The sequence below is a fragment of the Sminthopsis crassicaudata genome, chromosome 2 (assembly GCF_048593235.1).
Source record: "Sminthopsis crassicaudata isolate SCR6 chromosome 2, ASM4859323v1, whole genome shotgun sequence".
NCBI lineage: Eukaryota > Metazoa > Chordata > Mammalia > Dasyuromorphia > Dasyuridae > Sminthopsis > Sminthopsis crassicaudata.
The window spans coordinates 603,198,605-603,311,980 of NC_133618.1; the positions used below are offsets into that span (position 1 = coordinate 603,198,605).

Sequence of the window (113,376 nt, forward strand, 5' to 3'; positions counted from 1 at the left end):
AGTTGTTAAAAGCTAATGAAGCTAAAAAAGAAAAAAAAAAAAAATCCCATAAAAGAATACAGTTTCCACTGAGGAAACAGCATATCATGTATCTCCAAGAGACTAATACAAAAAAGATTCAGATTATATAAAACTTAGTGGGAAAAAGCATGATAATGTTTTTTTCAAATTGAATAAAAATTCAAATTATTCAAATAATATCTAATCAAGACAAAGGAGTTCAGAAATGAAAGCCACATATACACAAAACACATCACAACAGGAACGGGCTTTATTTCAACCAGACAAGTCAACACTTCAATTAGTACCCACTTCTTCACAACCTGAGGATATAAAAATTAATGACTGCATTCAAAAGACAAAAGGGGAAGCCAATCAATCTGTTTTGATCCAGACTATCCTTCCTAACTTCCCTTCTTTTAACAAGTCAAAAGCAAAAAGATCAGTTCTTTCTAGTTATTTTTTTTTTTTTTGTCCAGGGTCATCAAGGCAAAGACAAAAAGAGAGATAACAAAACTAAAATCAGTAATCATCAGGACATCTTTTCAAAATAAAAATTATTTTTGACCAAAAAGATTAATAAAATAAATTTTGTTTTTTAGAAATATCATCTTTCTCAAATATTAAAAGTAAAAACATTTTAAAATTTCTACTCATAAGATCTAATTACAACACTCTGGGGCACAAGTACAAAAAAGACAAGTAGCCTGTTGACTAAATCATCACCAGATGATTCTCTTGCCATGATTTTATTTCTTTTTCTGATGCTCCAATTTGCATCAGAATTTTAATGATGTTGGAATTCTTTGGAGAACTCCCTTCAAATACCAAACATATTATATAAAGGTTTAATATAATTTACTTTGTGGAGGTTAGAAAGTTATCTTCATAAAGGGTTTCAGGTTTCATTTAGTATTGAATTGCTGATATAAAATAAACAAGAGGCAGCATGACTTAGTGGCTAGAGTGTTGAGCTTGGCATCAAAAAGACCTGGGTTCAAATGCTAACTTGGACACTTACCAGCTAAGTTCTGTGTGTCTGAGACAACTCCCTAGGTCTTAATTAAATAAGTCAGGGATTGGCTGTCATCTGCACCAGCAGTGAGAATTCCCATATTGGATAGAACCCGAGATCTTTTCTGTATTCCCACTTAATACTACAGATTTTAAAAGGGCAAGGCAAAAATGTGTATCTATTTCTTACTGCCACAGTCTATTAATAAAACATACAAGACGACAAACGTTGGTCTGGGAATGCGATGACTCAGTTGCCCACATTCTAGAACAATCCTACCTTATCTAAAGTTTATCCTTCCTAGAGCCTAGAAAAATATCCATTTAGTGATTGTTGTATATACCACTGCATTATAATCCTACTTCTATCACCAACTATCCAAAATCAGACAATTCACTTTTCTCTCTAGGTCTCTGTTCCTTCTCTGTAAAATAAGGGGGCTACATTTAGGTCCCTTCCAGTTCTGACATTCTATGGTCTAAAGTTCCTTCTAAGCCTGTGACTCTTAGTGATGTTTGGAGTCCTTACTGCATGGGCACTTCATAAAGCCTTAGCTCTCACTGCTAAGCCAGTAGAGTGGTCAGCGCCATGGGTAATATGAATGTATGTTGACAGAAAACAGTCTCTCATTGTGGATGAAGAGGATAGAAATTGAGCTTGGCAGACAGCTCTCCTTCCCTGGGACATTCACTCACGGACAGAAATATGAGACAAAAAAACCCCAAAAACAAAAATAACAAACTCAAAGGGGAAGAAAGCGTTCACAGTAAAACATGCTAGCTTTGTAGTTTCATTTGAAACCAACAGCAAATCATGAAACGTCATGAAAAATATAAGTCAAGATAAAAATCTCCTAGAGTGATTACTAAATGAAGTTAAAATTACCACACTGATCAGTAAACCCCAGAAGAAAAACACAGCTATTACATTTCAGGTCCTTCTGAAACATTATTCAGCTTTTTAAAACGAATGCATAAAACTGGGACATTTGGCCACGTTGCACATTTTGTCCTTTTAAAAAATAATAATAATAATACAGTATACAGGAAGGAAAAAAAACCTCTTGTATTCCCATGTGAATTTTGAATTCTATGCTCAAAACCCCAAGGTAAAATATCAGCTAGAAGGATTTCAAATTATTTACAAATCCAGCAGGTACGACTGCCAAAATGGCTTCGTTCCCATCCTGATCGTGGTTTTCACTTTTCCCCAGCAGCAACCTCAACAGAGGCATCTTTCCCTTCTTTTGTACAGGAGACATCTTTACTGATCATCACTCATCTTGAACAATTCCAGTAGGGCGCCAACAGCACCAAAGTAGCCCTTCAAAACAAAAAGGAAAGCATGGGATAAGAAGCTACTTAGAAAAATGTCAAAATAGCCAAAGAAAGACCCAGAAAATTCTTGTAACATTAAGTCCCTAAAGCTTGGAGTGCTAATAGTTAAATTCTAAAACATCAATTCCATCAAACATTCATCTTCTAACTCCATTCAAAATTATGTGCTTACTATATGCAATTATTAACTGAGCACTTATTAAGCATCTAATATGTTCTGGGAACTGAGCTAGCTCCAGGGAGACAGAGACAGAAATGATGATCCCTTCCTTTGGTGAACTCAGGCAAGAGAGCACATATAAAAGATAGCACATGTATAAAACATCACAGAAATTTTATACATGTGTGTGTGTGTGTGTAAACACACACACACACACACAGAACAAACGGGCATTGAAAATAGACATGATAAGCACAAAAAAAAAAAAATAGAATAATCACTGGGCTCAAAAGAGCTTACAAGTGAATATAAGGCAATTTAATGAGTTAGTTGAGGGAAATCCAGCAAGGCTTCAAGAAGGTGTTACTTAGGTTGAACCTAGAAGGAAGATAAGAGGTAGGAGGAAATGAATTCCTGGTTATTAAGGCTGTAGAGGTAGAATATATCAGGGGAAAGGGGGAGAATTGGGAATATAGAAATGTCCTATTTGGTTAAAATGTAGTATGTATGAAGCAGAGTCACAGGAATAAATCTGCACAAGTCTGAAGGAACCAGATTATGAAGGACTTTAAAAGCCAAGCTGACAAATTTGAATTTTACCCCAAAGGCAAGAGGGAGCCACTTTGGGTTTTTGAGTAAGGGATTCCAGAGGGTATAGCATTCTCCTTCGCACCAAGAGTCTAAGAATTATTCTTCTTCTAATCTTTCAAGAAAACCGGATTTCCCTATTCCTTTTTAGATCCCTCTGGATTTTCCCCAATGCCTTTCTTCTTCAGTTGTTGTTTTTAAAAGACATACTACCTTCTCTGGGATAAGCTCTCCATTCCTTCCTATGTCCCCTTATCTTCTGTTCATTGTATTCAGGCAATCAGTCTTCCTTTCCTTATGGCCCATCCCTCCTTAAGCTCTGAAGCAGAGATCAAGGAAATAGCCAGAATGGCTTGGTTCAATCATAATGGAATCAGAAAAACCTGAGTTCAAATCCAGCCTCAAAAACTTACTATCACTTAATTTCTGTTTGCCTCAGTTTCCTCAATTGTAAAATTGGGATATTAATTGTACCATCTCCCAGAGTTGTTGTGATGATCAAATGAGATAATATTTGTAAAGCACTTAGCACAGTGCTTGACACAGTATAGGTGTTTAACAAATGCTTGTTTCTTTTCTCTTTTCAGTGATGAGGATAACAACATAAAAAATTTGCAGATTACACAAAGTTGCTAGGGATGGACAACAGATGACAAAAATCAGGATTCTTAAAGATCTTAGGTAGGATACTAATGAAATTTATTTATTTTTTTCTGGGGCAATTGGGGTTAAGTGACTTGCCCAGGATCACACAACTAGGAAGTGTTAAGTGTCTGATGTCAAATTTGAACTCAGGTCCTTCTGACTTCAGGGCTGGTGCTCTATGCACTATACCAACTAGCTACAATTTAAATGTTAAAATTTAAAAGCTTTACACGTGAAATTTAAATCTTTTATTTCACTAGCACCTAGGAGGCACTGTGAATAGTGTTGGGCTTGGAACTGGGTAGAACTGAAGGCAAATCCTGCCTCAGACATTTACTATGTGATCTTGGGCGAGTCAGTTATCATTCTGAGCCTCAGTTTCCTCATCTGTAATATTAGGGAGTTGTACTTCATCGCCTCTTAAGTCCCATTCAGTCCCAGATCTATGATCTTAGAAATTTTTAAAATCAGCTTCATGCATATGAGACAAGAGGTGTGTGTGCTTTGATAGCAATTAATCTCAAGAAGACCTAGGAGTTTCAGTGGTCCACAAGCTCAATGAGTAAATAAAGAATGCAATTTTAGGCTACATCAAGGGAGACAGTAACTGAAACTGGGAAATGATAATATTTTGCTCCTGGTCAGATCACATTCAGAATAATATGTTCAGTTCTTTGTGACTCTTTAGAAAGGACCTAGATAAGCTGGAGTGTGTCCAGAGAAGGTCAATGAAGAAGGTTAAGGGCCTTGAGTTCATACCACATGGGAACTGGTTGAGATGTTTAGCCTGAAAAGAAGAGGCCCCAGAGAGTACATAACATTGATCTTCAAATATTTGAAGGGCTATCGTGTGGAAAAACATTCACATTTGCTCTGAAGAGTCCCAGAAGGCAGGACAAGTAGTAATGGATGGAAAGTACAGTGAGAAAATTTAAGTTTGATGTAAAGAAAAGCATTCCAAAAGTACAGAGCCATCTAAAATTGAAATGAGCTTTGGAAGTTGAAAAGCTTCCCCAACACTGGAAGTCTTCGGGATGGAAGATCCTTTGAGTTAGTTATACAGATGAGATCCTTGTTCAGATGCCAGTGTGGATGCCTCTGAAATTTCTTTTGACTTTGAGACTGCAATTTGTTGTCCCAACAGTCTCATTTACTGGTTAATTGTAGTCATAGTTGGAGAATTTATAGCTGGAAGGGTATAACTTCCCTGGATAACTCAAACAGAGATAAAGTAGCTTTGCCACAGAAAGCAATCCTATGAGATCCTGTGATTTCAAGAGCAGGAAACATCAAAAGCCATGGAAAGTCATGGCTTTTTGGTGCCCTCCTCCCCCCGTAGTCAAGAGGCAATTAAACTCTAGGGCAGACATAAGAATGATGCTTTATCAGCCATTGTACAAGACCATGATCCCCAGGAATCAGATCCAGAGGAAACAGTGGAACAAAGGCAGAGATTGAACAAAGCTTAAGCTTCAAAGGGGAAAAAAAAGTCATTATTAAGGATAAGATCTTTCAAGGGCAGAATGTCTGATTTTACTTTCTGTATATTTCCAAGGCTCAGCACAGAATCTAACCTAGAAGTGCTTAATCAATGCATACTGGAGGATCATTAGGAAGGCAGCACTGAAAAGTGAAGAACATTGAACTGGGAGGTCAAGGGGCCTGAATTATGATGTTGACTCTCCAGGCAAATCTTCTACCCTCCTCTGGCTTAGCTTCCTAAAGCACAGACTAAAGGGATTAGACAGTCTCTAAAGTCCTTCAAGCTCTAAAAATCTATGACTAATTTATAATGGCATGGTTTTGTCTCGGGCTAAAATTGCTGACACAGTTCAACTTCTAAAGGACAACTTTGCCCTTCAGTCAGATAACAGCCTTAAACAGAAGTACTAGAGAAAGTCAACTTGACAATACAAAAGATTATAGTGGGAAAGAGACCATGGAGGGAGGGTCCTCAATTCTTCTGATAATTGAATGAAAGTTCTGTCCAATGGGTACAAGTGGATAGAAGAAAACAGTGACAATTACTCTAAGAATTCTACGGAAACAGCCTGTTTAACATACTAAAATGTTTAGCTAAGGAAAGAGTCCCTTGAAGTTCTGTTTGGAATCCCAGCTCTGTCACTAGCTTGCAATGTGACCTCAGACAAGTTACCTTCCAATCCTCCAATGAGCAGTATGTAGAGTGGAATACCATGCATTCAGAATCCAAAAGGCTAGAGTTCAAATCCTCAATGTCACCTCTAACAAGTCATTAAATTTTCCAGTTCTCAGTTTTCTCCCTTATAAAATTTAAGGATTGAATTAGATGGCCTTTAAGGTCAACTCTATTCTATGATCCTATGAAGATACAAAGATCCATCTATCCTCAAAGAGTTTACATTCTACTTGGTGACATACACGTAGACAGAAATACATACAGAGAGGCACACTGGATTATTGAGGAGTGAAAGAAAGCCATTAGAAACTGTAGAGATAAAGGGGACTTCCTATAGGAATTGATAAATGAGCTTCATTGAAAGAAGCCAGAGCATCTCATAGGTGAAAGAAAATAAGCTATGAAGATAAGGAAGTATGACCTGTGCAAAGAGATGAAGGCAGCTGATGAAATATCAAGTTCAGAGAACAGCAAATAATCCAGTTTTGTCTGGAACAATTATTATAAGAAAAGAACAATATGAACAATATGAAATGAGCCTAGAAAGGAGCCTGAAGCCAAGCTCTGTGCCTCAGTTTACTCAACATTAAAATGAGATAAGTAGGCAGTCTTTTAAATCACTAAATTCTAAGCATGTGACTTCAGAATATTTCCAAGAAGGAGAAAAAAAATCCTATGCTATTTTCAGCTTTGATTTTCACCAATGGGTATCATGGATGAATTGTGATTGTTACTAGGTAGGGTAATGCCCCTACAGAACAGAATCACAGAAATCCTAATGAACTAGCTCACAAGCTTTCATGTACTTTAATGAAAGCAAATGTAATTTATCTCCCTCTTTATTCTTTAAAAAAAAAAAAAAAAAGAAAAAAAGTAAGTCATTTCACACATGATTTGTTGTTGTTCAATCATTTTTTTCCATCATGTCTGACTCTCTGTGGCTTCATTTGGAGTTTTCTTGGGAAAGATACTCATTTTACAGATGAGGAAACTGAGGCAAATAGAGCTAACTAACTGCCCAGGGTTACATATTTAATGTGTCTGAGGCTGGATTTGAATTTAGGTCCTCCTGACTCTAAGGCCAGCATTCTATAGTGTCACCTAGCTGTCTCCTCACATGATTGAGTTTGCCTTAAAGAAAGAGCAAAACCTTACAATAGTTATTCATTGTCACATGTATACAAAATGAATTCCAAAGAGAAAAATAAAAGGAAATCTTCCCATTTCTCTCGAGGTGAATGCCTTGGCATTTATAATTTATAATCCGGCATCTTCTTCTACCTTCTAGATTGTCAAGACTAATAAATCTATCAATTAGCCAAAAAAATCAAAAACAGTTAGGTAAAGTATTCTTTATCTAGAAACAGACAGACATAGGTGGGTTAGCAAGATGAAAGTCCAGAGTCTGATTCTGATGCTTCCATTATATGTAACCATAGACAAGTTATTTAATTTCTCTGATACTTGGTTTCCCCATGATCACACTTCAGCCACTGACATTCCATAAGGCTGTTGCAATGAAATCACTTTTTCAATGACAAAGCCCCACACACGTGAAAGGAAGCTGTGGGCCAGTGGAGAGCTGGCCTGGGAGCCCAGAAAATCCAGTTTTGTAATTCTGGCCAAATTATTTACCCACTTGGAAACTAAAACAGATTAAAATGTAATTGGGATGTTACAAAATTAATACAAATGTAATAGGATAGAGATAACCTTAATATGTTGTGTTTTAAGTCAATATGCAGCCAGCAGGGTTCCTTGTAGATGGCCTAATGGCCTCCATTTCTATTTGAATTTGATACCACTGCTCTAGTACTAATACTGCAGACTACAGGTTGCATAAAGAATAATGACCGGTATTGGGAGAAGGAGCTTCCTTATATGTAAGTTCCCTTTAGCAATTAAATGACAAATTCAATCTCTATTCCTTTATCCTTATATAAATGTGGGCATTTACTTTAGGCAAATAATTCCATGAATATCATACCTACCTCATGTTCCAAGAACAGAGCTTTTAGCTGTCCTTTGGACCAAAAATCCATGGCATATGCTAGCAGCTTCATAGAGACCATATTGATTCTAAGGAAATTCCCAACAAACACCACTTTGTCAATGTTCTGCCAGAAAAAAAAAAAAATATATATATATATATATATATATATATATATATATATTATTTTTTACATTAAAGAGCTGGAAACAATACATCCAAAACTTTCTTATACGATTTCTATTTTAAGCGTCAGTTTCTCAGCATTCTCCGGATTAATGCCAAGAGTTACACAATTACATGTACCAGAAGGTACAAAGGCTGAATAGAAGTCAGTATCTGTCCCAGTTCTGAGAGAGTGGTTTTCCTGGCAGTCTGATGATGGAAGCAGTTTGAAATGTAGGTATCTACTAATGGTTTACCTGCAACTCCCAGCACCGCTTACTCCTGTTTGCATAAAAAAAAAAAAAAAAAGGCTTCCAAATGCAATCAACTCTGGGTTATGTGCCTTTGCTCAAAGAGTTCCCCTGCTTGGGAGAGAATCCCCTTTCTACCCCACTGAGACAAAATCAACAAGAATCAGAGATAACAGGGAGCATTTCTACAGCACTTTCACCTTCATAAAGCACTTTACACACGTTGATTCTAATGATCTTCAAATTAGTTTTGGGAAATAAGCTTGAAGGTACTCTTGCTCCCATTTTACAGATGAGGAAATGGAGATTCAGAGAGGTTAGTGGACTTGCTCACAACCACCCAGGTAGTGGCAAACGCAGGTCTTCCCAACTCTAAGACCAGCATTCTGGCAATCCTCTCAAAAGTTCCTCTTTTCTCCTACAGATTATCTTGAATCCTCCATATGAAAATGATGTCTCCCTCATCAAATTTCTGACAGCAATTTACCTGACCTACCTTTGCCCTCTATCATGTTTTACCTTTGTAGTATACTTGTGTAATCTTATTACATCTGTCTTTAGACAGTAGGGTCCATCAGAGAGAGATTGTCATTTTTCTGTCTTTGAATCCCTAATAAGAAACGCCTTGCATACAATCGGTAATTAATGTTTGTTGAATCTGAATTGTTCCATAGTCCCTGAACACAGTAACCAATAGGGGGTGATGGGAGCCCCAAAGCACAAAAGAGTAGAAGAAACAAGCCATCTTAGGGTTTCTAGAAATATTCCATAGATAATTGAAAAATAGGCATAAATGAATAATAATTGGTATCATTTTCACAACCCAAAATGTTGCTGTGGACCAATTCCCACAGGTTGACCATACCTCTGGCTTAAAGAAAACATCCAAGGTGATGGTAAGGAGAAAAGCTAATTAATTCTCAAGGTAAACCTTACCTGCGCGGCAGCATTCTGAATGGGAAGGAGCTTTTTTTGGTAGATAGTGGGGAGGTTAGAAGTTAAGGGTTTAATTTAAAAATGACACTTGCCAAAATAAGCACTAGTTCCATTTTACCCTGAGCCTCAGAAATGCAGTGGAGGGGCCCAAGTTTGACTCTCAACCCAAGACAATTGAAAAATACCTATTCAGCTCATATGGTTTAAGGCTACAGAAGACCTAAGGAGGCATTCCTTTTAAGCAAAGATCTGTGCAACCCAGGAAGTAGGTTGTTGCATTGTAGTTTTATTTAGAAATACTGGGAACAAAAGAGAAATCCTCATGCTTCTACCACTCAATGTTTTAAATTCTGGGAAGGCAGCATGGTGTGGGGAAAGGTATCCTAGAGGTAGTATCAAAGACCTTGGCTTCAAATCCCAGTTCCATCACTTAACTACCCACATGACAAGTAAGTCGATTAAATATCTTGGACTTCAGAACTTATCTTTAACATAAGAGTCAAATTAATTGGCCCCTGAGGTCTCTTTCAACTCTCAATCTATGATCCTGACTAGACCATCAACTGAAGTTCCTGTCATCCTTGGGGAATAAATTTACACTCGAAATAATAACTATAATTTATGCAGGGTATCCCAAAAGACTTAGTGTGGTTGGGCTTTAATAGGTTTAAATTATACTATGACTTCTGTACTAGCCTGTATGGTATTGTTTTACAAGCATGACCTCTATGTGGTGGAGTGGGGCGTGTTCTAGGCGAATTACCTAGATTCAAATCTTTAATGCTTACTATCTGTGAAATCTTGGTCAAGTCCCTTGTTTGCCCCTTGGCCTCAGTTTCACAGTTCATCAAATGAATGGTGTGGACTAAGAAGACTAAGAATGACGATCCTATATTTCTCATATTCACTCTGTATAATGAGAGTTTTTAATCCTCACTATCCTTATTTTAGAAATAAGAAAATTGAAGCTAATGTATTTTCCAAGGTCATACAGCTAGTATGCTTCAGAGGTAGAATTTAAAGTCAGGTTTCCCTGTCTTCAATTCCATCCCCTAGCTATTATTCGACTCTAGGACTTCCCTATTCACATTTGCATTACATGCACATTACATTCCACACACTTGGAAATAAAAATAAACTAACTGCTCTTCCCACTCCCCAGACCTCCCAGGTTGCTTAGAGTCCAGCTCAACCATCACCAACCAACCTGACCTGCTGACAGAGCTTGCCCTCCAAAGAATGGCTCTGTTGCTATGGAAATATTTCAGGGAAAGGAAGCCCAGTCTTGGAAACAAGAATTACTTTCCCTGGTTCAGTGCATCAAAAGCAAGTAGAACCTAGTGAGAAGCTCCATTCCCAATGGCTTCAATTTCTAACCATGTAAAAATCCCTGAGGTTCTGATTTATATGGGCATCCCATTCTGGACCTGGGTTTCAAAGAATCTTGCTTTTTAGAATAAGGCAGCAACTACTATGACCCCTGGGATTTTGAAAGAAAAAGGCCATGTGGGAACAGGCAAACTGCCTTCAACAGAGAAGGAGGTGGCAGTGAATATTAAAAAGGAGGAGGAGGCCTGGGAAGAGACCAATTAAATTTAGAAGAGGCCTTTTTTTTTTTTTCCTTTTCCTCCTTCCCAACACAATATTGCCAGAGAATGAAGCTTCTCCTCGAACTAAGGAAAAGTACTAATCTTAACAACCTTGGGACAACATTGGTGGAGAGCCCAGGACAAAAAATATTAAAAGCTGACAATAAATTAAGTAGTCTGACTGTTGTGAAAGCCACACTTTTAAAGGGATAGACCCTCTCAATAAGAATGTAAAATCAAATATTGAAAGGAGAAGATTTAATGTGTGTGTGTATAAAACTTAACATATCCTCCCTCAAAACAAATCTACCTTCCCAGAAAAGTATCTAGAAAACTTATTCAATGGGGCTCATGGGAAAATTCCCACTCACTGAAGCGCCTCGATGATAGGACAGGAAGAGAACTCCCATAACCTGACAAAAACCCAAGGCCTTGGAATTTAACCTATGATCATCTAATAAAGTATTTTTTTTTCTATTACACCTGCCTATGATATACTCGGATCACAGGCAGTAAAACAATTCCCCAACTCTTACAATTTTTCCCAAAGCTGTGTGATCATTCAAGAAGGTGTTTAGTATGATTAAGCCTCTCATGGATATGCTACAGCAGTGTAGCCAAAGCAAAGAAATGGAGGACAAAAAAAAAAAAAAAAAAAAAAAAACCACATTGGGACACTAAGTAATCAAAATGCCAACCAAACACTCAATAAATAAAGAAACACTTTTAAAAGATAGAAATGAGGGGAAAGAGAAGACAATCAGTGCTTTGGGGAGAGGGGACAGTTGTTATCTATCTATTTATTCACCTTTGGGAGATCATGAACATGGTCCACTCTATACATATTAGTCTAAGGTCATATTTGGCAGGTGGGGGTGAGAGTTGGAGAAGATCCTTTGGAAGATAATGTTTAAAAAAAACCACACACATCAAAGCCTTCTATTCAGAGCACAGGGTGTTCCAAAGGCAGGAGAGGACTTTTAAAAAGCACATCTCTGGAATGTGTTTTAATTTAATTTTCTATTAAGACAGAACCAAGATTAAAGACTAGATTTCAACCTGTTTTTCATATTCTTATTTACATATAGATTGTCAAGACTCACAAATATTGTGCTGACATGGCAAAATTTCCTACAGGAAATAACATATAGTGGAAGGCCACTGCAATCCTGGAATTTAGAAATGGGACTAATACCTTCATGGGCTGATCTCCTACTAGATCTCTAGTTGTATTACAAATATATTGTGAGGTGATGTGACTTGCATAATATGACATTAGCTTGGGAAAAACTTTCAAGAAATCTTCTGGTCCAACCCTTTTTTAGAGATGAGGAAAGTGAAGTATAAAGCAGTTAAGCGACTTGCTTAAGATTGCACAGAATCAGAATTTGAATCCAGATTTTCTAAGTTTAATATGGATTTTCCCATGATCTTTCTTACCTATCTAATAAGCCAAGTTAAAAATGCAATTGAATGCTTTGTCGAGCAGCTAACTTCACTGCCTATATTCTCCCTCCTACTCAAGATCAGAGGTCATAAGGGCTCAGAGCTTGGAAAAGTCTTAGAAAATTAGATTCTCCAACTCTCCCTCCTCCCCTCCTCATCTATCCAAGCTCTCTTCTCCCTCATCAAGGTAAGTCAGACACTTCACATTTCACAAACCAACTATTTTGTCCAAAGGTTATCTTTCAATGCGGCAGTACAGCAACTTTACAATTTCCTGTAACTGGGGATGGGGAGGGGTTGGGGTGAGGGTCCTGCTCACCTCCGCTGTAGCTCTCTATGCTTTGATAGCCCTGTACAATGCTGCTTGAACTCCACGCCACAAGGCAACACTGTAGAGAAGCCGAAAGCAGAAAGAAGAAAGGATGGAGATGAAGCAAGGATTCCCATTGAGTTTCTGGCAGTGAAACTGGGTTGAAGTCCTTCAGAGTCTCATTCTACCAATAACTCTTTACATGCAGATACAAGGAAACAAACAAAAGAAAATGTGCAAAGAATTGCATGTCCCACTTTCTTAGGCATGTGATGAATGATGATGGCTTATAAAGGGTTTAGCTTGAATCTGAAATTTGCAATGCTGATATTTCCAAATGAACTGCCTTGGCAATGGGCACCAACTCTCAGAGGGTAAAGCTGAGCCCTGACTCCAAAGCCAACTTTTCTCTTTCCATTCTACCATACTGCCTCCCATGATCATGTAATCCAACCACATTGAGGTACCTCAAAGTGGAGTATTTATCCCAAGTCAGAAAGCCAGGGAGGGGCAGAGGCAAGACTCTCCACCCTCCAGATCTATGCTTTTCCTAATTGGAAATAATTTCCCTTTTACTCCTCAAAAAGCAATACTATATTGAGAAAACTTTTATTTTAATAGACTAATTAAAAGTATGCTTGCTTGTTTGTTTGTTTTTTCCTTTTTCCTCCTTTGAGAATACTAGTCTTTTCCTATCACGGTACCTGGTCTCCTTTGGTAGTCCACATTTTGTAAGATGTGTATATGCTGAAGGAAAGAATTTACTGAAACATTCACAAAGATCAAAATCCTACTGAACAGAAAAGGATAAAATGCACGAGCACACATTAGATAGGCAGATGATGAGCTTGCAACCTTACCTCATTCTGGGCACACATCCGAGCAATGGAACCGATGTTATTTGTAATGGTGACCAAAGTGGCTCTGGCTAGGTCCTCTTTGCTGATGGCATCTCGTTTTTCTTTACTCATCATGTTGCCAAAGCTATGTTGGAAATATTAGCAAAGGGGTTCAAATCATCCCGCAACAAGGACCACATTTTAGCCACGTGACTGTGGCAAAACTCTTCCAAAACTTTCGTCTGGATAATTTAGCCTGTAACTTCCAAGCCCTAAATTTGCTACCAGGATTTGTATTCAAATGCTTTTTCTATCAATGGTTGACTTCTTTTTTCTTTTCTTTTCAAGATGGACCACTGATGAGGAAGGGATTGGTGGCAGTGATGGTGGTGGTGGTAAAGAAATGCCCCCAAGTAAGTACTTAACAAGGGGGAATGGTGGTAACTGTCAGAGTTCCAAAGTTGCCCCTCTCTAGAACACATGCTTCAACAGCATGAATATTCCTGCCCTTGCTAAGACATCAAAATCAGGTCCGAGCTCTTCTACAATGCGGTAAGTGCTACGCTAGCCTACGTCAGCAGGGGCATGGCCACATCAGAAAACATTCAGGGCACCGGCAGTCATGTTTTCAATTGTGACTGTACCTGCCTAGGACAAGAGGATCATAGGCTTTGGAGCTGGAAGACCAACTAGTCCAACCCTCTCATTTTGCAGATGAGGAAACAGAGGCCCAAAGTGCTTAAGTGACTTTCCACAGTCACATAGCAGCAGAGTAGAGCTTCAAACCCAAGACCTCTGACTCCAAATCCAGTGCACTCTTTCCCCTACACCGCTCTCTACTCAGGCTCTACCTTGATGCTACAGCAGATCCTTGAAGGCCAAATCGTTCATAGTCTCCTCCATAAATATCCTTCACCAGCTTATCAACATTGGTGCTGTCTCCTTTAGCTGCCATTTCCAGAGCTTCTTCAAAGGTCTCACAACCAGTCAGCAAACAGCACAGGCCTAGGAATGTTCCACCTCCAAGACTAAAGGAACAATAAGGTTTATTTTTTTTAAGACTTGTTTTAAAAAGTGCCCACCGAGGTACCCAAAGAGGCACATTCAGAACATAGCACAGAAATGAGGCAGAAGGAGAAAAACAATGGGTAATTCATGTCAAATGCACTATGGCTCGGAGCAGCTCAGGGTTAAGGCTTGGACTAGTGAGTGAGAGCAGGGTTGGCTGGGATTAAAAACGAACACATTGGGAAAATGTCATGCCCTTGGCTTTGGGATATCAAAGAAGGTTTTCACGAATCACAGTTGTGAGACCTTGCATTAGTCCATGAACTGGACTGCCTTGGTTGCTGAACACATTACAGGAAGCTGAAAGTAACTTTCCTCTCTGCATGGTTTGTGTATGGGAAATGACTAAAGCCATATAATAGACACAAAAAGTACGTGCGGGATATGCAACTATTATAAATTTTGCATGCATTGAATATGGAGACCATGAATGGAGTCTTCAACCCCTCAATAAAAATACTGACTTTGGCTGCTTCTGCTTAGAGAATTCTTCCTTCTGACCTCTGACCTCATTCCTCTAAGAGAGTCAATCCCATTTATCTAGGTGTATTTTAACTGAGATTTTTGAAAGGAAGCAACTCATCTTAGATTCTGTCCAATAGAATCTGAAAAAAGATGACTGACATTCTGCAATCCCTCAACAGCATAAAATGGCGAGAATGTTTGACTTCTTATCTGAGCTGGACTATTTTCTGACAATGCTTCTTTGATACACATGCAAGGAAACTAGTTTAATCAGCTAGATATCTGATACTAAGGAAGTCAGTTGCATTGGGATTACCTGGGAGAAGAGGAACCAGGTTAAATTAAGAATAAAGTTAATAACTAGAGAAGCCCCTGACAGGGCCAAGGTCATCACATGGCGCAGATGTCTGCACAGTTTCAAAACTCCTTTCATGATTCTTTTTGCTTAAATAAGGAAAACAAAATGCAGAAGGGGCAAAGTGAAAATGGGCAAAAACAATCCTTTGTGGGGAGGAATTTGAAATAGATATTTAAAGGTCTATACAAATAGTAAAAGCTTAAAATTTAAGAGCTTCTTGCACCAAATTGCTCTGAAACCTCAAAGTGCTGAAAATAGGAGCAATGCATATGGCACAAAGAGCTTTGGAGATGATGTTTTCTACACTGGACTGGGAGGAAAGATCAGAGACAGATTAGGTAGTGATCCCTAGTACTAAAAGGTTAATGAGTAGAGAACTATAGCATACCTAGCTAGCCATTGCATTTTTAAAATGTCTTTAAATATTAGCTAGAGTTTAAGTAACAACAGTTTATATTTTAATAAAAAGTTTTGGGGATTAAAAAAAATCCTATTGGGCAAGAACCATATAATCTGTGTTCTTCAGTCACCTACTATGTATGAAATATTGGCCATTTGGACTCCATGTCAGACATCATCCTTCACCCAGTGACAGCTAGCTAAACTGAGGGCACAGCAGTAAAGAAGTAACATCACATACATCTATTTGTAAAGTCAAAGTCATAAAGTGACAACAAATAGAATTATGGCATTTATAATATAGCATGGACTTGGTAAATTGACTGCCTTTAGAAGGAAGGCCAGTCATAATTAGTATTTTTACATATTTATATTTATGTGACTGAAGAAGTGATTTTGAACAGAGTAATCTTAATGATGGAGGGAAATCACTTATTATTCACAAAATGGGGGATACAGAAAAACAATGAACACAATAGACACAAAAAGTTCCTTGTCTAGCAAAGATAACAGTAGGTTGGGGATATTATATACAAATAACAACACTTTCTCTCAAGATCTGATTGTCTTGACACATATTTAGGATGAGATTAGAAATGTTTTAGTTTCTCAGAAATAGAGCCAAATCACATCACTGAAAATTTCCATTGGCAGATGGCAAGCCCTTTTGGCCTTATCTGAAGGTCTTATCTCAGGAGCTATCAGGCTAAAAATATCCATCCTCTGATGGTCCACTTTCTGGTAGTAGACTCCTTTAAACCTAGGCTGTTCTTCAGGGGGAAAAAAAAAAAAAGACACGTCCATTCACAGGACCTAAATTATTTGTTAAATAATATTTTGTGATGCTGGGTATTTTTTTTTTTAAAGATGTCTTTATTTAAGAGGGACTCTTGAGAAGCGTAAGCTCATAGGGGAAAAGAGAAGGAATTCTTCATCTTTTGCCTTGATTTTTTTCATGCTCACTCTACTTCTCAGAAGTTCCTAGCTCCATTCATCAAAGCCCCAACTCAAGGGCTGCCTTCACACCCACCTCCTCCAGATCTCCACACAAAAACCATCTTCTTTGCCCCTCCTCTGACACACCCATCCCCAAATTAATTTGCATTTTACTCGGTATTGCTTTCATTTTTGCCCATCAATGAAAAATTCCACTTTTTCTACTTAGCAGAGTGCAAGTTCTTAAAGAGTAGGAACAGATTTCATGTTTGTTTGTTTTTTGTTTTTTTTCTCCTCTCTGAATCTCCCATACCTGCGACAGTATCTGATCTACATATAGGCTCTTGACAGATGCTAGTGAAACTAAATTGATTCATTAAAAAATTAAAAAATAAAAATAAAAAACAGTATTACTGCTATCCAGAATTCTAAATTTTTTTCAAAAAAAGGCTCTCTCTCTTAAAGATTTTCTTAAAAAAGTAAGCCCCCTTATTTAAGACTAGATGTATTCCAGAAAAGTTTTCTTATAAAATTAATTTCTCTAAATAAATTCTGTTTTTTTTCAAATTGACTTCCATAATAAATTTAGAGACATTTGGCTAGAAAAATTCTTGGTTCTCAAACTTAAAAAAAAAAATTTCATTACGAAAACACAATCCTTTAAAAAAAAAAAAAAAAGTAGGGGGGGAAACATTCCAAAGGAAATAAGAACCTCCTATAACATTGTCTACTCAAAGGAAATAAAAAGCACACTATTAAAATAGCGCATAGTATAAAGTAGTGCAAATCGTGGCCATACAAGCATCTTTCTCTCACTGTCTTTTACAGGAAAAAATAGGCCTTGAAGAGTCAGAAGATTGGTTAAAGTTTTTAGACAAGGATGGCTTAAGGAGTAGAAGAGGATAGAGGGAAGGACAGGAAAGAATTTCAAGTTTCTTAACTTGAATCTGCAATTCACTTTTACCATCTCCAATAACTCTATTAGTGATCTCTCAGAGAAAATTTCTGTTTTCTTAGTCATTGTACCTTTAACAGAAAACCAAGTTCTAGAAAAATTCAATTTGCTCACAAATTTTTCATTAAACTGCAAAGTACATTTGGGCCTTCAGAGCTCCTCCCAACAATGCTAAGGAGTCATGGTGCGAAGATCGACGTCATCAGTACACTTTGAAGTAGTTTCCAAGTATCTTCAGTCCCCTCTAGCCACTGAACATGAACTGAGTTCTCTCTTGCCCTATTATCTTGGCAAATACTGATACTCCTACTCCTAGAATGGCTTCTCTAACCCCCCCAAACTCCCTACCCAATTAAAACACACACACACACACACACACACACACACACTTAATTTACAACAATCTTAAAAGTCCAGCTCAGATTCTACCTCTCTATCAAGCTATCTCCAGTATCATGATGAATGAACTTCTCCCTCAAGAATCCCCACAGTAATGAGAATTTTAGTTAATACAGTTATAATCCAAAAATGTAAAATAATTTGTATGGCATGTTTTGTTTCCACAATTGACTATAAGCTCTATGAAGAAGGGATTTATCTAAATTTTCCATATCCCTCAGTTCCTAACACAGTATGCTGAATACAACTGGTTGGTAATTAATGTTGCAATCTTATATAAAAGTCAATGCTTCAGGAATCCAGTCTACATATTACTGATTGCCATATCATTATAAAGTAAATACAATCACATAATTTAGAGCTATTAAATTAAAGAGATCATCTAGTCCATTCACTCATTTTACAGATGAGGATACGGAGGACCAGAGAGACAGAAAGCAACTTGCCCAAGATTATATCTGATAAGTAGCAGTGAAACTGAAGGTCCTCCTACTCCTTTAAAAACCTAAGGAAGGAAGACTGTTATGTTGGAGCAGCAGAAGATTCTCCTTAAGGAAGATCTATTTACCTGGTCCCTGTAACTCTTTTATAGTTGTCCTTGGAATATACTGCTAGGATGCTAACACCTGAGCCCATGTTAACCAGCAACATGGGGTATGGATTATCAAGGCAGTAAGGCTTTTTTTGACACTGTTCAGGATCTGTGGGTTTTTCAAAATAGTAACACTCGGGTTTGCCATTGAAGCCGATGGAATCAACATAGAGCAGCCCTTGTATCAAACAGTCCAATTCATCCAGCTTGTGGAGCTGTAGATCAGCAATCTAAAAGAGAACAAGAAATCAAGGAGAAAGGGGTGGTTAGGACATAAAAGGAGATTTGAGAGGCTCAAGTGTGACCCTGAGATCTATTGGCAGAATTAAGTAAGATTAAAGGAATCAACACTACCATTTTTAACAGGTAGAAAGGGGGGGAAAAGGGACCTGGAAAGGTAGAAATTGAAAGAAGGCAGATTTTTTGTTGTTGTTCAATAGAAGAAATATCCTCTTAACTAAAATGCTCCAATAACAGATGCAGTTGAATAATGAAGAATAGTCCCTTGGAGTATGGGTCAATTTCCTTTTCTTCTTTCATGTTCACTATTATTGCAGATAATAATAATCACATTCAATAATCCACTTAAATGTAACACTTTACAGTTTCACAACACTTTTTCCACAATGAACTCTTAAGGTGGGCAGTGTTAGGCTGGCAGGAATTTGCTCTGAGTCAGTGAGTCCTAAGCAGAGGCCAGATCATGCTGGGCCATGAAGCTGCTGCTTGTGGAAGGCTTGCCATTTTGTGAGAAGGGGACCTCTGACCTTGAGTCTGCAATTCTTCTTCTTCTTCTTTTTTTTTTTTTTTTTTTTTTTTTTTGAGGCTGGGGTTAAGTGACTTGCCCAGGATCACACAGCTAGGAAGTGTTAAGTGTCTGAGACCAGATTTGAACTCGGGTCCTCCTGAATTCAGGGCTGGTGCTCTATCCACTGCACCACCTAGCTGCCCCTGAGTCTGCAATTCTTATCCACAGACATATATATATATATATATATATATGGCATATGTGTGTGTGTACACACCTGCATACACACAAACATTATAAGATACAGACTCATCTAACTTCTAAGAAACTATTCATTAGCATGTGGAAAAAAGAGGGCTCTTCTGTGGGAAATTAGAACAGCATGACCAGACAGCAACACAAAAATCCATTATTTATTGCTCTACATCAGAAACAAATGCAAAATTACTATTTTTATTATTAACAACTCCCACTCACATTTGGATAGAGTTTAGAATCATTTAGAGCTATATTTGCATTTAGTGCTAGAAGGGATCTTAGAAATTAACTAGGTTAACCTCCTCCTTTCAAACGGGAAAACACTGAAGCCCAGAGAGATAAAAAGTAATTTGCCCAAGGTAGCAATCAGTATCTGATCACAGATCCTTTGATCTCACATTCAGGAATCTTTCCAATGTACCACACTGTCACCTTTTTCATAACAACCTGAAACATGGGGAGTACATGCATTATTATCCCTATTTTATAGGGATTGAGGCTTGGAGACACTGAGGAATTTGCTCCTTAGTTATTAACTAATCAAGGCTAAAGGCAGGATCCTAAACCAAACCTTCACTTTCCACTAGACCATACCGTCTTTAATGGGAAATCTGGTATAACAAGATGAGAACTGGAAGTTGATGTGTTGAGTATTTAGGTATTAAGCCAACATACTAAAGCCAGAATCTACTACTAAACTAAGTGGTGCTAGGCTAGAAAGCTCTTTCTCTCTTGCCTGGAAGGAAGCCCTGATTATCTGATTATCAGAAAAGAAGCGGGAAAGAAAGACAAGATAATATTAACAGCGGCCTACAATCATTGTACACAGCAACAAGATTATATGAAGATCAGTTTTGATGGATGTGGCTCTTTGCAGCAATGACATGATTCAGACCAGTTCCAATGATCTTGTGATGAGAGAACTGTGCAAATTGAGTGGGGATCACAATACAGCATTTTCACTCTTGTTGTTTGCTTGCATTTTATTTTCTTTCTCATTTTTTTCCTATTTGATTTTTCTTGTGTACAAATGTACAAATATGTATGCATATATTGAATTTAATATATATTTTACCATGTTTAACATATATTGAATTACTTGCTATCTAGGGGAAGGGATAGAGATGGGGGGGAACTGGAACACTAAGTTTTGCAAGAGTTAATATTGAAAAATTATCCATGCATATCTTGTGAAAATTTTTTAAAACTTTAATAAAAAATAAAGCAGTAGCTTCCAAATATGATTAAATTCATATTTTAGATTAGCATATATTTATATTGTGTCACTCTTATATAATTAGAAGGGACCTCAAATGTCCTTGAGTTCAACCTCTTCATTTTACCAATGAGGAATTTGAGTTATAGAGAGGCTAAACAACTTCTAATGTCCTACAGCTACTAAGAAGCTAGAGCAGAATTTGATCCCAGATATCCCAGACTCCCAAGTTCATCACATTTTAACTTTCCAAAATGTAGGCTTAGCACCTTAATCCATAACATCAAATTATACTCATTTCAGATAAAAAAAAAAAAGTTAAAAGTTTTTTAAGTGCTGACCTCTTGGCCCCAACAAAAATCCCCACACAACATATAAATACAGCTTTGTACAAAAACAGGGAGATAAGTTATAAGAACACAGGAATCACCAGAGGCAGATGACCAGGTCGTCCAGCTTCACTGTTTTCCAGCTTATGTCACACAAATTGAGTTATGTCACTTCTGTGGGTCTATAGCTGTGAAATGTAGGTGTCGGGCTAGATGGGCTCTAAGGACCCACCCATAGAGACAGCACAAAGATTTTATGAATGCTATGATTCTGAGAAAATATTTTCTTTGCAAACACAACCAATCTTTTCAAGAAGGCTTTTCCAGAAAGACTGTGGAGAGCCAATACAAAACACCTACCCTGTTCTTCCCTACCTGTGGGGAGAGGAAAGGTCTTGAGAGACCTTCTTAGATCTCTGGCAAGAAAAGATGAAAAAATATTCCCCTGAAAGAAATTTTTTGTTTTATCTAGTCAAAAACCTATTATTATCTCAAATACATAAACTATTAGGCTTTAAGGACCCTTAAGAGATCACTTAGTAGAGCTACCTGTTAGATATAAGAAAAGACAAGTTCACAAAGAAGGAAAATGACCCAGAATTATAGAGCAAGTAGGTAATGGGGATAGAACCCAATCGGGTTCCCCAATCCCCAAACACCAAGTCCATTGCTTTTCTCTTTATACACATTTAGTTAAAACTGTGTCACCCTAAACAAGTCATCAGCTCACCAAACCTTCAATTTCTTACAAGAATAATTATACCCAACATTACTACTACCTCCCAGTAGTTTTGTGAAACTCAAGTGAGAAAATCAATCGGTGAGGACTCATACATACAAATATATAATATACACACAGAGCTCATCTTTATAGAGGAATTCTCATGGAGACTGGGAGAACCATGACAGGCAGATGATGAACAAAATGGTTCAAAGGCCAATGTGTAAAGGATTCAAAGAATAGTAAAGAGTTAGCACTTTTAAAAACTTCTCTTGTCCATGCTCTAGCTGAATGAACAGCAGTTTCATCAACTTTTCCTGGTATCATAGGTTAACCTGCTTAAAAATTAATCTGGGATAATAATAGTGAAGGCCATATCCAGACAAGCACTGTCAACAAAAGAGAGGCCATAAGACACACCGGTGAAGGTCCCGGAGTGCAGACTAGAAAATAAATAGCCAAAGCAAAGAAATTTAAAACATCAAAACAAGTTATTGCATATGAGTATATGTACACACAAACACACACATTGATTCTAAAGGAATAGGCATTTCATTACTTTCTCTCAAAATATTCTTAAAATAAATCATAGAATCTGAGTTCAAAGGGATTTCAATTATTTAGACAAAATCCCTTCTGCAGTAAGGTCCCTAACAAATCATTCAGACCTCACTTGATTCTTCCTCTTGGAGCAGGGGCAAGGAACCTTTTCTCTGTCAAGAGCTATTTGGATATTTATAACATCATTCGAAGCCATACAAAATTATCAACTTACAGAACTCAAGCAGTGGGAGGTTGCTGTACTTAGCTTTCAGCTCATCATCACCTACTGTTGCCTTAGCAAATAATTTCACAGGCCTTACATGGCCCATGGGTCTGATGTTCCTCACTCCTGTCCTAGAAGCATCCTGTTCTATTTTTGGAGAGTTCAATTTATGGAGAGGTTTTTTCTTTATTAAATTAAATCTAAACCTACTTCTCAGAAACTCCTATGAATTGTCCCTAGTCTGCTTTCTGGAGCCAAGCAGGAGAAGTCTACTCTCACTTTCAAGATATAACCCTCTAAGTGTTCTGCTCTCCTGCTTAAATGACCCCAGTTCCTTACATAAATCATTGGATGGCACACTGAGTACCCTCACTGTCTAGGTTGACTTCCTCTGCACACTTTCCAATTTCTATTTAGCTATATTGAATTGTTATCTTGTTAATAATTTTCCCTTGTTCTAACCTATTTCAGATCTTTCTCAATCCCAACTCTTTCCTCCAAAACGTGAGCTATCCTTCTAGCATTGGATTATTGATTAATATTATTATTATATATATATATATATATTATTATTATATGTTGATTATTGGATTGATTGACTCATTCTTTCATTCATTCAACAAGCATTTACCCAACATATACTACAGTGAAAGATAAAACATGAAAAGTAATTGATCCAAAATGTTCAATAGCCAAAAAACAAAAACAGACCTCTGAGACACTGGGTTTACCATCTTTGTCTATTAGACTAACAAATCACTAATAAGAAGTCACTGTTTCCACTCTTTTAACCAGTTCTGAGCACACCTATTGTCAAGTTCACATCTCTCCATTTCAGCTTCAAGTGTGGCACATGAGACTTTAGTCAAGTTTTCCTACGGAAATTAGCAATGTAATGCTTTGTTCTGCATAAATGAGATGAAGTAAATCGATCTCAGTTCAAAGATCAAGAAAACCTCATTAATTCAGCATAGAATTTAAAATGTGGAATAATTTTTCAAGTAACTCATTTTACTACTTTAAAATATCCTAAAAATCTCCATGTTTACTTCCCATTCCTCATAAACAATGTTCCCTTTACTTGACCAATTCTGTCTGGCTCTCTCCAATTTCTGAACTGCTGTCTCTCTCTCTCCCCCTCTCCCTCTTTTCCTCCCTCTCTTTTTTCCTTTCCCTCTTGCTCCCTTAGACTCAATCTGGTCACAGAAGATCTTTTATTTCCCTCTATGCTAAAGTCTTCCCTCTAAGATGACCTCCTATTTACACTGGTTATATAGCTACATTAAGTGTGCACATAGTTGTTTGCATGCTTCCTGTTTAGACTGTAGAGCATTTGGTACTCTATCATTTTTATTAAATAATACATTAATTTGAAAAAGCCTCTGGACTTCCTGGATAATCCAACTCTTTAAAGGAGGCTTTAGAGAGTGACTAATATTTTCATTTCTTTTTTGTCAACCTTTGGACTTAAAAATATATATTTCTTTAATCACTGCAATAGACTTTTATTGTGCTAGTTACTGATGACACCAAGGTAAAAAATGACAGTCCTTGTCCTCAGGCAGCTTACCATGTACAATGTGTGGGAGAGGAGTGGGTGTGCATGGAGCTCTTTTGTACAAAGTTGTAAATATAATGCAGAGAACTTTTGGTATACTTTGTATGTGACAGGATATGATGAATTATCATAGCTCCAGGAAAAATGCTCTATAGAAAGGGGACAACAGTTTCAGCAGAGAGGATCAGGTCACCATGGAGGATCAGGCATCCGAAATGAGTCTTATTCTGAAAGGGAATGATGAGGAAAGGAGGTATTTAAGGAAAAATCAGTTGGCATTCCATCTCTGCCTTAGGGAACACCTGAAAACTTGGGACTGCAGAACTTTGCACTTAACAATCAATCATGTACTGCTAGCTAATTAAGGTTTCTTTCAAAGGAAGACAAGTGCAGAAACATTTTGCTGATAATAATTTGGAACTTATCAATTTGGTTTTTGTACTTCTTAGCAAAATATGCAAAATCAATGAGATGGGCCTTAGTGTCTTTCACATGGTACAAAGTGTTGTATCAAATATTAGAAAAGAATCAGAAAAATTAACTATATCTGAAGCATTAGTAAATTGGTAATGAGTAAAACAAAGTCAACATTCAATCAGTCATCATTTTAGCGCCTGATATATACTAGGCATTGTGCTAAATAAGCATTGGAAATACAAAAAAAAGGAACAAAAATAGACCCGGCCTTCAAATTAGAAAAGTGGATCCCTCCTACAAACACATTTTGTAAAAAACTAGGACAACTATCATAATAATATGGTACAGAGTGCTAGACCTGGAATCAGGAAAACCTGAATTCAAATCTTACCTCAAGATAATTTACTTACAAATAATGTGACCAATAAAGTCACTTAGCCTCTGCCTCATCTGTTAAAGGGGGGGGAGGGGGGTTGATAAAACAAAAATAGCATCTACCTTCCAGAACTATAAAGATGAGTTAATTCTATATAACACTTTGCAAATCTTAAAGCATTATATAAATGCTAGTTGTTATAATAATAATAATAATAATAATTACATGGGACAAGTCATTTCACCTGTTTATCCCTGTTATTTTATTTATAAAATAAGGCACTGGACTATTCAGCTCAGAATTCTATGATCCTAATTAGAACTTCTTTGTTCACCAAAATAACCAATATGATATATTTTTTCCACAATTATCAATGTTATTGTTCATTTCATGGGTTGATTTCCCTTGCTTTCTACCAAAAAAATAATAATAATAATAATAATTTGATAATATAGTGGCAGAAAAAAAAAAAAAAAAAAAAAACAACTAGCCACGTGAGAAGAGGAACAATCAAATTCTATTCCTGATCTGGGCTTCCATTTCTTCATCTCTGGCTACAGATTTATGATGGTTCAGCCCTGGGACTTGAGTCTTAGGCCTTTAACAACTCTTAGTCAGCATTCTGGAACACCAAATCCTCCATTTGCCTTCACTCCAGGAAATGTTGCCTTTGGCCTTTTACCACTTTCTAACTCTCAATTGAGACCCATATCCCAATGGAAGGTACTCTGGCTGTCTCATGACTCCCAAGTTAGAAACCTGATACATTTCATTCCAAATTTCCTGCCTCTCTTCCTTGGCCACTACTTTACCTTGGTTCTGGAAATGAACATATGCAGATTATAAACATGGGTTTTTGGTTTGTTTTGTTTTTGTTTTGCTTCTTTAAATGTGGAGGGGAAAGAATACTGTTTTGTGAAATAATCAACAAGGGGAAAGTAATCAGAAGAATGAAGAGAAATTCTACTAAGTCTTTCCCTAGAAAGTCTTTATACTTTCCAGTTAGTTAGTCTCTTCGTTATAGTTGCTTATACCTGAGATAGACCATAAATTAAAATGTCATAGTTTGGTTCTCAGTTGAAAGATGAGAAAATATTTACTTACTTTTTATTTTTATTCTTTTTCCAGTCTTTTGTTCTATTTATTTTTATTTTATCTTCCTTTTTTATTTTTTACTTTTTTTCTCTTAACTTAGCTTTCTATGAATAATCTTAATACTTATCTAAACAACGGTACTTATCAAATCATGACATATTTGAAATCCCAGAATCAATGAGAACCCAGATGATACTGAAATAGGCAAGTCTATCTATGCCCCTATAACATATTTTTAGAGGATATGTCCAGGCATTCAAGTCCTGGCTCATGTTCTCTCTTGGAAGAAAATAAATGGTGGAGGGTAGAGAGGGGAAGAGGGGTTATTATTAGTTGTGGCAAGATCACGTAGCTAATAATTCTGCAGAAGGGAAATTAGTGAATTAGGGAAATGCCCAACCTATGACTTGTGAAAAATTGTTCTACTTAACATTTTTCGAGGAAAAGGAGAGGAAGGATGAAGAATTTTAGTCACTTATAGCTTTCTTTAATCAGGATTTTCCTTGGAATCACTATTTCTAAACAGGAGATTTGGGCACTTCTATAAAGAATTTAATGATGACATTAATACTAAAAATCAAGGCCTTGGAAATGATATACTCATACTGAGCAAGCTAAGCTGCCTGTTAAAAGAATAAACCTAATAAAAAGACTCCAAAAGCTTTCAAATTTAAAATTGGAGTAGAAACAGCCAAAGGTCAAGCCAGTGGAAAGAATGCTGGATCACCAGAGCTCGAAAGGACCTTGGGGGACAGATGACTTTGGATAAGTCCTCATTTAATCTGAGAGTAGGTAACTGATGTACTCAAAGTAATAGTGAATGTATGGAAGCATCCAGACTAGAATCTCATTTCCCAGAGGCCTAGACCCACTTTGACACTGTCCACTAGCCCAGGGTACCATCATACTTACCCCTCTTTGCTCTGGATCTGCTATTTCATTAGCATAAGGAACTCCTGAGGAGGAGATCCCCTCCTTGAAGTGAGAAAAACACTAACAATGCAGATTAGTGACTGTTGTGCAATTTACAGTCTCGGAGGGCTGTGGGGGGCACTGAGAGATTAAATAACCAGGTCACTGAGACAGTATCAGTGAGTCCTCCATACTTCAGAATCAATCAACTGCTCAGGAAGAAGTTGATTTTAAGTCAAATTGCTACCTCCCAGGATGGTTATGAGAATCAAGTGAAATAGTATTTGTAAAACATTTAGCACAGTGCCTGGCACACATTAGGTACTTTATTTGTTTCTTCTCCTCACCCCTCCCCAATTTTCCTTTTGACTTAGCAAGATGGATTTTTCTGCTACTTACACCCTTTCCCCTTAGGCAGAAGATGCTTTAAATGCATACAGATTCAAGCACATGACATTAGAAATCAACAAGAAGTATCAGTATTATTTCATCCCTCAGATCAACACAACTCCAAGATTCAATCAAATGCTCTTGAAAATATCAGTCTCAAGCTTATTAACATTCTGGAGGCAGTAAGGCAAAGCAGAAAGAAACCAGGCCTTGGAATCAAGATGCTCTGGATTCTATCTTGGACATATAACTGCTGTGGACTCCCGGATCAGTCACTAAATTGTACTTTGCTTCAGCTTCCTGGCCTAGAAAATACAGATAACAGGAGTACCTACTTCCCACCCCCAGGTTTATTATTAAGCTCAACAATGAACAGTGGCTGCTGTAAATGGCAACTACTATGGTATTCAGATTTCAGCCTAAGTCTACAGTTACTAACCCCCTATTCCTAATATGAATTTTTTTTTCCTATTAAGAAATTTTGGCTTTTACTCTTTAGGCAAGAAAATATGAATTCAGAGATAACAGTGACTGAGGTTCTCTTAAGGAATAAGATTTCCTGATACTCCACAGTCCTTTCTTCACATATATGTATGGCAGGGATGGGAGCAAGGGATGGGAAAAAGTAATGGATTTAAAATATTGTTTATACTGTCTGAGGGGTCCTTGGGTTGATTTATTCTGCTAAGCTCATTGTTTTGTTTTGTTTTTTATTACAAGAGAAGGTTCATCAGAGAGAGTAAGAAAGAAGAAGATCAGGAAATGTCTATGGGCTAGGTGAAATTATCAAAATCTTAAAAAAAAAAAAAAAACTATTCATTATAATTAAGCATAGGAAGAATTACTTCCTTAGGATTCACTCTCCCACCATGTTTTAGCCATCCCTTTGTTTGCTTAGTGGGAAACTCCTAAGGCCTCCTAACTAGTATCATCAATCTTACAATATGCTGTGCCAAACCTGTTGGACTTGGGTGTTGATCTTTTTTTGGAGGAAATCGGGGAAGGGAAGAAGAGTGAAAGAAAAAATATCTAATTGTGGTTGAATATATGGGCAGGAAAAATGATCTGTCTATCCAGTCAACACTGAAAAAATTCACAGATACAAATCTCATTTAGTAAGTAAAGAGAAAAGATACAGGACCCTCCAATCTCTCACTGTCGACATTCATACTGGCCAGGATTAAACATGCAGAACCCAAAGGAGTATATTTTACAGGGAAGAATGAGTTATGTTTCTCTTTTCCAAACATACTATGTATGTGAACCCCCTTAGCATTCAAATATCAGAACAGACTTATTCACACTTAACATATAAGTAAGATACTTGTAGTACATAAACTATGTCCTGAGTGTCTTGTCTTGGACAATTTGGGTAATTTCAGGAGAAAGATTTCAACAGACAGACACATGCAAAGGGATAGCCAACCAATCAGGAAGAATGGTATGGGCAAGCCAGAAGCTTTAGAGAGTAGGACAAGCAGCTGGTAGTCCAGAACTACTAGAACTACTAGAAGCTAGAACGTCCAGGTTGCAAATGAAGCCTGCTCCTAAAAGCCATATTGGAAAAAGCCTTCCCTGTCAAGCATTTGTATTTAGTTCTCTGAAGAGTTACTGAAGGTTTCTGGACAGAAGAAAGATACGAGTTCTGCAAGATGAAAAAGGCAAAGATCAGCTCTCTAGGAGGGCAAACTTCTCAACAATTAGAGCTTTCCTAAAGCAGAGTGACCTTCTTCTGGAGGGCTTCGGGGCCAGCTGACAAATATTTGTGAAGGACTTTGTGAATGAGACTCTTGCTCAGATAAAGACCTATAGCAGATCTCAGAGGCACCTTCCTCACTAGAAGGGACAGACCAAGAGAGACTTAAGTCATTCAGAATACTGATCTAGTCAGTAGGGGATTAATTTCTTCTCAGTCAGCCCTAGGCCACTGCCCTGAGAGTGATAGTAAGACTAAGAAGCTTTGTCTACACTAAATCATCTCAAAGGAGAGCCCTATGTACCACAATCTAAATGTATGACCATAATCTAAATTCAGTTGACTTCTTCAGGCATGGCCTATGAACCCCTCTCCACAAATATCAATAGAGTAGCCTGTGACTCCATCACCTCTCATAAAAGGAACTTTAGAAATGGAATTATTTCTCTAAAAATAAAGATGTTACATACCACCATTCTCTACAGACAAGTGCTAGACAACTCTTCATTCTTATTTTAACTTCTTGAGCATCACAGAGAATTAGCAGTAGAAGGGATAAGACCCTATGATGGCATTAATATAAAGAACTCCCATATGAGAAAGTTCCTGTCTCAATGCAAGTTGACTCCTTCTTTGCAACTTTAAGTTTTAATGTTGCCTCGGTGGGTGTGTGCATGGGGGGAGGGGTATCTTCCCCAAAACCATAAAGCCAGTTGATGTGTTAAGAGGCAAAATTTGAACTTAGAGCTTCCATGACAACTTTTACCATTACTGCTTCAACCAAGAGATGGGAGAGACCTACAGAGACATCCAGTCCACCCCATTCCTTTTATTTACAAATAAACAAAATGGATACCCAAGGAGATAAAGTGTCACAATTAAGGTCTCATAGAGAGTCAATGGTAGAACTAGGTCACCTGAACAAATCTCATACCATGTTCTTTGCTCTATATCAGCCTGCCTCCAAACTTATTCTCAGGTTTGATAAAGTCCATGAACCATTTTTAACAAACAAAAGTCTCCTTGGACAACTTCCCTCACTTGCTTCTACTTCCTGTCACCAATCTGCCCATTCCCTACTCCCTCTTTCAAATAAAGGTCAGAATTAATCAGAAGAAAGATAATTGCTTTTGATAAGATGCCAAAGCAGGTTCTTCTGGTCTGTATTAAATGCCATTAAATGATTAAGACATATAAATAATCAGAATTTTGGCCTATTAGAAGCATGAATACTAGAATACTACAACTGAAGACTCAGCTTATTACAACTGTCAGTAGTCTTCAAGATTTCAACTTAAACTTGCAAATTGAGTTTAAGACAGATTATTCCTTTAGCTTCTCTAGTAAAAGATATGCAACAAGGGGGCAGCTAGGTGGAGCAGTGGATAGAGCACCAGCCTTGAATTCAGGAGGACCTGAGTTCAAATCTGGTCTCAAGCACTTAACACATCCTAGCTGTGGGACTCTGGGCAAGTCACTTAACCCCAGCCTCAGGAAAAAAAAAAAAAAAAAAAAAGAAAAAGAAAAAGATATGCAACATAAGTTAGAATTTTCCTAACTCTTAGATCTTGTCAATTTCCATGATTCTTTTACTTCTCAATGCACTTTCTTAGCTATAATTCCCATCTTATCCTAAAGAAAGTCAATGGAGGTGAGGCAGCATAAAGCAAGACCAATTATGACTGTAGTAATAAGGAAGATGAGGAAATTAGAACAAAGGTTAAATTTCCTCTTGCCCAAGCAATATAACTGGTTTAATAAGACAACGTTGGTTAAAGCTTCAGTCCCTTGATTCCTAGCCCAGCATTCTTTCCACTGGTCTCAATTAAAGTTTATTTAATCAATACCATGTTGGATTAATGCTATATATCAACTATATTATGGAGTAAAGATGTTGACATGGACAGGCTTGGAAGTTTAACCAATATTTGTAACACTTGAGTTGATCTCATGTCATAAATTTAATACTAAAAGACACCTTGGAAATTATTTAATGCAAATACTTCACTTTAAATATAAACATACAAAGAAAATGGAATTTTAAAGAAAGGAATTAACTTGTTCAAAACCCCATAAGGACTAAGTAGCATCGAAGAGATTCAAACCCAGAAACTTCCTCTTCAAGTCTAACATTTTTTTCAGAGTACCATAATTGTTCCTCAAAAACAAACCAATTGCTAAACCAGTGGAGAGTTATGGATACTGTCTGTCCTACCTACAATTTCTCCTTTAATAAAACATTTTATATTCAGATGGGCAAAGAAATGTAGATCCAGGATCAGGGATCAGCAAATGAAGCCCAAGGGCCAAATCTTGCCTGCTACTGTTTTTGTATAGCCTCTAGAGATAAGAATTTTATATATATAGATAAAACTTTATTAAATTTTAAAATATAAAAACCTCTTAGCTTACAGACTGTTTAAAAAATGTCTGCCCCTGGTCTAGGTTACTAATCAGAAACATGGAACTTTCTATTTACAATGAATTAGGCATTATTCAAGAATTCCAACAACAGAGAAGTAGACCTATAAATAACTCTAAATATTTCAATTTAATGCAAGAATGAAATTCGTGGATGAAACTTAATGTAATGAGAATAAGAACAAGCCTGGAAGTCAGAATGCCTGCATTCTAGGCCTGGTTTAATCATGAGCTATATGACCTCACTCTTCTCTGAACATCAGGTTCCTCATGAAGGCAATCAGACTAGAACAGGTGCTCCTAACCTTTTTTTTGAGTCATGGACTCTTTGACAGTATACTGGGAAAGCCTAAGGACCCCTACTCAGAATATTATTTCTAAGTGCATAAAATAAAACATATAAGAACACAAAGGATATCAATCAAATTAAAATATAGTTGCCAATTTTTTTTTTCAAACCCAACCTCATGACCTCCAAGTACAGAACTCCTGAATAAGATCTTAAATCTCAAAAAGTGCTCTCAGTTTCTAGAATGCTGTGAGCTGTGAGAAATGAGGGGGATTCACTTGGCCTTCTTCTAGCAGCTTGTAATGGGATCATCATAAGGCCGATGGGCCTCATCCCATACAGCAGCTGCCTTTAATAAGGTACAATGATGTGTGAGACATATCAATAAAATACACTCTGAAAGCAAACTTTTTTTAAGCAAAAGATTAATTTGATTAGTAGTCTAGTTTCTTGAACTACATTCACATTTTTAATGAAATGTCAAGAACTCTTAATGACTTTTTTTTTTTTTTTTTTTTTTAAATAAGAATGAATGACAGTGGTGGCTAAAGCTGGCTTCAAGAGACAGAAAGAACGGACTTTAATTCTAGCTTGGATATAGGCTGCCTGTGTGACCCAGAACAAGTGACCCATTTCTCTATGGTGTCTGAGAAAATTCCCTAAAACCAGAATCTGCCAAATAGTTCTAAAAATAGTAGCAAAAAGGCCTGCCTGCATTTTCAGAGAGTGTTTTTTCCCTTCCCCAAGAATTCCCAACAACAGTAAAATCACAGATCACGGTCAAAATTTTTTTTTCTTTTTTAAAAAAGCAACCTCCACATACCATTCTAAAATCCTCTTCAAATTTGAAAGCGCCGCCTCCTGTGGCACAGAGGGTCGTGTGGAGACTGGAGAAGTTTTTTTCACTTCCCATCTGAATGAACCTGTGCATGGCGCAGCTGGGGAATCGGATGAAGTGCAAGTTGCCTTTACGCCCACACATGGTCAGGTTCTTCAGCTCCAGGTGCACATCTCGGATCCCAGTTTTCCCATAAGCTGTGTTAGAAGTCAAGTACTTCCTTATACTTTTCAAATTCTCCACTTCCTCTTGCTCCTCCTCTGCTGTAATGTCTTTTGGTTCAAAGTAGACCAATTTAACCAGTGTTCCACCAATGTCCATGCCAAACCATGGGAAGGCTAGAGGAGACAAGGGGGATAAATAATAAGAATCCATAAATGTCCCAAAAGGGAACGCTGATCGCCCCAATTAAACATGTTATCACAACATATAAAAACAGGAGAACCCAAGTCAAAAATGGCACATGACATTTCAAAAGGCAGCGGCTAAGATTCCTGAGACTGAATGCTATATTCAATTAACAAGCATATAATATAAACCCCTACTATCTTCCAAGTGTTTTGTGCTAAGTTTTAAGGATACAAGGACAAAAATGAAGCAGTCCATCCTAAAGGAATACATAGTCTGTTGGGGAAGATAACATGTATACATAAAGCATCCAAAGAGACACAAAATAAATGCAAAGAAAATTTAGAGATAATAGCTGGGTGAATGGGGGGTGGGGGTAGTGAAGGTCAAGAAAGGCCATAAGTTAATTTTTTTAAAAGGCCATATCTTAAGAGAAATATCTGAGCTCAGTTCTGTTGGAAATCAGAGTATCCAAGAGGCAGAAGAAAGGAGGAAGTTCATATGTAAACATATGAATATGTCACTATGATGAAGTAACATGTACACTAGGGAATTACTTCTCTAACTGGAAAATACTTCATCTCATCACCCTCTTTGTCTTCTCCATTTCACAAAAAGGATCCTTAAAATCCTTAAAAACCAGTTTTGCTTCTGAATTTCTCTTCCCAGTGCCCAGGAATAGTAAGCACTTATAAATTCTTGTTTATTGATTTTATTTAAATTGACTTCTTATTTAATCAGCCTAGTAAATTTAGGCACAGGCAGGATTTTCCCCTCTCCCCCATGTAATGGAACCAACTTGAGAAGAATCTCAAGTTTTAATTGTATAGAAAACTCTGAAATCTTCAAATTCTACAAATCAGAACTTGATTTATTGTTGTTATTGTTTGGACTTGAGAAAGTGATGGAGAAAATATTAACAATGCAAATTAAATTTAAAAGTGTATCCTCCAAATATTCCTCCCTCCAGACAGCTAAATATTAAAACATTTACCAGCAAACATTGTCTCAACCCAAACCCCCAAAGGAAAACAATCAGGCTTGGACAAGGACTACTGATAAGGAAGATGACCATCTTCTTGTGTTCAGTCTCACAAAAAAAAAATGAGGGCTTACCAACTAACTAGAATAATCGAGAAATTGAGAATTTTTCCCAAGGAAAAAGGAACAGAAAATATAAAACAAACAAAAATTAATAATGATCAACACCAAGAACAGTACTATTTCATGCTAACTCTTTTATATAGACTACTGTTAGCACAGGATAATTACAAATTCAAAATTAAGATTCTTTTAGTTCTTCATCCTTGGTGAATTATGACCAGCATTAGCCACTCAGTTCCATGGTATTTTATAATACAAGTCATTTTGCATAAATTCTCATTAAATCCTCCTACCAGCTTTTTAGAGGATAGCAAAACAAAATATATAGAGAGCAAACACATAAGAAAATCCCCGTAGTCAGTCCAGAGTAGAGGTGAGGGGGTAGGGAGAAGGGAGGAATGAGGTCCCAAATTTAAATAAGACTGATTCTGACCTCTGTGGAATTTACAATCTAGCACATGCCTAAGAAAATTGAAGGACCCTTCTCAGGATAATATTTTTAATGCATTAAGTAAAATACACAAAATTACAATGGAAACCAATTCTATTGAAATAAAATAATAAAAGCATTTTTTTTAGTTCACAGATTCTAAGTTATGAATATCTATTTTAATAGGAAGACAAAAACATCAATATAAATCACCATAATACACTAAATTTTAGAAGCACATTAGATGAATTTCTCTTAAAGTTGGGGAACATTTCTTCTGCTGTTGGGTTCAACAGATACATTGGTTAATTTTGATGAAATGCTTCATTTTTTCCTTCTTTTTAAAAAAGTATTTTGTTGCAAGCAATAAAACTTTAAATAGAAGGGGGACAAATACATTTGGAACAAAGATGACTATAAAAACCAAAGATATTAATTAAAATTAAAGATTTTTGATAGTTATAAAAGCAAGTACTATAATAAAGGGGTTTGGGGGAGAAATACATTGGGAAAAACAAGTAAAGTTTCCCTAAGAAGATGTCATTTGTATCAGGCTTTAAAGTATGGATAAAAATTCAACACATTAAGGGGGAAAGGAAGAAAAAGGCACTCATGCATAGGGAGCAAATAGCCTCAGCAAAGACATCAACCATCAATCAATCTAATGCTATCTCTAGGGAGGAATCTGAATGAGAATTTTATCCTGGCACCTCATCCAGAACAAATGCAGAACCCAACACAAACGGCTCCCAGTTTTTGTTTTGTTTTTTTTTGTTTGTTTGTTTTTTTAACTTAACACTGTTAGATTTGATTGATCGAATGGTAAACATGTTTCAGCTAGGTGAAAGAAAGTACCAATATCATGAAAGGCATAGAACATTAGGATCCCAGGATGGCAAAACCAGCAAATCCCTACTGGATAAATCTCATTTGTTTGTTTGTTTGTTTGTTTGTTTTTTTAGTTTTGTTTAGGGTTAAGCACCAAAGCATTCATCTACAGCTGAAGAGATTATCCCTCTACTTCTATACCCTGTAGAACCTTGTGCTTTCACTAACTGAAAGTTTTCTTTGGATTCCATTTCCCTCTTCCTACCACAAGTCTGTCTAGACTGCTGAGGTAAGTCTATAATTAGAAAACAAAATAACCCCCAAAAGGTAAAATGATGAAATGGATATGAAAGATGTCACGTCAACAGTATTTGTGGGATCTTGTAACTAACTGGATATGAAACAAGGGAAAGGGAAGAATGAAAAACACCTCAAGATTCTAAACATGGGAAAGCAGGTGAATAGAAGTGCCACAAGCAAAAAAAAATATCATTTTAGGTAGAGACAATAAGTTCCATTTTGAACGAAAGTTTAAGGTGCCAGTAGGATATCCAGGTAGATCAGGACTGAAGACAAGTGGAAATAAGGGAGTTTATCTATTGGTAGTTTGTTGGCATAGGAGATAGAGGACCAGAATTAGAATCAGGAGGACTTATCTTTATAAATTCCAGTCTAGCCTCAAATATTTACTAGCTGTGTGGCCCTGGGCAAGTCATTTAACCCTATTTGCCTCAGTTCTTAATCTGTAAAATGAGCTAGAAGAGAAAATGGCAAACTACTCTAGTATCTTTGCCAAAATAACCCCAAATGGGTTCAAGAAGAGTTGAACATGACTTGGAAAGTCTTTATCTGGAGATGATTTGTACATATTTGCTTTTTTGTTACTTCCCCCATTAGATTGTGAACTTCTTTAGGGCAGGGACTATCTTTGTGGGGTTTTTTAATTTTTATTTTCAATAGCATTTTATTTTCCAAACACATGTAAAGATAGTTATCAACATTCATTTTTGTAAGACGTTGTGTTACAGTCTTCCCTCTCTTAAATCTCCCCCACCCCACCTTGACTCATTGTGAGTTAGGCCTATGAGAAGTATCAGCTACCAATAAAAGAGGTTACAAAATAGGTAAGAAAGTTTATGGACCAAATAGGAAAAGGCTAAGCAATGAGTAAAGTAAGCTGGAGTGAGACTTGGAGGTTAGGGAGAAGGCTTTGGGAGGAGGTAGTTTGTTTGCCCCTTAGACCTTGAGCCTAAATGCCCCAAACGGAGAATGGATACAATAAAGAGCACTGATTGTTCTGGCCTGCTCCCTCGCAGCAGAAAAGAGGGTTTATATAGTTCATGGACAAAGTTAAACCAAGAATTAAAGACAGAATTAATCTTAGTTCCTGCTCCCAAAATCTGCTTCAATTATTGGACTGCTGAAGCAATCCCCGGGATTGCTTTGAGAAGAAAAAAAAAAAAAAAAGAAAAAGAAAGAAAGAAAAGGCTGATGAGGGATGGAGTTCAAGTCCTCCAAGCAGGTCATAGCTCAATGACTAAGAGTCACTGAGCTCTAGGATGGATATGTATTATTATATCCAGTTTAGCAAAGAAGAAAACTGGGAATGGGGAGTTAAATGACAGATAATAAATAAGAAAGCTGATACAAAATAAGAGCTGATTCCATGGTAGGTGCTTTATTTCCCTATATTGCTCTGTGATTCAGTGAAAAAAATATACAAACTGTTTACGTTAACGCAGAAAATTCCCGATGCTAGATTGACCTCCTCATTAAAAGTTCCATTTTTATTTAAGATCATAGTCTCTACATGACTGCTCTCCATTTGTTTTGAATATAATTATGGAGAGGCCATCAGAAAGAAGCATCTCTCTCCCTCCCCCTCCCTTCCCTTCCCTCCCTCTTCCCCCCCTCTCACCATTGTACCTCAATCTGTCTCAGGCAATTTCTAAGAAAATAGGAAAAGTCCCTCCCAAGGTAATGCCTTTCCTGCAGCAAGAGAACCTTCTGAAATTTAATGCTAATCCTAACCAGCTGTTCAAGATCACCTAAGAAATAACTGAAATCATGAGGACATAAGAGAAACACAGCTTCTTCCCCACTCCCTGCCACAGTAAGTGTTCAATGTTCTGGTACAAATTCTACCTAGTCCTTTCTTTAGGCTGTCATACTTTTTTCTAGATCTCTGACCTGATAGCCCTGTCCTAGAAAAAAAAAAAAAATGGAAAATAAAGATCTTCATCCTTCCTAAAATCATGCTTCACTCCTTTAAAATCCAACAATATACCATTGTGCCTTTGCATTGCATTTTACGGTATGTAAAATAAAAACACACCATCATGCAAAGGCCAAAGCAGTTTTTTTCAGTGGCTGGACATGGATCCATTAAGATTCAAGAGACTAAAGTTCTAATCTTATCTCTATCACCCACTATTGTTACCTTTCGCCAGTCTCTTCTCCCAGTAGGGACCTAAGTTTCCTCACCTGTAGAATGAAGCAAGTTAGACTTTATATTTTCTACTTATCTACGATTCTATGAAAGTCTAGTCCAGAGGTTCTTAAGCCATTTTTTGGGTAATGGGTCCTCCGGGGATCCTAGTGAAACCTGTGTTTACTCTGAAGAATGTTTCAAATGTATAAGATAAAATACAAAGGATTACCAAAGAAATCAGTTATGTTGCTATAAAGATGTAATTTTCTCTCATTCAAGCTCATGGACCTGCTGAAATCTATTAATGGATTCTAGGGCCTGCTAGGTGGCTTAAGGAATAAAGTACTAGACTTGGAGCTAGAAAACAAACCCAACTTCAGATATTACTAGCTATGTGATCCCTGGGCAAATTATAGTCTCCAAGTTTCAGTTTCATCTGAAAATGGAGATTATAATGGCATCCACTTCATAAAATTGTTTTGAGATAAAATATGTAAAGAGCTTTGCAAACCCTTAAAGCTCTATACAAATATTGACTATTATAATGATTATTAGAAACAAAAGGAAAATTAAGCACCTCTAATAAAATGAGCTGAACTGTGCTCTACTTTGTAGCCCTATCTCAATATCATGTAACACCCACCTGTGAAGCGCAATAGATGTTGCAATCGGCCATTTTGCATGGATTGTCTACACTATTTGTAGGCCACCTAAATCCTGGCTACTTCTTTCCACTGCTACTCAATCTGGGGGTGATTTCACACCTCCCAATTATCAAAAGAGGAAACAGAATTAAGGGAAAGTAATTGAGTTTTTGAAACATAACTGTTTAATCAAAGCTGCTAAAGTTAATGGGAATGAAGAAACCTCTTCTATTCATTACTTAAATTACTGTAATATTTGCAAATTTAATTTAATCCATGTTCTCACATGAAAAATTTCAGACTTTTGAATCCCAATGTCTAGCTCATTTTATGGACAATGAAACTGATTCCCACAAAAGTAAAGGGACTGGCAGAATCTACAACAGATTATCCTTAATCAGGAATGATGGAACCAGCTCAAATCACCAGCACATTGTAAAATTTTTATTGTGGGCATTTACATCTTTAAAATCAGCAAACATCACAAAACCAGGGTTTGATTTAATATCCTGCTGATTGTTTAGACTTAAAGCGATGGGATGTGTGATCAGGAGTTAATAATGGAAATTAAACTTTAAAGGTGTACTTTGGGTACATTCCCTTCTCCCTCCCTGAGAGAACAGAGTTTTTATTAATAAAACAATCTGCTATTTATAATTTTATAAGTTTAAGCATCTGTGAAACTAAACTTAGTTGTTCTTGCACATAAGCTAAGAGGAAGAAAATGTAATTATCATCCCTGATTCAATGCACACTCTCCTCACCACAAAGAAAGCACAGCCATTCTGGGTTTTCAAGATGTCCAAATGGATGGTTCTAGAAATAGAAAGCTATTCCACAGTGGTATTCTCCTTCCTCAATCTACATACAGTTTCTGAACTTCTAAAGAAGGGAACTGCTAGACAGCAGGTGCAATTACACAAGAGCCAGCTCACCTACACATCCAGAACCACAATAGATTGCATGCAAATGGACACAAATTGTTCCACTCTAGCCCTAAGTCCCTAGGCAATGGCCTAATTTTGTTTGAATCTCATAATATTTGAGTTGAAAGGGATCCCTGAGGCCTAATTCAACTTATATCTGAATAAGGATTCCACCTAAGTCTTATGATCCAAAAAGAACAAGTTCTACAGATAAAATGAAATGTATAGTTTTACAGATGTTCCTTCCTTCTGCCATTTGTTGGCCTTCAAAGGAAGGGAAGGGGTCACATCTCCGCAATCCATGACTTTTTCCCTTGCTAAGGGACCTAATCCCGGAGTCATCCCTGAGGAAAGTTATGTATACTGGGGAAAGAGGTAAAAGCCCTTAGTGCTCTATATTTTTTGTCAAGTGAAATAAAGAAATAAAGATATAGCTGGTCTCGATGTTTGCATGGCTGTGGAAAGCTTTTCTGCCTATTTTATAAAAAGACCTAGACACATATACAATGGCAAAAAAGATTGGAAGGAAAACGTTTTAAATGATAAAAAAAAAAAAAAACTGGAAACACTTTCTTGAAAGGCACCTTTCAAACACAATTTTGACATTCTTGCCAAATCTAAAAACTTGGACTATCTGACTACTCTCTCAAGTCCAGACATCCCTTGCAAATGTCATGCTTAGAGATGCAACCCTCTACCACACCACTGCTTTGGAAGAAAGTTCTTCCCTTTCTTTAATGGTGGCTTCAGATGTTACCTCTTCCATGAAGCTTTTCATGATTTTTCAACTAGAAATGGTCCCTTTCTCACTTTAAATCTCTTTGGAATTCTTTCAATGCATTTATCACATTCTGAAGTTTTTAGTTTTACCTACCCTAGTCTTTCTATTTTTGAAGAGGGTCTGACTCTGCTTCCTAATTTCTAACCTTAAAAATAATTCTATATATTAAAAACATTTTTTTTTTAAATCAGGCTTACAGTACTCTGAATACTAGAAACTTAGAGCAGGTATAAAAGGGTATTTTGTCCAAAAACAAAACAAAAAATATTTCCTAATATACTATTTTACAGCTGTATGTACAGTAATAGAGATGAAGAAAAAAATAGACACTTAAACATGGCCTATTATTAATTTATTTTACTGGACAATTCATATTTCTTGCAAGGGAAGACTAGGGGTAGTAATAATTTCGGCTTCCTAAAAAGCATCAATTTTAAAAATATATGTACTGGAAGCAAAAAAAAAAGGATAAAAGGGGGACACAGGCAGAATAATTTGTCACTATCTTGTTAAAATGCACATAAAGCATATGTGAAACTTTAAAAACAGGCTAAAAACAGTTTTTTAATTTAAATTTTATTATTTTTTTATGATTAACAAGAATGTATTTTCTCTCCCTTTGTACTTTCCCCATCCTCCTATTCAACATTTTTTTTAAAAGCCTTATAATAAATACAGTCAAGCAAAATAATTCCCACATTGGTCATATCCAAAAAAATGTATGTTTCATCTCGCATTTGAAGTTCATCATTTCTCTGGCAGAAAGTAGGGAGGTGCATTTCATCAAGAAATTAAAAAAAAAAAAAAAAAAAAAAAAAAAAAAAAAAAAGAAAAATGGAGAAAATAAAAAAGGAGCTAACTTTTTTTAATGACTAAGGTAACTTCCTATAAACCAGTTGAGGAATTTGTGAACCTGGGAGTTTCTCTTCCTGGGGGGAAGAGAAGAAAAGGAAAAGAAAAAAAAAAAAAAGTTTTAAAGAACGAAAGCAGCCAGCATTAGAGAAGTTGCAGTTTCGTTGTACTCTGCCTCAGTTGAACCATATTTCGGGTACTGCAACAATGGATTCTGGGTACAACATTTTAGGAAGGATAGTTATAAGCTGAGAGAAATAACCAGGATGGTGAAGGTCGTTGAGATCATGGCATCCACCCAAGTGGCTATGAACATTTTTGCTGTGGAAAGCATTGTCTTTGGTGGTAAAAATTCCTTTACAAGCCAGAGTTGTCATTCACACCTGAGACAGGAAACCAAACACCATTCATTCTCTTTACTGACCCTCTTAAGGACACTGGAATGACAAGACTAATGAATTTTTTCGAATGAGGTTTATGTTACTCTTTTGTTCAAATATTCTCATAATTCCTGAAATGAAATGGTGATTTTATCAAATAGGATTATGCAGTTTCACAAAACTAAAAATGTCTCCATAAGACAGTAAGTACACAAATGACTTGAGGTGAAGGAAAAGGGCAGGCACATACTAGGAGAGCTATAAGGAGGAAGAAGTCCCCTTACTGACATTCAAGATTACTTCTTGGGGGAAGCAGCACCTGAGTTGGGCTTTGAAGAATAGATAAAATTTCAACTTTTCCCAGAGTAATCCCCTCAGTAATCCATTAACTCTCTACTGCTTATCCCATTTTTCCCAGAAGTTAAATTAAGCCCCTCCAGTCAGTTGCCAGCAGAACGTTCTCCTCTCCCTGCTATTTCCCACTTCCTAACCCTTAAGCATCAGCCTTGTCACCCCTCTAGGTTCCAAGAGTCAGAAATCAGGCAGCAATGCTCTTTAAAAGAACAGTCGTATAGTAAACATTCTCCTGACTCTCTCATTGGTGGAAGCAGAAGCCTAAGCAAAACTCCCAAATATTCCAGTGAGATTCTCGAAGAATATGTAAGTTAGAACAGAGATGATTTATAACCCGACAGATCTTGGATGAAGATCTAAGAGTCAGCATGGAAAGGCAGCTCTCGCTTCCTCAGGTACTTCTGGAGGAAGGTCATTTAAGTCCAGGTCAGAAATATTTCTCTTGATCTTGCGCCAGCCATTCCATTCCAGTGCAAGTATCTATGCCATTTCAAGGCCTAGGATGTCTCTGGCAACAATGCCATATACACTGGGGGTTGCTTCTGTTTCTGTAATACCAAAGGTACTCTTTAGAAATGAATTCTTCCGCTACATAGAATTCCCAATCCCTCTATTTTTGTCCGCCTGCATTTTGGATTTCCTTCACAGGCTAATTGTACACTATTTCAAAGTCTGATTCTTTTTGTACAGCAAAACAACTGTTTGGACATGTATACATATATTGTATTTAATTTATACTTTAACATATTTAACATGTATTGGTCACCCTGCCTAAACAAAGGACAATCTTTCAGAAGCGGACAGTACTCAAGACTAATCTCTGAAGATCCCTCACAACCCCCAGATAGAATGGCCTCCTTTTTCTGGTTTGCATAATTAACCTAAAGATCACATAAAATCAGTGACATTAGGAGCTTTGCTTATCTCTGGACAGACAATCTGCTCAGTTTGTGTATTAATAAATATCCTGGGCAGCTAGCTGGCGCAGTGGATAGAGCACCAGCCCTGAAGTCAGGAGGACCAGAGCTCAAATCTGTTCTCAGACACTTCCTAGCTGTGTGACCCTGGGCAAGTCACTTAACCCCAAATGCCTCAACAATAAATAGATAAATGAATGAATAGATAGATAGATAGATAGATAGATAGATAGATAGATGTTCTGATAACAGCTTTGAGTGTTATCTTCATGAGGATAGGGTACAAAAGCTTTGTGAAAACTAAAAGAAAAAAAAAAAACATCGCATATTTGACAAACTGACAAAACTAGAAGTGACTATGTTTCAAGAAAACTATTAACTATGTTTAAAATGACTGTACATATATATATGTATATATATATACATATATATATATATATATCTTATATCAGATTGCTTGCTATTTTGGGAGAGAGGTGAGAGAAGGGAGAAGAGAAAAATTTGGAACTCAAAATCTTACAAAAATGAATACTGAAAACTATCTTTACATGTAATTGGAAAAATAAAATACTATTGAAAACTATTAATCCCTAATGAGTAAGAAAAAAAGGATGAAAATAAACCATAAGTAACATAAAAGTTTCAACTACTTAATGATAATAATGCTAATATTTATATAGCCCTTAAGGTTTGTAAAATGCTTTATATACAGTATCTTCATTTGACTTTGATCTTCCCATTAGTTCTGTGAGGTAGATGCTACCAATCTATACATTTGGAGACTGAGAAAGGTTGAATGACTTGCCCGGTCACCCACCTTGTAGTATCTGATGAAGGAATTCAAGTCTTCCTGTCCCATGTCCAGCACTCTATCTCTTGCTCTACTTTTCAACCTTAAGACTACTTGGGAGGGGCAGCTAGGTGGTACAGTGGATAGAGTACCAGCCCTGAAGTCAGGAGGATCTGAGTTCAAATGTGATCTCAGACACCTAATAGTTCCTAGCTGTGTGACCCTGGGCAAGTCACTTAACCCCAATTGTCTCAGCCAAAAAAAAAAAAAAAAAAAAAAAAAAAAAGACTACTTAGGAGGGGCAGCTATATGGCACAGAAACCAAGGGAAACTTTCAAATATGAAAAATAAAGATATATATGAGGGAATCACAGCCAGGATGTTTTGAGTTCAAATGCAGCTTCAGGCACTTAATACTTCCTAACTGTGTGACTCTGGGCAAGTCACTTAGCACCAATTGGCTAAAAAATAATAATAATAATAATTAATTGATTTATTTTTTTAAAAAGGCTTCTTGGGAAAGAAGATTCCCAAAATGGGGGCTCTTGTAATCATAGCAGACAATAAATAACAATAAGCAAAAACATGGCTTGCTTTCTTCAGCAGAAAGTCATATACTTAGCACCTCAAATGGTGAGGGTGGATCACAGGCCTCAAAATAAAGTACTAACTAATGTAAAGAGAGGTTACCCAATAGATCAAGAATTTATATCAAGAATATAAAATTCCTTTGGCTCCTCATAGCCTCCAATTCTAGTGTTTGTTTGGCAGGCTTTTACTTCCTAATTGAAATGCAGATGCAGAGAACTTTCTATCACCAAAGAAGAGGATAACTTCACCTCTAACTAAAAATTTAAGAGCTCACAGAGATTTAGAATTGAATGCAAATCAGGAATGTTGTCCTGGACTAATTTATTTAAACTGCATTTGTCAGCAGCCAGAATTGTAAAATATCTCAATATTCCAAATTCAACATAGGCAAAAGTATGTAGCTGATTTATTAGCTCTGGGTAATTACAAAAGTTGATACCATTTCTCAAAAATCTTGTGGTACACTAGGACTACCACTAGAGCAAGGTACTTCCTGCAGCAAGCCCCAATGGCCCAGAATGCAATCCAAGATGCATAAAAGGTAAAAAAAAAAAAGTAACAAAAATATTCAAAAAATGTGAGTAACTGCTCCCAGCAGAAAGAAGCGATCTTTCAGTGATAACCAGCTCAATGTGTTGGATGATCCTGGTCTGCTCCTTAGCACTTGAAATAAAGGATTCTCAGTTTAATGTTTGATTGTCCGACATGACAAAGATGATGGGAACTATAACTAGATCCTAGAATTGTGATGCTAGAGGTGCTAAGCTCCAATGGGCATATAATCCAAGCACTTCTTTTTTATAAGACAGGAAAATGAGACTCAAAGTGATTATCTTGTCCTGGAAGAGGCCTCTTCCCACCACATAATACAGTTAGTGGCAGAGCAGAGTCTAAAACCCAGGTGCCCCAATGGAAAGTCTGAATTCAGAATCACCTAGTCTGGTTTCCAGTCTCAGTTTAGGGTCTTTGGCTCCACTTGGCCATAGTTTGGGCCAGCACTGCCTCTGAGTAAATGTAAATAAATAGCAATTGCTCCTGCTTAGGCCAGAAACCCAGGAGGTCTTCCCTACCCAGACTACCTTTTAGATTAAAGAGGCCATTCTTTGCCTTATGTCTTACCTAATCTTAATCATTGAATGGGCAGTGCCTCAGTCAGACCTTAACCCACTGCACCCAGCGCCATCTCCAGTCATCCTGATCTGTATCTTGTCACTGGACTCAGGTAGTTCTGGAGGGGAAAGTGAGGCAGATGACCTTAAACAGCCCTTCCTCAATTAAATCCAGTTCACTTGCATGTCATGGTATTCCCTTCTTGATGTCATGGTCCTTTTCAAGAATGAAGGACAAACAATAAGGGATGAAGAAAGTTTTAGGAGTAATTGGAGGGAATTTGGTCCAATACTGTTTCAATTAGATGCTTTACTATGAAACATATTACTACCCCCACCCCCATCTGAGATCAGAAAAGTGCATCCAATTACATGTCAGCAAAATTCTGGGCAAAGAATTTATCATGCAAGTACCCCAAAACATTTTAAAATGCATTTCAAATTATAGTTTTGAAGTCACAGGTGTCCTGTGGCTTAAGAGAAAAATGCATTCCTAAAGCAATCTGTGTATAATTAAGCTCAGTAAATAGAACTCTGTTTTTCTTCCCACTGATTTTCTAAAGTTTATTTTAAAGTTAAGCAAGCATTCTTACAATTAAAAAAGATGGGAGGAGTGCATTCTGGGAACCAAGTCCAGGAATCTGTGTCTTGCTGGCATCTTGTAAAACCATGTAAGTAACTAGATAAAACTGCACATAAGGCAAAATGACAAACACAGTCTAGGTCACCCACCTCTCCCCATCCTCTTTTTAAGAAGGCAGAAAAAAAAAAAATGTGAAACTGAGACAGTAAGAAACAAAAAGAGAAATAGGGAGAGATCTTAAGTGTTCCCCACACATAGGATTTCATTTCCCATTTCAGTGCTTTTGCATTAGCTGCGCCCCAAGTCTGGAATGCATCTCCTTACCTCTCCCTTTTGGATTAACTAGTTTCATTCAAGAACCACCTTCTACATCACCCTTTTCTGTCCCCCTAGCTGCTAATAACTTTCCCTCAAAATAATCTTGTCTCTATTTGGTAAGTGTTTTTTCTCCCTCTAATATCCCCAACCTCACCTCCTTTACCTTGAAAGAAGGGACTTTTTAGTTTTTGTCTTTGTCTTCTTTAGCTCCTGGTAAATAATAGATACTTAAATAAGGAAAGAGAAGGCCAATCAAAGGGAAACACACAGATTCAAAGAGGCAAGTTCCTATGATACTTTCACAATGATGAGGGTGGGGTACCAGAATCACTCTGCATGCCCTCTCAGCTTATTTTTAAAGCAAAGATTATTTCTCAGAACACTAGTGTGCTACCTGGCTTGTATTTTCTCCCAAACTGAAGAGGGACTTGCTAACTTAATTACCCTGACTTCCCAAGTCATGTTGCCCTGCAGAATTCATTGCTTTCCAGGCCAGCACACTTTACCCTCCCCCTCCACACCTTTCCCGATAGGCTCCTAGGTTTTGGGTCCTGTAGGCAATGGAAGAGGCTATCCATCCCTCTGGCAGTTCAGCCCCCACTTCCTTCCTACCTAGCCTCATCTTCCACCTGGCAGCTGAAATCAGAAACATATGGCTGCTAAGTTTGGAGCTGTCAGAGCCGCTGCTGTGCACTTAGGTGAAAAGAAATAACCCATTTTCCTATGTCTTTCCAAAGAGGCTCTGATAGGCAGAGGAAACACGTTTATAGTACTTATGAAAATTAAAACCACCCTTCTCCACCCCAACCTTCAGACTGCATTTTTTTATGTATTAGTATTTTTTTCCAATTACATGTAAAGAGAGGTGTTTTTTTTTTAACAAACATCTTTTTAAGATTTTGAGCTCCAATTTTTTTTCCTCTCCCCTCCTGATTCAAGACAGCAAGCAATCTTTAATAGATTTTCAGATATATATCATGTAAGCATATTTCCACATTAGTCATGGTATAAAAAACTCACAACAAAAGAAAAAAAAACACAAGAAAAACAAAAAAAACAAAAAAAAGTGAAAATAATATGCTTCAATCTGCATTTAGACTCTTCTTTCTCTAGATGTGTTCAATATTTTCCATCATGAATTACCTTGTATCATTGCACTGCTGAAAAGAGCTTATTCTACAGTAACTGATCATCACACAATATTGCTGTTAATGTGTGCAATGTCCTCCTGGTTCTGCTCACTTTACTCAGCATCCATTCATATGATAATTTCCAGGTTGTTGGATTTCTTTTGTTTTGTTTTTTTACATTCACCTGCTCAACATTTCTTGTAGACCAATTAATACTCCATTACATTCATATACCACAACTTGTTCAGCCATTCTCCAGTTGATGGGCATCCCCTCAATTTCCAATTCTTACCACCACACCAAAAAAAAAAAAATCTGCTATAAACATTTTTGTACAAATGAGTCCTTCCCCCCTTTTTTATGATTTTTTTGGGGGATACAGACATAGGCGTAATATTGTTGCATCAAAGGTTATACACACTTTTGTAGCCCTTTGGATATGGTTCCAAATTGCTCTCCAGAATGGTTAGATCAGTTCACAACTCCAGCAACATTGCAGTAGTGTTTCAATTTTCCCACATCTTCTCCAACATTCATCATTCTCCTTTTCTTCCATATTAGTCAATCTGATAGGTGTGAAGTGGTACCTTTGCATTTCTTTAATCAATAGTGATTTAGAGCATTTTTTCATATGACTATAGATAACTTTAATTTCTTCATCTGAAAATTCTCTTTTCATATCCTTTTATCAATTGAGGAATTACTTGTATTTTAATAAATCTGACTCAATTCAATTCAATGTTTTAGAAATGAGGCCTTTATTAGAAACATTGGCTATAAAAATGGTTTCCCAACTTTCTGCTTCCCTTCTAATCTTGGTTATATTGGTTTTGTTTATATAAAAACTTTTCAATTTACTATAATTAAAATGATCAATTTTGCATTTCATGATGTTTTCTATCTTTTGTTTAGTCATAAATTCTTCCTTTCTATATAGGTTTGATGGATAAACCATTCCTTGGTTTTCTAATTTGCTTATGTATTACATTTTATGTCTAAATCACATACTTATTTTGACTTTATCTTGGTATATGGTGTGAGATGATGGTCTGTGAATAAGTTCTACCATACTATTTTCCAGTTTTCCCAGAACTTTTTGTCAAATAGTGAGTTTTTAGTCTTTGGATTTATCAAACGGTAGACTACTATAGTCTTGTGTATCTAATTTATTTCACTGATTTATCTCTCTTCTTTGACCAATGCCAAATAGTTCTGATGACTGCTGTTTTATAACAGTTTTAGATTTGATATAATGAGGCCACCTTCCTTTGCATTTTTTCCACCATTAATTCCGTTGATATCCTTGAGCTTTTGTTAGCCTAGATGAATTTTGTTTTTATTTTTTCAAGCGCTATAAAATAATTTTTGGAATGGCACTGTATAAGGAAATTAATTTAGGTAGAACTAAAATTTTTATTATATTTTCTCAACCTATCCATGAACAATTTTTTAATTGTTTACATCTGACTTTGTGGGGAAAGTATTCATACAGTTCCTGGGTTGGTCTTGGCAGGTAGACTCCCAAATTTTTTTTTATTATGTATAGTTATTCTAAATAGAATTTCTTTTTCTATTTCTTGCTGCTAGGCTTTATTGATGAAATGTGGAAATACTGACAATTTATATGAGTTTATTTTATATTCTGCAACTTTGCTAAAATTGTTCATTGTTTAAGTAGTTTGTTTTGTTTTATTTTGTTTTGTTTTTTGCTGAGGCAATTGGGGTTAAGTGACTTGCCCAGGGTCACACAGCTAGGAAGTGTTAAGTGTCTGAGACCAGATTTGAACTCAGGTCTTCCTGACTTCAGGGCTGGTGAGCTATCCATTTGCTACCTAACTGTCCCTTAAGTAGTTTTTTAATTGATTCTCTAAGATTCTCTAAATATACCATCATGTCATCTGAAAAGAGAGGTAGTTTTGTTTCCTTATTGCCTAGGCAAATTTCTTCATTTTCCCCCCTTCTTTTATTGAGAAAGATAACATTTCCAGTGAAACATTGAATAACAGCTGTGATAATGAGCATCCTTGTTTCACCTGTGACCTTGCTGGGAATTACTCTAGCTTATCCCCATTACATGTAATGTTTATTGATGGTTTTAGATAGATGTCATTATTTTAAGAAACATTCCATTTATCCTTCTACTCCCTGGCTTTTAATACAAATAGATACTATATTTTGTTAAAAAGGTTTTTCAGTATTTATTGAAATAACTATATGATTTCTGTTAGTTTTCTTAGTGATATGGTCAATTATGCATTCCTGGTATAAATCTCAAATGGACATAAATTGATGTAATCTCTTCGCTAATGGTTTATTTAAAGTTTTTGGGAAATTGTCCTTTATTTTCTTTCTCTGTTTTGGCTCTTTCTGGTTTAAGTTTCAGCACCATATTTGCATCCTAAAAGGAATTTGATAGTACTCCACCAGGTTTTCCAAATAGTTTACAGACTACATCTTTAAATGAAGAAAAAAAAATTAGAAAATGAACAGAGAAAAGATGAGTGATGGTACCTCTTATTATTCACATGTCTGGAACAGTTGGCTTCAATTTTCTAAATTGTTCCTGGAAATTCAATTCATTGTGAGCATTTAGGTGCCTATAAAAGCCTACAATACACTGTGCTAATGACTAAAGATACAAAGACAAAAAAAAAAAAAAAAAGAAAACAGTCCCTGCCCTCAATAAGTTTGCAATTTAATGGGAGAAGACAAGACACAAAAAGAAAGCTGGCCTGGGAGACCTTTGTGGAGGCTTTGGAAAGAGTAATGTTCAGCCTCCCAAGGAGAGAGAACCTGATGGGATAAGAGTATCAAACCTGACACAATCTCAAAGAATGATGCAGTTTCCTGATGATGAAGTTTTTGGGTTCTGAGAGAGTCCATTTCAAAGGAATATAAGCAGGTGTGAAATTAAAAATTGGCTGGTCTGGGGGCCTCTTTAATTGGACACTTTGGAAGGAGTTCTTTGCTCTGCACTCTAGCTCCCCAAAGGCAAAAGGCACAAACAAAATCAAAGTGGCTAACTTTTTTTTTTTTTTTAAATGTAGGCCATGAATGGTGATGATAACTATACTTAATTCACAGAGTTATGCAGATTGAATGAGAGGTTCTTAAAAAAAAAAAAAAAAAGGTACACCAAGTATTTTGTAAACCTTGAAGTTTACATGATGTGAACTATTATCAGTAAATATCACACACACATAGGAGAACAAAATGATAGGGAAGAGAGAGGAAAGAAAAGGACCAACAATTGAAAGGGAAGGGGGGTACCATTCATAAAAGGCAATCCATAAAACATGACTTAAGCTAGGAACTAATGGAAATTAATAATTCCTAAGGGCAGAGATGAGGGGCAAGAACATTTAAGATATAGGAGACAGAGTTTGCAAAGGTCTACAACTGGGAGACTGAATGTCCTATATAGGGAGTAAGTAGTCCAGTTTGACTGAAACAGAATTCCTGAGGGGAAATAAATGACATCAGTTGAGGAAGATAAGTAGGGGTCACTTTGTGATGATATTTCAATGCCAAACAAAGAAAGCTGTAATTTCTTCCTGAAGCAAGTGGGAGCCCCTAGATTTTTTTGAGCAGAGGCACGGTACATTCAAACCTGTGCATAAGAGAGAAGAAAGGACTTCAGAGATGACCTAGTCCAATTCCTTCCCTTCACAGAGGAACATAGAGAGGCACAGAAATACTACTTACTGGCCCCAGGTCATATAAGTTACAGAGCCCCAGGTACTGATTCCAAATTCCACACTTTCCTTTTCACTATACTCTACCATCATCTCCTGTGAAGTTGACAATGCAGACACTATTAGCCTATGTTATCAGTCAGAAAAATGAAGCTAAGAAATTAAGTGACTTATTCAATCCATACTAATTTAGTGGAAGTAATCTTGGTCTTTTTACTCTAAATCTAAATCAGTCATGTTTTAATTCTACTCCAGTTGACCCAGGATTCTTGGGTTTGTGGGCAGCTCAAAATTCTCCATCACAAACAATTTAATGCAGTCCAAAAAATAATGTGGTTGTTTTCTCTATTTTCGTTTTTATTAAACTTTACTATTTTAAACAATTTAAGCTGATAATGAAATTATAGCATTGGGAGTGATGAGCTGGATAACATCCTATTAGCATCCCTGTGACCCCCACAATCAAAAAGATCAGACATTGGGCTTCTTTATTTTTTCTGAAGTTTTCAGTTGGAAGGCTTGACTTCAGTTTAACAAACTAGGAACTTCTAATTTAATCATTTTACTAAACAGTTCGTAAGGTGTTACCCAGAACCAGCTCACAAAGGTGTAATCTCATTACCTGCTTAATGAAATCCTGGTTTAAGCAATGGAGAAGCTTAATTTTATATCTTGACTGGATACCAGAACCTTTATACTCCTTCATACTCCAGGGAAGCCACTGATATCTGCGAACCTGCCACCTGGGAGTAGCTCATTAAATGATCTCTCAAGGGAGCAACACAGCCATGCCTGCTGAGAACAGGCTTGCCAGCATCTTATTCCATTTCATACCAGGCTTAAATCATTTCATTTCTCCTAAACAATCAAGTTTTAGCTTCCAAAGTAGACCAGGTGGCAGCTGAGGAGAGGCTGAAAACCACCTTGTACAGAAGTACAAAGAATGAAGAAAAGCTAGCTTAATATACACACCCCTTTAATACCCGATTAACCACAGGTCTACAAGAAACAGCTTGAAAAAGCTTGAAATAGGTTAGAAGGAGGGAGATCATTGCCCAGGGTGAAATCAGTTGTATTATTAGTTCTGCACAAACTTTTTTTCATGAATTCAATTAAGAAAACATTCAACTGAATTACCCAGATAGAAAAATAAGTCTTGAAACCAAGAGATACAGATTTTGGGCCTCATCAGTTTATTTTGTTAACTTGGGACAAGCTATTTAGCCTCTCTGAGCTCCAGTTTCCTTACCTACAAACTGCACTATTTACCTTAAGAGTTCTTCTGAAGATCCAACTCACTTCCAGTTGATCAATGATGGACAGAGGTAGCTACACCCAGAGAAGAAACACTGGGAGGGGAATGTAAATTGTTAGCACTAATATCTGTCTGCCCAGGTTGCATGTACCTTCGGATTCTAATGTTTATTGTGCAACAAGAAAATGATATTCACACACATGTATTGTACCTAGACTATATTGTAACACATGTAAAATGTATGGTATTGCCTGTCGTCGGGGGGAGGGAATAGAGGGAGGGGGGGTAATTTGGAAAAATGAATACAAGGGATAATATTATAAAATATATATATATATATATATAATAAAAAAAAAAAAAAAAAAAAAGAGTTCTTCTGAGGATCAAATGAAATAACGCACCAAGAAATGTGTAACCAGAAAGTATATAATCACCAGCAATTTTTTCTTACAGGGGAACACATGAGTATTGTTTGCAGTTAGCAAAAAAGGAGCCAACAGATAGGGAAAGAGAGAAGATAAAAGTGAGAATGGGGATGATAGTAGCAATGATCAATCATGAAAGATTTAACTACTTTTATCAATACAATGATTCAAAACAATTCCAAAGGATTTATGATGAAAAAAGTCTCTACGTGCAGACTGAAGTATATTGTTTTTCATTTTTAATAATTTATCTTGCTTTTTTGCAACATACTATAGAAATGTTTTGCATGAGTTTACATGTATAATGGAAGTGGGGAAGAGGCTGAAGGAAGAGAATTTGGAACTCAAAATTTTTAATTGAGTGTAAATTTTTTAAAAATTGAAAAAGCAGAAAATGGAGAATTTAATGGGAAAGTCCGGAGCAGATGCTTTGGCACCTCTTCCGTCTGAGATTGGAGTGAAGGAAGAGATGCTGAAGTGACATCTGAACAATGGAAAATGAGAAAGGGGTTTTTCAGGAAATAGTTTGAAATTTTGCAGGGAATTATGGGACATGGTCCTAAGAGAACTGGGTGAAAGGGTGCTATGGAAGGCACTTTGATCAAAATTCTAATATGTAAGTTCTAATAGCTGTAACCTAGCCATGACATGTACAGTTAGAATAAAAAGAATCTAAGTGAGAACAAGAATGACTTTCTACTCCAATTCACTTTTCTCCCCTAGCCCAAAAGTGCCTAAGCTTCAATGCATACACTTGGTGACATTAAAAATCTAAACTAGTCAGAGGAGAAAGCTAGGAAATAAATGACAGAGGCAAAATTAGTCATTGTAGTATTTCTAGAAGTCAGTCAGTAGTCCATTAATAAAGCATCTAGTAAGTGGTAATTTCTGGTAATAGAAAGGCAAAAGACAGTCCCTATCTTCAAAGAGCTCACCATATAATGGGGAGACAACTTAGAAACAACTAAATATAAACAAGATAAAAACAGAAGAATGTGGAGATTAGCAACAGGAGAAGGGAGCAGAATTAAGGAAAATCAAGAAAATCTTCTTGTAGAAACTGACATTTTACCTGAAACTTGAAAAAAGCCAGGGCAGCCAGGAAGCAGATATGAAGATTTGGGGGGGGGGGGATGTAAGGAATCTGGAGATGAAGAACTGCCAGAATGCTCATTCAATCTTAGAGTATGCAGAAATGAGTAAAATATAAGAAATGAGCAATGCTGTGGAGGGGTTAAATGGTAAAAGGTGTTGAATGCCAAATCTCTCCTTCCATCATCTGAATTTATTTTCAAACAAATCCTGTATGAGAGAGAAAATTCAAGTCCAAGGATTCATGTGTACTTACAGATGCCCGGAATAAGATGATTTTATTCTAGGTCTAAGGTTTCAGATTTCAGACTGAGAGTGGGGAGAGAGAAGGAAGAAGAAGGGGAATGGAAAAAAGCTAAAAGCTAAAACTGAAACTTGGTATTAGTATTGGTAAAAATCAGGAAACTGGTTCCTTACAGAGGCTTCATGTAATGAAGGCAGAAAATTTTTTTTCTATTTTGTAATTTTCTGTATTTCTGTATTTTGTAATTTTTTCTATTTTTCTATTATGTAATAGTATTGGTGAAGACGGATTAACTGGATTTTTGTGATTTAATTTCCCTTCATTAAACCAAGTGCATGATTCCAAGTGCTCTTACAGGACCTTACAATACTATATCCCAGTATACTGTATACAGCTCATTGCCCAGGGGAGAAGAGATCAAGGACTGGGGAATCCCAGATCCCACTGCTGTGGAGCCAAACAGCCTGAGCCTTAATGCTCAACATAAGGCCAAAATTTATGGATTTCCTGAGCAAAATTTCTCATTACACTATAATCTTTCTTTAGAAGAGTAAGTACAATGCAAATATGTAGAGGACCTCAGATATTGAGTAACCATGAGAAAAGTATACTAGAAGCAAAGATACTTACAGCAGGGTGTTAACTTTGTGTGATTGATGAGATAATGATTCTCTAGTTTATATATACTTAGTACTTAGTATGGTGATGTAATGGTTCTACAGCTGACAAATGCTCAGTGTGCTATAGTGATGTAATTGTACTAAGTATATATGTGAACTAGAGAACCATTATATCATCAATTCCACTGAGTTAACACCTTATTTCTACTTCTGCAGTTTTCCATCTTTCTACACAAATATGCATAAAAGAATTGTAGATTATATACCAGAAATCTGTAGGTTTTGAATATTTAACAATATCTACATAAATATGTGTATACACATAAGTAGATACCTATATATAAATACATTTGTATTACATATATATGCAGATTTGGGGATAAAAAAGACTGAAAGAAACAAAATGGGCTGTTGGCAGGGGGAAGGGGGAGGATGTTGAATACTCTTCTCAGCATCAAAAGTCTTAAATGTTCCCATAACACACTGGCAACAGGAATGAATTCAAGATGTTAGGGGTATCCTCTCAGGAGAGAGGTGAAAGGCTGGTTAGAAATGTGCTATGTGCAGCCAGCTGTCACTGCTTTTTGGTCAGTTTTATTGGGGACAAGTCAGGATTGGGAGGATGTTGTGCAAAGCAAGGAGATGGCACATCAAATGTGGAAAACATCAAAGAGACTGATTTTGCTGGAATGTAGAGTGTGTGAAGGTTAGTAAAAAGGAATAAGCCTCAAAAGGAAGAGTTAATGTGTAACATGCCTGGAAAAAGTAGCCTGAGCCAAACTAGAAATGGCTTTAAATGCCAAATAGGAATTTGTATTTTATCCAAAGCATTTGGAAATAGCTATTTAAAAAAAAATGGCATTTTAAAACACATAATCACACAAACTCACAAACAATGTGTGGCTCTACTAATTTTGAGTCCACAATACCATCCAAAAAGATTCAAGAGCTTGCTGATATTTTATCCTCATTGGAACCAGAATATCCTTACTACCAACATGTCCTTACTACCAACCATTGAGAAAATCCAGCATTCTGGTGAGACTGGCAGAAGTGAAAATGCCTTTAACTGGGCTTTCTTGAACTAGTCACAAAGGCTGTGACCTAGACCCTGAGAGATAAGCTCATTGTGGAACTGCTGAGAGAATGTATGTCTGAACCACACCAGACCAAGGGGTTTTCCACGTTTGAAAAATTGGATGAGAAATGAGGAATGGGAAGTCTTCTGTGATGCTGAAAATTCTCTGCTTTCCAAGAAACCCCAGAACTGTAACTGGGTTTTTACCCTGCCAGAAATACTCCAAATGCTTCCTTGTAAGCTCAGAGGTGCTCTAGATCAATCCACTCATCATACAGGGAACTGTATAATGAACTTGTATAATGAAGTTGTTGTTCAGTTTTGTGGGGTACCATGTTCAGTTCTGCACATATAGGTTTTAGAAAGTCATAGTTGGTTGGAGAGAGGATGGGGGACAGCAATCAAGAACACGTCACAGAATGAACAATTCAAAGAATTAGGGATATATACTAGCCTAGAGAAGGAAAGACTCAGATGGGATATGGCAGCTATCTTCAAATATCTGGAGGATAATGTAGAAGATAAGGAATATAAGGAAGTCTTTATATAGGAACTCAGGGTAACAAAGGGTATCTCTTGATTTTAGCATTGCAAAAACCCCTGTTTGAAAAAGGAACACCTGCTCAGCCAGGACAGTGATCTAAACATCCCTAATCTGGAAGATCTATGTTATTCTCTACGTTGCATACCAAAAAGGCCATCTGAGTAATGATTGTCCATAAAGTACTTGGGACAATGACTGGCATTTAGTAAGCACTAACTAAATTGTTTATCCCTTTTCCCCTGTGAAGCTTCCATCCTGACAGATTGGCTAAAGAATCCCTTCTGGTTGGTCTTTACCTACACACAGTGAAGCATCCACTAGCCCAAGTAACCTCCTAGACTAACCTAGAACTAAGTAAAGCATTCCAGATTGACTTTTGATCAGTGAGTGATCAAAGCTATCAAAGCTATCTGACCATGGTCATTGTGGTTGACATCAAACACAATTCCAACATATTTTGGTTGAGTGGCCCATGTTTTCTTTATGATTGTCTATATTTGCACCCCAAACTCTTTTCTTAGCCTCTAAACAATGCAAGGTGGAAGGTTTAAAGCAGGGGCAATAATTAGTTGCTATATCCTAGGGCATAATAAAAATGCACATATGTGTTCATTTCAACTTGCACAGGAAAGCCTCCCCTCTTGCATAGCCCCATCAACTCTCTATGGAGAGAGACTTCATCTAACTCCCTCCTAAAATTCTCCTTCAAGTCCCACTTTGCCATTGACTGAATGTGTGACATTAGGAAAGTCACCTTTCCTTTTTAAAGCTCAGGATTTTCTTAAAAATGAGAGAGATAAACAAAATGATCACTAAAGTCACTTCCAGTTCTAACATTTGTCAGTCTACTAAAATCATCATCAGTCATTCTAGGCTCTTCCCTACCAATCTGTATGCATTTTCTGTTATAACTATTTGACTTTTTTTTTTTTTTTAATTTTGCTGATTCCCTACTAAAGAGTGGAAAGGGACCTGTATGTGCCAAAATGTTTGTGGCAGCTCTTTTTGTAGTAGCTAGAAACTGGAAGATGAATGGATGTCCATCAATTGGAGAATGGTTGGTTAAATTATGGTATATGAAGGTTATGGAATATTATTGCTCTGTAAGAAATGACCAGCAGGAGGAATACAGAGAGGCCTGGAGAGACTTACATCAACTGATGCTGAGTGAAATGAATAGAACCAGAAGATCGGTGTACACTTCAATATTGTATAAAGATGTATTCTGATGGAAGTGGATATCTTCAACATAAAGAAGATCCAACTCACTTCCAGTTGATCAATGATGGACAGAAATAACTATACCCAGAGAAGGAACACTGGGAAGTGAATGTAAATTGTTAGCACTACTGTCCATCTACCCAGGTTACTCATACCTTCGAAATCTAATACTTAATGTGCAACAAGAAAATGGTATTTACACACATATATTGTATCTAAGTTATATTGTAACATATGTAAAATGTATGGGATTGCCTGTTATCAAGGGGAGGGAATAGAGGGAGGGAGGGGATAATTTGGAAAAATGAATACAAGGGATAATATTATTTAAAAAAATTACTCATGCATATATACTGTGAAAAAAATTATAAAAAAATATATTAAATTTAAAAAAAATTTTGCTGATTCCCTATAAAAATCCTTTCTCTTGAAATAACCTGATATCTTTTACACACACACACACACACACACACACACACACACACACACACACACCCCATGTGATAAGCCAAGCATCTACAAGACGTCACAAATCAAGTAATTAGACACCTCCCCTGACAGCTCAGTGATGTGGGGGAAAGGTTCACTGAGCAGCTCAGTGAACTTGTGCCCAGACCAGGGCATATGCTTTTGACATCTGACTTAAAAGTATGTCACCCCAAGGTGGAAAACTGGCCTGGGCATTAAAGTTTATGAAACTACATTCGCTGATAATCTCAACTAGAAGAGCATTCTTATGAGATCTATTTGCAAAAAGATATATGCCTTAAAAACAAGACAAAAAACACCACCAGAACCCCTCCAGACCCATTTGGCAATCTAGTTCCTAAGACATAAGTAGGTTTCATTTTCTACTTGTATTCTACTCTTTTCTATCACATGTCCAGCAAGTGCAGTGCTAACAAATAGCATTTCTACACATTTGGCCACAGGAAACAAAAGGTACTCTGTATTAGCTGCTGAATTTCATAGCTGCAAATAGGATTATTATTTGAAGAAAGAGGGTGTATAGTACCCAAATATAACTACGGGCCACAACCAGGGCCCAATAAGTGCCAATAATCCATCTTGTAAAGATAAAATAATTTTGATTTGCACTGCAGATTTCCATTGATTTAGAACCAACTTCCATGTGTTATGTTATCCTTGAATTATAAATCCAAATACATGTAATCACTTCTGGAAATTCATCATTGATTCCAATGAATGACCAGCTGTATTTTTAGTGACAATAAAAAAACAGAAACAAATGGATGCATAATGATTGGAAAGGGGTTGAAATTTTAATAAAAAGATATGATCAAATATTATTAATCAAATAAGCAATAACAAATGATGAATTAAGAGAAACACAAGAAGACCTAAATGAACTGATGAATAGTGACATATGCATAACTAGGACAACATGATAACTAAATTATGCAATTGAAAATAATACTGAAAGACAAACTGATTAATGACTTTACCTCAGAGAACAGATGAATGAAATAAGATTTCCTCCTCTTAGTAGAAAAGCAGAAGAGTATGGCAGTGAAATATTGAATACTGTTAGACCCTTTCATTTAATAATAATATAAAAACTAAGGGATCATGACTGAAATAAAAGAATGGCCTTTATAAGTCACTTTTCTTCATTAGGGCTAATCAATAAAGAAGAGGGATGGGACTAGATTCCAGGAGAAAGAATGCTAGATTCTGAGCCAGGGACCTGAATTCAAATCTTGTCCCTACTTACTAAATGACTGAGTAAGATACTCTAAGGTCATCCCAACTGTAGATTTTGTTATTCTGCTCTCTCTGAGAATTCTAACAGCTCTGCAATTCTCTGACTCTATGATCATATCATTGAAGAGTTCACAGCACTTGGTACCTGCCATCCCAATGAGACAGGAAAAGATTTGTCCAAGCTTATGCATGGACAAAGTGAGGCTAGAACATTTGAAATGTAAATCAGTTCATTGAAGAGTATTACCCAGTGAGGGAGATCTCGGTAGTTTTTTGGTAATAATTAGATAATATCTGTATATCCCCTGGCACAAAGCCTGGCACATAGTAGGTGCTTAATAAATGTTTATTTCCCTTGTCTTTAATTTTAAATCCTCCTGATCACTAAGCCTCCCCTCTTTGAAATACTAATTATGCTGGGGGGGGGGGGGGGGAAGAAGCCTACCTAACTATCCCATGCAAAGACAGCCAGGAATTTGGGAGGGATTCCTGGGTTGGTATTATATAGCTCCCCTAGCTATCAAGCAACTGCAAATCCCCCTTTCTCTCTATTCAGGAATAGAGAATCCAAATCTTGAATGCTAAAATTGGCCCCAGGTCTAACCTATGTCTTTTTCAGGTTGAACTCTTTCACTTTTCACTTTTACAGATTTCAGTCTCTCCAATTATAGCATTCAAGTAAAGAAGTCTTGACATTAAAAACTTTCTTCCAGGTCTCCCAATCACTTTCTACTTCAATGGATTGGGGGGAAAGTCCTACAATTAAGAGAGCTAATGGGAAGTTCAGTTTAAAAAAAAAAAAAAGATAATAAAGAGTGACAAAAATCCTTCAATCTCTTCCCAATGTTTTCTTTTCTGAAGCTTGATTTTTTTTTTATTTGTACTTAGCATTTCTCCAGTATCTCCATTGCTGTTGCTGCTCATCTGTAACAGTAGCCTTAGTGTTTAAAAGTTCAGAATTTCAAGGCAGCTCTTGTAAAGTACATTGTGTCCCTTTTCTTCTCTTTTAAAAAGTATGTACTCATCATTTCCGTGAAAAAAAAATTAACTTGAGGGGTATAAGAATACATAGCATTATTAGGTTTGGGTTTTTTTAAACCATATTTTAGTCAGAGAAGCATTTTTAATGACCAAATCTTGGTGGAAGGTATATAAAGTTAGGGGGAAAAGTATTAGATTTGGAATCTGAAGTTTTTATAGCAAATTCCAGGCTCAGCTACTTACTACATATGAATGTCTTTGGCTAAGTCACTTTAATTCTGTGACCTCAGATTTCCTAAATTGTAAAGTGAAGCAACTGGACCATTTGATTTTTTACAATTTTTATGAACTATATTGTTCAATGAAATAATCCTTTATTAAGCCTTTACAGTCAGGTACTATATTCTAGGCCTCGAGGACAAAAAGCAAAAGCAATCCCTGCCTTCAAAGAGCTTAGATCTTGATATGCAACAGATTAGATGGAAGATATACAGTAACATTACTATTTTTTTCTTAAAGTCTGTAAGGATATGCCTACCAATCAATTCTCCAACCCAGCAAACTAATTTTAATAATTTTACATATTTAAAGACAGACCCCAAAAGATCACATTAGGACTTAAAGATATATCCTGAAGAAATGTCTGAGTCTCTGTGAATCAAGTGAAGGAAGACCTTGTCAGTAAAGACTACAAAGCAGAAAGTCCATTGCTGCCTGTGATAGCTCAAACCATGGATTAAAAGAATTCTGTCTCAATTTTTACTCAAACCTTTAATTGGAAAATTCGCTAAAAATCATAACAGTTGGTTGAGTTTGGTTTTTTCCCCTGCTTGTGTCTGAGGTAGAATTTGAACTCAAGTATAACTAATTGTAGGCCTAATTCTCTGTCTACTGTTTTACTTAAATGCTTACAAAATGACATGTGTTGATGTCAAAATTCCTATAATTATAAAATGAAAGGCCCTATGGCTCTTTAGTAGAATGGACAAGTAAGGTTGGAGGTGAAGGCTTCATTAAAGAGCTGGAATTGGGACTTAATCAAATGCAGGAAAAAGGTAGAGACATTTCAGATGAAAGAACTATGTTTCTCTACAGAAGAAAATAATTTATTGTAATTGCTAAAGCAATCAAGCCCATCTCCAATATTCCCTTGCACTGAAATTCAGATTCTATTCTTCCCTTTTGTTCTTTATTTTTAAATCAAATGTTTCTTACTCTTACTCTCACTTACCTCTAGCAAATTTGAACATTAAATGCCTAAAAGTACCCAGCAATCTGATAAAATAAACAAACAAATGACACCTTTCAAGAAACATAAAGACCTATATGCTTAAGCTATATGTTGGCCTCCAGTCATTGCAGGTGCCTATGTAATAAAACTATGGCACACAGAAGAGCTTCTGCCTATGTTGCCACATCCTGCTCCCTGTTTAGAATGGGGGTGAGCAAACAAAAGAAGGTACAGGAAAACAAACCAATAGATGGGAGGCAATTATTTATAAGACTCTACCTACTCTCAAGGAAAGAAGTGTGCACAATTTTAGTACTCATACTTCTATTAATAAGTTAAAATTCTATACACACACACACACACACACACACACACACACCAGGAATATAATATTTAACAAAAAGATTCCCCTTCTATTACTTAAATATCTGTTGATAAATTTTCACTGAAATTTTATTCTATTGACATTTATGCAAGGATCACAAGGATACAGGAAAATGTATTTCAAAAGTTTTAGTTGTAAGTTTTGAAGCTTACAATTGCATTAAGGCTCTTCTAGCAAGAAGATTATTCTTCCATTTTTCCACTTCCTTCACTTATGGATTACTTTGTTAACAGTTATGCAAAAATAAAAGAATCATAGATTTAGAACTGTAAGGTTCTCTAGTCCAATTCCTTCATTTTACAAAGGAGAAAACTGAGACTCAAAACGAGGTATCACAAGGTCACACAAAGGTAAACCTGGGATTCCAGTGCAGGTCCTCCATCAAACTGGACACCAAGTAGCCTATTCAAACTTCAAAGAAGAAGATATGGCTGAATGAAAAACACTCAGTTTATATTTGCAGTTTTCTATTCAAATCACTTTTAATGCCATATAAACCATGAGGTTTTCTTTTCCCCCTAACAAGCTATTTCTTAAAAAAAGAAAGAAAGAAAGAAAGAAAGAAAGAAAGAAAGAAAGAAAGAAAGAAAGAAAGAAAGAAAGAAAGAAAGAAAGAAAGAAAGAAAGAAAGAAAGAAAGAAAGAAAGAAAGAAAGAAAGAAAGAAAAGAAGGAAAAGAAAGGAAGGAAAGAAGGAAAAGAAAAGAAGGAAGGAAGGAAGGAAGGAAGGAAGGAAGGAAGGAAGGAAGGAAGGAAGGAAGGAAGGAAGGAAGGAAGGAAGGAAGGAAGGAAGGAAAAAAGAAAATTAGAAGAAGAGGTTTAAAAGAAAGGAAAAAAGTCACCACTTATGTTTAAAAAAATGTTCTGGAGGCTATTACTTTATTCCTTTCTGCATACAGAGTTATAAAGCGTGTTAAAGAAATTGCTACAAAGTATCTTTTCTTCCTTAAAAAATGGTATCACCAGAAAATTTTCGCTTCACTAAACATCAGGTACTTAAAATGCAAACAAACAGAACAAAAACACTTTCGTGTATTCAATTATTCACTACATTTATTTCATCTTTGCCTAGGGGTTCCACAAACATTTGTTTTAAATAGGGGTTGCAGAACACATTGCTAAGCTTCAGGGGAACGATTCAAAATTGAAGTTCATGACACCCGCAGTCCAATGGGAGGACTACAAAAAATACAGGTGAATATAACACACAATTCATGGTAAGTGCATTACACTTCGAAATATAAACCGGACCCCTACTGAATCTTTAAATTTCCAGAGTGTTCAACCAAGCTGAGTAAACCACAGTAGCAATGAGAAGTAATCAGTCTCCACCAAGTCCATACAAATATAGTTCTCCAGACGGCGTAATAGCAAACTTTTAAAACTATGCATTGGAAAGCTTCCGGTAACAAGAACGATTTCAGAATGCTAGGTAAGACAAGAGACTTTTGTTCCAAAACTTCAGCCCCACAGAAATTGAAGTCGTGGAATACTTGAGCGCCGAGGGTAACGACGTTAATGTACTTCTAAAAGACTTAGGAAACAACAGGAAGTTTTTAATTAAGACAGGAAAAGTAAAGTGTCAAGGGAGAAGAAACAAATGGAGAGCTCTTTAGGTTCTTGAATGCATTCATTACTCGCCCTCCTCCCTCAGTGCTTAATTTAGATATTAAACCTACAGTTTACTTACACTGTTTCTTGCCATTTATCAGCTTCATTAAAGATACACAGGAACAGGTCACCGGTAGAATAAATAAAGTTTAGTTCGGATGCAAGTGGTAAACACGACCTGCAAATTTACATCCCAGAAAGCCTAGTTTGGAGACACCCTTTAGAACCTAACATTATATAACGCAGGCTGCGTATTGTGAAATAACTCATTTTAGCCTACTAGACACTGTAAATTACAATCAAGCCACAAACTCCCAACCAAACCAAATAAAAAAAAAAAAAAAGAGGCTTTTCATTGGTCCGTGTAGTCCCAGCCCACATGGTATCAGTGGGTGTGTCCCCCCGGGAAGGGCCTCTGATTGGTTGCGTGGAAACACCATTTAATAAGCTGTGATTTGGGGGTTGTCAAACTACACACCTCCTGACTAGACGTTCACCAATAGACCAGTGAGGTTGCAGGCTACTCTGCAATTCAAAGGGCAAGAAAATCGTCAGAGTGAAGGGAGTAAGAGGCGGCAGCCTCGGGGAGTCCGGGAGCCCGGGAAGGCGGCCCCTCCTCCCAGCCTCAGTCCCCGCAATGCATTCTTCCCAGCCACAAATAAGACAGCTCGCGCCCCTACGGCCGGTAAATCCCCGCAGAGAGGCGCCACTAAGTGTCCACACAGAAAGCCGCCCCGCGTGGTCCCGGGGAGGGGAGTGGGGCGCCCCGGGGGTAGTGCCGGACTGAGGGACACCCCTAACCCCAACCCCCGCCCGGACTCCTCCGCCTCGAGCTTCCCCTCCCCCGGCACCACTTACGCGGCCTGTTCTTCCTCCCCGAGTCCATCCTCCTCCGGAGCCTGCATTTCTTGGCCGGGGAATCATGGAGCGGGGCCGGCCCGTCGGGTGGCGGCTGGGGCCGGGAGTCCACACTGCCGCCGCCGCCGGCGCCCCCCGGACCCCGGCCACAGGGTCGCGGCTGCAGCTGTGGAGGCGCCGGTGGCGCCGGGGGCTGGAAGCCGTTGTGCAAGACGCCGTTCACCACGGCCGCCGCACTGCCGGGGGCCCCCAGAGGGTGCGGGCGCGGGGCCGCGCGCTCGGGCTGCTGCCCTCGGTCTCCCATGCCGGAGCGGGCGAGGGCCGAACGGGCAGCGTGGGGAGACAGGCCCAGCTCAGGTTCGCTTGCTGGAGGTCATTCTCGGTCGTTTTTATTTCCCTGGATCCTCCTCCCTGCGGCTTCCGATCCAGCCGCCGCAGAGCCGGCCCCGGAGGACGCCGCCGAGCCCTCCGCTCCTCCCCTCCCCTCCCCTTCCCTCCCCTCCCCCCTCTTTCCTCGCCTCTTCTCCCTCCTCCTCCCCCTCCCCCTCCCCCCAGCCCCTCGGCCCCACTGCGCCTGCTTCGTACATGCCAGCCCACCCCCGGGCTGGGCGCTAGGTCTCCGGCAGGCGGGAGGGGAGGGGGGAGCGGCCAGTGCCCTGAGATTCCCCACACCCGGAGTGGCTGAAGTTCAAAAGCTTGCTCTACCTCCCCAAACCTGTTCCCGCTACTGAGCATGCCCGGGCCTTCTCTAACTTGCCACTTGAGTGGTCGGGGTCCCTGCCCCCTGCATTCCTGGGGGCACGAGCTGGGAACTGTGTGGGTGCCGGAAAGGAGGTGATCTAGAAGGCAGGTGAGAAGCCTTTGGTTTCAAAGCAGGAAAAGACTCTACTTTTATCTACTTCAACTGAGGGAATGGGGAAGTGACTTGTCTAATGTCACACCGAAACACCCTCCCGTGTTGGTAAGAAACCCAAGACGGGATCCTGAGCTTTTCTCCACATTAGTAAAGTTTCACCCCAGCAAAAACACGAAATATCCTCTGCAAAAAGCCACTCCCTCCAGTCTCCGAGTTCTCAGAGTAGCTTTTATTTATGTGACTAGTCGATCTGAATAATAACAATGCATAGTATTAATATGGGTTTATATAGTTTTGACAAGCATTTTACACAATTCATTGAATCCCCACAGCCACCCTGGGAGGTAGGGGCTATTATTATCCGCATTTTACTTATGGGGAAACTGAGGCAGAGAGATAGACCACGTAAGGGACTTGAAGTTCACACAGTTAGCCTCAGAGGCAGGATTTTCTCTCCCAAGGGGGAAAGAAAAGTCCAGTCTTCCAGCCTCCCAGCTCCAGCACTCTATCCATTGCTCAGTCTAGAAGCCTTACTTTTACTCCGAACGTCATAGCTTCCTTCTAATCTCCCTTCACCTCTCACCCCCACAGAGTGGGCCTTAGCGCGATAGCCAGCCTTAATAAAGGTTCGTTGACTGACTGACAGTGAAGGGGCCGACTGGATGGGGGTGGGGTGGTGAAGAAGGAGAAGGACATTTATTTATAGAAAGGTAGGCAGACGCGGTAGAGGAGGGAGGGAGGTTTCTGGGCTAGCAGTCACACACCATGAGGTCACTATGAGTTTTCTTTCCAGAGGAAAAACTTAGGAACACAGTGAAAGGGGAATTAAAGGACACAGTGGGGAATAGGGTTACATGAAGTCGAAATACAGGGAATTTAGGGAAACTCCATCCCTCCGGAACTGAGGACCCAAAACCCCAATAAAGATAGCCAAGCGTTATAGAAACACTGGTCTAATCCTCAGAAGCCACCAGTATAAAGTGACTTTGAACTAGAAGGCCTATCAGAACTGGTCAACAGAAGTAGAAGTAAAAGGCAAAACTGACCTTTAATTCCCTCTGGGCTATGAACAACCCTAAAAATCCTTGGATTTGAAAGATAGACTTGACCGTGGCTTAAGAACATCTAGATACTGCCTTCTTTCTGTTTCAAAATCATATCATTTATGGATGAGTTACACAGACACAAACTGCTATTTGCCATTTACATTTTAATCATTGTAATAATAGATTATTACCGATGGAAATCCACTCTGTGCATAGTCTGCCTGAATAGACTTATAAGGGTAATGAATCTATTTAATTTGGTAAAAATATCTACTGAGTCATATTTTTCTCAGAAGTCCCCTCACTTTCTACAACTTCTTCCTGCTAAAATTTTTCTGGGGGAAAAAAATGAAATTATGTTTGCAAATGTCTCCAATTTAAAAAGCCTTGTCTAGATGAGCAATGCAGCCTTTAGTTGGCAAGGTAAATTTGGAATGCAAATAGGAAGCTTTTGCATTACAATCTCTCCCAGGATACTTTATCTCTTTCCTTCTCCTCCATCCCCCAAACCTTGTACTTCACTTGTAGCCAGATGGCACAGATCCAGGGCAAAAGTGACTGCCGTCGGGACAGAACGTCCTCCACCTTGTTAATTTCTTGTGTCTCTTGACTTGTGGGTCTTCTAGTTCTGTTACTGCCATCCTCTGCCTCCAATGACCAGTGGAAAATAGCAGGTTGCAGGTCACAGGCTTAACACGGGGGTGTGTGAGAGGGTGTGTTGTGGGTGTAGCTTGACCAAAGGAATGCATGGAAGGGAAAGGAGTTTTTAGTGTGTAGAAAAGAGGATAAGAAACTTTTATCTTCTTATCTCCAGTAGTCCTCATTTGGGGGCTGAGGAGCCTATACTTGGGGTCCCAAAATACATAACAGCTCTAATGATATCTTCGAGTCTCAAGAAAATGCTCTGCTACAGATCCTAGTCACAACTATTAGAGAGAAGTAGGACAGCATTATAGCAATGACCTTGAAGTCTAAAGGAAAGTTTATTTCCATTCCAGCCCTACTCCTCCTCCTATACACACACACACACACACACCCCTTTTCCTAAATCCCTAGGCCTAGGAGGAAAAAAAAATGGAAAGGATATATCAAATCACTGTCCCAAGGACTGCATTCACAGTTCTTATGGCTTTCTGAACAGAAAATACTCCCTCCCTGATCATCATTCTCTTATAATTGTTTCTCCATATTAGAATAGAAACTTCTTGAGGGCAGGAGTGTCTTTACTTTTATATGGTACTTACATGCAGTTACGTGGCACCCTGAAGTTTGGAAGATCTGAGTTCAAATTCAGACACTGATTGTGTTATTTGAAAAGCAAATCATTTCATCTGTGTTTGCCTCAGTTTCTTCATCTGTAAGGATTGTTATGAAGGTCAAATGAAATAATAATTGGAAAGTACTTAGCATAGTATCTGGCACATAGTAAGTGCTATATAAATGTTAGTTACTATTAGCTATTATTCCTTAATACAATGTGTGGCTATCATCTATCTCTATACATATTATTAATATACATATATATATACATGTATGTACACATGTACCATAATGAGACAGTATCAGTAGTGTGATAAAGTAGAATATTCAAATTTCAGTTCTTTCACTACTATAACTGTGGATAAATTGTAGTCTCCATAAGATTTCATTTAATTATATGTAAAATTAAGAGATTATATTGAAGTTCCACCACATATATGCACCTATATTGAACCAGGAAAATATTAGCATTAAAAAGATGAGCTTTTGTAGCAAAAAAAGTACAATCAGATCATTGAAACTACTAAACAATTTCCTTTCCTCCTACAATCCCAGATATAACTCTCATCTCTCACTAATCATTTGCTTGACTAAGGGTGTATATATACACACATATATGCATAAGTCTATATGTATACACATATATGTGTATATATCATACCTAACATTTAGATAGTGCCACACAATAGTCTGCCAGACACTGAGCTAAACACTTTATAAATATTTTCTTATTTGGTCTTCACAATAATATTATCCCTGTTTTACAGATAAGGAAACAAGCAAACTGAGGTGAAGTAACTTGTCTGAGGTTAGTTTAACTCAAGTCCTCCTGATTTCAGTTCCAATGCTATGCTCTGTAATTTATATGTATATTCCTAAATATATTCACAAATGTATATGTAGATATATACATAAACTATGGCACAAAAAAAAGGAGCACAGTATATCTAAGTCTTTAAATTAATAAATATTTTCACATATGTGTGTGTGTCTGTAATTCAATAGTCTACTATGTATAATTTACATCATCCAGAGGTCTGTCATAACTGGAAAAATATTCATTCTTTATCCATTTGATTTTTCTTTAATGAAAATCAATATCAATAAAAACAAAAATAGTAGAATCATATTCTCTATACTCAATATATCTTATATATGTAACTTTACCACTTTGATAAGTGCTAGCATTTAAGGTTTATAAAGCACTTTTATAAATATTTATTTGATCCTTACAACAACATTAGAAGGTAGGTACTATTATTATCCTCATTTTCCAGAGGAGGAAATAGAGACAAATTAAGTTTAAGTGACTTTACTCCAGGTTACATTACTGGTAAGTGAATCTGGATTTGAACTCAAGTCTTCCTGACTCCAGTTGCTCCATTCATTAAACTGCATGACCTGGATGGAGCACATTTAACTTTTCTGGGACTCAGTTTTTGCTGTAAAATGAAAAGGTTGTTTAGATGGAATCGGATCTTTTCTAGCTCTGCCTCTATTATCGTATAATGAAAGCCAATGTTCCAAATTTCTATAAAGGAAGGAAAGTCGGGAGGAAAGAGGTGCCTTCAGGAATAACTTATAGCTTTTTCTGTTTCAGGAAAACCTGGAAAGACTTCCATGAACCAAGGCTGTGAAGTGAGTAGAACCTAGAGATTGAAGGAGTCCTACCAAATTCCTTTTATGACACAGACATGGTACTGATACCTAAAGCATGTAGGCTGAAAACTGAGAAAGAAAATTATAGACATCTCCCTAATGAATATTGATGCTAAAATCTTAAATAAAATATTAGCAAAAAGGCTACAGAAAATCATTGTACACAGTAACAACAAGATTATGTGATGATTAATTGTGATGGATTTGGTTCTTTTCAACAATGACATTATTCAAGGCAATTCCATCCAAAGAGAACCATGAAGACTAAATGAGGATCAAAACATAATATTTTCATCTTTTTTTGTTATTGTTGTTTGTTTGCTTGTTTCTTTCTTGTATTTTTTAGCTTTCTTGTGCTGTATGACAAATATGGAAATATGTTTAGAAGAATTGTACTTCTTTAATCTACTTTGGATTGCTTGCCATTAGAAGATGGGAGGAAAGGAGGAAGAAAAAATTGGAACACAAAGTTTTGCAAAACTGAATGTTGAAAACTACCTCTGCATGTATTTAGAAAAAATAAGAAGCTATTATATATGCATAACAAAATCCTAAAGACACAAAGAGAAACAATAGTAAAGTAAAAGCTGTATTTTTACATTCAAATTCAACCAACCATTTAATAACTGCCTTCTATTTTTCAAAGTGCTTTGTTACACAAAATAGACAAACCCTTAGTAAATCTGGTTAAAAAAAAGAAAGAGGAAAAGCAAATTGTTATTCTTGAAAATGAAAAGGGAGAACTCACCACTAATGAAGAGGAAATTAGAACAATAGTTAGGATCAACTTTGCTCAACTTTATGTCAATAAATTCGATAACTTAAATGAAATGGAAGAATCCCTTCAAAAATATAGCTTGCCCAGATTAACAGAGGAAGAAGTAAATAGTCTAAATAGTCCCATTTCAGAAAAAAGAAATAGAACAAGCTATTAACCAACTCCCTAAGAAAAAATCCCCAGAACCAGATGGATTTATATGTGAATTCTACCAAACATTCAAAGAACAATTAACTCCAATGCTAAACTATTTGAAAAAATAGAGATTGAAGGAGTCCTACCAAATTCCTTTTATGACACAGACATGGTACTGATACCTAAAGCATGTAGGCTGAAAACTGAGAAAGAAAATTATAGACCAATCTCCCTAATGAATATTGATGCTAAAATCTTAAATAAAATATTAGCAAAAAGGCTACAGAAAATCATCTCCAGGATAATACACTATGACCAAGTAGGATTTATACCAGGAATGCAGGGCTGGTTCAATATTAGGAAAACTATTAGCATAACAAACTATATCAATAACCAAATTAACAAACCATATGATCATCTCAATAGATGCAGAAAAAGCATTTGATAAAATCCAACATCCATTCCTGTTAAAAACACTTGAGAGTATAGGAATAAATGGACTATTCCTTAAAATAATCAGGAGCATATATTTAAAACCGTCAGTAAACGTCATATGCAATGGCGATAAACTGGAACCTTTCCCAGTAAGATCAGGAGTGAAATAAGGTTGTCCACTGTCACCATTACTATTCAATATTGTATTAGAAATGCTAGCCTCGGCAATAAGAGCCAAGAAAGAGATTCAAGGAATTAGAGTAGGTAATGAGGAAATCAAACTATCACTCTTTGCAGATGACATGATGGTATACTTAGAGAACTCCAAAGACTCTGCTAAAAAGCTATTAGAAATAATTCAGAACTTTAGCAAAGTTGCAGGATACAAAATAAATCCACATAAATCCTCAGCATGTTTATACATTACCAACACAATCCAACAGCAAGAGATACAAAAAGAAATTCCATTCAAAATAACGGTCGATAGTATCAAATATCTGGGAATATATCTACCAAAGGAAAATCAGGAATTATATGAGCAAAATTACGAAACACTTGCAACAAAAATAAAGTCAGATATAGATAATTGGAAAGACATTGAGTGCTCTTGGATAGGCCGAGCAAATATAATTAAAATGACAATACTCCCTAAACTAATCTATTTATTTAGTGCTATACCAATCAGACTCCCAAGAAACTATTTTAATGACCTAGAAAAAATAACAACAAAATTCATATATGGAAGAACAAAAGGTCGAGAATTTCAAGGGAAGTAATGAAAAAAAAAATCAAATGAAGGTGTTCTAGTTGTACCTGATCTAGAGCCATATTATAAAGCAGTAGTCACCAAAACTATCTGGTATTGGCTAAGAAATAGACCAGTTGATCAGTGTAATAGATTAGGTTCACAGGGCAAGATAGTGAATAAAAATAGCAATCTAGTGTTTGACAAACCCAAAGATCCCAACTTCTGAGATAAGAATTCATTATTTGACAAAAACTGCTGGGAAAATTGGAAATCAGTATGGCAGAAACTAGGCATGGCCCCACATTTAACACCACATACTAAGATAAGATCAAAATGGGTCTAAGATTTAGGCATAAAGAACAAGATCATAAATAAATTAGAGGAACATAGGATAGTTTACCTCTCAGACTTATGGAGAAGGAAGGAATTTGTGTCCAAAGGAGAACAAGAGATCATTATTGATCACAAAATAGAAAATTTTGATTACATCAAATTAAAAAGCTTTTGTACAAACAAAACTAATGCAAACAAGATTAGAAGGGAAGTAAACTGGGAAAACATTTTTACAGTTAAAGGTTCTGATAAAGGCCTCATCTCCAAAACATACAGAGAATTGACTTTAATTTATAAGAAATCAAGCCATTCTCCAATTGATAAATGGTCAAAGGATATGAACAGACAATTTTCAGATGATGAAATCGAAACCATTTCTACTCATATGAAATTGTGTTCCAAATCACTATTGATCAGAGAAATGCAAATTAAGACAACTCTGAGATATCGTTACATACCTGTCAGATTGGCTAAGATGACAGGAACAAATAATGATGAATGTTGGAGGAGCTGTGGGAAAACTGGGACACTGATGCATTGTTGGTGGAGTTGTGAAAGAATCCAACCATTCTGGAGAACAATCTGGAATTATGCCCAAAAAGTTATCAAACTGTACATACCCTTTGATCCAGCAGTGCTACTACTGGGCTTCTATCCCAAGGAAATACTAAAGAAGGGAAAGGGACCTGTATGTGCCAAAATGTTTGTGGCAGCCCTTTTCATAGTGGCTAGAGACTGGAAAATGAATGGATGTCCATCAATTGGAGAATGGTTGGGTAAACTATGGTATATGAATATTATGGAATATTATTGTTCTGTAAGAAATGCCCAACAGGATGAAGACAGAGAGGCTTGGAGAGACTTACATCAACTGATGCTAAGTGAAACGAGCAGAACTAGGAGATCATTATACACTTCCACAATGATACTGTATGAGGATGTATTCTGATGGAAGTGGATATCTTCAACATAGAGAAGAGCTAATCCAATTCCAATTGATCAATGATGGACAGAATCAGCTATACTAAGAAAAGGAACCCTGGGAAATGAGTGTAAACTGTTAGCATTTTTTTATTTTTCTCCCCAGGTTATTTTTACCTTCCGAATCCAATTCTTCCTTTGCAACAACAACAACAACAACAACAAAATTCGGTTCTGCACATATATATTGTACCTAGGATATACTATAACATATTTAATATATATAGGAATGCCTGCCAACTAGGGAGGGAGTGGAGGGAAGTAGGGGAAAATTCGGAACAGAAGGGAGTACAAGGGATAATGTTGTAAAAAATATAATTATAAAATTAATTTTAAAAGTGCTTTGTTACAGTGTAACATAATATTTAACTCCCTGACCTCAAAGATTTCATGGAGGATGAGGTACATAAATAAGGGCTACCATACAAAACAGATTGCAAACAGTTTTACACAAAATCAGAAGAAGGAAATCCCATTTCTAAGTAAGGGTTGAAGGGCTGAAGCAAGTTTTCATGAAACTTTTATGAAGGAAATGGCATTTGAGTTGGAGCTAGAAAGGTATACAGGATTTTAAAAGGTGGAGAGAGAGCTGGCTTCCAATTTAGTAAGGCCTACCTTTGATGTACAATGACTATATGACTGGACAAGTCACTCTCAGTGTCCCAGTTAAATCTTTAAAAGCATAAATAGCAGATATAAGGATATAGCTTTCTGAAGCAAATACTTATCTCTCCTAACAACCACTGTGGCTCCAGAGAACACTACAGCTGCTTCCTTGCTTATGGGTGATATTATTATCCTTAGAATGGTCTCCAGTTGGTTTAAGTTCCCATCAGAACCTCTACCAAAGAAATGAAGACAGAAAAGGGAGGCAGCTCCCTCAGGCATCTGCTTGGTAGTACATTAGTCACTTCTTGTGGCCAGGTGGGAAGAAGGTTGCCTTCTGCTTAAACCTCTTAATAGCTCAGAAAATGACATCTATGTTTGAAGCTGAAAAGACAAAGCCTTAGCAGAGGCAAAAATGGGGCTACTCCTTACAGGGTACTGAGTCTCCTTGGACAGGTATCTCAGGTGGTTCGCTCCTCTTAGGAATTGGTTCTAAGTTGAATATGGCCTACAGATTTCCCAATGGTGACCAAAACCAGATTAAAGGATAATTGGGAGATGTATAACAAAATAAATAAATAAACAAAAATAAACTATTGTACAATGGGGTTGTTTGGTGGTGTCTTCTTCACGATCCCAATTGGGGTTTTCTTGACAAAGATCTGGAGTAATTGTTCACTATTTCCTTTTCCAGTTTATCTTACAGATGAGGAAACTGAGGATTAAACAACTGAGTCAGGCTCACACAGTTAGTAAATGTCTAATGCCAGATGCGAACTCAGGAAGATGCGTTTTCTCCATTCTAAGCTCAGTACTCTATCCATTTTGCCACCTTGCTTCCCCTCAGGAGGGATTAAGCATGGGGGGAAAACAAAAATAAACAACAAAAGTATATTCCTGGACATATGATAATCAGGTAGGGGAATTTCTCCAGCTGCCTCTTCTCCATCAGACAGCTCAAAAGTATTGTTCATCACTCAAAGTCATCAAGGAAAGAGAATAAGAGATGGACAGATAACCCCTTTTGTATGTATATTCGGTTCTGGCTGAACAACTCCTGAGTCATTAGTTCATACAGCCAATTAGAAAATATTTTTTGTCTTTACATAGTCTGAGCACTGGTGGTCAGAAACAAGCTCACAAGCAGATAAAAATGCCTATGCCTGAGCTAAGATCAGAGACCAATCAGGGATATTTGTACATGCTCCCTAATATACTACTTACCTCCCCATCCTTCCATCCATTTAAAAATGTTGCTGTTCTCACAAAGTCTGATTTTTCCTCTCCTTAATACAAAACAGTTCTCTGGTCCCAAGGAGGCATTTTTTGAAATCCTTCTCCTAGAAGATTTTCAGAAAATGTCATTGGCACAAATCTTAATTATATTGGTCTCAAACTTTCAAGCAAAAATCACAATTTGCTCCCAAATGCAAAATTATGCAGATTTTACAAAACAGAGGTTAAACTACTTTTCCAGTGCTTATGAAATGCCTTTCTTGATACTGCAAAGATCTTCCCTGACTCAAAGACAAAAAGAAAAGGAAAACAAAATAAAACAAAATTTAAAAAACAAGCTCCTTATCACAGAAGAAATTCTCTATCTATATAAAGCTCCTAAAATACAATAGGATTTAGGATTTGGGATAAACTAGAAGCTATTGTCTCACCTTTCAGGTGAGAAACCAAACCAATTTGGATTGGTATTTACATAGCAGTGTGCTAATGAGCCATTGGCAGCAGGGGAAGTTGGGAAATTCCATTTCTCTATTGCCCACTGAAAGAGCTTCTTTTCTCTGGACTTAGTTGAGTACTAAATACCTTAGGAAATTGTCCAGGTGAAGGCCTAGGGTAGTTTTCCTTTCCTTATCTACTAAGAGGTCCTCTCATGCTCTGGATACTAGCCCTGAATTCACTTACTTAATTTAATCACATAAAATGCCACTTGGCTCTTGCAACACTATGGAGGCAATCAAGATTTCTCTAAGAATCTCTGGAGGATATAGAAAATTCAACTAGAGGTCCAGACAAAACATGTCTAACTGTCAAATCACATATGGTCAGCACCCAAAACCTCTCCTGAAACAACACAAGGCACCAAGAATATCTATTTCCAAGTAGCTTTGAAATACAATGGGAATATCAGCTGAAAGTCTGAACTTGTCCCTCACTATGACAAAAAGACCCATTTCAAAAAGACAAAAGAAAACTGGATCAGGCAAGCCCTGAACAAATGTGGAGCTCCCAAAAGGAATTAACCTCTTGGGATTGATAACTAGAGATTTCTAGGGTAACAGGTAATTCTTAACCCATGGATCTATAACCTATGCATCTCACAATAAAAAAAGCAATATAAATTGGTCTGCTTAAAAATGGGAGAGAACAAAAGGATCATTCCTCAGCTAGCACAGTGTGCTCTAGCCAAAGTACAGGGTGTCAGTAATTCATACAATTCACAAATGTTTGCAGTGAGTGAGTAATTAGTAGAAGATCTTAAACAAATAAACACATTTATATCATGGATATCAATACATAAACATTCAAATATTCAAAGAAGCAAATGTTATTTCAATAAAACTGGTCTGGCATGTAAAAGGAACATATTAGCAAACAATGTCCATTTACAATCTAAATCAAAAATAAAGCTATGAGTTTATCTTTTTCTCTTATACATGGATTCTCTTTGGATTTTTTTATGGTGGTCATTACCAGAAATACTTCATCTGGCTCTAATCAACTTTTACCTGAGGGCAAGGCATTTCACTTTGACTTGTAACAACTTTTTAGAAATTACTTACTGATTCTCAAGAATTACCAAGACCCAGATAAAAAAAAATGTACATTTATTGTTTTGGTATATTTAAAATAAATGAAATTTTTTGAAATCAAGAAGGATTGAATTTAAATCCCACCCCAGACACTAAGTCTCTTAAGCTAAGTCATCCAAGCAAGCTACAGAGCTTGGCTTAGCTGCAATTTCCTCACCTGAAAAATGGGAACAAAAATAGCTTGACTTCACAGAATTGTTGTGAAGATTAGATGAGATAATATATGGATAACACTTTGCAGAACTTTGGCACTATATAAATGCTAACTTGTCCTCCAGAAGTAAATCCCACTCTCTGTAATAATATTAAGAAGTTTGACAAATGCCAACATTTAAGTGTAAATTATAGTGCTTTTTGGTTTGCAGAATTCTTTATAAATGTGTGTGTATATTTTTATATATTGTATGTTTTCTAAACGGTATATGTACTCACACATATTATTTATAGTGTAATGAAGAACAAATGAGATTATGTATATTTGCAGATACATATATGTACATATACATATATATTATATTTACATACATATGCAAAAATAATTACTATTATTTATAAATATGTATATAAATATTGTTATTTAGTTATGTCCATATCTTTGGACTGCACTTGGGGTTTTCTAGATACTAGAGTTGTTTGCCATTTCTTTCTCCAGCTCATTTTGCAGACAAGGAAACTAAGACAAACAGGGTTAAGTGACTCCCACAGGGTCATACCACTAGTAGGAGTTTGAGGTCAAATTTGAACTCAGTCTTTCTGACTTCAGTCTTGGTGTTCTATTCATTGCTCCTCGTTGCACCACCTAGTTGTCTCAAAGTGTAGATAATAACCCTTTTTTTTAAACCTAGTAGCTTGGAAAGAATAAGCTGGTTTTCTTTCTCCCTCGTTCTCTGATGAGGTCTATACCTCAATAAAATTAGGATTAATTGAGCTCTAGTGGCAGGTTCCAGGAGTCAAATGCAGCTCCCCTGCAACCCCTTTGGATTGGGCACAAGGATACAAAGTTAAATGAGGTCTAGCGGCAGCAAGAGTCCCCTGTAAATGAATTTACAGGCCCGAAAAGCTAGATTAATAAAAAGAGGTTTATTGTAGGGTTTGGAAGTCAAGTTAAAGTCTGGTTAGTAAAAGGTATTAGATAGAGGAAGAAATACACCAAAAGCAGCGAGACAGAAAGTCTGTGATGCAAAGCATGGTTGCCTGCATGTTTCAACTCTCTGCCAAGAGATGATTCCAGCTTGGCTCTTTTATTTGCTTGAAGGGGCGTGTGGGTGGAGTCGTAGATTGATTCCTTGAGGTCCAGAACCCACCAGGTGGGGGTTGGGCTACCTGAGCAGATCATTAGAATGGAGGCTGGGTACAGCCCAAAGTGGCTCAGATCTCTCCTCTTGGAATACAAAAGGGTGGTTTTGACCAGATCTTGTAAATCAAAGGTCAGTCCCAAAGGAAGTTGGAGATCAGGAAAGAAATCTTAAAGGGGGCTACGCCTGCATCATCTCCACTTTACCTTACTATACAGAAAGTAAAAAGAATAATCACTCCATATTTGTGTTATAGAACTTTAAATTAACATCCCTGTATCAGTGAAGTAAGACAAGAAATAGCCCAAACTGTCCTAGATATTCAGTCTCATTCATTATCTGCCTCCAGCAGACTCTGCTTCATTTTTTTAGTTCTTACTCTACACAGTATTCACTTTGCAAGTAATCTTTAAAGAGTTCCAGGCAAGCTAGGGGGATCAGGAGAGTGGGTTTAGACTTAATACATTTTCTACATAGTATTCACTCCACCCAATTCATTTCTGAATGTGTCATGGGGGATGGATATCTATATCTATATTCCTCTGGGATGGATAAAGCAAAAAGAATTTCATTCCTTTCCAGCAAATCCTGGCATGGATTTCAGAGCACTTAGCACAGTGTCTTGCACATAGTAGGTGTTTAATTATATTGACTGACTGATTTGAATGACATTATGAACTTTGGAAGCTTACAAGATTGTAGCTGTTTCCAATCCATCTGGCACTGGTTGAGAGAAGGTGCCAGCTCTCTCCCCCATGTAGAGGCCCACTGAAGCTTGTCCAACTCCAATTCCAGTCAAGCCAGAAAGAACCAAAGTAAGACACTCTCTTTGGCTGGTTCTTGTCTTTTGAATGAACCCAAATTCTGGCCCCACAGTCAATCAAAAAAGTTCCTCATCCCCAAGGGATTAGGAGATGGAGCCAATTATAGAATGTCTGTACATGCTTCTTAGTTTACATGGAGACTGCATCAGTTCACTACACATACTCACAATTTCCTATTATGTCATGTCTTACCCTCTCTCCTTGATTTCAAGGTAGCTTTCATTCATTTCTTTTTGTTTCAGTTCTATGTTGTTTATGATCCATCCTGAAGATTATATTAGTCAACCATCACCTACTATTTGCCAAGTTTTACACCAAAGTACTGGGGAAATAATGGCAGGTAAAAAATAATCCCTACTCTCAAGGAATTAATGAGATATAACATGCAAAAAAAAACTACGTACAAACTGTATACAGGATAAATAAAAAATAACAGAATGAAGGCACTAATATTAAAGCGGATGGGGAAAGGCTTCTAGAAAGTGGTATTTTAACTGCTACTGAAAGGAAGCAAAGGAAATCAGGGAATGAAGATGAAGAAGGAGAACATTCCATGTATGGGGAACAACTAGGAAAATGCCTGGATTCTAGAGATGGAGGGTCTTGTTTAAGGAGGAACAGCAAGCCCAGTCAGTATCACTGGATGGAAGGGTGGTGGTATAGATGGGGGGTCATTCTGTGGAAGGCATAAGGTGCAACAAGACTAGAATATATTGAGGACAGATTATAAAGCATTTGAACATCAGAGGAGTTGATATTTGATCTGGAAGTGATAGGAAACTCTTGGAATTTATTGAGTAGGTGGGTGGTAATAATAGGATTTTTTTCTTCCTCTTTTTATTTCTTCTAAAAATTTCTTAGTGGTAAAAGATGGCTCCCTACAAGAGAGAAAGAAAGGATATAGAAGGACATCTAGGTAATGTAAAAAGCAGACGACTCAAATAAAACCAATACTAATACATTGTTTGTGGAGTTGTGAATTAATCCAATCATTCTGGAGAGCAATTTGGAAATATGACCAAAGGACTATCAAACTGTGCATACCCTTTGATCCAGCAGTGTCTCTATTGGGTCTGTAGTCCCAAAGAGTTCATAAATAAGGGGAAAGGACCCACATGAGCAAAAATGTTTGAAGCAGACTTTTTTGTAGTGTCAAGGAACTAGAAACTGAGTGGATGTCCACCAGTTGGGGAAGAGTTGAATAAGTTATAGTGTATGAAGGTAATGGAATATTATTATTCTATAAGAAATGATTAACAGGATGATTTCAGAAAGATCTAGAGAGACTTATATGAACTAATTCTAAGTGAAGTTAGTAGAATCAAGAGAACATTGTATACAGCAACAAAATTATATGATGACCAACTGTGAGAGAGTTGGCTTTTTTCAACAATGAAATGATTCAAGGCAATTCCAATAGACCTGTGATGGGAAAAGCCATCTGCATCCAAAAAGAGGACTATGGGGACTGAAAATTCAACATAGTATTTTCACCTTTTTTGTTGTTGTTTGCTTGCTTTTGTCTCATTTTTTGTTCTTTTTTGACCTGATTTTTCTTGTGCAGCATGATAAATGTAAAAATATGTTTAGAAGTATTGAATGTTTAACCTATATTAGATTACTTGCTATCTAGGAGAGGGGAATGAGGAGAAAAAAGAGAGAAAAATTTGCAACACAAGATTTTGCAAGGGTGAATGTTGAAAACTGCCTTTACATGTATTTTGAAAATAAAAAGCTATTATAAAAAGTTGTTGTATGGTCATAGTTTTTAATTATAAGAGACTTTAAAGATAATCTCATTCAACTTCTTTATTTTACAGAAGGAAAAACAGAGGACCAAAAAAGTTAAATGTCTTTCTCAAGATCACAGAAGGAATATAAATATAAAGAGGAAGGACTCAAACCCAAGTTTTCTGATTCAAAATCTGGGCAATTCATATTAATGTGTTTCTCAAAAGTCCTTCTACTGCAGAAATAGAAACTATTTCTAGTCATATAAAAAAGTGCTCTAAATCACTATTGATCAGAGAAATGCAAATTAAGACAACTTTGAGATACCACTATATATTTCTCAGATTGGCTAAAATGACAGGAAAAGATATTGATGAATGTTTGAGGGGATGTGGGAAAACTGGGATGTTAATACATTGTTGGTGGAACTGTGAATAGATCCACTGTTCTGGAGAACAATTTGGAACTATGATCAAAAAGTTATTAAACTGTGCATACCCTTTGACACAGCAGTGTTTCTACTGGGCTTATATCCCAAAGAGATCTTAAAAAAGGGAAAGGGACCCACATGTGCAAAAATGTTTGTGGCAACCCTTTTTGTAGTGTTAAGAAACTGGAAAGTGGATGAATGCCCATCAATTGGAGAATGGATGAATAAGTTATAATATATGAATGTTATGGAATATTATTATTCTGTCAGAAACAACCAGCAGGATGATTTCAGAGAGGCCTGGAAAGACTTACATTAACTGATTCAGCTAACTGAAATGAGCAGAATCAGGAGATCATTATACATGGCAACAACAAGATTATATGATAATCAATTCTGATGAACATGGCTCTTTTCAACAATGAAATGATTCAAACCAGTTCCAATTGTTCAATGATGAATGAGCCATCTAGCCAGAGAGAGGACTATGGGAACTAAATGTTGTGGTTTTTTTTTACTGGCTTTATTTGATTTTTCTTTTATGGCATGATAATTGTATAAATATGTATGCATATGTTGGATTTAACATATATTTCTACAATGTTTAAGATGTATTAGACTACTTGCCATCTAGAGGAGGGTGTGGGGGAAAGGGAGGAAATTGGGACACAAGGTTTTACAATTTGAAGAATTGTCCACGCATATATTTTGAAAAATAAAAAGTTTTAATAAAGAAAAATAAATAAATTCTCCAATCTAAAAACAAAAAAAAAAATCCTACTACTTCTATGCTGTCTTTAGAAACTTTTTTTTTTAATTCTATACTTTCTCTGTCTCTCTGTCTCTGTCTCTCTGTCTAAGAGTCAAACACTGAAAGAGGGAGACTAAGACAAAATTAAGAAGGTAGGGACATGGACACATTTAAAGAAATACAAGTATTTCAGGTAAGGCAGTATTTGTACATGCTCATTTTCAAATGTTCTATCAAGTTTGTTTTAGAAGGCAGTGTCTAGATACCATATTTAATTATAAAAATAGAAAATTTCTCTCATATAAATCTCTTAAAGGATCTAAAGTGAAGTGAATGATCTAGCCTCAAAGTATTATAGGTTCACTAAAAAGAAAACAATAACCAACAAAACAAAACAAAATCATGCTAGCCTTTCATCTCCAATGGGCTTTGATGAGCTATTATCTTTGATGTTAACATTCTTTTAAGCCTAACATCAGAGCTTTGGTATTGCTTGCCATAGAAGGAAGCATCCAGTGAGTTTTTAACAAGTTCTACAAAAATGTTTTATTTCGTTTGTGATGATTGAGCTCATAGTGATGCCTGAAAATAGTTTGGAAAATATTTGACATTTTATTTTGTCATCAAAATTGCAGTTCATCCAAAAAACAGTGGTGAGACACAAGATGGTTGTAAAAGAATTTAAGTTATTAAAAACAACAAAGTAAGTACATAAAGAAGCACAGGAAACAAACAGTATCATAAATGTTTGAATATGTAAATAACATGAGGCTGTCATGGATTCAGTGGAAAGATATACACATGGACAGTTCAAACATCATATTTTTATCCATGAAATGTCAAAAGTTCTAATGGGCAAGACCACCAGCACATTGAACTGTATAGGATTCATGGGAGACTATGGACAAGATAAACTAAGAATGCATGGAAGGGTTGCACTATGCATCAATGTAAATTGCAGCTCCATTGAATCATTGAAAAAGGATTGCTATTGGAAGCAACTAGATAATGCAATTTTGGATTAGATGCAGGAAGACACCAGAGTTCAAATGTGGCCTCTTACTAGTTATATGACCCTGGACAAGTCACTTAACCCTATTTGCCTCAGTTTCCTCCTCTGTAAAATGAGCTGGAAAAAGAAATGACAAACTATTCCAGTGCTGAGGAAACCCTGAATGGGACCACAAAGAGTATTGCATAACTGAACAACAACAGGGACAACACAAGACTGGCAAATCATTTAACTTCTATCTGTCTCAGTTACTCTATCTATAAAATGTCATTGAATTAGATAATTGAGAGCGCCTTGAAAAAAGTTGCAAAGAAAAGATAAGGCAGTGCTATGGAGGCTGACATCTAGTTACCTGGACTGAAGAATAAACAAGAAAATGAAAGCAACAATAGAAAACTACTCTTTTTAGAAGTTTGGCAGTAAAGGGGAAAGAGATATATGATAGCTTAAGGAGACCCCAAGATCAAGGAAAAGGGGTGTTAGATTTTGATTATTGACAGTGTTTTGTTTTGTTTTGTTAGATTAAGGTTTACCTGAGCAATATCATAGAGGAAAATAAGCTGGTAATAAGGGAGGAACTGAATATCAAAGTGACAGAGACAGAGAAGGAATTTTTTTTAGCTTTTTATTTTAAAAATACATTCATAGATAGTTTTCAACATTTACCCTTTCAAAACCTTGTATTCCAATTTTTTGTCCCTTCCTTCTCCTTCTCCCATCCCCTCCCTTAGACAATAAGTAATCTAACATGTGTTAAGCATGTGCAATTCTTCTATACATATTTCCACAATTATCATGCTGCTCAAGAAACATAACATCAAAAAGGAAAAAAAATGAGAAAGAAAAACAAGCAAATAACAAAAAAGATAAAATACTATATTGTGATCCATACTCAGTCCCCACAGTTCTCACAGAGAAGGAATTATTAATGAAGCAAGAAACTAGAAAAGAGAGAGAATGAGATCAGAGGCATGATGAAGGCATTATCCTAGAGGAAAGGAGAAAAGAGTGAGTAAAATTATAGAAAAGTTTTGAAGTGGAAAAAATGAGAGATGAATAAAGTCAAGAATTATATATATGGTATCAATCTTCTTAATAAAACAAAAAGTAAGGTCATTCATTTATGAAGGATAAGGGTCTAAGGTAGAGGGATTAAGATTTTACAAGTAAAGATTTTATAGAAATGAAAAGGACATAAAGACAATATTTATTATACGGGCAACGATTAGTTTGTTTCTCTAGGGTTTATTTTCAGTCATTTTGTAGCCTTGTCACAGGGTATCCAAAGGTGAACACATTTTGCCCCATCTCTGAGGATGCACAGAGTCTGTTCATGATTTTTTAGCTTCGTAGAACCTGCCAGGGCTCATGCTCTTTCCTGGAGTAGCCCCTAAGCTCACAGGCAATTCCAAATCAAAAGGAATCCAAGTGAAATTTTAATGGAACTTCACTTAAAATATCTTTTTAAGAAAACAAAAACAAAAGATATTTTATAGTAAATGTATTTAACTATATAATGAGATATAATAACATAATTTCACTTAGCTGCACAAGAAGCTGTACTCTTAAGGTTTTTATAATGAAGAGAACAGCTCATTTGTTAATTGAATTTTACTTCATTTTATTAGTTCCATTGATAATTTGTTTTTTCTCATTAAAGATAGAATTATATAAGTCTATTTGATTTCAAATAAAACCAAAACCAATGATATTTGAAACTGCAATGGCATTATTTGTCTAGCAACATTGGAGAAAGAATGGATTTCCTCTACGTTTTAAGCTTGCTCTTTTCAATGTCAAAATTTACCTTATTTTTAATTATTTTGATGTAAATCAAAATTCATTATGTGCTTCCCCATTTTCTTAAAGATAATATAATTTAACTTTTTCAGAGTTTTCATGGTTATCATTTTAACATTTATTATTATTATTTAACATCTATTTGCCCCAACTAAATGGCCCTAGACTGGTCATGCTTTTTAAATTTTTTTGAAGTCTAAAAAAATTCAAGCTTTATTTGTGGTATCTTACCTTGTTGTCATCTGTCTCTTGCTGTTATCAATGTGCCTTCTTCCATCCATCTATTTCCTTTCCCTTCCCACTCCACCTGATTTCTTTTCTAATTTCTCTCTTCAAATTTCTTTGAGCTGAAAAAATGAACTACAAAGCTTAAAGTAATATAATCATTAACCTTAGTGATTTACCTAGTTTAGCAACCCAGTTTTACAGATGAAAACAACAAAGGATCAGAAAAGGGAAGTTATACATCCAAGATGACAAACTTGCCTAGTATGAAACTAGAACTAGAACCTAGCTGTCTTAACTCCTCTTTTCTCTATTAGCAAGTCTTTCCTCTCATGACTCCCCTTTTCTTCCCAACTCACTCATATCTAAAACCCACTTTGCATTTTTTTGTCACCCAACTCAGACATGTCACAAGTCAGAGGGGAAAAAAACAGAGACACTATTTTTATGCTAGGGAATCCAACAGGGGTTGTGCCCCTGGCAAGCCAAAGTGAAACAGAGCAGGAAAGAAATAAGAAAAGGAGATTAACATTTAAATTCTGTCCTAAGACATTCTCAGTCTCATTTGATTCTGATTATGACAGAGAGGGAACAGAGTGCCTATTTAGAAGGGAAACAGAAGCTATGGCCCTCAATCTGCCTCTGAGCTGGCTGCTATTGATATTTTCTGAACATAATTTCAGAATAAATATGATTTCTGTTTGAAAGATGGTCAGGTGCCTCTGTCATGGGGTCATCCCTTTCAAAAGGGATTTTCATTTAGATCTGGGATCTGTAGATTCAAGGAGATTGACAACTCGATGATCAGGCTCACCAGAAGAGAGAAGAGCCAGAGCTCTGATGAGTTGAGAAGCAACTGGGGAGTTGTTCTCTCACCTGGAATGGAGATAGGAGGTGACCCACTATAGTGTTTATATTTTTTCATTGAGCATGGTTCCCATACTTCTGAGAAGTCTCTTAAGAGAATTATGGCCCTGATTGCTTAATTTAGCAATAACAATCCACTGAAGCCTGACTGTGACAGAGACATCACTCAATCTTACCCACCTGAGTAGTGCAAGATAAAGGAACAACCCTCTTCTTCAGACTTCTGTCTCCCAGAATCCCTTAACACACAGTCCCAGGAAGCCAAGTTCAAAAAATGTCACCACATGGATAAACTCTGGAAGAGGGTTTGCTTGAGTTTCTCCTCTCCATAGTAACAGCCTCTGACCCAGGAGCCTTGGAATCCAGAACCATATAAATAAGATTAAAGCCTGAGGGAGAAGGAGTGAAAAGGAAAAGGGGATACTGGGAAGGAAGGGAAGACAAAGAAGAAAAAGATTTCTCTCAGCTACTTACATTTGCAGCCTTAATAAATTTCACTTCTGAAGTTTAGCTAGACTAAATAATATCAGAGCACTGGAAGAGACCTTAAACATCACTTAATCCAGCTTCTTCAGTCCACAGATAGGAAAACTGAAGTCAAAGACATTGAATGCCTTATCTAAGATCACATAGATGGTAAGTTGCTATACCAATCTTCAAACTTCAGTCCATTAAAAACGTGGGTAAGGAACACTTTTATTAAAAACATATTAAAATAAAACACTTATTTTAAAACATATATGGACATATATTAACATTTACATATTGAGTTAAATTAAATTTATAAGTTAACTTATAAGTTAATGTAATGATTTATATTATTATTTATTATATACTGCATTTATTAACACAAATTAGCTTATTATAAATTGGTATAACATTAAGTATATTAACACTTATTATATGTTGTTATATTAACACATATTAAAATAAAAGAAATATCCTAGGGGAAAATATATTCACCTGCTTCTCATGCTTCTTGTACAATTGGAATATACTATTAAAACACAAAACTCTGAGCCACATTAAACTGAAATATGGAGGTTTGGATTATTAAGGGAGTAAAGCAACTTTTTTTTTGATCCATAGGTTTTTCAGAATAATAACACATGTATCACTAAAGCCCAGAGAAGTGACATAATGTAGGCCCTGAATCAATCTAGTTTGTCTCTTGTGTATAGTCACAGAGCAACAAGTTTTTTTTTCCACCTTGTTATGTGGGGGGAAATGATTTTTAAGATTGAAATAAAATAATAATAATAGCTAGCATTTATGTTACATATAAAGCACCATAGATGTTGCCTCATTTGATTTTTATAGCAACCTCATAAGGCAAATGCATTGATTATTCTCATTTTACAGTTCAGGAAAAGGAGATGGCTAGTGGTGACTAAGGCTAGATTCTGAACTCAGTCCTTCCTGAGTACTGTGCTTTTCTTGCTGTACCATCTACATGCTTCATACATTCTTACTAATTAAAGCAGTATTAAGTTAGAGTCCCCTAAATGGAAACACAAACACATGGAAGGGGTTCAGGAATCTCTTGGAAAGCAGTAACAATCATATCAAAACTTCATGTCATTAATGTCCTCTCTGTTAGATCATGCATGTATTACCCTTGCCAAGGTGCTGGAATCATTGCCATTTTAAATTCTTTAACCCGCTCATCATTTTTTATCTAGTGAGTACTGCAGTGATAGTGATAGTGTGGCTTGGATTCTGTCCTTTGCTAAGGGAATAACTGTGTGTCTGTCTGGTGTAAGATGGCCAGGTGTCCTGTTAATGGGGAAGAAGTCAGATTTGGATTACCTGTCCTAAGCAGACTGATGATGTCTGATGATATCTCAGAGAAGCATGAGAAGACATCTCCGCATGAAGTCATATGTCAGACTAGCTGGATGGAATCCATAATCTGCAGCTGCTATTGCCACTCTTCATGGGTGTTCCTCACCACTCATAGACTCCCAAGTAACCAGACTAAGTTCAGTTCTGATTTTATTTTCTGATTGTGGTACCATGAAATTCCAGGGATCAGCAGAGGAGTTGTGAGTAGGATCTGAGGCTGGATATCATTAAAAATATCTATAAGAGAGTCCTGCATTAACTGCTTTTGGAAACAGCTAGGTGGCTCTATGGATAAAATAGTAGACTTGTAGTCAAGAAGTTCATATCTTCCTCAGATACTTAATAGCTATATGATTCCAGACAAATCAAGTAAGCTTTCAGCCTCAGTTTATTCATCTGTAAAGTGGGAATAATAATAGTATCTGCATTTCTGGGTTATTGTGAGAATCAAATGAGATAATATGTGTATAACATGATACAAATCCAAATGTTATATAATAATTATTACTATTTGCCATTATTATTATGTTATTATTCTACTTCTAAGGACCACATTTTAGGAAGGACTTTGATAAGCTGCTAAAGTATCAAGAAAAAGGCAATGAATGTTTGTGGCAGCCCTTTTTGTAGTGGCTAGAAACTGGAAAATGAATGGATGCCCATCAATGAGAATGGTTGGGTAAATTATGGTATATATGGGATATTATTATTCTGTAAGAAATGATCAGCAGGAAGAATACAGAGAGGCTTGGAGAGACTTATATCAACTGATGCTGAGTGAAATGAGCAGAACCAGGAGATCACTATACACTTCAACAACAATACTGTATGAGGATGTATTCTGATGGAAGTGGAAATCTTCAACATAAAGATCTAATTCAGTTCCAATTGATAGACAGAATCAGCTACACCCAGAGAAGGAACACTGGGAAGTGAATGTAAACTGTTTGGATTTTTGTCTTTCTTCCCAGGTTATTTTTACTTCTGAATCCAATTCTTCCTGTGTAACAGGAAATTCAGTTCTGCACACATATATTGTATCTAGGATATACTATAACACATTTAACATGTATGGGACTGCCTGCGATCTAGGGGAGGGGGTGGAGGGAAGAAGGGGAAAATTCAGAACAGAAGTGAGTACAAGGGATAATGTAAAAAAATTATCCATGTATATGTACTGTCAAAAAAATTATAGTTATAAAATTAATTTTAAAAATTTAAAAAAAGAAAAAGGCAATTAAGATAGTGAAAGATTTCAAGGTGACACTATACAAAAATCAGCCAGAGAAGATAAGGAAATTTATCCTGGAAAAGAGACATCTTAAGGAGCTGTCTTTGAGAGGATGGATTTGTTCTGTTTGGTTCCAGGGCAGCATTAGGAGCACTGACGGAAATTGTGAAGCGACAAATTCAGCTTTGATATAATGAAACTGTTCTAGCAGTTAGAGATATATATAAATGCCTTCAGTGGATAGCAACAATGGCAACATTCATATAACTCTTTAAGATTTGCAAAGCACTCTATGTATGTAATCTCAATTGGTGCTATTATCTCTGCTTTATAGATGACAAAAGTGAAGTAGATGAAGGCTAAGTGACTTGGCCAGGATCACCTTGCTAGTAATTACATGAGGCAGAATTTGAATTTGGTCCAAATTCAACACTGTTCCTTGTTCACCTACCTGCAGTAGTTAGTAGTCTTCAAATGAAGGCTGAATGATCACTGTGTGTTATTGTATTTTAGAAGGGATTCTTGTATATCTTGCAGACATATATCTTGCAAACTGAGTTATACATTGGATGTGACAGTCTTCTAACTTGAGCCTATATTGTGTGTTGATATAGATAAAGATTGATTTAGTCACAATTCTGCATGTATTTCTGGGAATTTCATGATGGGGGAAAAAAGGAGGAAGCCAGAGAGTAAAGAAGCTGATGTGTTGTGAACCATTAGACATTCAAAAATATTGAATGAATGAATGATTGTGAGAATGGAATGAATAGTCTGATATGTCCTTTTCCACTCTCCTACTTCTATGCTAGATTATCTGACATATGGTCGTTTGCATCCGCAACAGTTTTTCAGTGAGCTGGGAAAGTTATTATAATAAGGAGTATATTTTTAGTACAAAGTAATGAGGCTTTTGGTTCTGACAGACTCCATCTCTGAGGTTCTTGCTTGGTGAGCCTCAGTTGAGCATTACCATCAAAAATTGGACAAGTTAAAGACAGATTCATAATCACAGAAGTTTAGACTTGTTGGTCCTGAGTGATTTATCTAGTTCAATTGCCTGTAGGATTCAAAATAATTGCCTACCCAAGTATAATCATAGAAACTAATAGGCACAAACCCTCTCTGGCACTCATATCTTTCTCTGAAAGATACTTTAGGTTTTCCTCAAATTTAAGTACATGAAAAAAGAGAGAACAATAGAGAGAAGGAACCAGAAACTTAGGAAATCAATTGTCCCCAGAAGTTCTGAAGTGAGTGGGGGGTGCTATTTGAATGGACCATTTTGACAACATTTTGTGCCAATCTGTGCCATTTGTTTCAATTCTGGATCTATGTCAATTCCCTTTCTGTTCCATTATAGGTCTAGTTCAATATTTGTCTTTTGAGAAAACTTTCAGTTTTGGAATTGAGAGAAAACTTTGTTGCATTGTTTGAACTTAGGTCTGTATGATTAGGAAGTCAGGAAATGTTGCTTAGAGATCTTTGACAAAGGACTTAGGTTCTACTGACCAGAAATGAGATCTGAAGATTTATACAAGGAATTATACATTTCAAGAAACCCACATGTCTTATCTGAAAACTGGCCCTATAGTAGTCTTTCAGTTACTGTTTCCTTATACCTTTAATTGAATACAGACACTTATGGTCAGGCCAGTGGAACATTTTTTCTGATTTCAGGTAATCGTACTATTCATTCTCTACTCTCCCAGCTCTCAAAATCATTCATTTCCTCCTCAACTCAGAAAGTCCCTAATCTTTCCTCAAATTAGAAAGCAGATAATTTAATTTTGTATGCTAGTTTATCTCTTATTTACTGTTTTCTTTAAATACTCAAAAATCTATTTCCCCCACATTCAAAATCCAATGCCAAACAGGAGACATGATCCTGATTTGTTTTTGCAATTGCCATACTTTGCTTAATAAATTAATAGTTTTGGAAGCTCAAACCTTTATTTCCTCAAATTTCAGAATTCACTCATGAAAAAATTGACCAGCTTATATCAGTCACACTAAACTTCAAATCAATTCAACCAACATTTATTATGCCATAGTTATATGGAAGCTATTGTGTAAAGTTCTGTGCATTTTTCCCCCATCAAGACCTGTGATTTCATGAAGGCATATGTATGTGTACATATACATATACATACATATAGGACTAGCTAGTAATGTACACACATATACACACTTACATACGTACATATACACTTATATACACATACATATATACATCTATATTTGTGTATCTCTCTATATATTTATATCTATCTCCTGTTGTGGAAGTTCCTTCCATTGGAGTTCCTGATATGGAAACTCACTTTTTTGTCTCAGATCGGCAACTCATGATTCTGTTACTTACAGTCTTAAAGTGTTGCCTGATGGTTAGAGTTGCATAGCCAGTATGTGTCATAGATTGGATTAGAACTCAGATAAATACTAGTGGAGTATGTTATAATGATGATTTCCTTTCTTAAATGACTTGGACTTTATGGATGACCCCTAAAGTTCCATCTAATTTTCAAATTCTGTGATTCACTGATTCTGTCAATCTTCCTGATTCCAAGGAAAACTCCCTAGCCACTAGATAGTACTGCTGATGTGCTTTAAAAAAAATGGTAAAAGATAGATTTACTCTTAGAAACTTAAGTGTTTAAATAGTAAATGAATGCATGCATATTTATTAAGCTCTTACTATTTCCTTGACACTGTCCTAAGTGTTGAGATTGGGAACAAAGACAAAGACTGCAATAGTGATTTCATCAGTTAGTGAACTGGAAACTTTCTCTACCAAAGCAGTTGGCATCTTCTCTACATCTCAAGTCTTAGGGCATCATCTAGAGTATTGAGAGATCTAGAGCCTTGCTGAGGTCCCACAGTCAGTCTGGTATCAAGGAAGGGGCTAGAAGCCTGAGCTTTCTGATTCTGAGAACACGACAGTGGATCAGGGAATACAAATAGAAAAAGCAATATAGTTCGTGTTTTCCAGTTTACATTTTAATAGAGGAAGACAAGACATATGGAAATGGTGGCTGGGGAGAGGTGTTTTGCTAAGTTATAAGGATTTTGAGCAGAACATAGAAATGCATTGTCAGTCATTTCCAGGGATGGTGTGGTGTTGACTTATTCCTAGAAATAGGGGAAGAAAGATAGTGGGGATTGGGGAGGAAGACAATGAATGAATGAAAAAGCATTTATCCAGGGTTTACTATTTGCAGAGCACTATAGTAGGCCCTGGGAAAAGAAATACAAAAGTAGACAGTCCTTGTTGTTAAGGGTGACCTTGGAAAAATATTGTGTTTCCAGAACTGGAAAACAGGAGAGGGCAAGGCAAGAATGTGTAATATGTGTCAGAGTGTGAAGTATAATGTGGACATACCTGTTTCTGACTGAGTCAACTACTATTCAACCATTACTCTCCAGGGCAAGAGTTCTGGGTATAAAAAGTTCTGAGGATCATAGATTTGGAATTGATAGGGAATTCACTTATCATCTATTAACTCCTACTTCTACATATAAGGTTAGAACCTGAGGTCAGAACAGTTAGAGTTGCTCAAAGTCACACAACTATTAAGTGTCTGAAGCAGAATCTGAACTTGAATCTTTCTGACTCCAAATCTAGCATTCTAGGCACTACTCCATGTAGTCAATGGTGCTTAAATCCTCCAGGATTCAATTTCTGGTCTGGGATTGATGTTGGGTCTCCTTGGGTTAGATAGTGTGAACTTTAAGCAGTCAGAAGAACAGGGCCTTAGAGAAAGACCTGCTCTGTGTTAGAGTTATGAACCAAGCAGAGATCTCTCTTAATAGGAAAACGATGTATCCAAATACAAGATGTACTTGTGAAGATTGTAAAGGAAGCAGTCAACAAACATTGCACTAAATATGTACTAGGAGCTAAGCATAGATAATACAATACAAACCAAACAAACAAACAAACAAAAAAAAACCTGCCCTCATCACATTTTAATGGAGGAAAACAATTCACAAATGGAAAATGAAAAGGAGCGGGGAACAGAGAAGAGATAGTATTTTTGGAGGTGGGGTAGGGAAAATAGAAAGAGAAAATATAGATTTAAGAGTAAAGGCTACAGTAAAATACCTATAAAGATAGATATGCCTTGATTGGGCATTAGCCTTAAAATGAAGGTATGAAGAACTAGTCAACCAAAAGAAGAAGCCAAAGAGATTCTTACAATGTGAAAAGTCTAAAGATAAAGTGAAGGCAAAGTGCAATGAATATAGGATGAAGAGATGATATTCAATAGTCAATAGAGGGGGAGAGCACAGTTAGAAAAGGCTTCATAGACTGGCACTGTCTTGATTGTGTATGGAAGGAATAGGGGGACTTCAGGTGAGACATGGAAAGGTGATAAGGAATACATTTCAGCAACAATGGACCCAGCTTGAGGGGGGGGGAAATGGAGATAGGAAGGGTAGGACTTATACCCAGGTCTTGTATATACAAAAATTCAAATACATAAATAAGGATGTTATAAGAGACAATTGAGAAGCACATGGATCTGTTTGGCTAGAATGCAGATTATATGGATAAAAGAATTACAAATTAAGCTTGGAAAGGATGTTGAAGCCAGATCATAGAAGATCCTGAATCAGAAGTTTGTACTTTTTTTTGCTAAGCAATGGAGGTGCTCTGAATAGAGGGAGGAATCACAGGATCAAACATGCAACTTAGAAAAGTCACTTGTGAAAGATGTATCGGAAGAACAGCTAAAGACCAGTTATTAAGATAATCTAGGTGAGAGGTAAGGAAAGCCTGAATTAGGGTGGTGTCATTAGGAGTCAGAGAGAAAAGAGATTGGATTGTATAATCAAAAAGACTTGGCAAATAATTTCATGTGTGGGTGAGAGAGAGAGGGAGGAGTCAAAAGTGATTGCTCAAAGTAATGAGCCTGAGTAACAAGAAGAATGACAGAATTAGAAAAGTTGGAGGTGGGGAACCTTTTGTGGGTTCTTTCTGGTTATACTTCATTCCCCACCATTTTGATATAAACCTAGAGAATCATTAGTAGACCATTAAGTCATATGCCTGGCAAAAGTCTTCTAACTAGGATCTCTGCATCAACCTCCACTTAGATTTCAAGCTGATTTTTCTAAAGTATAGGTCTGGCCATGTCACCACCTTGCTCAAAGGGCTCTACTGAGTCCCTATTACCTATAAATCAAATATAAAAGTCCTATTTGCCATTTAAAACACCTCATAAGCTGAACTCTTCCTATCTTTAAACTTCTTGTACCTTATACTTTCCCTTCACACATTCTTCCTCACACATCCATATACATTGGCCAACTTATTATTCCTTGCACATGCCCATCTGTCCTCCATCTCTGTGTCTTCGTACTAAATGTTCCCCATGTGTGGAAGATTCTCCATTCTTATCATTCCTATTATTCCTGTCCATCTTGACATTCCTAACTTCTTTCACATCTCAGATGAAATCGGACCTTCTGCGGGAAGCCTTTGAGCCTTCTCCCTAAAGTTACTTTGCTTCTATTCTGTATATACAAGCAATGTAAATTTTAAAAGTATGTATATACTACATATAATAATATAGCATAATATACATAATATATAATATTAATATATTATATATAGTACATGCCTATTTATTTATATCTTATCTTCCCCATTAGTATATAATAAATTCCTTGAGGGCAGAAATTATTTTTGCCTATATTTGTTAGAGGAAATTAATAACTAATAATTTGGGGAGATTCAGAGTTCTACCTTTTTCTATCCTCATTTCAAGACCTTAGTCTCTAAAGTTTGCATTAACCTCTTCTATCTGATCCCACTCAATCTTAGGACAAATCTAATCTAAAGTGAATTCCATTCAAACAGGCTTGGGTGGAGAAACTCTTGTTTCTTGTTTAAATTGGGCAGAGCCAGAACTTTATGTCTAACTGCTCAAAGCTGAGGATGATCTGGGTATAGAGATAGTGTAATTGTCCAAGAATGATATGATGTCATTTTCATCATCTCATTGTAATATTCATTCTGTTATTAATTGTTAATCAACAAGAGTTGATTTCTATCATAGGGAACAGGCTTCTACCAAATATGTCATGAGCCCAGCTATCATGATTGTCTTTGGTCAATAACCATCCATTTATTAAAATGCTGGCATTATTAATAAGGTGATTAAAATACCCAGAAATTACATCTCAAGTCTTTATAAATGCCACATTATATTCTCAACATTTAGCCAGACACATAGCGCTAGATAATTTCTTATTCTTTGATTGACTCTCCCATCAGCATGTATGTATTATCTTTTCTTATAATTTATTATCTTTTCATATTTATTTTTATTTATTATCTTTTCATATAATCCAATCCTTCCTTTAAACTTCCCTATTTTTATCAAGGGTGCTACTATTATCTTATTTGTCAGGTCTGTAATCTTGAACTCATCTTTGACTCTTCCCTCTTCTTCACTTCTCGCATTCAAAGAGCTAACACATTTTAGGGATTTTATCTTCATAAAAAATTTTTATCTATTATTTCCTCTCCATTTATGTGACCACCACTATAGTTTAAACCTTTAGCATCTCTTGATTAAACTATTTTAATAGCTCCCTAATTGATCTCCCTGCTCCTTCTTCAAATCATCAGGCAATTTTTTCCCCTTTCATTCCTGTGGCTACTGTGTTTCTCTTCACTGAGATTATTATTACATGGCTCTGGGACCCTGGTTGGTTTGAATAAAGAAGACCAAAAAAGTTAAAATTTTAAAGTTTAAAAGAATGATCCTCTTGTCAATAGAAGTATATGGGTCTAGGGATCCTAATGTGCCATTAAAATTATGCTTTTTAGCCAAAAAAGATAAGACTGAGAAAGTTGTTCTATAGTTTAGAATAAAGAAAAGTGTTTGATTAAAGGGATCAGAGCTTACATTCTTTGATATTTATATATTTTTAAAAGATAAGTTTAATAGCTAGCATGAGTATATCTAATTTTGCTATTTTTATCCTTTCAATACTCCTTGCAGAGAGGTATTATTTACTATTATTGTAAAGTCCACTAGTTCCCATTGCTCCCATGGACCTTTGTGGATTTATGGAAGAGTACACCCCAGTTTTATGGGGGAAATATTTTGTAGCTACATCTCTTAGTATTGCTTCTAATAAATGCTTTTGCTTTGAACTTATGTCTCCTTTCTGACAATTAAAAATAAAAACAGCAATGGGAGCTTGTGAACTATAGTTTTATGAGTGTGGAACTTCAAGAAACTCTGGTTTTCTGGGATATCAGCTGCCCTGTGGGGAAGCCAATTTACAAGTCTAAGTGCAAGTTTGGGGAAGAACAGATGTATAATCCTGCTAGGAAGAGGCAATTGGTCCTTCAGCATTGTGGGGTGAGGGTGGGAGAGGAACTGAGCATCAGGAAAGGAGAACCATATCAAGATGGGTGATAGCTGGGAATCTACAAGGGAATGAAGCATGCCCTGATAAGTATGTGGTATAACTTAAAGATGTATGCCTTTGGGACCTTGGGATAAAATCCTATTCATTTGCACTAGACATACCTTTGCATCATCAATTAATTTAATCTGGGAATAAAGGAGAAGAGAGTAGATAGTATTTACCCAGGATAGAGAATTAGTTGAGTGGGAAAGATGGAAAATGAGTAAAGGGTGGAGGAAATTGACTTATTAGAATCAATATTATAGAATCAATAATATCACCATAGAATCAAAAGGAAACCGAAAATAGAAAGGAATGAACAGACTATCAGAATAGGGAGGGGAAAAAAAAGGATTCAAAATTTTGGTGAGGCGGAGAACAAGTAAAGGAAAGACAGAGAAGTGGAAAAGTAGAAAGTGGAAAAAAGTATGATAGGATAGGAATTTCAAAGTTTAGAATCCTAATAGGAGAGCAGTTTAGAGTGATGGGAAGATCCTGTTGAGTAGCTGAAAGTGTGAAAAGAGCTCATAATAGTGGAGGTCAAGTAATATGAAGCTTGTGTCCCTCTTCTTATCAGAAAGCTAATAACTGATGTAGATATACATGTTCAGATCCAATTTCTGGGTTCATTTTGCCTAAATGTATTTATTGATTACAAGGGAGGGTTTCTATAGTTAAAGGGTAGAAGTGGATATGGGGAAGGATAAGAATCTAGGCTCATCAGTTAGGCTTCTGCTCAGTGTGCCCCAGTACAGCTTCAATCTTTTAATTAAAACAAAAGAGAATCCCAAAATGGCAGTAAATTACAGCAGAAGTATCTGGATTATCTCACCAATAACTACAATACAATAAATACAGACTGGAAGGAATTAAAGTCAACCAACACTTACTAATTGCCAACTAAATACAAAGCACTTTGTGTCTCTCCTCTTGCTTTCTTCTAAAACTTCTCTAATCAGTTTTCTGACCTTATCATTCAATAGAAAAATATTATCTTCAGAATTTAAAATATTTATACTCAAGAAAAACAAATTTCCGCATTGGTGCCATTTTTAAAAAGTATGTCTCAATTTGTACTATGAAAGCATCATTTTTCTTGAGAGGTAGGAAATATGTGTCATCATGAGTCCTCATATTGTCTTTGGTTATTTTGTTGATTGGAGTTTTTTTTTAAATTGTTTTTACAATGTTGTTATTATTGTATTGTATAAATTATACTATTGGTTCTGATTACTTTACTTCAAATACATTCTTACAAATCCTCCCAGGTGTCTCTAAATGAGCATTTTAATTCTTTCTTTTTCTTTTTTTTTTTCTTTTTTTTTTTTTCTTTTTTTTTGCAAAGCAGTTATGTGACTTGCCCAGGATTACACAGCTAAAAAATGTAAAATGTCTGAGGCTGGATTTGAACTTGGTTCCTTTTGATTCCAAGAATTTCTTACAGCAAAACAGCATTTTATTACGTTCCTATGTCATAACTTGATCAACTATTTCCCAATTGATGGGCAACACCTTAGTTTCTAATTCTTTGCTACTACAGAAAGAATTGCAATAAATATTTTTGTATGTGTGGGTCCTTTTTCTTTTCCTTGGATCTTTTTGAGATATATTCTAGAATTGATATTGCTAGGTCTAAGGATATAAATGTTTAATAACTTTTGGGGGTATGATTCCAAATTGTTTGCCAGAATGGCTAGATCCCTCAATATAGGTCCCTCAATAGTGCATTAATAGGTTTATTTTTTATTTTAATAGGTTTTTATTTTTAATAGGTTTTATTTTTCTACAGCTTCTGTTACATTTGGCATTAAAAGTTTGTCAATCTGATAGGTATGAGGTTGAATTTCAGGCTTGCTTTAATTTGTATGTCTCTAATTTTAATTGGAAGAATTAGAGCATTTTAAAATGTTTTATTCTGTGTTGTTTTTTCCTGAGAAAATTCTTTGTTCATATTCTTTGACCATATATTAATTGGCAATGACCTCATATTACAGATGGAGAAACAGGTTCAGGAGATTAAGTGACTTGCCTGAGGTCACACTATAAGCGTCAAAGGTAGAATATGAAATCATTTCTACTGTTCTTGTCACTGTATCACATTGCCGCTTCCAACTTTAAGACACACATTTTTAGGACTAATGATCCTAAAGTCCTGAACTAGTGGAGTTAATTTTTAAAATTTGGTTTTGTCTTTTCAAAATAAAACTTTCTCTGTGATACTGTGAATGAACATCCCTTCTGTGGAGAAAATGGATCTCAACAGAGTGGGATATAAATATTTTCAGGTTTTCTAGAGAGAAATCACATCAAAAAATTAAATAAATACCCTGCAACGTACCCAGGTCCTTTATATCATGAGATAGATACTCTCTGACACAAGGATTATATCATTATATCTGGATTCCTCCATGACCCACTGCCCTCCCCTATTAAATTCTAGGGCCCTTCCTTCTTTGTTTCATTGACTCCTCGAATTCAAATAGTTACCTATTTGATGTCTTACTGATCTTTCTACTCCTGGTTGACTCAATTGTTTTAATCTGCTGCCTGTTTGGCCTGTGACAATGATCAAATAAATACTTCCTGTCTAATCAAACTCTCATCTTAGTCTCTCTTGACCCACCTATTTTGTTGCTACATAACTACATTCCTTGGTGTTGCATTATTACAGGGATCACAAAGAAATTTGGCACCCAGAATCATGTCATTCTAGAATATTAAAACCAGAAAGGACTTTAGAAGTTATCTAGTCCTTCCAACTTTTATGAATATGACTTCCTCATTTCATGACTTAGTTGATGATAGTCACTGTAGCTATTGATGCAGAAAACATATGTGGCAGCTGGAGGCACTCACATAATCTTGTTGATGCTGTGTATAATGTACTCTTGGATCTGCTCCCATCACTCAACAGCAGGTCATGTAAGTCTTTCCAGGCTTTTCTGAAATCAGTCTGCTCATCATTTCTTATAGAACAATAATATTTATCACATTTGTATACCATAATTTATTCAGCCATTACTCAACTGATGGGCATCTACTCTACTTCAAATTGCTTGCCATTACAAAAAGAGCTTCCACAAACATTTTTGTACATGGGGTCTTTCTCCCTCTTTGATGATCTCTGGTATATACACCTAGCAGTGATACTACTGGATCAAAGAGTATACTTTTATAATTTTATATATTACCATACTTTTATACTTTTATATATTACCATATTTTTATAGCCCTTTGGGCATAGCCCCAAATTGCTCTCCAGAATAACTGGATCAGTTTACAACTCCAACAGAGTATGTGCCCCAGTTTTCCCATATTTCCTCCAACATTTATTTTTTCCTGTTATCTTAGCCAATATGATAGGTATGAAGTGGTATCTTAGAGTTACTCTCATTTGCATTTCTCTAATCAATAGTGATGTAGAACATTTTTTTCATATATCTATAGATGGCTTTAATTTCTTTACCTGAAAATTGTATTCTTTGACTATTTGTCATTTGGAGAATATATTCTTATAAATTTGTTTTCCTATACATTTGACTCAGTTCCTTATATGTTTTAGAAATGAGGCCTTTGTCAGAAACATTGGCTGTAAATTTTTTTTCCTAGATTTTTGCTTCCCTTCTAGTCTTGATTGCATTGGTTTTGTTTGTGTAAAAATTTTTTCAATTTAATGTAATCACAATTAACCATTTTGCATTTCATAATGTTCTCTATTTCTTCTTTTGTCATAAAATTCTCCCCTTTCCAAAGATCTGACAGGTAAACTATCCCTTCTTCTCCTAATTTGCTTATAGTCTCATCTTTTATGTTTAAATCATGAACCAATTTTGACCTTATTTTGGTATGAGGTGTTTTTCTTGTGGGTTTTTTTTGCCCTTCTTTTATTCTTATCTTTAAATGCCCTTTATATTATTTTGCTTAGTTGGGTCTCTTATGAAACATTCCTTAAGTTAGTCTTACTCTGTATTGTTCCTCTATGTGTTAGAGGCAAGACTGCTCATAATCATTCATCACTATATTCTAAAGCAGGGGTTCTCAAACTATGGCCTGTGGGTTATGTGGCCCGCAAGATTATGGCAAGACAGAGTGTGAGTTTTTGTTTTTACTATAGTCTGGCCCTCCAGCAGTCTAAGGGATAATGAACTGGCCCTCTATTTAAAAAGTTTGAGGATCACTGTAAGGGTTTTACAAATGAATTTATATTCTAAAACAGTATTGCCTTTGACTGTCATTGAGCTTTATTTGTCAAGGAAATAAGATACTTGCTATGACTCTTTAGCCATTTTGTTGTTTTTAGTCTAATAGTTGATCTATACCAGCAAAGTGTCTTCATGAAATTCTTGTATTTATATCTATATAATTTCTTTTTTCTATTAGATTTCTTATCATGAATAAATGACTTAAATCTATTACAATGGAATTAATTATATACCACATATTTTTTCTCTTTTCTTCTAGCTTTGTACTTAATTCATTACTTGCTTTCACAACTCTGTGGTATTTCTATACATCTAGATCAAATTAATTTAAGAATAACTCCTAAAAATTATTTTATGACTATTAAAATATAATCAGTTTCCTTTTGGCAGGGTGTTATAAAAAAGAGGAGCAAGAATTACCAGTGTTAAGTAAAATTTCAAAGAGAAAACAGATCTATTTTAAAGAACAGACATAATTTATTTATAAGAATATGATTGATAACTAGAACAAGACAACATATACAGTTAGCACTGCAAGAAAGGCAGCTCAGCTGAACTTTTAGGATGACAAGGCTATAGTTATAAGCACTAGTCCTAAGGATAGTACCAACCTCCCTATCACATTGGAGGATAATGCTGGTAACAAAAACTGCAAAATTTTCTCTTATGTAATTTGAAATTAGCCTTTTTGAGTTTTTTATACATCATATATGGTGTTTGCCAAGGAAAAGATGACAAAAAGAAAGACTTTGTTTTATTAAAGGGTTTTTTATGGGTGTCTTTCTCTGTCTCTATGCATGTTCGCTAATGCTTTATATGTTCCCTTGCAGTCTTGCATACTGGACCATGATGGTAAGTTACTCAAGGCCAGACAAGAAAAACCCTGGAAGTTTTCTCCATTGACACAATTTTGCCTCAGAATAGGGATTTGGTCAAAAGAGAGTAGACTAGCTAAGAAAAAACCATATCTAGAGCCCTTGCTTCATATAATATTCAACAAGCATTTTTTTTCAAAATTTGCTACATGCAAAAGCCTATACTAAAATCAAAATAGAACAATCTCTGACATCAAGGAGCAATAGAACAATCTCTGACATTCAATTGGATATGGAGTAGGAGGTCAATATATAAAAAGAAAATTTCATGATATATATATACATATACACAAAGTAATTTCTGGAAGAGGACACCAAAAAATGGGGGAATCACCTAATGTAGGAGACTTTTGAAGGAAGCTGGGGATGAAAAGGGAATGAATGTCAGGTAAGAGGAACAAGCTGAGTAAGACCACAGTGGGACATGTCATGTAAGGGAAAACAGAAAGCAGATCAGTTTGACTACAGCAAAGAGTGAGTAAAATACAATTATGTTCATTAAGCCTGGAAAAATAGGCTGAAGCTGGCTTATGAAGGATTTTAAAAGGCAAACAGAAAAGGTTATATTTTAACCTGCAGGCAAGATGGGGCTTCTAAAGCACACAAGGGAACTATTAGAAAAAAATCAGATGGATGTTTACTAATGCAGCCCTTATATGTTATGATGGTCTTTATTTTAAACCACACTTGCAATGGGAAATCAGTTTCTTAGAGAACAGCTATCTACATGGAATAGATTAAAATAAGCATTTAGTATCTACTCTGTCAGGTGCTATGCTAAGTGATTTATAACTAATATGTCATTTGATCTGCAAAACAACCTGGAGAGGTAGGTGGTATTATCCTCCCCCCTTTTTTTTTCATTTGCAAAATAGGATTTTCCCCCAAAATATATGCAAACTAGCTTTCAACATTCATTTTGCAAAAGCTTATGTTCCAAATTTTTCTCTCTCTCCCCTGCCCAAGACAGCAAACATATGCAATTCTTCTGAACCTATTTCCATATTTGTCATGCTATGCAAGAAAAATCAGATCAAAAGGGAAAAAAAACCCAAGCAAACAAACATAGCAATAATAAAAGATGAAAATACTATGGTTTGAGCCATATTCAATCTCCATAGTTCTCTCTCTCAATGTAGATAGCACTTTCCATCACAAGTTCATTGGAATTACCTTGAATTACCCCATTGTTGAAAAGAGTCAAGTTTGAAGATGGTAGAGAAGACACATGCACCATTCTAAGCTTCCCTTCTATCCTCACTATAATTACCAAATTCAGCCTCAGAAATAGTGCCTGAGTGATGAAATCCATGAATATTGGGAGTATAATAGATTATCATATAATCTGGAAGATCGCCAGAAAAAGTTTGTCTTGATCTGTGGGAGCAGGCTAGTGCAGGCAGGGAGCCAGAACCAGAGGCTCACGCACTGAGTGGACCAGAGCATGGGCCATCTCGCAGGTGGAAAATTTGCAGGGAGGACTCTACCACATATTTGCTGCTCTGTTTTAGTTGCAAAGCATTAGATCAGTAGAGAAGTTAAAGCCAAAGGTAGAGTATACTCCAAAAAAACCGTCAGAATATAACAGGATCTGGCTACATACACCCAGCACTGGAAATGACTCAGCACAGACCACAGCCCAGCTGGACAGCCCCATTCTGTAGCACACGGTTTTTGCCTGAGGCAGTCACACTTCTGATCACCAGGGGGGCTCTGCCTGGGGCAGCCACAAATCTGCACAGAGGGAGGGGCTCTGCCTGGGGTAATAGAACTTCCTCAGCTCTGCTGCTCTTCCCAGGGCAGTGACACTTCTGATGTGGGGCTCTTCCCAGGGCATTTCCACAGCTCGGCAACTCTTAGCAGCCCGTTTGCAGAACAGCTACTGTCTATATATCTATCCCTATTCTGCAGAGGAAGCTGATAACCTCTTTGCCCTGAAGGCAGACCCTAAGGCCTTTTATAAAAATGAGTAAAAAATCCAAGTGTATGCTAATCAAGGATAGCTTCTAAACAGAGAGGTATTCAACCCCAAGGAGACTAATAGCAGACAGTCTCCAAACAAAATCCCAAAGGGGAATATAACCTGGTCCCCATCACACAAGGCTCTCCTAGAAGAAATTATAAAAGATCTTAAAAGAGAGCTAGAAGAAAAATGGGGAAAGGAAAGAGAAGCTCTGCAAGAGAGTATAGAAAAGGCACATAATTCACTTAAAGAAAAATTGGATAAAGTGGAAAAAGAAAACAACTTCCTGAGATGTGAACTGGAAAAGATAAAGAACTCCCAGGGAGTGCAGGGAAACAGAATTTGTGAACTGGAAAAGGTAAAGAACACCCGGGAAAATAGGATTTGTGAATTGGAAAAAAAATAACTCATTAAAAAATTAGTGAAATGGAAAAAAATTCCATGGAGCAAAGCAACTCATTAAAAACTCAACTGGACATATGTAAAAAGAAGTTAAAAAAGCTAATGAAGAAAATAACCCATTAAAAATCAGAACTGAAAAATTGAAATGATTTGTTGAGACAGCAATAATCAGTCAAGCAAAACCAAAAATGAAAAAAAAATAGAAAAAATGTTAAATATCTACTTGGAAAAACAACAGGCTTGGAAAATAGATCTAAGAGGGATAACCTGAAGATTATTGGACTTACTGAAAATTATGATGAAAAAAAGAGCCTAGACACTATTTTACAGGAAATCATCTAAGAGAACTGCTCAGAGGTAATAGAATCAGAAGATAAAATAGGCATTGAAAGAATTCATCTAACACCTTCTGAAAGAGAACCTAAAATAAAAACACCAAGGAATATTCTGGCTAAATTTCAGAACTATCAGACTAAGGAAAAAATATTACAAGCAGCCAGAAAAAAACAATTTAAATACTGAGGAGCCACAATAAGCATCACTCAGGATCTAGCTGCTTCGAAGGGCCTGAATTGAAGGGCCTGGAATATGATATTCCAAAAGGCAAAAGAACCTGGAATGAAGCCAAGAATAAACTACCCAGCTAAGTTGAGAATTTTCTTCCAGGGAAGAAGATGGTTTGTTTCTAATGAAAAAACCAGAGCTAAACAAAAAATTTGACCTCCAACTATAGGACTCAAGAGAAGCAGAAAAAGGTAAAAAGAACTCTTGAGAACTGTATTTCTGTTATGGACATACATAAAGAGTGTATACATATAACATGATTTTACTGATATAATATAAAAAAGGGAAATATAAATGGAAAGGGAATAGTATCCAAAAAAGGGAAAAGGGGAGATAAAAAGAGGGAAACTACATCCCATGAAGAGGCAAAGGAAACCTATTATATCTGAGGGAATTTAGGGAGGGGTAGGACATTGTCTGAATCTTATTCTCATCAGATTTGACTCAAAGAAAAAATAATTGATACATTTGGTTTGCAGAGAAACTTCTCTCACCTCATTAAAAAGTTGGAGAGGAAAAGGGAAAAGGAAAAGAGGAATCTTATGAAAGAGGAAGGAATTCAAAGCAGGTTGGAGGGATTCTAAAGAAAGAGTGCTGCGTGAGGCAAATAGGATCCATAAGTTTAATACTGGGGAGTGGGGTAAGGGAAGAAAAAAAAGAAAAGCATAATCTGGGGATAATAAGTGGTAGGAAATACAGAATTAGTCATTTTAACCATAAATGTGAATGGGATGAACTCTCCCATAAAATGGAGGCGGTTAGCAAACTGGATCAACAGCCAGAATCCTAGAATATGTTGTTTACAGGAAACACATTTAAAGCAGGGAGATACATACAGAGTAAAGGTAAAAGGCTGGAGCAGAATCTATTATGCTTCAGGTGAAATAAAAAAAGCAGGGATAGCCATCCTTATCTCAGATCAAGAAAAAGCAAAAATTGATCTAATTAAAAGAGATAAGGAAGGAAACTATATCTAGCTAAAGGGTAGCATACAATGAAGCAATATCAATACTAAACATATATGCAGCGAGTGATATAGCACTTAACTTCGTAAAGGAAAAGTTAAGAGAGTTGCAAGAAGAAATAGACAGCAAAACTATAATAGTGGAAGATCTCAACCTTGTACTCTCAAAACTAAATAAATCAAACCACAAAACAAATAAGAAAGAAGTTAAAGAGGTAAATAGAATATTAGAAAAGTTAGGTATGATAGATCTTTGGAGAAAACTGAATGGAGACAGAAAGGAGTATACTTTCTTCTCAGCAGTTCATGGAACCTATACAAAAATTGACCATATTAGGACTAAAAGACTCAAAATTAAATTCAAAAAGGCAAAAATAGTAAATGCATTCTTTTCAGATCACAATGCAATAAAAACTACATTCAAAAAAAGCTAGGGGTAAATAGATCAGAAAGTAATTGGAAACTAAATACTTATCCTAAAGAATGAATGGGAGAAACAGCAAATCATAAACATAACAATTTCACCCAAGAGAATGACAACAATGAGACAACATACCAAAATTTGGGATGCAGCCAAAGAGGTAATAAGAGGAAATTTTATATCTCTAGAGGCTCCCTTGAATAAAATAGAGAAAGAGAAGATCAATGAATTGGGCTTGCAACTTAAAAAGCTAGAAAAAGACCAAATTAAAAACCTCCAATCAAATATTAAACTTGAAATTCTAAAATTAAAAGGAGAAAGTGATAAAATTGAAAGTTAAAAAAAACTACTGAATTAATAAATAAAACTAAGAGTTGTTTTTTTATTTTATTTTTTATTTTTAATTTTTTAATTTTTTAATTTTTAAAAATTTTATAATTATAAATTTTTGACTATATATGCATGAGTAATTTTTTATAACATTATCCCTTGTATTCATTTTTTCTAAATTTTCCCCTCCCTCCCTCTACTCCCTCCCCTAGATGACAGGCAATCCCATACATTTTAAATATGTTACAGTATAACCTAGATACAATATATGTGTGTAAATCCAATTTTCTTGTTGCATGTTAAGTATTAGATTCCAAGGGTATAAGTAACCTGGGTAAATAGACAGTAGTTCTAACAATTTACATTCACTTCCCAGTGTTCCTTCTCTGGATGTAGTTGTTTCTGTCCATCATTGATCAATTGGAAGTGAGTTGGATCTTCTTTATGTTGAAGATATCCACTTCCATCAGAATACATCTTCATACAGCATTGTTGTTGAAGTGTACAGCAATCTTCTGGTTCTGTTCATTTCACTCAGCATCAGTTCATGTAAGTCTCTCCAAACCTCTCTATATTCCTCCTGCTGGTCATTTCTTACAGAGCAATAATATTCCATAACCTTCATATACCATAATTTACCCAACCATTTTCCAATTGATGGATATTCATTCATCTTCCAGTTTCTAGCCACTACGAAAAGAGCTGCCACAAACATTTTGGCACATACAGGTCCCTTTCCCCTCTTTAGTATTTCTTTGGGATATAAGCCCAGTAGTAGCACTGCTGGATCAAAGGGTATGCACAGTTTGATAACTTTTGGGGCATAATTCCAGATTGCCCTCCAGAATGGTTGGATTCTTTCACAGCTCCACCAACAATGTATTAGTATCCCAGTTTTCCCACATCCCCTCCAACATTCATCATTATTTGTTCCTGTCATCTTAGCCAATCTGACAGGTATGTAGTGGTATCTTAAGAGTTGATTTTATGAAAAAAACAATAAAATAGATAAACGTTTGATAAATGTGATTAGACAAAGGAAAGAGGAAAATCAAATTGTTAGTCTTAAAAATGAAAAGGGAGAACTTTCCACCAATGAAGAAGAAATTAGAGCAATAATTAGGAGTTACTTTGCCAAACTTTATGCCAATAAATTTGATAACCTAAGTGAAATGGATGACTACCTTCAAAAATATAGGCTTCCCAGATTAACAAAGGAGGAAGTAAATTGCTTAAATAGTCCCATTTTTAGAAAAAAGAAATTGAATAAGATATTAATTAACTCCCTAAGAAAAAATCCCCAGGACCAGATGGATTTACATGTGAATTCTACTAAATATTTATTTATTTATTTTAATTTTATTTACAAATTTTTTGACATTATATATGCATGAGTAATTTTTTATAACATTATCCCTTGTATTCATTTTTCCAAATTATCCCCTTCCTCCCTCTACTCCCTCCCCTAGATGACAGGCAATCCCATATATTTTACATGTGTTACAATATAACCTAGATACAATATATGTGTGTAAATACCATTTTCTTGTTGCACATTAAGTATTAGATTCCGAAGGTATAAATAACCTGGGTAGATAGACAGTAGTTCTAACAGTTTACATTCACTTCCCAGTGTTCCTTCTCTGGGTGTAGTTGTTTCTGTCCATCATTGATCAACAGGAAGTGAGTTGGATCTTCTTTATGTTGAAGATATTCACTTCCATCAGAATACATCTTCATACAACATTGAAGTGTACAGCGATCTTCTGGTTCTATTCATTTCACACAGCATCAGTTGATGTAAGTCTCTCCAAGCCTCTCTGTATTCCTCCTGCTGGTCATTTCTTACAGAGCAATAATATTCCATAACCTTCATATACCATAATTTACCCAACCATTCTCCAATTGATGGACATCCATTCATCTTCCAATTTCTAGCCACTACGAAAAGAGCTGCCACAAACATTTTGGCACATACAGGTCCCTTTCCCCTCCTCAGTATTTCTTTGGGATATAAGTCCAATAGCAGCAATGCTGGATCAAAGGGTATGCACAGTTTGATAACTTTTTAGGCATACTTCCAAATTGCTCTCCAGAATGGTTGGATTCTTTCACAAATCCACCAACAATGTATTAGTCTACCAAACATTTAAAGAACAATTAACTCCAATGTTATATAAACTATTTGAAAAAATAGGAAATGAAGGACTCTTACCAAATTCCTTTTATGACACAGACATGGTACTGATACCTAAATCAGGTAAATTGAAAACAGAGAAAGAAAATTATAGACCAATATCCTTAATGAATATTGATGCTAAAATCTTAAATAAAATATCAAAAAGATTACAGAAAATCATCCCCAGGATAGTACACTATGACCAAGTAGGATTTATACCAGAAATGAAGGGCTGGTTCAACATTCAGAAAACTATTAGCATAACTGATTATATCAATAACTAAATTAACAAAAACCATATGATCATCTCAATAGCAGAAAAAGCATTTGATAAAATCTAACATCCATTCCTATTAAAAACATGAGAGCATAGGAATAAATCGACTTTTCCTTAAAATAGTCAGGAGCATGTATTTAAAACCATAAGTAAGCATCATATGTAATGGGGATAAACTGGAACCATTTCCAACAAGATCAGGAGTGAAACAAGGTTGCCCACTATCACTATTGCTATTCAATATTGTATTAGAAATGGTACCTTCAGCAGTAAGAATTGAGAAAGTGACTAAAGGAGTTAGAGTAGGTAATGAGGAAACCAAATTATCACTCTTTGCAGGTGATATGATGGTTTACTTAGAGAACCCCAGAGATTCTACTAAAAAGCTATTAGAAATAATCCACATCTTTAGCAAAGTTGCAGGATACAAAATAAACCCACATAAGTCATCAGCATTCTTATATGTCACTAACAAAATCCAACAGTTAGAGTTACAAAGAGAAATTCCATTTAAAGTAACTGCTGATAGTATAAAATATCTGGGAATATATCTGTCAAGGGAAAATCAGGAACTGTATGAGCAAAACTACAAAACACTTTCCACACAAATAAAGTCAGATTGGAAAAATATTAAATGCTCTTGGATAGGTCGAACAAATATACTAAAGATGATAATACTACCTAAATTAGTCTATTTATTTAGTTCTATACCAATCAGACTTCCAAAAAACTATTTTAATGACCTAGAAAAAAATAACAAAATTCATCTGGAAGAACAAAAGGTCAAAATTTTCAAGGGAACTCATTAAAAAAAAAATCAAATGAAGGTGGCCTAGCTGTACCAGATCTAAAACTATATTATAAAGCAGTGGTTGCCAAAACCATTTGGTATTGGCTAAGAAATAGACTAGTTTATCAGGTTAGGTTCAAAGGACAAAATAATCAATAACTTTAATAATCTAATGTTTGACAAACCTAAAGACCCCAGCTTTTGGGATAAGAATTCACTGTTTGACAAAAACTGCTGGGAAAATTGGAAATTAGTATGGCAGAAACTAGGCATTGACTCACACTTAACATCGTACACCAAGATAAGATAAAAATGGGTTCATGATCTAGGCATAAAGAATGAGATTATAAATTAGAAGAACCTCTCAGACCTGTGGAGGAGGAAGGAATTTGTGACCAAAGAAGAACTAGAGATCATTATTGATCACAAAATAGCTAATTTTGATTATATCAAATTGAAAAGCTTTTGTACAAACAAAATTAATGTAGACAAGATTAGAAGGGAAACAATAAACTAGGAAAACATTTTTACAGTAAAAGGTTCTGACATAGGCCTCATTTCCAAAATATATAAAGAATTGACTCTAATTTATAAGAAATCAAGCCATTCCCCAATTGATAAATGGTCAAAGGATATGAACAGACAATTTTCAGATGAAGAAATTGAAACTATTTCTAGTCATATGAAAAGGTGCTTTAAAGAACTGTTTGGACATATATACATATATTGTATTTAATTTATACTTTAACACATTTAACATGTATTGGTCAACCTGCCATCTGGGAGGGAGGGGAAAAATTAGAACAAAAGGTTTCACAATTGTCAATGTTGTAAAATAAATTGCTCCTTTCTCCACAGATCTGCAAGGTAGACTATCCCTTGTTTGTGGCAGCCCTCTTTGTATTGGCCAGAAACTGGAAACTAAGTGGCTGCCCATCAATTGGAGAATGGCTGAATAAATTGTGTAATATAAATGTTATGGAATATTATTGTTCTATAATAGATGACCAACAGGATGATTTCAGAAAGGCCTGGAGAGACTTACATGAACTGATGCTGAAAGAAATGAGCAGGACCAACAGATCATGATATATTTCAACAGCAATACTATATGACAATCAATTCTGATGGATGTGGCCCTCTTTAACAATGAGATGGACCAAATCAATTCCAATAGAGCAGTAATGAACTGAACCAGCTACACCCAGCGAAAAAACTCTGGGAGATGACTATGAACCACTACATAGAATTCCCAATCCCTCTATTTTTTCTGCCTGCATTTTTCATTTCCTTCACAGGCCAACCATATACTGTTTCAGAGTCCGATTCTTTTTGTGCAGTAGGACAATTGTTTGGACATGTATACATATATTGTATTTAATTTATACTTTGACATGTTTAACAAGTATTGGTCAGCCTAGCATCTGAGAGGGGGAAGGAGGGGAAAAATTGGAACAAAAGGTTTGGCAATTGTCAATGCTTATACCATCACCCTTTTATCTTCATTTTACAATTGGAGAAACTAAGGCAAACAGAAGATAAATGACTTGCCTAGGACCACATAACTAGTGTGTGAAGTTGAATTCAGAAATTTCTTATACAGGGCTGAAACTCTAAGTTGATGCACTGAGGTTGGAAAACCCATCACTTAAGGCTAATTACTGACTGGACAATACTCCATTAGCATATGCTTGGAAAATGGCCCTTGCCACTATTTTGTGCTGGTTCAATCTTTTGGTGTATACCGAGAATTGTAGGGAGGATTAGGGGGTGGAGTAAGACAAGACAGAATCACCTTGGGTGGTAGAGAAAAGAGAGGAGAAGTATGCAGATCCTGTGTCGATCCAATTCACTTCTACTCCTAAGACCAAGAATAAAGACCAAGGACTTTTGCTTATCCTGACTCTGGCTGATTCTAAGGTATCCAGGGTGCTAACTCAGTCTTCACAATTGGTGCCCAACGTGTGGACCAAGGACCCTACTTTCACTGAAGTCCCCAGTGACCAGGAAATTGGGTGAGTATTTTAATAGACAAACAGGGAACTTGTTTTGTTAAGGGCTAAACTAGTAACCTTTTCTAGCTGAAATGGGACAGATATTAGGAAAAGATTCTCCCCCATCCCCAGACCCACCCCAAGGGGCACTAGAGAAAGCATACTTAAATTGATGAAGGGACAAGGCTTAATTGTAACCTAGGAACAGAATGCTAGACTCTTGGGTACATTAGAATACACATCCCCTCGGTTCTTAGAGGAAGAAGAAATAGGGTCAGATAACTGGAAACTAGTAGGAGATCAACTACACTGAAGAATACTACAATGATAAAGATCCTCATTCAATTTCCAAGGAAGCATTTTATACATACAACATAATACAATTGGCCTTAAAGAATCTTGCAAGTTATAGAAAAAAGAAAATTTTAGGAACAGTCAGATGAGGAAGTGTGAGGAAAGAGGAAGACAATGAACAGATTAATGACATTATCACCTGAGGGCAAGGGGAATGAAGTCAGGTCCAAGGGTGTGGTGATTCTTGTTCTCACAAGGCAGCTTCAACCCTGCCTACTGAGCAGATTATTGACATGCCTCCATCTACTCCACCTTCCAGGATGGAGGAAGGAGGAGTAGTGAGAGGGGCAGTGATATCACCAGTACCTCCTCCCCCCCAGCAATCACCCCCTCCTATGACTAGATTGCAAAAGGCAGTACTTAAAACCACAGAGGAAGGGCAGGATATATTTGATTTGAAAATAGGAATGCATCCAGTGATTCAACAGTTTTATTCTTCAGGTCAAGAAAGTAGAAGATACACTCCTTTTGATATAGAAATCCTCAAAAGACCTGAAAAAGGCTTGCACTCTTTATGGGGCTACATCAGCTTATGTTAAGATGTTATTAAAGAATTTGGCTTATGAAGTCTTAACCCCTAATGACTGGAAATCTATAGCTAGGACATGCTTAGAACCTGGACAAAACTTGTTGTGGCTTTCTGAATATAGTGAGCTCTGTAGGATACAAGCCCAACAAAATAGTCAAAGTGGAGTTAATCCTCCAATCACCTATGACCAACTAACAGGTGTAGGTTCTTATGCAGATATTTCAGTACAGATTAATTACCCCATAGCAGCATGTGAGCAAATTGCTGCTGCTGCAATCAAAGTATGGCCTTTTCTCCCCAATAAAAATTACAAGAGAGAGGCCTTCACAAAAATAGCACAAGGGCCAAATGAACACTTTGCTGATTTTTATGGGATGTTTGCAGACAGTGGTCATAGGAACTAATGGTGAAAATGCAGTAAGAGACATTATGATAAGGCCACTTGCTTAAGAAAATGTTAATGAGGTTTGTAGAAGAATTATACTAGGACTACATAAGGATGCTCCTTTAGAGGAGATCATAAGATGCTGTGCCACAGTGGGCACAAATACCTTTTATAGCCAGGATATGATGCAGACTTCCCAAGATCTGAACATGGGAAGACAGGGTCCCTTTTGGCAACGACTTCCATGGAGACTCTTTAATGCTTTCAATGTGGTAAAGTAGGGCATCTGAAAGCTCATTGTTGGCATAGAGACAGAGTGAGAAAACAAGGTGGGAGAACAAGACCCACTACCCCGTGTCCAAAATGCAAAAAAGGCTTCTATTGGGCATCAGAATGTAGACTGATTCAGGGAAATGGGATGAGGGGCCCAGCCCCAGGGCCCAAGGCAAAAGATACTTGGGGCATGATGACAGCTGATACTACACCCAGAGAGTGCCTAGAAGTTCAGTACCCAGATGTGACCAATCAGCCAGGAAGCAACCTGATGGGAGAAAGGGATTACAATTGGGGAGAAGAGAGTTGTATGCAGCTGGGACAACTGAGATACCCCCTAGAGAGGTGAAATCTGTTCCTGTCCAGCCTATGGATCCCTTGCCTCCAGGCACAGTAGGCTTCTCCATTTCACCTCCTGAGAGTACTTATAAAACAGTGTTCACCCATACACTGATGTGGGAAACTGGGGAATGTGTAGATAATATCCTCGTCACTAATACAGGTAGACAATGTGTGACTTATCAACCAGGAAAAGTAGTAGCATCAGGTTTTCTGATACAGATTCCTAATAAGCAATCTGGTGATAGTTGTCCAGATTCTGACTCCAAGCAACAAAATCCAGGAATATACTTGACAGCAGCTGTGACAGCTGGCCGACCTATGCTCACTATCTATATAAATGGCATACCATTAGAAGGATTGATAGAAAATGGTGCAGATCATACTGTCATTAGAGATGCCAACTGGCCCAGTCACTGGCCAAAGATTAAGGCAGATACCTACTTGTCTGGAGTAGGATGATCAATAGTAGCTGAAGTTAGTGAGATGGACTTTTGAAGGCGAAACAGAAGTTTTTACTTCTTTTATAGTTGAAAAAAATCCCCTATCAATCTGTGGCAAAGAGAAATTTTACAACAATTAGGATTAAAAATGAGTACTTCGGTTTTTGAGGCAGGGCTGCTGCTGAAGGCCTGCCAACACTCTCATCTGTTCCTATTCAATGGAAAACTGATACATCAGTGTGGAAAGAACAGTGGCCCTTAGGTAGCGTTAACTTAGCTGAGCCTTATAAAAGATATGAATGGACAGTTTTGCCACAGGGAATAAAAAACAGCCCTACTATGTGTCAAATGTATGTTGCTGTTGCTCTTACTCCAGTAAGAAAAGCATTTCCAAAAGTAATGTTATTACATTACATGGATGATATATTGGATGTGCACCTGAGGAACAAATGTTAGAAGCTTGTCTACAAAAGACCATAGAAACACTAAGGAATTACAAATTGCACATAGCTCCAGAAAAAATTTAAAGACATGTTCCTTTTCAATATTTAGGATATGAAGTATATCCTAAGATGCTTACAGTACAAAAACTTTCCTTAAAGAACAGAGAAGCTAAACACCTTAAATGACTTTCAGAAATTGATAGGAGATATACAATGGATGTGTCCAGTGTTAGGGTTGACTACCTATCAATTGCAACCATTATATGACATTTTAAGAGGAGACAGTGCTTTAAATTCACCACATCAGCTTATAAAAGAAGCTCAAGAGGCTTTGAGAGAAGTTGAACTGGCTTTATCCAATGTGATTGAAATAGTCACTGAAAAAGCCTTGGAAATATCTGTTTTTGCTATACAAGAGGCACCCACAGCAGTCCTTCA

At 36.5% G+C, this 113,376-nt stretch overlaps 1 protein-coding gene across 3 annotated transcripts; it reads right to left on the bottom strand.

Moving 5' to 3' along the window:
• Positions 1 to 253: 253 nt before the first annotated feature.
• PANK1 (pantothenate kinase 1) lies at positions 254 to 66,552 on the bottom strand. Of its 3 annotated transcripts, none has more exons than XM_074295821.1 (7): positions 66,535 to 66,552; positions 32,617 to 32,969; positions 18,578 to 18,831; positions 14,281 to 14,457; positions 13,451 to 13,574; positions 7,895 to 8,020; positions 254 to 2,338 (listed from the first exon to the last, which is right to left on the bottom strand). In XM_074295821.1, exons 2-7 carry the CDS (start codon positions 32,950 to 32,952, stop codon positions 2,279 to 2,281), a joined length of 1,077 nt encoding a protein of 358 aa, XP_074151922.1. In that variant the 5' UTR covers positions 32,953 to 32,969; positions 66,535 to 66,552; the 3' UTR covers positions 254 to 2,278. The 3 variants fall into 3 exon arrangements, with proteins under 3 accessions (XP_074151922.1, XP_074151920.1, XP_074151921.1); XM_074295819.1 differs by lacking the exon at positions 66,535 to 66,552 and adding an exon at positions 64,111 to 64,615; XM_074295820.1 differs by lacking the exon at positions 66,535 to 66,552 and adding an exon at positions 63,332 to 63,553.
• Between the last annotated feature and the right edge of the window lie 46,824 nt (positions 66,553 to 113,376).

What these genes read in the sequence shown, in the direction of transcription:
- PANK1 (XM_074295819.1), bottom strand. Translation starts at nt 64,414, where the DNA reads ATGGGAGACCGAGGGCAGCAGCCCGAGCGCGCGGCCCCGCGCCCGCAC. An exon ending in GGGGAGGAAGAACAGGCCGC is followed by an intron (nt 32,970 to 64,110) that starts GTAAGTGGTGCC and finishes TGTCTCCTCTAG; the next exon opens with CCTTCCCATGGTTTGGCATG. An exon ending in GGATGTGTGCCCAGAATGAG is followed by an intron (nt 8,021 to 13,450) that starts GTAAGGTTGCAA and finishes TTTTTCTGGCAG; the next exon opens with AACATTGACAAAGTGGTGTT.